The sequence below is a fragment of the Siniperca chuatsi genome, linkage group LG17, assembly GCF_020085105.1.
Source record: "Siniperca chuatsi isolate FFG_IHB_CAS linkage group LG17, ASM2008510v1, whole genome shotgun sequence".
Classification (NCBI taxonomy): domain Eukaryota; kingdom Metazoa; phylum Chordata; class Actinopteri; order Centrarchiformes; family Sinipercidae; genus Siniperca; species Siniperca chuatsi.
The window spans coordinates 11,341,921-11,462,985 of record NC_058058.1 but is presented as its reverse complement, the minus strand read 5'-3'; the positions used below and the strand labels follow the sequence as shown (position 1 = coordinate 11,462,985).

The following is a 121,065-nucleotide window of genomic DNA, read 5'->3' as shown; positions in this document are numbered from 1 at the left end:
TTTTTTTCCTTCATGACAACTAGCTTTTGAGCCTGAATCATTAACTCAAGGTCCATTAACTTGTTTTTCTCTACAATTGACTGATTTAAATTCAGATTTTCTGATTTATTACATTTTTTCAATACACACTTTATGCTTATATCATTTTCTGTTTTCATTTATGTTACAAATGCTTTATATGTGAATCTGTACTTGTGCCATCACTTTATCGTCTCGTTTGTCAATGTTTGACCAATACAAACTGTGAAAATTGGTTTTGAATCAGTAAGATGACAAAATGGTATGGTACAGATTTATAGATCTGTTTAAATGTTTTAAACAAAGTTTATATATGCCAACAGCCCCTTACTTTTTGCATAGACCTTTCTATCTTGGTCTCTGTTTAATTAACAAGCAAGAACTTAAATACCATCTGCAGTACTAAGACACACACACATCCAAGTACTAAAGTCATAGACTATATACTGTATTAAAATCATACATAACATTAAATACATAATGATAACAAATAAGGCTAAAGCTCCCTGTAGAATATATACAGTTTTGTTTTACTACACAGACGCTGACTTTCGGTCAGCTTTTAGTTTGGAGTGATTCATCTGTCAAAACACACACAGCCTTTGCTTTAGCTTGACTCAGGTGCACAGTGCATCAGTCAAGTCACCAAACAGAACTGGTGAGGGTGGAGCTGCAACCCACAAACGCCATAATGAACAGCTAATTATGTGTTTTGTCTACATCATTAAGTTATGTAAACTGTCTGGAGGTGAATAATGAAAAAGAAATAAACAGGAATAGAAATGGCCGTTGAGTCATGCCTGATCCAAACATCACAGCACACTGTGCAAAATAAAACAGCAAGATCAACATTTTATTTCAAGAGAATAATCTCACAAATTATTGACTTCTTGTTCAAAACACACAAAATCCTAATATGTCCACTTAAAATGATTTGACTTCACAGAGCCAGATCGAGTTTCAATGTGATTTTTAAAACCTTTAGCCTCCATTTCCATCCATCTCGCATTCTTTTTACATATGATAACTCGACACACAGAAGCACAATTTGGCATTCAAACTTCAATTGTTTGACTCAACCATAAAAGGTGTTAATATCGGTAATAATGATGTACAAGTCACAATTTTTACACAAGGTGCTCAAAAAACAAGTAAATGAATGTTTTGGAAATCAATCCAATCACTTGAATTTAATCTCATGACAGTTATAAAAAAATAAAAGGCTTCACAGCTACATGTAAACATTTAGAGAAAAGAGTGAAATAACAACTGCAACTCGATAACAGCTGAAACTAAAAAAGTGAATGGTACAAGTGGAGGAGGAAATCTTCAGGGCGACTGTGAGCGGCGGGAAGGCGTTTGATACAGAGCTTTTCGTCCTGTCGAGGAATGCATGAAATAAAAGTTGAGAGGCTGATCTGTGCAAGACAACTCATTGATCTAAGGAACGGTAACTGATGGTACATTCAAAGCTTTGGCAATTAAGGCAAAACAAATGTGAAGACATGATCAACTGTGAAATGGCATTGAGAAAATGATGACATCATTTGGACATATTTTGTCTCGCAAGCCCGCAAACTCTCCTCACAGATACTCAATAGAGAGCCAAAGTGAAACTGCAACTTCCAGGTTTTGTTCCAGAAGCAAAAACCTCATTCAGAACCACTTCGACATCTTTAATAACACAAATTACTAGAAACCCAGCCTTGGAACAGAGACTTACCAGTAAATTGCATTGTTTCAATATCGTTGTTTATTCAGTATTACTGTTTTAAAGGGAAACTTCAGTATTTTTCATCCTGGACCCTATTTTCCCATGTTTTTGTGTCTAAGTGACTAATGGGGACAACAATTTTTCAAAGTGGTCCAGTACTGAGCGAGAGCGCTGCAGCCTGCAGCCACGAGGCAGGGCTGCAATGTAATCCTTCCAGGCGATAGCGCACCGTCAAAGTACGTCCACTAAAAGTGCTTGTTTTTGCCACAGACAGGCTCAGATTGTTATTATTAAGTGTCTGACAACATTATGGAAAGACCCTTCAGAGATAGACCTTTTTGTTTAACCAGAAACAGTTACATCACTCTCCTCAAAGCCACCAGACTCTGTTGACAAATACAGTAATTTTACCTCACTGTTCTTTGTTTTTGTCCCCCCATCCAAGTCATTCTCCAGCAAATGTTTTACAGTTACACTTAAACTGACAAACACTACATCTGAAAGCTAAATGAAAACTGGAACAATCAGTCTATAATAAACTCTACGTGCCAGTTCTAGTAAAAGATTATCAGTACTACTGCTTACTCAGATGACAGAAATAATGTATTTTTAAAAACTCAAGCACAATAAAAACAATATGAACAAGTTAGTCAGGAAAACAGAATCGCTGCTGAATATCTAGCCTACCCGACTGACAAAATGTTAAAAACATATGTTTTCATTGACAAGATTGTATTCAATGTTTTAAACGGCAAACGGATCGTTCATCAAGCCTGGTTACTAACTTCAAAGCTTGCATTCTGATCAATGAGCGTTTCTTCAGTATCGCTTCTGCGCTCGATGGGCATCGTCTCTGTTTTGTGCTCCGCCTCCTCTTGTACCGGCTCTCCGTCAGGTTCCACCCCAACAGCAGATGAATCACTCTTTGAATGGTTGGGGGGTGCGCTGTCGAGCTGTGTTTCACTTCTGGCTTTGTTTTTGTTGACTGAACCTTTAGGGCGGCCCCTTTTCCGCGGGGCGTCCTCTTCACTTTTTGCAGTACTTGGGGGACGGCCCCTTTTTCTCGGGGGTCCGTCATTGGGGTTGCGTGGTGAGGATGGAGAGCTAGGCAAACTCTTGCGTAAGTGAGCTCCTTTCTTGGACTCTGACTTGCGGGGTCGACCGCGGCTTCGGCGAGGGGCTGGTGGAGCTCCCACTGGAGAATCAACACGTGGGTATTTCCTCGGCCTTCCCAACGGCTTCCATACTTTTGGCCTTTTCAGCTCCTCGGGTGACGGCAGAGGGTACTTCCTTGGCCTTCCCCTTTTGGCCGGTTGTTTTCTTGGTCGGCCGCGCTTCCCTCTTGTGGGCGGGACATGGACTCTCCGAGGCCGGCCTACCTTACCGTGCACCTTCTTGTTTAAAGAGCCTTTAGGTCGGCCTCTTCCCCTCTTAGCTGGCTGGGAGCCATCTGTGACCAGTTCTTGTTGATCTCCGCTTTGCTGCTCAATACTTTTTCTTGGCCTTCCCCTCCCTCTCCGAGGCGTCTTTGAGATGCCATTCGACGTTTCCTGCGTCGACTCGCCGATGTTATTCACCTCCACTTTCCTGAGCCGACCCCTCCCCCTTTTCAGCGAGTTTAGGCTTCCATCAGCTTCCGCCTCGCCCTCACTGCTCACCTCTCTCTCCAGTCTGGGTGTATTATTGAGAGAGCCTTTTGGTCGACCTCTTTTCCTAGGTATTACAGGACTGCCTTCATTCTCTTCACCACTTGTTAAACTTTCTGACTTGCGCTTTGTGGATCCTTTGGGACGGCCCCTTCCCGGTTTTGGCGTATCAGAGGCACCATTCGGTAAGTCTTCAGCATCGGCCTTCTCAAGGGTGCTTTTGCTAAGAGACTTTTTCGGCCTGCCCCTTTTCTTAGGAGAATGGTCTGTCATAGGACTGTCTTCATCGCTGGCCTCTTTCTTGGACCCTTTTGACCTCCCTTGATCCGTAGGAGTTTGCACAGAATCATCAGCATGGTCGTCTCCTGATCCTTGCTGCTCTGTGTGTTTCGTGCCAGAGAGTTTTGGACGCCCTCTTCCCCTCGGAGGCTGTGTGGACCCACCGTTGGAAATGCCTGAAACCAGCTCCATTAGGTTAACGTCTGTAACACAAACCTTCAACTTCTTTGAACCTTGTGGCCTCCCCCTTCCTCTTTTAGTTGGGCTGTTGTTGGGCATGTCTACACTGGGCTCTCCCTCATTGTTCGCAGCATCTCTTTGTTCTGTCTCAGCCGTCTTTGTTTCTTCTTCCATACTGTTGCCGTCAGCTTGAACTGCTTCTGTTAGGTTTGCACCTGTAAATTGAACATTGAAAAGCACAATTAATATTTAATTAATAATCAGTTAACATGTACATTAAACTATTTAATATCGATTATATAACTGGGTGTAAGTGTGATTGAGCAGGACTTCGGTGTTGCACAATTTTGGATTTTATTTTTCATATAAAGCAGAACAAATCACAAAACATGGACAGAACAATAGTAAAGTCATGCAATGTTACAATGAGATGTGTTTCTTGTTTTAACTAGAGCTGCACCGATTAGACGATTAATCAATCAAAATAAAATTCATTGGCAATTATTATCATTTATTAGCTAACATTTTTGAGCAAAAATGGAAAAAATGTGATGTTTCCAGGTTCAAAATGTGAGAATTTTCTTACATTGTAGTAAACCGAACAGTTTTGGACTGTTTGTCGGACAAAACGACATTTGATGACATTGCCTTGTGCTCTAGGATAGATAGAACAACCAGTGAAAGATTATTTGTTAAACCTAAATACAGTCATATATAGAAATAACTAGAAAATGTCTTCAAAACATGAAAAAATTCTTTTTACAATGTTAGTCTTTTGCAAAAACAAAAAAAAAAATGTTTTAACTGAGCAAATTATCTTTTTTGGGTTTTTTTGCTATTGTTTTAAATCAGCAAAAATTTAATCATTTTATGTTTTATGTCCAGTAAATTTGAAACATGATGCAATTTGCCATTCTTGAACTGTGAGACCTGATTAAAAGGTAATATAGATTATATTAACCATGTAAAACTATACACCCAACTTAATATGGTGAAATAATGTTAAAGTATACATTTTAAAATGTGTCTATCTAATGTGCTTAATCACACACACTTATCTAATGCACTTATAACGTAATTATGGACAGTCATTTGAATATATTTATTTATTCCCTCTGATGGCCCTTGTATGGACACAATGATTATTTATAATTACAAGGATAATTTTAGGATAATTTTATTTATAAGTCAGCATGTTATTTATATCTAAGGATAACACCTGTCAAATGCTTTACTGGTCCACTCATAACATCTTAAAAACGGTCTGCATTTCAGAAAAACTATTATTGCTGAAAAAAATTTTTTTTGTTAGAAAATATTATTATCACTCTTGATTTAAAAAAACAAATACACCCTACATAAACTACCTTGTCTACAGAAAAAGACAGCACACACACGTGCATATTTGTTTTAATTATTTGGAAAGCAATTAATACATGTTTACATATTTTTATTATTATTTAAAGGGTGGGTTTTGCACGGCTATGTCTATTTTCTGGACGACAATCTTGCAACGGCGGAAAGGTGCACCGATAGTCAAGTGCTGGGAAGCTAGCAATAACATGTGCACTATTAATATCGCTGCATGCAAATGCTAATAATTTGGGGTTCTTAGGCCTCATATTTACAGATTGAAACATATGCAATTTATTTTTAAAAATCGTAAAAACCCCATGCATGCTGAAATGTAACTGAATGACAATAAATTTGGTCAGATTTAGGGCCTTAAACAATCGCTATGACTATGGACCAGATTGTTTTCCAGGTAATAGTCAGCTTCAAAATCGATGGCGATGGAAAGAGTAACGTTAGCTAGCGGCGTGAAGCAGATAAAATACTGCGAACAACGGAGTGCATACCTCACCTTAAAGAAATCCTCTGTAAGATTTCAGCTTAAGTTTCCATAAATGATTGATTCATCAGACAGCCCGTAAAGTGAAAGTACGCGTTTATTGTTGCTGTGATGGCTGTTTAAATTTGCGACCGCTTCCGGTCGTCCGTGATGTTTAGGAGGCTCCGAAGGAAACTGCAGCGCAGAGTTTGAGTTCCGCCTCAGCATCCCCGCTGACTCCCAGGCCGTCACTGTGATTTCTCACATGTACTGTAGCCCACATACAGTATTTATAGCCACATTTGCTATGGCACGTCTTTAATTCTTTCACACTGCTATGTGCAGATAGTTTCAATTCATTCTCTAAGTTTTTTTTTCTGTATTAATTTATGTTTTCATTGCAAATTCCTGCAAATTTTGGTTCAATACACTTTATAGTTACTATTTATGTTGGTAATTTTAAGTAGATACTCATAATGTCTCTACACTCAATAAAGTTAATCTTATCTGATCTCATCTATAAACATTAAAAAGAGACGACAACACTACAATACTTATGTTAAAAGATAGTCAGCCAAATGTGCTTACACTCCTTATATCCCAATTATGAAACAGGCCTGTGCCTGCATGATCTCAGCCACAGGAATGAGAACATCACACAACGAGTAACTTAATACAATGCAAACATCATGTGCTGTAGTAGGCTACATCAAAGAGAATGACACCCTTTTTTAAAAAGTACAGAACTATCTGCAGTAAAATTTAACTAAAATGAAATTGACCAATTTCTCTGATCATGAGAAATATTTGTGATCAGTTTAAAATGCTTCAGTTGGCTGACATGCTCACACACAAAAAGGGGGAAAAAAAGGTTATTAGGAAAATTAACAATTTTACATCCAAATTTCTGATTTTGTGGTGAGTAAAATTAAATGTCTTTAATATTTTCTATATTTTGAAACCTCATACTGCTGTCACACACTACGACTAGCTGTCATGTAGGGTTTGGATTGGTTTCCGTCCACTTTACATCTGATTTATGTTCCTCTGAAGTGTTGTTACAACTTACCCAGGACGTGAGGTACAATTGTCGGTTCCCTTAAGTCCTTTTTGTGAATCACGGCATGTTGATGCCACTCAGATTTGTGAAAGACAGATGCACAATGCTACACAACTGGACAGATAGCGAGTAATGTAAAAAGCATTTCAGCTACCTCTTGGCTCCTCTATGAGCTTATTGCTTTCACAGTGTGAAATTATTGTAACATAGTGCTTATTTGTGTGGTGGTGCAACGGCTGTGTATAATGCTGGCTTGTTTAAACTCCTACAACATATTTTTTAAAAGCAAACTACCTACAACTGTCAGATAAATTACAATATTTGCCTCTGAAATGCACATTAGTGGAGTAAATGGTACCACAAAGTGGATATACTCATGTGAAGTAATTCAAATGTATTCATGTTATTCTTATTTAATTTAAATTATAATTTTAATGAAGTACAGTGTTTTACTTTAGTGTGTTGCACCTCAACCAAGCACTAACTGAGACAGTAGCTCAGCACTGCTCCCTACAGACCAATTTGTTAAGTGTAAATAATTATTGGAAAGTAGTGATATCATTATGAACTGTATACAGAGGGACAAAATATGGTGTGTAACATTTACAGTGATGGAGGAAAGTAACAAAACTCTAGAAATACGCTGATTTAACTCTGATAAAACACCCTGCACTCTAAATTCTGCTCAAAGAAACATGTTGAACTGACAACACAAGTACTAAACATAAGAATACTTAACAATAATATTAATAATAGTATAAGGAAAGATGGTCTGTTGATCTTTGGAACAAACCTAAATTATAAACATATTCTCATAAGAAATTAATATAGTGTAGAGCCTTACGTGAAGGAGGATTTAATCTGTGTGCATTCAGGTACAACAATATTAAATAGAAACTTATTTGAACTGAAGACAAAGTCAGTTTTATGTTGTATTGCTCATTGTATGATGATTTAAGGGGCTATATTTTTCAGTAAAATGTCCGTCATTTCTGATGAGTTCTTCTATTTGGAAGATAAAAATCTTCTTTAGGGCAGATTTTCTTTGCTTGGGACAGGAGACCAAGTTCTTTGCACCACTTTTTCACTACTGCATTGGTATTTTTGGTGTCTTGTAAGTCCATGTGGACTGAGCACGTGTATGTGCATGACACAATAAACAACAGCAATATCAGATACGTATATTTCAGTTCAAAGAGGCATGTTACTTGCAAGAGAAGGTGATGGAAATGACACACTAGTGGTGGCTGATTTAACAGCTTTAATATATTTGGTTTAAAGCGAGACGATGTAACTGTTGAAAAACAAAATGACACATTCTTCCTCTTACATATGGAAGTTTAATTCGTAAGTAATAAAATGCACCCTTGGTCAATTCAACACACTCATATTTCATGTATATCAGTGTGACTGACATTACTGAGTCAGTTCACTGACTTTACGTTACTTGTTACACACTGTTTTACCATTATTCTGTAATTGCCACTAGAGGCCACAGTGGCTGAGGTTCAGCAAAAGTTACATAGCTGAGTTTTAAGTTAAAAAGTCTAAAACTTGTTTTATAGATTTTATATGCAAAACCATTTTAGCAGTAAATAAGTAAGTAAATATATTCAATTTAAAGTCTTCTCACATGGAAATATTCAAAGTACAAGTACCCTAAAATTGGACTTAGCAATACCAGAGTAAAAACACATACAGTGGTCACTTTCCCAACCATTAAGACTTGCTGAGCCAATGTAGCACTAAGTTCAAAATTCCCTTGATACAACTATCAAAGTACTCTCCAAACATAGGCCATAAAAAGGTGTGGCTGATTTATACGATAACTCTATTGATCCAACACAGGGAAAAGTGTCACAGCAGCAGAAGTACAACAACAGATGCATAGTATAGATAAATATCTAGACTTACTACTGTATATACATTATGTGCATCTACTGTACTATGCACAAAATGAAGCACGAAAAAACAAATATAAAAAGTCCTTAACACATCGATATTATGATTGTGGGAAATGATCAGCCCATCTGTCCTCCTTCAGTATCAGTTTTAGCTGAGTTTATTCCACATTTTCACATTGTTTTAGTTCCCTCTTGTCTTTACTGTGCCTCTCCACAGGGGAACCATACTGACAATGGAAGAAAAGACATGGGGGGAAAGGCTAGAAAAAAGGCAAATTTAGAGAGAGGCAGATTATGTTGCACAGGGTAGTTGGATAAGGGGGTGGAGTATGAGGTAAGGGCAGATTGATGAGGTCAGCATCAATAAGAAGAAGAATGCAAGAGAAGAGAAAAAAATATGCAAATTGTGTTTATATGTGTGTGAGGAGGGGAGAGACAGCGAGAGAGAGAAGCTGTCAGTTCAAAAGGAGAGAGAGGCTGGGAGAAAATGACAGATGTGGCCGGAGGAAAGGAAAGGAGCGTTTGAGAAAGACAACCCCTGAGAGACTGCGCACTGAACCCGCTGCCCCGTCTCAACCCTCCTCCTCCTCCCTCCCTGTGTGCTTTGCCATGGTTACCAGACAGGGCTCCCAATGCAGCCAGTTAATGTGTTTTTCAGCGGCAGGAGCGAGCTGGGTACTAATGTGTCTCAGTCTGTCTCCTGCACAATCAATGTCAACTGTCCTGGGATGCACAAAACCATGGAGGGTCTGAGAGCCAAGGAACACTGGGCTACCCTGGCCAAGTGTCAGGGCGAGAGTCTGAAAGAGGACCACGTCACTTTCATTTATTCACCTGAAAACGGCCAAGCTCTGGGGCTTTGTTAAGCAGTCAGAAAAATGTGACAGTGAAGAAGTTTTGAAGAAGCCTGATATCACATGTTGATCATTACGACACTGATCTGAAATGTTCGTGTCACATTAAAATCCTGACTGGGTGAGCAAGAATGTATCCTACGTTGCTTACATGCCACAAAATACCAGCAAAGCCAATAAAAGAAAACAGCTGATTTTGATTGTTCTAAAAAAAAAAAACTCCTTTTCTGTATTTATTGGATTTACATGGCATTTAACAAAAACAACACAACACGTTTTCACCATTGCTTGAATTTTATTGTCATATTTGCAGTTAATCAAAAACAGAACAAGGTGCAAATCCATAAAAATGATGAGAATGTAGATCTGCAACAACCAGTTGATTAATCAATTAGTCGATCAACAGAAAATGAATCGGCAACTATTTTGACATTCAAATAATCGTTTAGGTTATTTTTCAAATATTTTCTCAGTGGTGATTTTCTGATTTTCTTTGTCTTATTATAATAAACTAAATATATCTGAGTTTTGGACTGTTAGTCGCACAAAACAATATGATTCTTCCCTATTTTCTGACATTTTATGGACCCAATGATTAATTGAGAAAATGATCAGTAGATTATTTGCCCTATGAAAATGCGCATATTTTTTCTCACCAACATATTTTCTTCAAAGTCTAACAACAACAAATATTTTCAGTTGCTGTGAGGAGCTTTATGTCTACAAATGAATAAGCTTCAAGGTGATGACACTTGGCTGTCTTTTCATAATGTAACTATCAGCGTGTTCCCTGGCTCTTGACTTCAGGACTTGAATGTTGTAATTTTCAGCGTCTGTGAACAGATTTAAAAATCCTGTGTGAATCATATATCGGGGTCATGAACCTTGGCTGTCTTTTTATCGAACCGTGTAAGTGTTCAGCGCACAGAGCCGGCCGAAAGGTACTGCCCCCTCCAGAGAACCACGTTGTCTCTTCTTGGCTTTCCGTGATGTCTGGAAAGTTTGGGGAATTCTCTCCAGATGAGTTCATGCAGTCGAAAAAACATCTTATTCTACAACTGCTCTGCAGATTTACTCTGATCTGTGATGCATTTCTGACATTTGTGATCATCTCATGATTTTAAAAACTTGTCGTCTTGGATTGTAAGAAGTTTTCTCTCCAGTCTAATGACAGGAAATGTTGTGGCCTACAGGTGCAGCTGCATGCAACTTTGTTCCCAAGGACCTCACCTGTGACCTTTCATATCATCACAGGTTAAGGGTCTCAGGGACAATGAAGCACGCCGACAGACTGTTTGGTCAGCTGTTCAATCAACCTTGTCCACAGGTAAAATCCAACACAACAATTTTAACATGAAAAAATATATTTCTGTGACGTATGTTAAACATGTATGTTATTTAAGTGAGTGTGCCGTTATTTAAGCTCAGTGAGATTTACTTTTGACATTAAACCTGCATATAAATACAATTTTAACTACTGATAGATACGTAGCATCTTATATTATAACAAAAATAGACTCTAAAATGAGAGACAGTTCATACGTCATATTGGATGGTTACCGTTGTTTTTTATCCATGCCGATGCAGTCCAACATGATTTTTTTTTCCGTCTTGACACGTCTGCACAAAATGGACTGGACCGCATCCTGCAGAAAGAGAAAGATTTAGTTAGAGCACATTGTTCAACATACAAATATCAATTCCCGTAGCGTTATTTATCCGTTCGTTGTATTTTCAGGGCCCTTTTACTGTCTTTCCTCCCGACGTAGCCAGCGCCTGTTTTTCAGTGCAGGTCTGTGCAGTAAGACATTCAAACAAAATGCCCCCTGCTGGCAGACAGATAGACAATGCATTTGAAGACAGACACACATACGCAGAGGAAAATCCTCAAATTTAAAGTACAAATCGGGATTTGCATATGGTATGAACATACGCCTGTAAGGCCTGTATGAGCGTTAAGCTCCGACAGAGCGGTCATACAGTTCATAGACACACACACTCGACTCTTTGCTTGTGCACATGCATGAAACATCCACAGACAGCTGTGCCTGGAGCCGCAGACAACACTGTCGTCTTATATTTCCTACAGGCCTTGTGATCTCACAGGATTATGCAATCACTCCCCCATGACAAAGATGCTCAGCCTCGAGGGAGTAAGACTGATTTACTCTTCCCCAGACAAAATATATGTCATACAAGCCTGACACGGCAGACGCCACATGAAGAATATGAGCCAGGGTCCAAAAACTGGTACACAGCTGAAAAGCTCCATTTGCATCACATGTTAAGTCTGTGCAGACGACAGCTTTATCGTCTGCCAACAATCCAGAACACGTCCCCAACTTACAAAACCTGTCTGTGGCCAGGTGCACACACATGCAGACAAACATGCGACTCCACAAAGGCGAACAGAACATGAAGCCTTTTGCTGCCAGTGTGAGAAATTAGACTGCCTCTCTCTGTTTCCTCTTTGTCTCTGTGCTTTGAGATATTTTCCTCTGTCCCAGTTTTCTCCTCTGCTGCTCTCAAGCGCACGAGAGACAAAGACTGGAGGATGAAAACCAGAAGATAGATGGAGGATGAAGTGAAATATTCTCATGTAAAAAATTACCTGTGTCAAAAACAATGAACACGAAGGTGGACACAAATGAAGGGAAGATGGCGGGCGGACGTGGTCAGTCGAATTCTTGTCTCGATGTGTCAGCCCGTTTAAGTCAATCTAAACTCACCATTTGCCATTGCATTTGCCTTTTCCTTACATGAACACACACACACATTTGTACTCATGTCCGTGCGCACATGCATACAAGTGCATGTATTTAAAACAGGTATGCACACACACAAACACATACAACACAACGCACTCTTTTGATGAGTTATTGATCCATTTTCCCCTTGAGAGAGAGAAGAAAAAAAAAGAAGCAACAATTAATCCAGTGGTAAAGAAAATGACTCTTGATAAAACCTATCCTGCCCCATCTTCACAGTCTTCCTTTTCTCTGAGCGCTGTACGCAGCGGCGAACAGAAAAGCTATTCCCCTCTCGCTACCCCTCCATCTCTCGCTCTCCTCTTTTTGTCTCTCCTCTTCTTCTATCCCTCTCTCAGGCGCTGTCCCTGGCTCTGTTTTGTGGCTGTTTCCCTCTGCCAAGTCACATCACTAATTCTCCAGGCGATTAGAGTCCGAGTAGGCAATGTTTATGAGGCAGGTACACTACACACACACACACACACACACACATGGGCACACACACACACACAGTAAAACACACACAGATTGCATTGATTCCATTATCTGGTGCTGTACCAACACCCCCACTTCCCCCAACCCCCAACAACCACCAACAGCGCCTCCATCTATGACCCTCTCCTTTCATAAATCTGTGTCACCTACATACATCACACACAAACACACACACACACACACACACACTCAGACACTTATGCAAGCATGCAGTATCTCCAGCTATCGCTCTTTCTTCTTCTCTTGCATGAACACTCTCTATCACTCTGTCCCCGCCTCCCCCTGCTCTGTCTCAGCCCTTCCCCTCATTTTCATCCTTCCCTCCTCGTCTCTCCCTCTCTCTCTCCCACTCTAACCCCTTACATTTTTTCCAGGCGTTCCGTCTTGCCCATCCTGCAGTCTACGTTCACACGATGCAGTGTCTCTAAATGGGTGTCTAATACTCTGTGTTTATTTGTGTGTGTGTTTGAACTTGCGCTGCAAAGCTCGTGCATCTGGAGGAGAGAGAGTCAACGTGTTCGGGAGGGAGGTGCATGTGTGTGAGGTGTGTGCGTGTACGTCCTTGTGCACTGCTGTGCACACATGCATCTGTGTGAGAGGGAGTGTGTGTGAGGAAGGGAGGGGACGGGGGGAGAAATGTGGATCTTACACACAGCATGAGGATCAAAGCCACAGCAAGCCCAAAGGTGATTAACCTCCCAGCCGCTCTGACCACAACACTGCTGCTCTTCTTCCATATTTCATTAACATAACAGTCGACTTTCTGCACAATTCATCACATATCAATCTAATATTCCAAATATCCACTATCATATGGTGAGCGATAAGTAAGCCATCAGAAATTGTGAAATCACATAGCTGAACTTTCGCATCTTACACAGAAAAACGCCCCAAATGACACTTATCGTGCATGAGAATTTTAAATTTGTTGTGGCCAATAACAATAAACTTAAGAGGAATTAAGGAGAAAATAGCTGTTAAGAGCTGTTAATAGGAAAAAAATAACAACATTATGTTTGAAATGTCAGTATTAAATGTAAAACAAATGCAGGAACTGGCCACGTTTTATAAAATAGCAGTTGGCAGGTGGCTCTATTGTGACGGCTGTATTTCCTCTTGAGTTGGAACATGCCGGGGAGTCGTTTCTTTGTGTGCATACAGAAAAGAGCAGCGCTCGGCAGAGATTGCTGATATATGCTCTTTTTTCCCCTCCTTGCTGGAGCACTGCAACGCAATGCGGATACTGAGTGTCTGAGCCACTAGCCAGACACACTGGGGGACAGAGGGGGTGGGGTGGTGTGGTGGGGAGAGGAGGGGGAGGGGGGTTGGGGCGCAGGGAAGAGAAGGAAGAGACGGAGGAAAAGGAGGCGGAGGCAGTAAGCAAGTTCACATACAGCCCTGTGCTTCAGGACACACTGATACTAATGTCTGAGCCATTAGTATTAATGTCTAATGTTTGCACACTGTCATTATCTACCATGACTACAGAGCGCAGCAAGCGTGCACAGATAGTTAACTTTGGAGATTTTTGTCAGCTGGATGAATGCAAGCGGAGGACTGCTTTCAAAATTAAACAAAAACTAGAAACGTTATGCCATAAAATGCGTCATATTTGTGTAATATGTAATTAAACCATTAAGAGTTCAATAAAAATCCAAGGCTGTAACATACTGCAGTTTAAATTGTATATTTTCAAACCGTTGAACTCATGGTGGGTGGATCCAAGTCTGATTTACAATATGAACAAATTAACACTGTTTTACTTTACAGACAGCAAAAATACCCAACAAAACAACACACAAACAAAATGATTTAAAATGTGAGCGCTATAAAGTTATTTTTTTCTCCTGTTTTCCTGGTTTTAATGTTCCTGATCACATTCCAGCATATAGTAGCCTGAAGAAATGTTATGTGTTTTTGTGCACGGCATGCTAAGAAAGCACCGAAACAAACAGCTATTGATAGTTGGCTCTATACCCCATTGGACTGCACCAAATAACAAATCAAAGAGCACTGCAGAGCAAGGTGGGTATATTGATGTCTGGATTAGCTAGACCTCGACAGGAAACCTGATTAGTATTTCAGATGTTTTAGATTTAAAGTCAGTGCAGAAAACCTTTTGTAGCTTGTTTTCGTGTCATTATAATTATGGACTTGAAAATGAATTTGTTGAAGGAGAAATGTTGAATTATTTTTGATTTGATAATGGATGTGATCTCTACGGTAGTGACTGTCAGTGCATCTCTTTTGTTCATCACTGCAAAAGACATCCACCAGACCTTTAGTAAAATAGACCTTGAAAAAGAAAATAATTTTTTTTCTCTTATGTATGACACACACAAGAAGAGAATATACTCTGTTACATGTAAATAAAATTAAGACCCTTGATTTGTTTAATTTAACTACAGCCCTAAAAACTCTTTGACATCCTTTGCTTTATGACTTTGTCATGTTCATTATGAATTGTCCTGTTAAAAGAGTTAAAAATGATAAATAAAATTAAAAGTCAGTCAATTTTATCACCTTTTGTCCTTTTTCAGGTCAGTCTTTGTACTTACCACTTCAAGAGGCATAAAGGGTGATGGCATTCGTGTGAAGTCTGGGTGACACCGCAGGGAAAGCTAGAAGGTTGTACAGTTATCTCCAGGCTGTTTATTATGCGAAACCATACAACCAACTACCTCACACTGCAGAGCACAGGAGCAGGGTCAGCGCTGGAGTCTCTTCTTCTTCTTCCATGCAGACTTTTCTTGTCTTTTACTTGTCTGTCTTTGTCCGTCTGTCTGTTTCAGAATCAGAAATACTTTATTTCTATTTCTGTCATCCGTCCCTCCCGTCTGTCTCATTTCATTCATAATATCATATGTTTATGATAAAGTTATGTTTCAGATGAACACAAGCATTATGTTTTTGTGTATATTTTTACCAGAACTTTTATCTTCATCATATGAATTAGAGAGTGGGATTTGTCTAGTTCCAAAAGAAATCAAATAAAACATAAAAAGATAAGAAAAAAAACCTACAAGATTAAAGTTTAATATTGTGAACTTAAGGGAATAATGGCTAAGACTGGCTAACTAACTGCACTCTATGCATTTTTGTGGACTTGTCTCCCTCTTGTGGGTAGATGCAGTACGTAGACCCCCTCCCGCCCCCCCACTAGAGGCCAAAGCTAATCCTCACTGTCTCTGAATACAAAGACAAGCACTTAACCTGCAGTTGCTTACTGTAGGCGTCTGCCTGACCTACTTCTGCAAGTGGAGCTGGTGGAATATTCCTTATCCTCAAAGACTGGATTCAGCACTACTGAGCACACTTCATTGTCATTCTGAGGTTAAAGTCGAATACTCCTGCTCTGTTTTCATTTCACTGAACCAATAGTAAGAATCCAGTACTGTCATGGTGTCTGAAGAAGCATGATATTAGATATCACATCTCCAGCTGGTTGAAGGAACAACGTTTGTCTTTGTTGTGTGGATTCTTTACTTGTATACAGCAGTAACTCAAGATGTTTGACCACAAATATTCTTAAGATTTAATTATATATTAAGGTTGCAACTAATGTTTCTTTCTCATTATCAATAAATATGTTGTTTTGTCCAGCTAACACTCCAAAACCCAAAGATATTTAGTTTGCTATCATATAAGACGAAGAAAAAAAACTTCTTTTGCTTGAAAAAATGACTAAAACGACGACTGATAATCCAAATTGTTGTTGATTAATTTTCTGGCGATGGACTAATTGATGAATCGACTAATTGTTTCAGCTCTGTCATATATAATATCATATGTTTATGCTTGCTTCAACTTATTTTGAACATAGTCCATAGTCCATAGGCTGATATAAAAATTCATGTGAAGTGTGAATAATTAAATACTAACTCTTATATACTTTTGCTCAGGTTTAGCGCATTTCTTTCAATTCAATTCAATTTTATTTATATAGCGCCAATTCATAACAGAAGTTATCTCATTGCACTTGTCCTATAGAGCAGGTCTAGACCATACTTTTTATAATATTATTTACAGAGACCCAACAAATCCCACCATGGGCAAGCACTTCTTGGTACCACAGTTCTAAAATTATAGTTATTAGTGTCTTCACAGCTCATGTAGTTAAGGTGCCTCAATATACCTCGGCACCACCATCTCTTAAACAAACTCCCTCAAACCTTGAGGTCCGCTCAAAATCTCAGTTCGTTTAAAACAAGACTTAAAACTTTTCTGTTTTCCACTGGGACAATTAATTTATATCTCTCACTGCACTGTAACTGCAATATAATTTTTAATGTCATAACTTAGTGTTTTATTCAATTTTTTCTTTTTTTTTTTTAAATCTTTTATCTATTCTCTCATTATATTGTGTTGTGTTTCTTTTATATTATGTCTTTATGCCTTTTTATGTCTTAGGTAAAGCACTCTGAATTGCCTTGTTGTTGAAAGGTGCTATAAAAATAAACTTGCCTTCCCTTCCCTATGCTTCAAATCAAGTGATTGTCGGATTGTCTGAAACACCATTTCCAACGGCGGGGGGGGGGGCATCTAAAATGTTTGCAATTTTCTGAAACAAACAAGAGTTGTTTTATTCACTCTTTAGGTGTGTACAACTGAGCACAACACATGAATGCCTTCAAGGAGAGACTGACCGAACGTGTGCTCCATTAGCCCCATTTGTACGATTATCGCGCCTCATCCCTCTCTAGGACAACAGGCTTTTCAACCCACCGTTTCAACTGCGGTCGTTTGGAACAGGTATAAACACTTTTGCCTGTTGTACGACTTGGGGCCCGTTTCACCAAATTTACAACATGCAATCTGTGATTTGGACATGAAATAATTTCTTCTTTTGCTAATTTTGACACCTTTCACTAATCAAAACAAACACCACACTTGTGATCCATGCATGAGCATGTGAGAGCCCTGTAGGACTTGAAAATGTATCAGCAAATTCCAAACAACAATCATTTGTGAAATGTGACACTGCTGCTTTTTGTGATTTGCGTGCTTGCAAATCACTTTTGTGAAACAGGCCTGTGGGTCCTTTGAAGCATTCTGAGACCTTAACCCTTTCTGCATATTATCTCCCTCTCTGTCTCTCTTCACTGTGACTATCACACAAAGGTAAAAATATTCTTCGAAAAGCTATGTGTATTTAAAAAGGCAAAAGTGACCTTCAGGGGGGTGGATTATCATCAAGTGTTACCTAACAGAACAGTGAGCAACACGTCACTGCCATCAGGTCTTAGTATTAACAAGGCCAAACGGTGTTACAGATGTGAAGCACCCTACACATTTTAGCAGTGCTGCAGCAAGGCCAACAGAGCCACAGCTTGTGAACAGGCGAGGCAAACAACTGCTTGGGGCCCCAGGCCATTAGGGGGCCTCAGAGGGCTGAACTTTACTCCACAGCAATGTCTCAAAATGTGGCAACCGCAATGACCCCCTCCCTATTAAACAACCAATGGACTTCTTGCAATGACATCTCAGTAGGAAACATCCCTGAAGAGGCCCCATGTCATTCCCGTCGAACTTGTATGATACATGAAATTTGAATTGAAAGTCAATGAAGGAAAATGAAGAGGAGTTATCCGTCTGGAAGTCAAAAAAGAAAGCAAGACAGTGGTAAGTGGAGCAGATAATGACGATTAAGTTGTATAACAGTAAATAACTGTCTGAATGCTGTTATTTAGTCTTACGTTAACTATGGGGGAGACACTTAGCTGAATAACTTCAGCTAGCATTAGACTAATGGTGTTTATTCTTTCACGTCTTTTGTTAGTTAACCTAACATTAGCTGGCAGAGCTGGAGACTCCAGCCTGGAGTGTGGGTCCAGCTCCACTGGCCGTTACCAAGTCAAGTGCAGCACTCGACTAACTTGCAAGCTAGCAGGCTGAAAGACAGCGAAAAAGCTACAGCAGAGACAGTATTGAAACTTCACACAGCCATTCAACCACGGCAATGCTACCAAAATTAACGTTGTCTCTGCCATTCCTAGAGTAGACCTTTCATATGGGACAATGGAGGGAAGAAAACAGCTAACTGTTGGACAATAGCCTTTTCTGTAACTTAATTGATGAAAGCTGTGTCCGAGCTAAGCTAGGAATGCTATGAAAGCTATTAATAATGGAAGCTATGTCCAAGGAGAACATTTAAAAGTTGAACTTGAGTAATTCTAATTTTATAATATGAAAGCATTTTGAATTAATTTTATTAACATGCTACTATAATAAGTATCATATACTATATCACGTTCTTATCTCTCCTCAGGATCATTATTGAAGTTTCTGACAGCAGCTAAAGAGAAGGATAAAGTGTCCCTCCAACTGCTGATCCACTTTAATTGATAACATATGCCATGCTCTCTAAAGATACTTTATGACAATATATACCCTGTAGTTTTTTTTAGTTTTTTTTGGTTCAGTCAACGTCCACCTCCAGCGGGATAACGGCCACCCAACCTCCTGTCTGTCATGAGCAGGAAGTTACACCAACACAGATCAGTGCTGATACTGATAACTGCGAGTTCAATAAATTTCATTCTAGATTCTTTGACAATATATACCCTGTTATTTTTGTTATATCAGTTCCTGAAGTAAAAAATACTACATTTGAAGAAAAAAAGTTTAGATTTCATATATTTTTTGTTGGTGTCATTATTTATAACATAATGGTGATAAACGCTGGTTGGTGGGGCCCCATGGGAATTTTTGCCTAGGGCCCCAACAGACTCTAGAGTCACCACTGGAGGCTGGAGGTTATTGATACTTTCTACAGTGACGCCTGCAGAAATTACCATGCCTTCTTTCAGCCATAGGTAGGCCAAATATGAGTGAGTGCATGAATGAATGGAAGATGAATAAATGTGAGTGACATGATTTCTGAACTTGAAACTTTGCATTTTCTGACTGAAAATACAGATAACTGTTTATTTTATTGTTTATTTTATTGCTTTTGTGTATTTTATGTATTTTATTTCTTAATATTTTGTCATTCACTGTGGTATTTTATTTCTCTTGTTGTGAAGCACTTTGTACCCTGTTTTGATAAGTGCTCTATAAATAAAGTTTTATTATTATTATTGTTGTTATTATAAATGTAGTATTTTATCTAGATTGTGCCTAGTTAATGCACTGTTCAATGAGGTACATTCAGGGTAATGCAGGAATTGGTTCATTGTGGAGCAGTTTTGAATGAAAAAAGTAGGATCTAATGGGTGAGTAATTGGATGACAATTTGGAGTAACAGCACTATCAAGTCTCTCTCATACTCCATAAATAATGGTGCACACCCACACATTCGACATATAGCTAAGGTGATCTCCTGCAAAAGCAGCAAATTGGCTGTTGTTAGCAGTCAATGGCGGTGTTTTGACACTCGTCCTGTGTACCTCAAGGACTCATTGATTACTTGATAGCTGCTGTGCAGCTGAGTTGCTAGGCCTCCTTTTCAGCTTTGTCAATGCACCAAAAATACAACCTTGTAGTCTTGGACGATTGGGGCCTCACAGACAAAGCTTGATTCGAAAGTGGTATATCCGTGATTCCTCAAAAGGGAACTCATTCTATTGCCTGCCAGGACCATAACTGCATAATAAGATGTATTGCATAGCACAGGTAAATGTGTATAAGATGACGAATGGCTGTGTTAGGTCTTGTTCAATTACATGACAGGGATAAGCCATTTGTAATCAGTCTCAACTTGTAATTTGTAAAAAGATTCAACATTTAACCATTACCAAATGAAAGATGAGCCAACTAAGTGTTAACTTCAAAAGGTACAGCAGTACCATATGCTTAATGGAGACATAGATTGTTTTTTTTTATTGGCCAGCTTCCAAATGCAAACCCATTCACCTCGCCTCTCTCCACTGCCCTCTGCCATGCTAAAAGCCCACCCTCCGCCTACCCTTCATTTTCTTTCTTTGGCCGTCCTCCCGCCTCTTTACGTGCCTCTTATTTGTCCTTCATCAGTGAACATTTCAGGCCTCAAAATCTTTTACAACTTTTTTCTTTTTTTTCTCAGACAATCTCTCTGTTCATACCAACTAAGTCTCCCCCCTTGATCCCCTTGATTCTGCTCCTCCCCTTTTTAAACCTCTCTCACCGTCTCATTCGCAGTCGGATCACGCATGAATGCGGCATGGTTGTGCCAATGCCAGCTCTTTGCCAATCTGCCTGGGTGTGTTTGTGTGCCAATATCATCTGGTGGGAAGCCCCTGCACTGGAGGCCAGGGTGGTGTATAAGCTCGAACCCCGGCTGGTGTCGGGTCGGGTCAAGCTTTGTGGGGATTACAGTTCGGCCTCTTGAGAGAGCAAAAACAAATGAATCATGTTGAGCCAAAGTATATATCGAGGTACGCCTAAAAAAACAAAATATAAATGTGCATTACAATAATCCCGAAGATATTCATACAGCAACATTATTTCAACCCAAATCTGATGATTTACACATGAAAGCATGTGGCTAAAGTAAACGTTAGCAACTCAGTAATCACTTATGACAACATTGTATTAGTGTCCGAAGTTTTTGACGACACACAAATTTGGCACAAGAGGAACAAAATAATGCCATTGCTGAACTAACTAGCAAATACCGAGAAGGCCACGAGAAGAAGGGTTAGTGTTGCAACAGAATACTGAAAAAACATTTGATGCTAAGCTGAACTAAATATATGTATTTTCAAGAAGTCAGCCAAAAGTGCCCTGTTGTTAGTAAATTAAGTGGCTAATTTCCCCAAAAAGAGCTCAGTACAGTTTTTACATCATGCTTGTAACAGTGTTTATGTAAAGCTGTCAAATTAAATTTAGCGGTAATTCAGTTTGTTAATTTAATCTAAATTGTTGTTATCACATCCAATAATGACTCTGGGTATATGGATTATCATGCACATAATCATGTGTTAATCTTGCCTAATAACAGCTGAGACAATACAGAGCGATAACATATTGTTTATCAGTCTACTGACTTACTGCTAAAATAATTAAACTCTTATTTTGAGGGAATATCCATTGCATAAGTTTTAGGTTTTGTATGAAAACTGGCAGCTGAGTCTTATCCATTAAGACTAACTAGAAAATCTCTACAAATGTTCAGGTTTGATAAGAAGGCTTAAGATTTTGATTCATCTGTTGAACTGACAGTTAAGGCACAAAATTTCTAATAAACATTCAAGAAAGAATATAGTTAATTTCTTTGTTGCAAATGAATTGTTTCAATTCATAATTTACAAATTAGCAATTCAACAGAAACACTACGGATTCTCAGGCTGGGAAAGAACTGTAGAGTAAATTCTGAAATCTTGTTGCTTGTGTTCACCTAATCTATATGTAAAATGTACAGCCATATTGCATGGCTTTTAGGACTTGGATTTTTGACACAATCAATCTCAAGATTTGAGAATTGGTGACATTAAAACAATAAACATTCTGTTCTTCAATCTTCATAAATGTATATTAAATACATGAAATTTGTCAACAACAGTGGACAGTTAGAGAGGAAAGACCTCATGGTATTTTACATGAGAAACGTGATAAAAAAAGATAACTGATTGACTAACCGGAGAGTTAATTAATGAGAGAAGATTACTGAAATTACACATCTGCCTCGCAACAAGACATTTCTGTCAATTAAAGTTAAAACCTTTTCCTTACAAAAATACACAAAAAACATTAGGGCTCTGCTGTGAAAGATAAAACAAAGATTTCAGGTGACTCTCCACCACTCATCGTCTTTGAGAAGTGACGCACAGAGAGTATGGCACCACCCAAACAACGTAGGGGCATGGAGGAGCGAAATCTGCCCAGTGACAGCAAATAAACTGTTACCCACAGCTATGAATCGTCTGGCAAGTGCCAGCTCAACAGGAATGCAGGCCTCAGACAGTGGTTCTCAAACTTAGGGCCAAGGACCGCTGGTGGTCCACATGATTTTACAGACGGGCACACGCAGTTTATGGAAACATAATCATTTCTTAATTAATAGAATTCTAAAAAATCCAATGAAAATCAAGGTTAAACAAACTTAAACTACGGTTTGTGACTATGTGATGAGAAAAACTATTATATGGATAGTCAAACAAACAGATAAACACACAAATAAATGAATAACGTGTTTAAAATTCACATTTAACTTCACTAGAGCCAACAGCAGGCTGTGATCATTACTTTCTCAATTCTATTTATAAGAAAGAAGTCATTTAGAGACAGGTGAAGAAGCCTAAGATTACATGTTTCTCCCCTGTCGCCCTCAAAACTGGATCTGATCCGGTGTAGCGAAGACTCGAACCTGAGATCCCCATCAATGCTAATGCACCTCTTCAGTCGGATGGCAGCTTGGTGCAGGGCCAGGATAACTATCTGCTACTCACAAACCATAAATTATTAGCTCTCTCAAGATAGAATGAGATGCTGTAGTGCAATTTCTCCCAAACCCCCCTTTTTCGCCCTGCTCGTACCTTATTTACAAAGGCAGAAAATGTTACCATGGGAACACACTACCAGGCAACCTCAGTGGCTTGGCATGATGCCCAATGGTTGCTAGGGCACTGTTGTCAATGGCTATTGGGTAGTGTCGACCAGTCTCCTATGAGTAGGAGAGGAGAAAGTGTGTGTATATTTGAGTGTGCGTGTTCACAAATGTGCACAATGCACACAGCACGTCTCAGCTTACAAAATGTACACTAACAATTTAATGTTCTTATTCCATAATGAGGGCTTTTATATGCATACAATATGTAATTATTTTAAATAATAGGTACCTATTTGAATTGGTTTTCTTTTTGTTGGTTTGACAAATGATGGGAGGCAGCTTTGGTTGGCTAAATACTCTAATATTTTTTTTTGGTAAAATGTGTGTTTGTCAAAGAGAAAGAAAAAGAGAGCACAATCATGCAAGCAGTTATGTGAGGTCCCATATGCAATTATGTTACTTAACATACATAATGGCTCTCCAATTTAGTCTTCTTTCAACAGGTTTGATTATATGATAGCTAACAGTTGGGAAGAAATAAGAACAAATAATAAGAACAAATATGTGTTTATGATGAGAGTAAAAATAAAAGGGACAGGAGGAGACAGAAAAAGACTGTCAGAGAAGAAAACGAAGCTGAGAGACATGGAAATGTTAGTGTCTCTATGTATACTTGGAGCTGACGTTCTCCATCACTAGCTCTGATCTCTCAAGCTGTTTGCTCTCTCTCTTTCATTTCAGTGAGATTCACAGAGTCTTTGTTGGTGTAAACGGGAAGAAACAGATGTTGCCAAAGCATTTACCTCACAACCGGGATCTAGTTTGAGGTTTTTCCCATGGCTCTCTTCTCACTGGGGAACTTCTATGGTTGACCACGGCATTCCTGAAATCAGTAGAGCATCATGCAGATTATTAGCATACCACAGGATAGGAAGGGAAACATCAATAAACACTTTGAGCCATGAAGTTGGGATAGGTAAATAAATACAGTGAGCCACCCAGACACAACCTTATCTGGGCTTTCATCCAGGCCACATAGTCTAGTAGGGCCGTTTTCAGCAAAAACCATCCTGGACTCAATCATGAAAGAATACTACAAGATAATTATATCATAATGGACCTATCCCTGATTAGAGATTAAGCACTCGGCAGCACAAAGAACTGAATAGAAACACAAGCATTATTGACGGAGGAAGCATCAAACATCGTGTGCAGAATATGAAATGGATTAACAAAGTGGGAGATAATGGTGAGAATGAACAAAGCATGAATGAGAGGGTGGTACAAAAATAAATGTACAGTGGAGACGGTTAAAGTCGATGGAGATGAATAATACATTAATAATGCTGGAAAATACGATCCAACATTATAAATTAAACAGCAGTGAGCCAAACAAATGAAATAATTATGACACGGCAACACAATGAAAGACAAAAGAGATGGAGATGTGCGGCTTTTGTGTTGGTGTGCGCTCATTAATTCCCACATGTGTACGTATATATGGGTCTATGCGTTCCTGTCTGCATCCACTTAGGGAAAGCGGGTATTGCCTGTGGTGCATCTTATCTAATATTACCGAGAGGAAACACAGCCTCTCCCACTTGCCTCCTTTCCCCCCAGCCCTTTGAACTCAAGCCGCTGCTGGAGATGCAATCTGACTGAGCACAGCATGTCCTGAAAGGAGGTCAGAGGGCAGGAAAAACAGTCTGGTGTCATGGCAACTTGATGCCACCAACCAAAAATTTTGAGTGGCGGGTGGGGCTGCATAAAAGGTTGATCAACCTGCCACAGCTTGCTGAAGGCGGCGTTATCCACTCAGATAACTGAATTAAACATTGAGAATTAAAGGATAAAGTATTTCCATTGTAGCTAAAGCCTGATATATTTTATTCTTCTGTGTCACATAGCTCCATTCTTGTCCACAAACTATTTAAAACACATCAATGAGCCACACTGTTGCACTGCGTGACATGTTCCTTAATTACCATGAACATGACCACTGTAGTTTATTTTGAGTGATCCCCACATACATGGTGGCGTAAATACTCACTAGCGCATTCTGCAACTGAAAAGAGTCCCTAACAAACGCATTATTTACTCCTCTGTGAGTTTCATTTGCTAAAAGCTACAGTAGCCTTTTTTTTTTAATCTATGTATGTGTTTGTGACCCATTTTTAAAGATTTACGTCTTTAGAAGTAGCCAATATGCTTCGGGCCAAAAACCACGGACAGTGCAGGGAAGTTAGAAAATATTGAGAGAGAAAGACTAAGGCCGCGTCCAGGCCGACTTTGGCTCTGCATGAAAAAACATAGTCCCCTTATTCATTCTGCAGCAGGGGTGCCAACGCAGGGGGGATCCAACAAAAGAACGCAAGGTTGTATGGCAAAAAAGTTGTACTTGGACAAACTTTCAATATTTTTAACCGATGCATGGTTTCTCATTGTTTTTCTTCAATATCACTAAGTAATTGATGCATCATGGTGCGGGAGTGTTCATTTGTGCTTTAGAACGGAACCACTGTCAAACAATCAGAACATAGCGTAAACCTTTTATTTCTCTGATTCACCGCCTTTCTCCTACTGGCGCTCCCTCTCCTTATTCACTCTCTATGTTGCTCGACCACAGCTGTCTCTCTCTCTCAAACAAATGACAAACCAAAGGACGCTTCGTGGTATCACTATTTTTCAGCATAGACTGCAAGCCAGACACAGATGTTGAAGCTGATTACACAAAATAAACCAGGCAAAGATGCAACTGGAGTTGTTGGAGTTGCCAGTTTAAACCTACAGTTTTGCACTTTAATATGTAAACTTTTGTTTACATTTTGTTTTGTGCTGCATTATACAATGACATACAGTTTATCAAAATAAAATGAACTCAAATTAAATGGTCAATTAGATTTTTTGGAGGAAAATTAATCGTTTAGATTAATCGATTAATCTGTAAAATAGTCAAGAGATTAGATAGAAAAATAGTTGTTAGTGGCAGCCCTACTTTTGACGGCCCGCAACGCGACATTGTCCCACAAAATGCTGCAGTGGCCAATCACATTGCGCACATTCCTGGTAGATTACTTTGTAATGTGAACGGCGTAGTTCTACTGTCTACTACGTGACTGTTGCGGCGAAAGATAAAATAATTGCAGCGGTGAACATTTTTCAGAGTGTCTCATAGTATTATAAACCAGTGTTCGTCTTTTGATGTCTGAGCCTTCAAAGTCACACATCTGTTACTCAAGCTGGACTTCCTGGATTGTATTTCATAGCTCACCAGTACCTGAAGCAACGCATCCCGACCAAAGCAGCCCATTGCGCTGTTTTAAGGCAGAGATGTTTTTGGTCTGAAAGGCCGCTGACGCATTGTTGATTTTTGGTTTTATATGGCATTTTTCAACAGTAAGAAAAATATGGAATATTTCCTTTCGATATATTCAACACATGTTCATATATTACATTTTATTTCTGTATAATGTTTTTGCTCTGGGCTTTTAATACAGTACCACATTCTTTTTTTATTTACTTTTTATTAGGTTTTGTTTTAAAGACCACATATAAACAATACATTGGGACACAAAACCATACTTAAAATATATAAAAATAAAGGGAAGGATCCATCTCTTAAATAAACAACAAAATCTACATATATATATATATATATAAATACTGTATATACATACATGCACACACACATACATACCCATACATATATATACATACACATATACTCTTTGAACAACCACCAAATTAAATTCCTCTCATTTGTTGTACTATGACTATGAGTACAATTTAGCAAACCTGAGAAATGAACTGCAGCTGTAATTGTGTCGCCTGCCGGTGCCAGCCATATACTGCCTGTGTTTTCATCTCACTCCTGAGGTGTTGGATCAATATGGAATCCAGGTTTCTTTGTATGTCATTAGTTTGTTTGATGCTTGATCTGAGACCTCTTCAAACCTTCATGTTTTCACCCGCTGAAATCTCTGAGTGTGTGATCACAGGTGTGTCTGTCTGCAGTGTGGGTGTGTGTGTATATTAACCTTTAGATCCAGTTACATATAACAGGTTTGTAAATGAGCATTTTTAGCCTTTTTTTCTTTGCATATATGTGTGTGTGCACGTGTGAGGGTTGTACAAAACGTGCATGTGCTGCATCTGTATGGGTGTGCGTATGAGGCTTGTGTGCGGAAGGTGTGTGTCCTTGTGTTTGTTCAATGCGGCAGAGAGTGGAGTAGCAGATCAATAGGAAACAAATGAATTCAGATCAATATTAAGCCAGAGAGTGAAGGAGAGAGAAGGAGAGACTGAAAGCAAGTGAGTGGGGTGATGCGCCACAGAGGAGGAGGAGGAGGAGAGGTGGGGTGGAGGAGGTGATGTGTTATCAGCAGCACAGCGACTAACTGTACACTTGGGAAAGACCACTCATTTCTACAGCCCAAACCTCAGCGCTTTGAGGTCACCGACGGTTAAAATGGATGGTTAAGCCTATTTTTTTGTTCGAGACCAATCTGCTGATGACTGAGGTGAGAGGGTCATGGCTGTAAATAAACAAACCTTGATCTCAGATCTCACAACAGCAACATCTGCCACTGTGCACACAGCAGTTGTCACTGTGAACTTTGGCTTTTTTACTTCTATTCCATGAATAAATAACACTTTTCTTTCTCACCAAGCTGGATAAGATCAAAAAATCTCATTGTTTTACTGCAAGGTTTGGAAAGTACTGACATTTAACACTTTGGTTCAAACACAATTTACACTACAATGTGTATAAATGTCAGTAGGGCAGTTATTTTCATTGTTGATAAATCTGTTGAGCATTTTCTCCATTAATCGATTTCATTTTGTATATAAAATGGCAGCAATAGCGAAAAAAATGTCTATTATAATTTTTGTGAGCTCAAGGTGACGTCTTGAAATTGCTTTTTTTGTCCGCCCAACAGTCTAAAATCCAACGATATTCAATTTATAATGATATTAAACAGAGAATAGCTCTCATCAGATTTGAAAAGCTTGAATCAGAGAATGTGGCACTTCGCTTGAAAAATTATTGAAATTAATAATCAATTATCATGGTTGCAAACAGTTGCATTAGATCGATAAACCGATCAATCAACTAATTGTTTCAGCTCTAAATGTTAGGTTTTAGTCTGGTTTGCACTCACAAAAAACTAATAATTGGGTGAGCAATACATACGTGATGGATTGCAGCAGTATCGATATCACCTCTTGGACTTTTACTTTTATGAGTGTCGTTAAGTATTTGTGGTATTTATACCAGTTACGTGGGTTTACGATTTTTGCTACATTTACTGTATATTTCCAACATTCATTATCTCAGTATCATTTATCAGCATCTATTTTTTGGCGAGATATATCATACCAGAGCAGTGATTCTGCCTATGCTGAAAAAATTCTTTTGCTTCGGAGTATCACCTTGAAATTGCAAACAGGATTGCTCGGCTTTGAGTATCTGCTCACCTCTCAGTAGTGAGATCAAAGAACCAAGAGCCATTTGGGAGTCGGAATTGAATGAGACTTTGAAGTGATAGTGGCGAAAACAAACACATGGATGCTGAGTGCTTGTGAACGGGCACTCTCCACTTCCAGCTCAAGGTTCCTCGGCTCTTGAGATGGATTGCAATGATAAATGCCTCAGTTAGCTTTGAGTGCAGCATCTCTGATGCCTTAGAGAAAATACTGTATGCTGTAAGCGATATTGTTTAATTGAAGAGGATACCTATAGCAATGGATTCCCCAGAATTCACTATTTGGACTTGAAAAGGAAGCGTGAATGGCGCTAGGGACATTGAATACTATCACACTTATTATAATTTGCGCACTGTGCATTTTTACTATTCCAGTGGAAAATTTGGCTATATTGATAATCAACATATGCAGTAAAATAACACAAAAATGTGAGAGGGATGGCTGAATAAGCAGGTGAAACCCTGCAATATTGGCATTGTAACACTGAAAGCATTTTACTTTATTCATTGAGACTATGCTCTCCTGTCATTAAAAATGGATGAATGCTGACATATGATGTAATTCTCATCATTATAATCATCAGGGCTTTAAATCCAACTAGGGCTGCAACTAACAATTATTTTCATTTTCAATTAGTCGTTTGGTCTCTAAAATGTCAGAATATAGACAAAAATGCTGATTAATTTTCTTTCAATTGACTAATAAACTAGCTGTTTGAGCTCTACATTATATGTTAGGTAGTATAGGTAGTATAATACCTTCTAGCCATATAATCTGGATTTTGGCTGTAGCCATGACTCTATCAGACAATGTGAATTTTCTCTCACTTCATATGCATCAAAGCAACAATTCGTCTGTCAGCCAGGTTTCAGATCATACATGACATTGTCTTAAAATATGTTTCTCTTTGCTATATAAATGATACCATCGCTTCATATGAATCATTATAAATTGCATATTTTGTAGCACCCCATGGACCCAGTGGAGTAAAGGAGGGACTGGGTGAGAGGAGTTGCAGCAAGCGACAGCTGCCTCCTGAGTCAATCTATCTATCGGACTTGGAGAATAATGTCTCAAGCAGTGAGCTCAGCAGTCCTTCAACTACATCACTGTCACTCATTTCACCCTTGTTGAACTCACACTACCATTTTCACCTTCGGCAATTTCGCACCATGAGTTAAGTTGAGAGACAGTGACCATGGATACAAACGAGATAAAGAGGAACGCAGAGAGAGAGAGAGATAGAAGCTGCAGATAAAATGTGAAATGTGTGTGCATGTGTGTCTGTCTGGGAAAAATGAACATTAGAGAGAGGAAAATAAATAGAGAGATTGTATGTAGGACTGCAACTGATGTTTATTTTGATCGTTGACTACTCTGTTATTTTTTTTATTGTTTGATCTACAAAGTGTCAGAAAATAATTGAAAAATGCCCATCACAACCTCAAGATAACATCTTCAAATGGCTTGTTTTGTCCAACCAACTGTGTAAAACTAAAGAGATTCCATTGACAATGATATAAAAAGAGAAATTCCTCATGTTTGATAAGCTGGAACCAGCAAATGTTTGGCCTTTTTCCTTGATAAATGACTTAAACCATTGATCGATTATCAAAATTGTTGTCTACTAGTTTTCTAACTTGTGTTTTTTTTCTTTTCATGCAAAGACTCATTCTGTATTTTAACTTAAGTGATAGAGGAAGCATAACCGACAGAGAGAGCTAAAGACAGACAGAGAGAGAGAGAGAGAGAGACAGTGAGAGATACCTGAGGCAGTGATGTAGAACATCAACTCCAACCAGACAGTCTGCTAAAAAAAAAAAAACACGGAGAGGCAAACATCGCCATGTCTCTCAGCTTTTCTTCCTCTCTCTCCTTTTTAATCTGACAGCCCCCCCCCCCCGACTCTCTTTCTCCCTCTTTGTCTCTCCGTCTCTCCCTCTGTCCCCCTGAGCTGTGTTCTGTGTGTTCCATCCCCACCTCCCTCCATCTCCCTGCCTCTAATGTGCTTTGGCGTGTGTTACCCACGGGTGCTTGCACGCTGCTGCCTCCATCCTAAAGCCGGGTCAGGGGGGCAGCTGAAGCGGCGCGATGCTGTCTGTGACATCATCAGTCACTGCTATTACTCACGTCTCACCTCCCCTCACTGTCTGAAACTGCCAGGGCTTTAGGTGCTTGGTGGCGGGCCGGGCAAACACACACACACACAAACACACACATACACACACACACAAACAAACACGCATGCAGATTTACACACATGTATATTCTGTAATTTGGAGATTTTTGTTACCTAAAATAGTTCAGTCTCATACAATTGCTTTGTCATAGTAGGTGTCAGTTTCTGAAATGTTTAGTATTTTTTATGGAATTAAGCTCTTCACTTAATAATTCAGTTGGCTAGTTTTAACCTCAATGGACTACGAGATGGGCATGACATTACAGTTAGTAATTTAACATGACAGAATAGTTACTATGGTACGCTGTCAATCACAGTTAAGTGATTATTAATGTTTTATCGTTTAGCCGATAAAATGTTAAGAAATAGTGAAAAATGCCCATCACATTTTCCCAAAGCCCAAGTTGTCATCTTTAGATTGCAAAGGAAACTAAGAAAATCAGCAAATATTCACGTTTAAAAAAAGCTGGAACCAATGAATTTTTTGCATTTTTGCTTAAAAGATAACTTAAACGATAATAAGTCATCGAAACAGTTGAATAAGTTTCTGTAGATCGAGTAATTCATTAATCTACTGATCGTTTCAGCTCTAACTATGTGCTTTAATACAAGCTATCACTTTGTTATGGTAGGTTTCAGTTTCTGAAATGCTGAATATATTTTTTATGGAATTAAACGCTTCACTTAATAATTCAGTTGGCTAGTTTTAACCTTAATGGACTACAAGATTGGGATGACAGTACAGTCAATAATTTAACATGACAGAATAGTTCAGACGGTGTGGTACGCTGTCAATCATAGAAAAGTACGCTAAAATTACTTTTACATATAAATTAATATGTATTAGGGATGCAAATAATGATTATTTTCATTATCGATTAATCTGTCTATTATTTTTTTCAGTTGTTCGATTAAACATTTAGGATTATAAAATGTTTAAAAATACTGGAAATTGCACATCACAACTTTCCAAAGCCCAAAGTGATAATTTCAAATGTCTTGTTTTGTCCGACCCACAGTACAAAACCCAAAGATATTTCATTTACAATACTAATATATAATAATGTTTGGTATATTTGTTTCATAATTTACTTAATTGATCAATCAATTATCAAGCTGTTGGCAACTAATTTTCTATTGATCGAGTACTCGATTCATTGACAAATCGTTTCAGCTCTAGCTTTGATACAAGCAGCAACATTGTTATAGTAGGTGTCACTTTCTAAAATCTTTTATGGAATTCAGATGGCTAGTTTTGAGCATAACAGACCTCAAGATGGGGATGACAGAGCAATCAATAATTTAACATGATAGAAAAGTTCAGATAGGAAAAAAAGAACAGTTCAGATGCTGTGGTATGTTGTCAATCACAGAAAAGTGTGCTAAAATGACTTTTAATTCTGTTCTTCTTAATTCTCACCGTCATTATAATGTCTTAATGTGGCAAACCACGAAGTTGTGAAACAATAAATCAATTGTATATGTATAATGTAAACGGATGTTCGAATCTCCAGATGTGGCTGCCATCTCTCTCTGCATGAGGCATAAGTGCACAGCCTACATCTGTGTAAAAGGAGAGGAATGTGCTTCCATTCAGCGTGCATGTGTGCAAGGTTCAGACTGTGTCAAATCGCCACATCTGCCTTCAGCGGAAACACTCCTGTACCTTGGGGTCTGTCTGTCACCTCCGCTGTCAATGAAGAGGTGAGACTCTGCAAACTCCTTCACTCAGGAATACAGATAGCTGGTATGAAAGCCCTCGGCCTGTGTGTGGGAAGGCACCGTATAAATCATACATGACCAGCACCACCAGGCACCATATGCATGCTACAGCACTGCATTAATAACAAGCATGCCAGTGTCATATTCACAAGCATACAGAGAATGTATATGCCTACATATTTTTTGTCTCACTCCCCTGCACTCCTGCGATGTCCTCTTAAAAGCACCTGCAGCACTGAACTCAATGTGCCACAGAAAAAAACAGACATGGAGAGACAGACTCGATACAAAAAAAGAAAGGAGGGTGAAGGGTTGGAGAATGGATAACGACAATGACAGAATAATGACGTTTGGAGTATAAATACCTAAAGGCATGAATATTTGCAGACAAAAAACACGAGCAAAAATTGCATGGGGTCAAATAAAAGACAGAACGAAGAGTGGGAAAAACATGAGGCAGCAAAGTAGGACAGCAAAATAGACGGCGTGACTGAATGACAGACAGATTAACTAAAAGAGACACGAGAGAGACAGAGACAGACAAAGAGCGAGCAGGAAGAACAAAAGATGAAATGATGTAAAGGAAGAGAGTGGAAGGGGACAAAGAAAGACAGACTTGGAGCCAGACAGAGGAAAACGAGGAGAGAAAGAGAGCAAGAGAGAAAGACAGGGAGGCAGAATTAGAAAAAGATAGAGGAGGGCAATGAGACAGAGGCGCAGGGAGGCAGTGCGCATGCTAAAATAGGTGGCAGACTCTTGTCAGTGCAGTGACCTAGTAGCACAGGACTGAGGAATTCTCCCTGTCGACTCGGACACATTCCTCCGGTCCTCAGACGTTAACCCGTGCCACACCACCATACTGTACTGCAGTGGCTTACATGGCTTCTCTGTCACTGACCCATGAAAAATATTACTTATATTAACCAGTATATACACATGCTTCTGACCCTACGCAGTTTATAAAGCAGCATTTCCCATTTTGAGTGGGTTCTGTGAATGAACTTGGAAATCTAACAAATGACCTGTAAAACACAGCAAGCACCTTCAACAAGAATGGAAATAAATATCTGGTAACGTGCACAGCTCATCTAGCTCTGAATCAACGGTCTGTGCCGCCTGCACAGAATGTGTGTGCATGTGTGTGCGTAGGACCCTGCAAAAACACATTGTGAAAATATCAGGGCAAGAAGGGCTCTATTGTGTCGCAGAGGCAGAATGTAGCTCTTATTCTCCTGCTGCTGGACCGGGGGCATGGGGGTGACATCAGCACAAAGACAAAAATGTAATGTGAGGCATCTCCAAAGCTAGCTTCAAGGCTAGACCACAGGCCGCTCTTTATACCCGTACTCCCTCACTTTTCAACACCATTTGATAATCGGGACGTGACCAATAGATGACCCTTCCACTTGTTGCTTACTAAGATAAGTCACAGCTAACAGTGTTACACCGAAGTGACTCAAATAGGTGTGCCAGCAAAATGAAAGACTGTTTGCTTGCTGCTTTCACGTAGACCCACAGTTAGCACATATCTGTGAGGTTAATCACAAGAGAATGACTCAGGGAAGAGTAATTCAATTATTCTGATGGTGCATCGACGTTTCGATCGGGCCACAGACTAAAATGGCTGACCAAGTGTTCCTGAGTGCTGAGTGCCATTAAGCTAACATATAGTCAGTAAAGCACTTGGATTTAAACAAACCTATACATAGACTCATTCTGGACCCTTTTTTAATTAAATAAATGTACAATGAATATTTCCTTACCTGATAAAAATCACGTCTTCAGTGAAAAAGTTCAGGTTGTCTCAGAGGCGCAATCTGAAAAACAGACATACATATACATTATTTGCATTATAATTAATTTAAGAATTGTAGGTATTATGTTAAGCGTGATTTATGTGATATGATTTATGAACTGATTCTGGATTATTTGTCTTCAGTTTGTCTGTTAAGATGGCCTGAACCCTGCCCCATTCTTCACTTTAATTCAGGTTATCCTTGCTGTATATTTAACCACGATTACTTCAATCAAATGAATATCAGATAGAGTATACATGTAATTGTGTGACATCTATTATTTCAAGATCTTTTGAATCCTCCATTAAATAAATAAACACTCCTGATTCTTGCAGGCATTTCATTGTACAATCAGTATTTCACACCAGGCCTGTTAGGATGTTATGCTGGCACTAGTCAGTTTGTCAGTTTCCAGCTCAGAAAACACAAATTCAGCAGCACAAATTCAAACCTGCTACACACAATGGCAGCTTGCATGGGAATTCCTGAGGTCTGTTCAATCCATTAATGTATGCTGCGGTTGAATGTCATCAATTATGAATGAGAAACACACGAGATTCACAGAGAGCTGGTAGAGAATCATGGGTCATGGCACTGGACTGTAGTACCTTAAATGTTTGTAAAATACTTTGTGTTACACACACACATATATATATATATATATATATATATATATATATATATATATATATATATATATATATATTTATATATATATATGATGCAAGTTACCAGCATTATGCAGTCACATATGCGCTAGTTTAGGGCAGGCATCTTTGGACATTTATTAAGCAATCCAATTATTAGATTAGAGGTTGAATTTAATCAGAGATGAGTGAATGATTTAAAGTTGATTACATAGGAGTTAGTCTTTAGCTTAAACAGGATAAGATGAGTTTTGCCAAATTACACAGAAATGTCAAATTAGTAAATGAGGTAAACGGCCTTCAGCAATCTGTTCCTACAATGGGCGAGGTTATTCTATTTCCTCAGCCTGTAAGTCCATATGTGTGGATACTGCAGTATCTTTATGCAGCTGGGGCCTCTTCCCCTTTAAGGCCCAGAGTGTGTTGACCCTGCCAGTGAGTTCATACCATAAGCAGACCCATATAGCCTCTCCTCCAGAGCCCCCTGATCACGACCCTGCTGAGCTGCCGCCTCAGTTATGTAAGATTACATAACACCAGGTCTGTCTGAGAATGAGTAATTTCATAACCTGGGGGTCCCACTACACTGGCATTACCATCAAATCCCCTCAGGAGTTGCTAGGCAGGTTTGGTAATGTAAAAGTCAAATTTGAAAACAAATAAGAGCAAGTTGACGGCTCTGTGGGGATTTATCTCTCCTAACCTTGAGTCATTAGGCTGAAAATCACAGACATCAAAGAATTTTCCTTTCATTTTCTTGAGAGCTACAGTGGAGGTCACGGAAAGGTCGAGCCTAGGACGTTACTAAATGAAAGCGTCCTCCCTCCTTTGCTTATCACAGAATGCAGTGATGCTGTCTGCCCATAAATGTCATATCATTGTGTTTTAATCAAATCATTGCATGTGAATTCATATAGCACACATTTAGACACTGAACATTATTAGAGAACTAGGCCAGTAACTGTTATCTAACAGCCTCAGCTACACAATTTGCTTATTTTTTTTACCCATACCTAAAGTAACTTTTAAAAATGTCTGCACTGTTTTCAATCAAAAGAATTTTGACAACCATGTCCACATATAACTTGTCCACAATAACCTTGCTTCATTCACAAAGAGATGATGAAGAAAGACTTTAAACCAGACAAAAATGCCAGAAACTAGCACAAACAATCAAAAGGTGTTTCAGCACTTATCGATTATAGTAACACACACTCACACACCAATAAAAACCATTGTCAGCGGAGGAACACACACACACTCCCCCCAGAACGATACCAGAGGACAATCTTACGGGATATAGATACCAACTGTGGCAAGTGATAGAGTAAATGTGGGCAGAGATAACAGGAGTCTATGTAAATATAAAACAGAGCTGGCAGATATATAACACAGGAGAGGAAAAAAGGGAAAGGAAAGAGATGCCAGGAGATATCTGAGGCTGATACCGCAGGAGAAAAAGGTATACTCGATGGAGGTTACAGCAGATGGACTGCAAATGGATGATAGCAGACTTGTGTTATATATCATATGCCTCTACTGTCCAGCGTTAGGCCCACTGTACTTACAGTACAATAATGCATTAATGTAATCCACTACTGTCGACATCTTTACATCGCAGATATGCAGTAATTTGCACCAAAGCCTCCGTCTTCACCTGTAACTTCGCCACATCAAACAGAAGTAATCTCGCCCAAATGCGCAGGTTATAAAAATGAAAAAAACTCATTCAAACTGACTCCAGTTTGTTACTTAGTTTACACCCTGGAATAAATCCACCCTTATCTTTTGTTGATACCGAACCACATCTTGGACTGTGGGTTTTTTCTTTACAGGCAGACTAAAAGATAGATTGGGGATACCCGGATGAACGGATGGGATAGAAAAAGGGGGAGAACCATGGGAGGAGTGAAATATGCAATGAGAGAAGAAGAAGAAATCCCGCAGTACTTACAGTATTTTCACCTCTCCGTTTCGCCTCATTATAACAATTCATCTTTCATTTCTGTGCATTTTATAGCTAACAACATTGCACAATCATTTCATGAATATGAAACATGAAACGTACGTGCGCATCCACACATGCGTAAGCGGGAGTGACCATCCGCCACTGCCGGCTCCGTTAACTCTAAATCACACCCCAACATACTAACACGCATGCACAGACGCACAGATACACATGACTAAAACAGATAGAAATACACACAAATGCACACACCCTGCCTCCTTCATGTGTTAGCCTCCCATGCATGGGCCCCCTAAAACTGGCCGCACTTCAGTGATCCCTTTCCAAAGCCCTCATCTAAATGTGAGCAGAGGTAATCCTTCAAGGAGAACAGCGATAACCCATGATAAAGAGGAGCTGAAGGAGGAAAGAGAGAAAGACAGTGAAAGAGGTGGAGCGCGAGATGGGATAGACGAACAGGATGGGGGGATTAGCAGCCTAGGGAACACATTTTTCAAACAAAAAAAAGAGAGGAGAGTTGAAAAATTAAGTGAAGGCAAGGCGGGGGAGAGGAGAACCCTTTAAAGAAAGAAGGAAAAGCAGAGAGGATGCATGTATGGGAAAGGAAAAGGACATGTACATACAGTATACTCACAGATGAATGAGAGGGTGACCGGAGAAGTGATGAAAAATCATGTCAAAAAACAAAAATGAAAGGCGACCAGAGAGTGTGAGCCGGAGTTTGGAGTGAAGTCCAGTTTCTTCTCATTCTGGAGTTTTGTTTTTTCTCCTTTTTCCCGCAATTTTGCCAATTCCTATCTAGCCGTCCCTCCTTCCTAAGTCTATCCTCTACTGGTCCCCCTTCTTCTCTCTTCCCCCTCCTGTTTTTCTTGCCAGTGCCGGTATTCTTTCTCCTCTCTCTTTCTCGCTTTCTCCCGCAGACCATGCTCTCCATTTTCCCCTCATTCTTTGCCTCTGTCCCCTTCATCTGTCCATTCATCTGACACTTTTCCTTTGCTTCAACCCTAAGCTCCCGCTTCAGAATACAGATAAGATTTTAAAAGAGGTTTCTAAACAGAAGTGGAGCTCTCTAAAAAAATACTGCAGAAAAAAATGTTTTCAGGAAAAGGACAAGCGGTTTGTGGTATTCAGTCTAACGCAGGGACAATCCATGGCCTGCATTTTTCAGGGGCGCCACGCATAGTAAGGGTAAAGCGTATGCGTGATGGTGCCTCCGTACATGAGGACATAACCAAAAGCAAAGACTGGCAAGAAAAAGAAAAAGAAGAAAAATAAAACAAGCTCTTTGCGGTCGGTCTCCCGTGAAAGTGGATAGTAAGCGCGTGAGGGGAAGGAGTGGGAAGGACTCTGGGGTGTGTGCATGTATGTGTGTGTGTGTGAAGAGGTGGGAGGGGAGAGAAAGGAGAGGCAGAAAGGAGAGAGAGAGAGAGAGAGAGAGAGAGAGAGAGAGAGACTGGGGGTTCATGGAGAAATATCCAAGAGGGAGGGAGAGAGGAGGAGTGTGTCGGTGGGGAGAGGAAAGAGGAGGGGGCAGGAATAGGAATACATTTTTTTTCTTTTTTACGCTCACGGTATTCGAATTTAGTGCTTTTCATTTTTTTTTACCCCTCTGTTCAAAGGCTAATACCTTCTCTTTCTGTGAGAAGAAAACAGAGAGGAAGAAAGAAGAAGAGAAGGCGCTACTGTGTGCTTTGTCTCCCGCCCCTGCCATTCCTTTTCCTGGTTTCCTTTCTGCTCTGACTCTCCTCTATTCAGCCTATTTTCTGCACGTGCACTTGAACTCTAAATCCTGTCTGCTTTCCCCTCCCCTCTCTCTCTAACTGCGCATCTGTGTGTCTCTGCCTCTCTCTCTCTCTCCTAGGCAGAGGCTTGAAATAGTGCTAGCAGGCAGAAGTGAGCGAGCGGGAGGGAAAAGGAGAGGGCGAGGGGGACAAAAAAGGGGAGAGAGATGTTGAGAGGGGGGGAGGGGAAGAAGCTTAGACAGGCAGACACAGAAAGCACAGGGCTGCTCTGTGTTTGTGTGTGTGAGTGTGTATGAACATGTCTGCACATTTGTAAACACATATTCATCTACCTTGGCTTTGGATGCAGTGTTTCACACGCTGTTGGTAATCCGCATATGATGTTAGCCTACATACCAGAAAAGAAGTACATGACTATTTGGGGGCAAGGAAAGAAATAATTGTAACGGCTGGATTTTCTGTATTTTCAGCAGTGTTATAGTGTCAAACTACACTTCTGACAACCTATTAAAAATTAAGCAATGCTTTGGAGACAATATACAATAAAATGAGTGCTGTAAGGAATGATTGGTTGTTCATAATTTATTAATCCCACTATTATTTTCTTGATTAATCGTTTAGTCTAAATATGTCACAAATAATGAAAAGGTCTTATCTCAAGCTACCAGAGCCAAAAAGTGATGCCTTCAGCCTGCTTACGTTTTTGAAATGACGAGTAAAATCCCAAAGGGATTCAATTTACAATGGAATGAGACAGAGAAACGCAGCAAATCCTCACATTTAAGAAGCACATGTTTGGTTTTTTTGGTTTTTTTTACCAGAAATGACACAACTTAAACAATGAATTGAAGTATTTTTTGTCAACTGACAAATCAATTAATTGACTAATTTCAGCTTTAAATACATCTTCCTGTCACATTTATTTTAAACTTCCGTGCAAGCCTGTAATCATAACTTGCACACATCAGACTTGGCACAGACTGTATTTGTAGATAATTGTGGGTATCTTTTAATGCTAAAGAAAATAGTACATCCACTGAAAATTTAAACCTTATATTTCTGATAAACAATTAATCATTTCATTCAATTATCAAGTTAACATTTGCTGGTCATAGTAAAAAAATGCTAGCTTTCTGTGTTTCATATCACTATAGAATGATGATTAGGTTTAGTGGCTACATGTCAGAATAAGCAAGAAAATCTTGATCTCTGGTAACCTGTAATTGGCATTTTCCATTATTTTTTTACATTTTATACACTAGAGTACAAAGGTTTCTAACTTAGATACTGTGAACTTGAAAGGTTTTTGAAATTAACTCATGTAAAAACAAATTTTGCAGCTATGGCGAATTTGAATTCAGTTCACAGAGTGCCCGCAGACATTGTTACAGGTAGGTAGAGGGTGGCATGAATAAATGAAGCTTTGAGATATAAATGTCATTACTTTAACTAATATTATGTCAGGGATTAAAGCAAAGAGGTGCGAATAGTGAAGAAGGGAGGCAGGCCATAGGAGGTCAAGAGAGAAATGTGCTGAAAAGCTGGTCGCCCTGGTTAGGAGTCTTTCTCTGTATGCTGTCTTTATACAAAACTACATTTGTGCCAGGAATGAGAGTTTTATAAAATACTGTATACTGCTTTGTTTTCCAAGGGCAGCAATTACTTTGGCAAACACTACCCTGTATCTAAAAAGATTGCGGCAAACAGCCACCAATGATGAAAGAAAGCAATTACATTTTATGAAAACCGTTATCTCATGGTCATCCTTTCAAATGTATTATACAGTAACTTCTGAATTTCTTTTAGGCCATAAGCCTATTTTATACATTCCCTGCATCAGTCTAAAAGGAGAGTAAGCTCTATTCAGCATATAAAAGACAAATAAAAGCAACATATTGGCTGTCTTTGCAAACAGCAAAATGGTTAAAAAAAATAGACTAACCTAAAGGGTTACTAATCCTCCACTGGTGGTGTCTTCCTCACTGAGGTGCTTTCTCCTCGCCTGCTGACTGCAGCACACTTCTTGAAAACCTTTTCGGTCTGACAAAACAGAGAAATGGGCTAGAGATGTGGAAAACGGTGCCACAACACTACCCTCTGCTGGGATTCAACGGGGATAGCTCACACATCATCATCACGGTGAAAAAGCTCGTTTTCAACATTGTTTAACCATCAATTTGACACATACACGAGGAATACCGTGTGATTAAAATAAACATGGAGAATATTACCGTTAGTGTTTGAGTTCATTTGGTTTAAGGGCTGAGTTAAGCAGAAATTTGAAGCTACTAGCGAGGTCAATTCCAGATACGGTATCATCCCTTCCAAATGAGGGCAGTCTGCCTCCCTCCCTCCTCAGCATCCTTACTTTAACTGCTTCACCGCATTAGCTAACATCGGCTAAACTGGGGCTAAACTGCATCCCAAACCTGACCACCTGACTGTCGGCTTTGTAGGGTATATGAAAAGTAAGATATGCGTTATTACTGGATAATATGAGAGCTGTATGTATGGGTAACTGTCAGAGGCGTTATGTCTTGCGTGCTATCAGTTAACCTTAGTTACTGTAGCTAGCTAGCAGCTAACGTTAGCAAAAATGTTCCAACCGTTCCAACGGCTGCGGCGGGCCGTGCATTTTGGCTCCTTAAGCAACTCTGTGAACAATTTTAAGCTCACCTTTGACTCCAATTTGTCTTTTAGATGCCCAGTGTCACGGTGAAAGATGTCAACCAGCAGGAGTTTGTCAGGGCTTTGTCAGCTTTCCTCAAAAAGTAAGTAAGGCTCAAAACCAGCCTACACTGCATGACTGGCTGATATCCACCTGTCAATCACACAAGGCTGATGGTGTATGTAAATGAAGGACAGGGGCTCATAAATAACAGGTGACCTTAATGTAATGAGAAACTACTTTGTAGTTTTATTTATTTAAAGCTGGAGTTATTAATTTCCTCATTTACAACAAGTGTCAATTATATAAAACAGTGTCATTACTGTTTTATTTATTGAATTAACAGTGCACTGTAGAGCCACTATAAATAAAGATAGATACCACAGAAAATCTGATAGCTACAAGAGATGTAAAAACTTAGCATAATCTATAGTAAGGCCACCAAACTCATTATATGAATTATGTGAATAAATGCAGACAAGTGTATTTTATTTAATTTGAATCACAGACTTGATTTGAATAAACAAACATTTGGACCAAAGAAAACAACCAGTCTCATAAACAACTTCAGCTAGTTTAGATTGACAGATAAAGACTTTGTGATGACATTTGTTTCTGAAATATAAGTCATTGAGAAAAATGTTTTTATGAAATAGAAACTGCTTGAGTGAAATAAAAATGACCTGCAAATACTGTCTGTATTTATTCATATGATTTCATAATCACTTATTTATTTATCTAATTTCAAACATATTGGGTCTCCTTAGACTTGGGCACTCATATATATATATATATATATATATATATATATATATATATATATATAATATCAGATATTGATGAAGTAGACATTTAAAACATTTTTTAACAGAAACTAAAGCAAACCCTACATGGTGCAACAGTATCTGAAACACAGCAAACTAGTCTTATAGTGTGACATCAGTATGAGGTTTCAAAATAAATAAATGATAAACAATAGACATTTCAGAGAAATTGGTCAATTTCATTTTAGTTAAATTTTACTGCAGATAGTTCTGTACTTTTTAAAAAAGGGTGTCATTCTCTTTGATGTAGCCTACTACAGCACATGATGTTTGCATTGTATCAAGTTACTCGTTGTGTGATGTTCTCATTCCTGTGGCTGAGATCATGCAGGCACAGGCCTGTTTCATAATTGGGATATAAGGAGTGTAAGCACATTTGGCTGACTATCTTTTAACATAAGTATTGTAGTGTTGTCGTCTCTTTTTAATGTTTATAGATGAGATCAGATAAGATTAACTTTATTGAGTGTAGAGACATTATGAGTATCTACTTAAAATTACCAACATAAATAGTAACTATAAAGTGTATTGAACCAAAATAGTCACAAACAAAGTCAGGAGACAAGGAATTTGCAATGAAAATGTGGGAATATATACTGTATGTGGGCTATAGTAAATGTGAGAAATCACAGTAACGGCCTCGGAGTCAGCAGGGATGCTGAGGCAGAACTCAAACTTTGCAGTTTCCTTCCTTTCCTAAACGACACGGACACCCGGAAGCGGTGGACATGGCTGCAGACAAGATGGCAGGCGTCAACCACAATGGTCAGTCGTATACAGGATATAGACAATGTATGTGTAAGAGGAGGAGGAAGAAGAAGACAGTGCTGGAGTCTGTACTTTAACAAGAAGTGAATGCATGGTGATATTTGGAACAGGTAAAATACCAACTTTTAATAATCAAACCATTAAATGCTCCTGTCTGAAAATGCAGCATAAGTTAGCTGGAGTTAAGGAAGGCTCAAGCCATAGCAGCTGTTTGATAGCTACAGATAATGCAGCCCTTTATACAACAAACAGTGTGACCTAATAAGAAATTGTACAAAGTATTCTGCCTTGTGCTAATTAATGCTTTGTGTTTTCCAGGTTCCAGGTGACAGTCAGAGTCCTGGAGACCTGCGAGGGCTTCAGCCAGTTTAAAGCTTAAAATGAGTGATAGATAGATAGATAGATAGATAGATAGATAGATAGATAGATAGATAGATAGATAGATAGATAGATAGATAGATAGATAGATAGATAGATAGATAGATAGATAGATAGATAGATAGATAGATAGATAGATAGATAGGTTCCACAGAATGTGCATTATGCATGCCTCCAGATGAGGCCTTTTTCATTTTTTAGAGAATGAAGAGATACTTGTAAAAGTAGCCAGAGAAATATTTACACATACATTTACACACTTGGCATAAGCTTTATATTGTTGCATATCTTTACGGGAATTTTGATGTAGCTAATAATTTACATGACTGCTTACTGAGGTATAATGTCATCACGTGACCTACCGATTAGCAGGGTCAGAAGGAGTACTTGCAAAGGTGTTATATTATGATATGACTACACTACATTGCCAGAAGTGAGTAGACTCTCCTGTCCACATATTTGTTTACTTTTGGTAAGGCCCATGGTTTTGGATTTACATGTTCAGCTATCACATATGAGTTGAATATTCAGGTGTCCACATACTTTGACCCATGCAGTCTATGTTGAGCTTCAGTCTGGTAAACAGTAGTTTAGCAGTTTAACAGTAGTTTAATAGTAGCAATAGTAGCTTAGCAGTAAAATAATCCATTATCCATTGCGAATTGTTTAAGTTACACAGTGTGTGATCTTATATGGTCATTGATTATTTTACACACTCACATTAAACAAACTAGTTATAAGTGAGCAAAATGGGTCAGGTTATACAAACTTTCCATCTGTTAGAATTTGGTGTGTACAAAATCAATAAATCAAGAAAACTACTTTTATTGTTTCAAATAAATATTTAAAATAGACCAGAGATAATGGAAAAGGCAGGAAAATCCCCCTGCCTTCAGTTGTTCCTTCAAAAAAAAAAAATTCTAATTCTGTTATTGAAAGGTTTAAGATTAAGATTTAGGGGGATCTATTTGCAGAATATGGCAATACTATTCATAAGTATGTTTTCATAAGTGTATAATCATCTGAAAATAAGAATCGTTGTGTTTTCATTACCTTAGAATAAGCTCTTTATATCTACAGAGCATGGATGTATATAGAGAACTGGGTACAGCGTCAGAGGTGGGACCCAGTTCATTCCTATGAAAGCTGCTCAGTGGCGCATGAAGCCAGAAAGGTTCGACTTCCCGGTATAAAATGACCCAGATCCTCCTATAGTTTCTGCATTGTGCAGCCCCACAGGAGCAAGCGCACTAGCGTTTCCTTTAACCCTGCCTACCTCGGTGGGATTGGGTCTACACGAGCCGGCTAACTTCTGGTTTAGCTAACTTGATTGGGGATAAAATGATTTAATTGTGTGGTTCTTCTAGACTTTCAAAATGTTATTGGACCGAATGGATCAAATTCTGACTGTAAAGTAAGTCATTTTGTGGGGGTTGTGACACTAAAAAAATGTATCCACCATTTTACAGCTGCTCCTTTTACAATGTAAGTCTATGGGGAAAAGTCTTGTGGGGCCAGTGAGCATCATGTGACAGACCCGGAAGTTATAATTCCATGGTTTGGCCACTATGCCAAATTGACTTCAAAGCCCGGCGCAATTCCTGGGGGCTTGCTACAGAGGGAGCAGGTCCCCTTCCACGGAGGCCGCCATGTTGCACTGCCATGTTTCTACAGTAGCCCAGAATGGACAAACCAAATACTGGCTCTAGATAGGTCCTTTCGTGTTTTCCACGATTTTTGTGGCCACAGTGGTTTCTCCTACATGCTTGGAAGGGGAGGGTGAGGCGAGTTAGTTATTCAAATGGCTGCAAACTGCAATTTCACCACTAAATGCCACTAAATCCTACACACTGCTCCTAAAGCAACAAAAAAGGATACCACTTCCGGCAATTGATGTCATGTGACTTCTTGGACCATCGTGGTTGACATCCAACATCTTGTCTGCAGCCAGGTTTTCTTGGCGGTCGCAAATTTAAACAGCCATCACAGCAACAATAAACGCATACTTTCACTTTACAGGTTGTCTGATGAATCAATATTTTTATGAAAAATTAAGCTACAATCTTACAGAGGATTTTTTTAAGGTGAGATATGCCATCTGTTGATTGCAGGTTTTTATCTGATTCACGCTGCTAGCTAACGTTACTCTTCCCATTGCTGTCGATTTTGAAGCTATTACCTGAAAAGCAATCTTGCTAAAAAGCAATGGCCCATGGTCATAGCGATTGTATATGGTCACAAATTTGACCAAATTTATCGACCTTCAGTTACAGTTGAGAATGCATTGGATCTTTACTATTTTTTTAAATAAACTGCATGTTTCCAACTGTAAATATGTGACCTAAGAACACAAAATTGTTATCATTTGCATGCAGTGATGTTAATTGTGCACATTACTGCTAGCTTCCAAAGCACTGACGGTACACCTTCCCACCATTGCAAGGAACTTTGTCAAATGCAATAGACATAAAATAATTTTCTTTTTTCTGATATATATAGCAGCGTATTGCTGCCACAATAACAAAAAAAAACTAATTTTATCATTATTAGCAAATTAACTTCTATCTGCTTGGATATGAAAATTCAGTTAAGCCAAATTCTGTGGCCCCTCCCTAACCGTGACGTAATAGACAAGAATCTTAGGTCTATTTCGTAAGTCAGCTGCTGCACAAAGTATGAAAAGTAGAACACTGGCTGACCTAACCAAAGCTCCAGTTTGCCTCTCATACATAGCTGGTGGTAATGCTAGCAAGCCTTCACAAGCGCCAGTGGAGCAGTAAACACAACACATTGGCCACATTTAGGTCTGACGAACAGACCGTGACAAACAGCATGGCAAAGGCTATGTACTGGCACTCCCCCACTGACACACACAACAGAGCCGCTAGCTCCGCTACGAGGCAGGTACCCACACAGTAATAAGGACATGATACATAATACATATGTGTTGAATGAATCCCATTATCCTGTGCCTTATGTTGTTTGAGGAAACAGTCCAATCAGTTGATTCATCACATCAACTGATAATTGCTTTTTCAGGTCTGGCAAACTGAAAGTCCCAGAATGGGTTGACACTGTGAAGCTTGCCAGGCACAAGGAGCTGGCTCCCTGTGATGACAACTGGTTTTACACCAGAGCAGGTTGGTTGCACTGGAAGTGTTTCCCATATATCAATTCCTTTGCTGCAGCTGAAACGATAAGTCGATTCATTGATTAGTTGGCAGAAAATGTATTGACATTTTAATTATTGATTATTCTTTTTAAAGTATTTTACCAAATATAAAAGCTAAAAATCTGTAGGTTGCAGCTTCTCTAATGTTCGGATTTGCAGCTTCTTTTTTTATCTCAAACTATCCCTGTGGGGGCGCTCAGACACAGTGATGGATGATTGGATGACATCTTGGACTCTTGGTCTTTTCTTACATTATATAGACAAAACAGTTAACCAAACAAACAATTGCTTTATTAATCTGCAATGGAAATATTGTTTAGTTACAGCCTTAGATGAGTGAAATGAAATGTTGTTCAGCATTTCCTGTATGTCAATAATAATATGGGATAGTTTTTGCACTATACCAGTGGTTCTCAAACCTTCACATCAGAAACCACATATAGATCTTTATTAAATAGCTCTCTTTTATACAATTTGGTTCCTGGCCCCCATCTACCCCATCTAATGATTAAGTATGATTTTACAGTAAATTAAACAACTCTGCATTGTGATATGTATAGCTACTTTGACTTTACCAACATTAAAGAAGTGAAATACTTTAAAAACTTTAATTTAATACTTATACTTAATACTTAAAATTATTTACATTTTCCCAGACAACCCATGTAATCATCTCAAGGACTTCTGCTGGTCTCTGGACCCCATTTTAGGAATCCATGTGATCATTATGCACACTTGTGTATTATTGGACAGTCCTATCATGAGTAGATTTTCCATAACTGGTACAATATATACAATAAAAGCATATGCACACAATCCCTTTTCAGCTGCTGTGTATGTTATCTACTCAGGCATATTGACCCACAATAGCACAAGAGTCTGCAGAGAAAAGTGTCACATACTTGATAAGCTGGAATGTTTGATTTCGTGTCAAGAGCGTTTCTGATGATAAAACAAGGATATATTGCAACATATACTGTGTACTGTTTGTCCGTCTCACCAGCATCCACAGCTCGTCACCTGTACCTGCGAGGAGGAGTCGGTGTGGGCTCCATGATCAAGGTCTACGGAGGGCGTCAAAGGAACGGTGTATGCCCCGCCCACTTCAGCGTGGGCTCCAGGAACGTGGCGAGGAAGGTCCTCCAAGCTCTGGAGGGCCTCAAGATGGTGGAGAAGGACCCAAATGGGTGAGAGAGAGGGATAATGTGTTTAAGACTATGTTCTGATTTGAACAAGTGATAGATGTGCGTTTTTTAACATGTGGTTACAGTGGACGGAGACTTACCTCTCAGGGCCAGAGAGATCTGGATCGGATCGCTGGTCAGGTGGGTTGTTGGACTCTCTGTATTTCAGTAACAACTTAAATGAGATGAAAGTCAATAATACATCATACTTTAAAGAGCAACCTAACACTTTTTTAGCTTAAAGGGACAGTTCACCCCAAAATCCAAAATACATGTTTTTCTTCTTACCTGTAGTGCAATTTGTCCATCTAGATGTTTTGGTGTGAGTTTTGGAGATATTGGCTGTAGAGATGTCTGCCTTTTTTGAATATAATGGAACCAGAAATCATGACCCGGTTAATCAAGATCCACAGACCTTGTTGTGAGCAGTTTCATGTAGGAACTATTTTCTTTCTACCGATAGTTCCTACATGAAACTGCTCACAACAAGGTCTGTGGATTATCTAGCTTATCCACTATATTCAAGAAAGGCATATATCTCCATGGCAGATATCTAAAAAAAACTCAGCAACTCACACCAAAACAATCTTGAAAGATAAATAGCACTACAGGTAAGAGGAAAAATATGTATTTTTGATTTTGGGGTGAACTGTCCCTTTAAATACCCCCTTTTTGCATATTCAGAAAATGTATTCAAATCCAGATTGCACATACAATCAATTGCACTCAGTTGATAGTATAATAAAGTGACTATAAATATAATTTACTAACTCAAAAAAGTGGATATAATGTTAAATTACTCTTTAATGATTTTTCATAACATTTAAATGAAAGTATTTGTTCATTTTAAAACACATTGAAAGGATTTATTTAACTAGTGACTTTTCGAGCACAAGGCTCTTCCTCACACTTGTCAATTATTGCCATAATGACAATGATTAAACTAAAACTATGTTGTAATGTTTGTATTTCTGTAGTTAAGTTAGATATTTATTGTCATGCCTTCCCTGAATAATTTTTATGACCAGTGCACATGCTTCCCTGTTTGATATGGTTGCATGACTATCCCCTCTGCTCTCTCTGCCTTTTCCTTTGTACGTTTAGGTTGCCTCAGCAAACAAGAAACAGCGAAGTTTACAAAGCGCCATCTGAGGAATGCATGCAAAGAATCCAGACAAGTGAAATGCAGCAATGCCTTACTGCTTATTTACTCAAGTTCGCTTGTCTCCCATATCACTCCAGTGCCCACAGTAAGCAAGTGCAAAAGGCATTTAGAGATGCATGTGTCTATAGTACAGTAAGTATGAATTAAATATTATACATGGATGTTTTGCAATAGTTTTAGATTTGTTTTTTGTTTGAAATTCATTATGAATTTCAAGACAGTGGTGGCCTTGTGACAGCAAAACACAGAATGGACACCGAAGCACTGAGAATACAGTATTACCAAGCAAGAGCATGTTAATATTGTTTTGCCAACAACTGTGAAACTCAGTGTAGAAAAACAAAACAAATGCAGATGCTAATGTATATTTTTATTGATTTATCCAATTCTTTGTCTTAACTATTGGCTACAGAATATTATGCCTAAACATGTTATTTATGAAACGTATATGAATGACACAATAATACATAAGGTGTTCCAAATAAACAGAGTATGAGCACTGAGTATGGTGTTGTAATGTCAGCTTGCACTTGGATGTATGGGCGACTGTTTGTTCAGTTGTTGCTCATGACGGTGCTGATCCAGCTGTTGTAGCGGCACACACGGGTGTAGACGCTGGGGTGTCCCTGCATGGCGCAGTCATAACCCCAGGACACGACTCCCTGCAGCTGACCATTACACACCAGAGGACCACCAGAGTCTCCCTGCAAACACAAGCAGAAGAAGAATAACAGGGGTTTAAATGTTACTGTAAGTGGTCATAGTGATCACATTCAAGCCTGTTTCACCTTTGGGTGTAGTCAGAAAAGTGCTTTGTTGCACCTGTAACCACCCAACAGTGATGTCACAGGGTCATGGAGTGCACCTGTACGTCACTGCTGCAAGGTGAGAAGTTAAACCCTTTAGCAAAAACAAGATTTTCATGGGGTGTTAAGTTACTCTTTAATGAGGAAAAATGTATTGTCTTATCATTACTGTTGATGCTCAAAACTAGGAGTGGGTGTTATGAATACAGTTTTCTTTCACAGTACAAGTAAAAAATATAACAATATATATTGTAATATAGTATATTTTCTGGAAAATCAATTGAGAAACAGTTTATAGATAAAATAATCAGATCCGTATGCCTGTTTTCAGTTAATCCAGTGAATTAAATACCCAACAAATCGAGTCATCACATAGATTCAAAACCCCTGTAAATCCAATACTGCCATAAATCACTCCTATACATTGATTTGCAACATTGCCCACAATGACCTAATAGACCCAGAGATATTAAAAGTGATAGTTACCAATAGCTATATACGGTATGGAAAAAGCTCAGATGGATGACACTTTTATATTGTGTCATGGTGTATATCATTATAACACCCAATTCTACTCAAAGGTATACTAATACCACCTATGTGCTATAATAACCACTATGTTGACAGATATTTGCTGTATAATGTGTATATGGTGTAAACGGTTGTGAGTTCAGAGCCTATTACTCATAGAAATACAATTCTCTACTATTTCATATAAATGTACTGTTTAATGACATAGCATTACATATTCATTATCCTCCCACTATGGTTTTACCAGACCCTTTCTCTCATCTCCTCAAGCTTCATTAAAATCATATTGATCATAAAACATAAAAACAAACTATATGAGGAAACATGTTCAGAGGGTTAACGTGTCTCTTGCAATACTGTTTCATCATCTTCCTGCAGTCAGTGATACAGACACAGCAGTGGCGGTGCTGTCATGGTAATTAAAAAAGTGGTGACACTGAAAATGTATCCCTCTGTTTTTAATTAAAGGGTATTAGAGTGGATATATGCATAATTTGCATTTTAAGGAGTAAGTATACTCGAGGCTCAGTGAAAAATAAGTGCTATACTGTGTGCTGAGTCACGGACTCTTTGTACTGCTGGAAGAGATGCACACTCATGCACCACCTGACTCCCTGTGTGTTCACTGTGGTTTAGTCCAACTCACTTGGCAGCTGCTGGCACCTCCATGCATGAATCCGGAGCAAACCATGTTCTCTGTGAAGAGGTGGGGGTAGGCGTTCCTGCACATCCTGTCGTCGATGATGGGCTGCCTCAGGCACTGCAGCCTGTCAGGAAAGTTGTCTGGGGAGCGGGAAGGCAAGTCTCAGTTACTGCACCTACCATTATGTAAATACGACATTTACTCCGTATAACATGGAAATAATGTGGTTTTAAGTATAATATGAGTAATGTAGTGAAGAGTTGATTAATTGATTTGTCGATGGAAAATAAATTTTTGCTAATGAATCTGTTATTTATCAAGTAAAAACGCCAAACGTTTGGTGGTTGCCACTTCTCCAATGTGAAGATTTGCTGCTTTCCTCTCTTTTATATCATTGTGAACTGAATACATTTAGGTTTGGAACCAATGGTCGAACAAAAGAAGTGATATGAATATTTCATATTGGACTCTGGGAATTTTTCACTATTTTTTTCACAATTTATGGACTGAACAATTAATTGATTAAACAGAAATATAATTGAAACTAGTCAATAAATTTCAATTTATTTAAATTTTATTTGTTGGAGCACTAAATTATGAGATCTAGAGTTGCATGTCACAGTGTACGGTTACAAAACACACAGTATACTGGGCCTCAGTTAACCCAAAGTGTGTGATATGTATGAATTAAAACTCCAGCTATTTAGTATTGCACTTCCATAAAGTTGGGGGGACTTGTGAAAAACAAAAACAACACCTCCACTTTGTAATGCAGGCCTTGTTAAAAATATAATAAAAATATAAAAGTCCAAAGCCAAATAACCCTGATGACATTGTCACACTTTGGAAATCTCTCTTTAGAGCCACAAAAGACATTATAAAAGCTGAGAAATACTCCTCCTGAGTAAACAGGACTTAATATGTAAAATTGGTGGGTTGCCCTTTTAACAAGTACCATTTTGTATACTATAATCATGTTTTTTGTGCTGCACCTGTACCCAACTGGTGTCTGATGGCACACTATCCGCCTTCTTTAATTTTACATCATTACCAAATGTTTCGCCTTATTAGGCCTGTCTTATGTGATCAGGACTCATTCACATCCACACAGTCACAAGGTAAGGTGAGGTAAGGTAAGGCTGTTCAGGGTTGCAGCTGTTAATCATGTCTGTTTTCTTTGAATAACTCAAATATGCTTGAGTCATCCTACATCATCATTTGAGACCACACTGACCTCTCTTCTCTCCACCCTCCTTTCTCTGTCAGCTTTCAGACTCAGATACTCACTGCCGTTGGCGGACGTGTTGCCCCATCCGGACACCAGGCAGTTCTCGTCGGCCACGGGGCAGCGAGAGGGCAGGGCCACGGTCTGGACGTAGCTGTTGAGGGTGGCGGGTCGGCTCAGTTTGATCAGCATGATGTCGTTGTTCAGGTTGTAGCTGTTGTACTGTGGGTGCTTGATCAGCTTGGCGGCATCAATCCACTGCTCTGTGCCCTCGTTCACAGCGATGTTGTGCTCACCAAGACGGACCTGGACACGACTGGTGGAGGTATAAAAATGTTAGACGCTTTTAAAGTCTGTTTTCTTAAAAATGATTTCTGCATACTGTATTAATCGTATATATTTAAAGGTAGGCCACAAGTAACAAATACCAGATAGAGAAGAGTCATATAGTTAGTGACCTAACTCGGGGATGTAATTACAAAGCATTAGCTAAGCTATATATATAGCCTAGTTAAAGTTTGCTGACATTAGCTAACATTAGCTACCATAAGCCACCGGTCATACCAGACCAAGCAAGGCTGTAGCGGCAAAAACTGTGAGTGTATTAAATTGAGTAAGGGTGCGTGAATTTGTAATAGGAAGATTGTGTTGTTTATTCTCCCATTTAGCATACATGGAGCTAGTCTTACTTGGGAAGAGTGAGCATCTATTGAGTGATAAAAGTTAGAGGAGCAGTTGATGATTTTTAAACTGCCTCGTTTGTTGTATTTTAAATCCTATAAGTGTTAAACAGATTAAATAGATTGTCGAAGTTTAAGTCTGTAAGTAACTATTGCATGTGTGTGGGTCTGCTCACACCAGTTAGTTTCAGTTGAAACTTCTGTTGCTAGTAGCAACCTCTACTGGCAGAGTTCCATAGCAGTTTAGCTAACTGACACTGTTAATCCACCATTTTGTCAGATCTGAGATCAAGCAAATATTGACAGGCATCTTCGATCTACTCCTGATATGATATCTTTGTTGGAGCATCATCTGTTGGTACGCTTTCTATTACAGCTGTTCTGTGAATGTTGAGTTGCAATTTGTTAGTTTTCCTCCTGGTTTACTGCTAACCAAACTAGCCATTATACTAGCTAGCTGTCTAGGGCTAATGTTTTGCAAAAATAACATCCTAATTAACTGTTAATTACTGTTGGGCTAACCTTTTATCTGTTTTACTTTTTTTAACTTTTACTCTTGTGGACTATTTGTGTCTATATCTTTTCTAAATTAATTAACCGTGTTGTACTTACTATCGAGACTGAATGTTTAACTTTCACTGGTGATACGTTGTTTCTTCATGGCATTAGGCACAACGTAGCTACCTTTGTGTAACTCTTGTCACACCAAAGGTATCTCATCTTTTTCACAGTTTCACAATTGCTTAATCAGCCTTTACTGGAAACTGGTTTACCTTGTGCATTTAAGACAAATCCTTCAATACAACTTGCAGGGCACATTAGCTGGTTGCAATTGGAGTTTTGACCAAAGTGGCCTTTCAAAATTTTACTTCCTGTACTGTACTTACGACTTGTAGCAGTGAGCAGCAGACACCACCCACTGGCTGGAGATGAGGGATCCACCGCAGAAGTGGTATCCAGCGTTCAGAGACACCTGATAGGGAACAGAGTGTCTGGGACACTCATACCCTCCGACAATCTTATCATCCTCAGCTGCAGCAACTGAAACAGCATGTGAAGTATAATATGACCTAGAAATACTTAAACGTTGCCATGAATAAAAAAATACAAATAGAAATATAATTTGCTTAGTCTCTTACACGCTGCTCCAAGCAAAGCCAGGAATACCACAGCCTTCATGGTAACTTCCCTCTGGATGTAAGAGAAAGTCCTCGCTGTAACTGTTTTTATACACCTGTTCTGCCCTTTACGTTCCCAAATTTCTCAAGGTCAGGAAGGTAAAACACAAAACTCTGTTCTGGGAAAGAGCCATATGGCTGAAGGCAACAGCAAGACCTTGAGTGATGTCAAAACTGAGATAAAACTCCCAGGCCACTTAGGGCAACTTCTGATTGAGCAGTGCTCTTGTTTAATCAGCAATTATGTAATTTCAACCCAGTGAGGCCTAATATGCACAGGTGTAAGTGTGGAACTCAAGCTTTCATATCCGCACTTTTGTCAGGATATATATTGAAATACAATAGCTTACTTAAACTGTGGATATGCCTGATAGCACTTCAGAGTTTGCAGGTGTCACTTGTCTTAACTCAGCAGTGGGCTGCAGGAACATTCAAGAGGTTTCTCAGTAATCCATAGAAAACCTGATAAGACTGTTCCAGACAGGACACAAGATACATCTCAGGGATCACAAGATGATTAAAATATACATTTCTGCTTCAACTGCTCACAACTTATGGACACATGCAACCTGTGATGAGGGGTCGTAAGTAGGCATTATTTGGCTATAAAAGTAAAAAAGCTTGGAAACGAGTGGTGTAGATAATCGGATTATCATTAAACTGAGTGCTTATGACCCCCTAATACAAACCAGTGTTTACTTGTGACCCCTAGTTACAGATTTTGTTTTTGAGTAGTGAGCAGTTTAACTAACAAGATCGATATATATTGATATTAATATATATGCCTTTCTTTCCAGCAGCCCAGTCCCAACTGACATCTACTCACATATGGGGTATATATGTATAATCTTTAACATGATTGCATTGTGATGGTTTATTTTTCTTTGGTTCAGTGATCATATTGCATTATTGCAGGAAAAAGGACTGTCAAAACAACATCAAGATGTATTGCATGGACATATATGTATGTTCACTTAATAATCACTAGTGATATTTTAATTTAATTAATTTAATATTTACTCATAGGTAAAAGCACTGGCAAAAAGAAGGCAGATTCTGAACATTTCAAATTTTTATTGAACATAAATAAAATAAAAAAAATTGCATGTAAAAAAAATATTTAACAGGTTTAGAAATCTTTATACAACTATGTACAGGCAAGGATCCATAGTGAGCCGATAAAGTAACAAAGCTATGCGTGTCAAATTCAATTAATCCTAAAACACAAAAACATACATCCACAGCATTCAGCCTTCAACCTAAACTCTAGGATCCTATCTTCATCCATTAGTTGGGTGTGGTTGCACACAGGAGGAAATGAGCACTATTCTTAAAAAATAATTGCAGGCATAATAGCAAGTCAGTTTAATATTATTGATGTTATTTGTTTTCATACTATCAAGATGTATTGATTAGAAAGATTGAACAATGAGGAAATAATTCTTCACCAAATGTGTTGTGTAATTAAATCTTGCTTCATAAACACCTGAGGTAGAACACCTGTGAGACAAAAAACAGGAGGAAGAGGGTGCAAAACAGCCGCAAAAAAAAAGAAAAAAAAAAAAGATTAACTTAGCATCACTACTCAGCAATAGCTTCGGTTCTGTTAGTCAGCCTTCACTTACAAATAGGAAGTTAAAAGCTCAAACACATTTATTTCCATCAGCTTGTTGAATATACATTTATTGTTCAAATATACAAAAATACAAAAAAGGTTTATAAGGGACTGTGCAGAGCAAGATCACTATATTCAGTTTAAACCCTGCATCAAGGAAACTCTCCCTCATAGACCTTAAAATACACAAACAGCACAAATTAACAAATAAAGTAATAGCGGGATAAAAGCATTTAGATCACAGCATCTCTGCTGTCACAAATAAAAACAGGAAATTTCAACTGACTGAATGGTGGGAAAAAGGTTTGGGTGCCTATATTAAAACTACGTTTTGGGGTAAATGTCACCAGCACCTAAAATATTGGAGTCCCTGCTCTCAAGACTTGTGGTATCCAGAGTGAGGTTAAAATGTAGCTGCACTACAGTGTACACTAGGTGCCTTGAGTCAAATGTGTTTATTTTGCTCTGAAGTAAAATTTGTCCCCTCTGCTGCCAGAGAAGGTCGTGTCAAAGTAAGGTGCTGAATAATTTCTCCCCATCCTTCTCTGTGACCTTGTATTTACAAAGACACTCGGTCACCAGCATAATAATAGATCACCCTTTACAGAGTAATAACTGATATCAGGTTATTTTAGTTTGCACCGTTTGTAGCTGGTAATAATTTGCTAGACTGTTGTCTAGCCCCAGTTCCAGTAGAGGCTACTGACAACAAATTCAACAATATAAAAAACTGAGAGAACATGTTGTATGAGATGGTAAAACAGTACACAAATCCAAAAGGTAGTGCAGTTCATGAATTGAACTTCCTAACAGACCAACAATCCAGCAGTCTGAAATCACATAAATAGTATTCATCCCAAGCTTTGACATATGGCTCTAATCTGGTTTCTGACTATGAACAGCAGTTCAGAGGACAGAAATGAACAAACACGCTGTCCTCGATCAGTCTATAAATTAAGCTTCCAACAAAGTGAAGACTTTCAGTAGATCAGGTCTGTGTGTCTCAGCGACCTCTCAGTCACCTTTATCGGTTCATTAAAGTCCACCTCCTAATTTCAGGTGCATTAAACCAGATGGCTGTTGGTACGTGGTGTGTGTGTGTGTATTGGTTGTACTAATTCAGGAAGCGACGGCAGCGTTTCGCCCCACAGTTGCAGTGCAGCTTGCTGTTCTCGTCCTCGATGGGGAACTTGTAGTCGTAGGTCAGTTCTTCGCCCCGGTAGATCTTCCTCAGGGCGAAGATGACGATGTGCTTGCGTCCATCCACATTGATGACACGAGAGTAGCAGTTCGGCTCGCATGAGTGGTTGATGAAACGAGCTGCGTTACCTTGCATCGTCGCGTCCACCACATCAAAGTCGTCGATGCGGAACATGTAGCAGCCGATGCCCTGATGGAGAGTGATTAAACAGGTTAAACAGATTAAACAGGTAGTCATTATTTTCACAGGTCCAGTACATTCAACAGCTTAGTTATAGTCCTTAAGATTTTCATGAAATCAAATCTCGTTTTTTGATACTATTTATGGTCTGCATTTTTCTGCAATAGTCATTCAATGTATTTATATTCTGTAATTTTCCTCTGGAGCAAGTCAAAAAAATAATAATGACGCAGAAACTCTGTCATTATGATTATGATTTCTAAGTATAGTAGTGTGTATAATGTTTACTAACCTTGCCGTCATAATATTTCTCCCGCTTATCAGTCAGGACAGAGCGAATGACTGTGCCAGCGTACTCGATCACCATCTCCCCAGCCTCGATGTTCCTTTTGCAGAAAAGGCCGCGACCATGAATTTCAGATCTAAGAGGATTACAAAACAGTAAAAAGTTAAATACATTTGAGCATGCAAATAATTTTTGACATTAATAAAATCTCGTGCTTTTCGTTTTTTGTTGCCATTACCTGTAAACTCCTACTGCTTCTTTCGAGATTTTTTCCAGGTGTCTGAATCTCATTGCCATGGGAAGCTCACTGCTAGTGGCTCGCCTGTCAGAGTGAGACACAGAAAAAGTGGTGTCAACATGGATGCGTCATCTGCTAAATTACCTCCTTTTAGCAACTTTGAAATTCTGTTTGCTGTGGTGTGCAGTGGGTTAAGGATCAAGAAAGTGGCACAAATGTAATCCCCTAACCTGGAAGATTTCAGTGGGAATTCATCCTCCTCTTCGTCAAAGGGGCCTACTATGTCAGGGAGCTCTCTGTGCTGTGATGCCAGGAAGTTGAACATATCAAAAGTTGCTTTCCTAATTAGAGAAAGAGGAAGAAAGAAAATACAGTTATTTGAGGTGTATTTAAACAAACAAAGCAAAGCAAAAACATTAAAATAAAACGTATTAACACTTGTGTCACAACAAAAAGTAACTGTTTCTGTACCGTGTGTAGACTTCAGAACGAGCGCAGCCACTCTGATTTAGGGGAAGCTCTTCCTCAATGTCATCACAGCGGTGGAAGCGGAAGCGGTGGCGTTTGCAGTTTGCAGCACCCTGCAGTTGCTCCAGCAGGAAGATGACAGCATCGTGGACAACACCGAGCACCCGGGGCCCGCTCATCACGCCCAAAGGCAGCTGCTTCAGGTGGAAGCCCGCTCGAGCTTCGAGGACACCGTCAATCACTGCACGCCAGGCAACTGAGGGAGGAAAGAGATAAAAGGTGTGAGAACTTGGCAAAACTGCACACACAATGACAATAACATATATGTCTGACTATATGCCAAACAGTTACCAGCAGAATGTAAACAAACAAGGACAGTTAACAAGCAGCTCTTACCCTCAATGCTGTTAGCCTTAACACTGAAGCCATCATCGCTGGTGATTTCAAAACACAGGTGGGGCTGGTTCATGTATGTCCTCCTTCTGTGTTTGGGTGCAGGCGCATCGTCTTCTGAGCTAAAACCTGTAGAATTAAATGAGTCAAACATACATACAGCATTTCCTGAAAAGCAATAATACTTTTTTAAATAACTTTTAAAAAAATAACTTTTTAAAATAATCAAACAACCATATAACTGAATAATTAGAATTTGTCTGGCTAATTAAAGAACAATGTATCATGACAACGGGAAGAGTAGCTGTTGCGCTGGTGACAACTAATGCAGATCCAAATAAACAAATAAACAATGTTTAGTTACAAACCTGAATAAGGGCCCCATTCAGAGAGGTCTCCGTGGCGAGCGCTGACCCACGTGTGTGTTTTACCCTGAATGTTGGTTTGTGCGTGTGTAGGTGGACTCTCAACCCGAGGGTGCCTGAGCAGAATGGACAAACAATAAATATGAGTACTTATAATACAACACATTTTAATCATTCATGGGCATGTTCAAATTGTACATTTTCAGTAACACGATTTTTCTTAAAAGAGAAATGGTGCATTTTGTTCATCTCCAAAATAAGCCTGTTTTGGCAAGGAATACTACTTAGAAGAAGAACTAAATTATTTGATACATTATGTTGCCTTAAAATGCACTTAAATAGCTGTTGATGCAAAATTTTCTCCTTTTCTTTTAAAATAAGTTGTCTTGCATTTCTACCCCTCAAACCCCTTTAAATTAATGTAATCTGACACTAACCATTTGCCTCTTTGCAACTTTATAGCATAGTAATAAGGATCTAAATGAGGGTACCTTTAAGATGAACTAACCTGGAGGGTGTAGGAGGTGGTGGAGCAGTGATCCTCAACTGCTTAGGCTCATCAGGCATATTTTCCTGGTCCATATCAAGAACATCCTTCATTGTTGGAGCTTTCATTCTCACACGACTCGGTCTGTTGGAAGAAAGCAAGACAGTAAACATTTTGGTGACTTAATAAACCGATTCCTGAGACAAAACATGTCACACAAACAACAGTGCTGCTGCTAACTTCATTAGGGTCATCAAAGAGTACTCGTTAATGGACTGGGATAATATTAAATTATTAAGCATTACATTTTTTTGTCACATCAGCTGGGTTTCCCTGTTTATATCATTAAGCACCCTTCCTCCTTCCTTTTGGGGCTTTGTAGCTAATGCAGTACACATGGGTTACAGGACTTTCCTGCCTCTTCTCAGTCATGTGTTTGCTGGGCTGGTACACATCTTGAGAATACATACTGCCTAAGAGGCTCAACTTGGCAAGAAAGTCTACAACAGTAAACGCCAGTAGACAGCCTTGCTAAGAGAACCTACCACGAATGTTATAGATGACATAGCATGAAAATGGACAGGTGAAGTTTTTAATATTTTGTTAAGGGTGAAAATTATGCTAAAGATAAAAGTAATATGCAGCAAATTCAAAATATCATTTTATCATTTCACAACTAAACCAACAATGAAATAACCACTAGATGCAGCCCTAATATTAGTTTATCCCAGTTAGTAACCTAAACGTCCATTGCAGCGCAAAGTTATTTTTTGGACAACATGTAATTACATGTACACGTGTATTTTGGTAGTTTTTCCGTCTTATACACTGCAGTGAAAAACACTAGAGAAGAATAAAATCTTTGAGTACCTGGCTTCATTAACTTCATCCAGCTCACTTGAGGGATCCCTCAAGAAGTCCATCTTGGATTTCTTCCTGGAGGGCCTTTCAGACACTGATGACACTCTCTTGACCCTCACCTGGTGGCGTAATGAAGCAGGTGGATGTAGGTTGACATTTGGTTCACTGAAGAAGCCACTAGGGGACTCTAATCGTGCAGCTGGTGACTGATCTGAGTCCTCTGCGTCCTGAAACTGGGATGATCTTCGATGTCTGGCCTTTGGCTGTCGAGTGTTACTGAGGATGATGGGTTTCGTCTTTGGTGCGTCGCGGTGGGTAGCCATGGCTCTGTCAATAATAGCCTGGGCTGTGCTTTCTTCAATGTTGGAGAAACTTGCTTCAGGAACACTCTGCACACAGACAGGAGATGTGGGAGATGGAGTTCCACTTCTTTTCACAGGCACCACTCTGACAATGATTTTCCTATCGGATGTTGTTGTGTGGTTACCAACAAGAGGGATGTTTGTGGCAGAGGTGCTGGAACGAGGCTTTATTATAACACGAGGGACTGAGCGCTGCAAAGCATTACCACTGTGGAGAATCTTGGCAATCTGGCTTATTTTATTGTAGGCAGGAGAATTTGTACTGAGTGACTGATAAGTGTTTGTTCTTGGGTCTTTGATCAGAATCTGACCTTGACGGTTGACCAGCAGGACCTGAGGGGCGGGAGCGGGGGCCGGGGTTGAGCTAGTGGCTGCAGCTTGATTCTGAATTGCAGCTTCCTCCTGACTTCCTGGCCTCGAGTTGTCCAAGCGGATGGCGACGGTTCTGCCTCGTGTGGCACCGGGCTGAATAGGTAGAGCATTTAAACCGTTGATCACAATGGGGGAGGTGACTGTGCGTGGAACTGCACAAAAAGTGGCAGCAGCAGTGGAAACCGACGCATTATTTACAATTTGTTTAGTTCGAGGGGGCAACATCAATTTGAGATTGTGCTGCTGTGGAAGACACGGTTTTGGTGACAAGCGTCTGAGGTTTGATGTTGGACGTTTTGACTTCACAATGATGGTTTTCATCTGCGCTGTGGGAGATTTTTTGGTTGTATTCTCTGGAGAGTAGTCAGGGTCTTTCAGATCATCTGTATATCCTCCAACTGAGTCGGCCGATGAGCTACTTTCATCTTTATCGTCAACTACATTGTTATTTGGGTACATTACAGCGCCATCTTCAGCAGAAACAAAATGGCCTGTAGCCGAATCCAAAAACACCTCATTTTGAGATGTTGGTGTTTCAGAGCTCATTAGGACCTCTTCCTCTTGAACTGACATGTCATCGTTTGCATAACCTGATTCAAGAATATCACATGGTGGAGAATTTTCCTGAAACTCTGGCTCAGCTGTTCCTTGTTCAATGGTTGACTTTGACACGGTGTAGATCGACTCCAGCCTCTTTAAAGCAATCGTCAGCTGTTTAGTAGGTGTATTATGGTTGGTGTGAATCTTAATCTCTGTGTCTTCTCTTTCTGTATCCTGAGCTTCATCATCAACTGCCTCGCTTTCATCACTCTCTGACCCATCGTCCACTCCATCTAACTGTGAGATCGACTGTGCTGAAGGGAGCTGACCAGATGCGTCTGAGCTGCTAGCTGTGTCACACACCACTGTGCGTGAAAATTTTAAGTAATGGCTTGAGTCTTCATCTTCAGAGTCGTTCACCTGATTATCTTCCTGCATTTCCACATCTTGCACTACACCTTCCACCTCTCCTCTCCCGCCTTGTGCTCCGCAGTGAAGTGACACGTTCTCAGTGAGCAGAGCCTCGTCAAACTCAAGCTTAGCATTCAGCATGGAGGCCACTGCGACCTCTGTGTCAGTGTCAAACACAGTGTAAGGCAGGTCCTGAGCCATCAGGTGTGCTACTTCCTCTTCCAGGTTATCTGGGGCCAGTGAGATCCCATTGGTTGTGGCCACTGCTGCATCTTCTGCCTCAGACGATGCTAGGAAGTCTTGGGGAACCTCTGCAGAAACTGGAGTGGTGATTTTAAAGTTTTGCCTCCCTCTGGGGGAGTGAGTGATAGCTCCCTGCCGAGGTGACAGCCCTGCAGAGATGCTGGAGTTGGATCTAGGCGGGGAGCTCCAGACTGGTGATGTTGAGTTTTGTCGTGACAGAGGAGGCGAGGCTGAACTCAAGTTTGGCGCTCTTGGTGGGGAGCTGAACAGGGCACATCTGGAGTGGACAGTGCCACCAGAGCGGAGGGTCATCGGTGCAGACGGGTCGCTGTCTGTTGGCGAGGAACTGCAGAGGCTTCTTGATGAGACCCTGCGAGGCCGACGGGTGTCCTCCAGGTCCCTCAATGTCAGGATGTGATGCGATTTGGGAAGAGTTGACCCTGAAAACAAATAACTAAGAGTGAAGAGGCAGCAATGCTAATTTACTACTTCAAGGATATAGTAAGATGTGACACATTTAACACTCGCTAACGCTGAGAAAATGCCTTTGCAGGGTAAAAAAGTCAAAATATATAATTATTAACATTTTCATCTTAACCTATTTACCTGGAGATGGAAGAGGTCGAGATGATCCTCCTGCTGGTCTCCTGGTCTGTGTGTAACCAGGACTTTTGGATCCAGGTGTGTTGTGCTGTTTAGAGTTGGGTGACGGGGTAGTGGACTTTATGGGGCTGGATGAGGAACTTAAACGATCCGGGGAGTCCATATCTGGCAAAGAAGAAAAAGGCGTCAAACAAATAATCCAACCACAGCATACCTCTGGTCATAAAATTTGACCAGAGGTACTTAACCTCGACTATTTAAGTTGCAAAAAGAAACATTTCAGGGAAACCACAAGAACAATTTGATCAGTTTTAATGGAGAAATTAGCCTAATTGTTTTATGGGCTTGGTACCTTTTTTAAGGTTACATGTGAGCTCTGTATTTTTAGCAACAACAAGTAAACAAGTCAGCCAGGCCTTAAATAAAAAATAAAAAGTTCCTGCTGACCTCTGTGGTGGCTGGGACTGTGGACTATGGTGTGATTCTCTTCTTGGTCCCACCTCGGATCTTGTTCCTCACCAGGGAGAGGCGTGCTCACTTCTGTCACCTTACAGGTGTACTTGCAGCGTCTGCGGGGGTCCACAGTGCTCCAGTACAACCGAGAACATCTAGAGAGGGAAGGGAAGAAGAATGCGTTCACATAATTAAAGAGGACTAATACTCAAAACCCAAGTTATTTAAAGTCATTTTGTCTACAGTCAGCACCAAAGTTCCCAAAAGAATCACGAATGAAGTCCTAGTATTTGGGTTTTTAGTCACAAACATAGTGAATGTATTTTAATGAAAGTAGTATACATATACAACACTTAAAAAAAGATAAACACAAAAGATCGGTATTATCTCAAATGCTACAAGTGTTGACTCAAGACTGATCAAAATACTGTTTGCATGTTTTATTAGAACTACACTCCCAATGTGTGTTCAACCAGTCAGATTACTTCAGTTAGTCTGCCAGTTGTATAATGCCAATGATCACTTACTGATAGCCGACAGGATACAACATCCTCCCATTTGACGACAGCTCTGACAACACACCAAGTTTCTGAATCTGCAGAGAGCCTGGAAAAGTGAGAAAGTAAAGATAATACGTTTCAGCACACTAAAGGCAGTCTGATATATAGCAGTAATATTTCATCCCTTTATGGAGACACATACCCTGTGTACAGGAGTCAAGTGGCTCAAACCAACAACAGACAACACAGAGATATTTGTACCTATGGTCATGTTTATGGATTCTGGCTCTAGGCCTGTGAGGAACTTTCTTCTGAGATTGATCCCCTCAAAGTCCACATATACCCGCCGAGGGACTTCAAACCCTTTCCCAGACACCATCTGGAAGTAAATCATAAATCAATACAATGTATGAAAAAAAAGTCAGGTGTGAGGTGTACGTGGGAAGTCACGCTTTCCCCTCTGACAAAAATGTAAATTTATAAGTATAATAAAAATAATAAAAAAAGAAGTTTCAGGTGGAAATTGTGTCCATACCTTCGCACTGACAAGATCCCTGTGTTTGAAGCAGTATATCTTCCTGTCCTGCTGAAACACACAGTTCATGGCACGAGCACACATGAAGTGGAAATTACTCTGGCAGGTGGCAAGACAGCAGCCCACAGTGGCTCCTGACTGACCACAACGATCACAACGCTGGAGAATAAAGGACAACATTGTGTTAATTAACTTAGAATTATATCATAATAATTTTCACACATATTTATCGCAGAGGTATGCAACTTGTGCTGACTGCAATCCTACAACACTTGGAGCTAGAGTGACAAATAAACATCTAGCTACTAGAAACATGATCACCATTTAATTTATTTCCTGATAACATCTTACCAGGTGGCGCCCTCTTGAGACAGCGCTGTGCACTTGCAAAAGAGCACTATTCTCCTCATACACCTCTGCAGACCAAAGGCAGCAGTTAACATGGCACCACTCATTCTGTCCCAAGTACAACAGCCGTCCTGCGTCCTGTAGGATGAAAATACATTCTTATCACTTAATAAGCAGAAGAGAGTTTACACTGTCAGATGACATGCAAGGAAAGACAAGAACATTTAGAAAAATGTCAAACCAAAACATTTGTAATGTAGTCAATGCAAACATAATGCATCCTGTTTCTGTATTCAAGTATTTGACTTATGTGAAACTGCAGTGACTTGAGATGAAACAACTCGTCGATTAATCTGCTACTATTTTGATAATTGATTCATTATTTTAAGTCATTTTAAGTAAAATTGTCAAGTATTTGATCGTTGCAGCTTCACAAATGTGAGAATTTGCTGCTTTTCCTTATCTTACATTATATTAAAACTGCTGAATATCTTTGGGTTTTGGACTGTTGGTCAGACACACAGACACAAAAAAGTAATCTTGGACTGTAGGAAATAGTGATTTTTACTGCATTAAAAACACAGTAAGACAGCTAAACTCACACTGGGAGCAGAGTCTCCATATTGTTGGCACAGGGCACACTGCCTCACATCTTCAGTCTTGGTAGTTTCCAGATCACTCATTACACCTGTGAGAAAGAAGGAGGACCAAATGAACATATACATTTTAAACCTGAGAAAATAATAAAGATATTCACCAACGTGGCATTTCAGGGCCGACAATAACCGACTATTATCCGTTTGATACGATAATCATTATTACGCTTAAAAATAAATAGATATTTTTAGATTGACAACGCCGGTGTTTAGAGACCCTTCATCATCACTGTAATAAAAAATTAATTTATTGTAAACTTGTTTTTAATAACCTTAGTTTATTTTTGTTATATGTAGACTAATTAATGACAAGTATGCATAGGCTACAAAAACCATTAGAAAAGCTTCACATACTCTTGGACTAATTAATGGTTAAAGCCCGTGGCCCCCGACTGTTTAGAAAGGGTGTAAGCCTTTTACAAGAAACTGGCTGACAGCCCTGTGGCATCATTCATCCTCTCCTCTGTCCTCCTCCCTCTGCTGCTGATATGAAGAGACTTACTGCAGGACAGGTACTGCTGGTAGAGAGGAGGAGGGGCTGGTTCTGCCTTAAAGTCTACAAGAATTCATCTAACTGTCAAATCGATAGATAATCAGGCTCAACCATTACATACAATTAGCGTTCGTTTTCAAATGTGAAACCTGTAAAGATGTGATCCTTCCCTACTAGAAATGAACAATAGTTATATGTCCAAAGGTTCTGACTAAGATCACATTCCTCAGCAGACATGATACAGAACAGGCTCCATAGTTTCCATACCATGTGAATACAGAGTGAGGCTGTGCAATACACCAGACTGCTGTGTAGTGACTGAGGACAGCACAGAGTCAGGTTTCCCTGCCTGTGGGCCCCTGGACTCCTTGGGCTGGTATGTCCTTTCCAGCCATTGTGCATAGCTGTGCTCCTTAGATGGTGGGAGGACCGCCTCAGGGAGCATGCCACTACGGAGTAAAGGATAAGGACCGTAAGACAGAGGGGAAGGCCAGAGAAGACATTTGAGACAACTGTCGATCTACTACAGTGTCCTGAGTGACACTTTTATTCTCTGTAAGTTATTTAAATTGCAGTTCACTAGACTGAACACTCACCTAAAGCTTCAGCTAATGCCATAAAGCTCAAATATACATAGAGAGGGAATAATAAATGTGTATATATTGTGGGAATAATGTTTGATTAACTGTACTTGGTAATAAATGTACCTCGGGAATTCCTCAGAGAATGAGCTCCACTTTTTCAGATGCCGTTCAGGACACCAACTGAAAACCTGCTGAATCAGCTGTGAAAAAAACAAAATTTGAAATAAGACCAAAGGCAAACCAAGGTAAAATTATGGTGAAGGACAGCGTCTGTTCTTTTTGGACAATATTTTACTCAGTCTTTTTATAGTCTATTTGTCTAGTGACTCAGCTCCACATTCCAGCCAGTCAAACCAGAGGAAGTTAACATGAAAACAGAAACAGAAAAAAAAGTAGATTTCCACTGGAAATTAATGAAACGCGGGTCTCTAAAAATAAACTAAAACCGTGGGAGATCTGGGAGAGGAGAGAAGCTTACTTTGACATAGTGTGCCCTGGCCTGAGTGGTCGGTCTCTGGTGCTCAGAGAGAACCTCTTCCTCTTTCAGCCACTTCCTCATCACAGAGGCGACATCCGCATGGAAAGTTTTCTGAGTGAGCAAGAAAAAAAAAAAAAAAAAAAAAAGGAGGTCAGGGCTTCAATCAAGAGCATCTCACAAGAGTGGGTTTCAGAAAAAGAAAAGAGCTTCAAAGACAAAGAAAGTCATAATTGTGTGACATAAGAGATTTCTGGCACTTGCTGTATTATATTTATTACTGACTGCTTTGGTATGTGCACAGGAATAAAAACAGGTGGTAGTGTAAGTGGTAAAGACTATCTGGTTCTCATAATTAGCAGATTATGAGGAAGAATATACTCACGATTGAGGTGTAATTGCCCCCTTTAAACTTCTTCTCTATGGCTTGTAGATCACAGACTGGTTGCTGTTCCCTGACAAAGTGTGTGTTGTTTGTTTCCTGACACTGAAACACAAAAACAACAGTTTAAATAAGACAACTAATTCAGCTATCTGATATAGATGACCAAAAACAACAATACATTTATTGAAATAAAACATATTAGGGTACTTTTAAAGGAAAATAAAAGCTGAACAGCGCAAGTTGACTTAATAAAAACTGTACCTCTTTGTTTATAAGTCTGTTTATAAGTTATTATAAGTCTGTTATTTGTCTAAGTCCTGTGTGTAGCTCTTACCGCTTTACAGATAAGGAGGTGCTGTGTGGTGTTGTCACAGAGGAGGTCAGAGAGCACCTCCTCCAGCCCGGCTATCAGCCTGCTCTGCAGCTCCTCCTTCAAGCTGCTGTGTTCAGTTTGGTGCTGGCTGCAGGGTGAACAGGTGAAAAACACTTCTTCTGGTTGGCTTGACAGCAAACCAAACAGCTCATCTGCAATGACAAACAGACATGTTAGAGGATATAATGCTGATTAACATGAGAGCAATATTATTATGTGCTTCATAATACATGTATAAATAGTCTAAGAATTATAATTAATTAAAAGTGTTTATGTAATTAAGATGTAGTTAAAATTAAGTCATGCCCTCTTGTATTCTTTTACATGCAATAGCCAAACAGATGTTTCATTGTGCAAAATTTGATTAATTCTCACACTATCAGTTATCATATTCTTCCGTGTACTGTAATTTAAGATGGAAAACAGTCTTAATCTAACGAAACCTGTCAACCAAGAGCAGGAATTCATTAGTGAAGTCCCCTGATGTAGTATTTGGTTGGAATGAATGAAGTTTCATTTATGAATAAACGGAGTGTGACTCACCCGAAAGTCCTTCACATGTGTAATGAATCCAGTGGCTGCACGCTGAACACTGAATCATCTGCGTGTGTTGGTTCTTGTCGCCATAGCACTTGTGGCAGATGGTGCAGAAATTACCTGATGTAAATACAGATCAAATATCAGTCACATCATCCATTTCTGGTGTCACACATCTGAACTATAAAACGCATAGAAGTCCAGGTCATCCTTCTAAGCAACTTTGGACTTGTTTGGTTAACTTATCACAATATCGGGGAGGTTTACAACCAAGGAACCATGTATTTACATTTCACAAATATGGCTGCAAAGCCTTCAGAAAACACTGGTGTGTCTCAGAGGTCTTACCTTTGTTGTGGAGAAGAGTGCAGTCAGGACAGAGGTCTTGCTCATGGTTCCAGGCCAAGTCCCAGGTCTTTCCAGGAGTCACGCCGCAGCTTTTACACCGAATGCATGTCATGCACACCTACACAAACAAAACATTTTATGACAATTTAAGAATTTTGATATCCCTAATACCAGCAAGGAGATTCCGAAATATTTTAAAGGCTATTAAAGCAATTACCCAAGGCATGCTGCAGTTCATAGGTTTAGGATAAGTTGGTCCTAAGCAGGAAGGATGGTAGGAGGTTTGGCATCTCCTGCACTGCAACACAGGCTGGAGAGGAAAATAAAGGGCACATTAATTATGGGCTAATTAATGAGTAAATATTTGACTAGCACCTCTGTCCCATGTCATCACTCTCTCAAATTCGAATTTGCAAATAAAGAAAATAATCTTAATAAAGCACTATGATCTTAATATTTCATGTACAATATCTTAAGACACAGGGAGTCTGGAAAATGTAGTATGTTAAATTTAGAACTTTTATAACTTAATAAAAAAGTATTAAAAATAGATATGAAGGTGAAAACCAAAATGTAACATGTCTGTGTACCAAAACAAAACAATAAATGTCCCATAAAGATAAATTAAATCTACATATTTTTCTAAAAAACAAATAATAAAAATAAATATGCCAACGTGCATTATTTGCAATTAAATACAATCTTTTCTGTTATTCATATTGCTTGTGTTTGTGAATGTAAGTCAATTTCAGGGATAGGGTCACAATTTTTCAAGTATGTCTTAAAACAAGTCAGGTGCCCACATGAACATTGAAACAGGTTTTGCTTGCTGTAATTCTTCTTCCTGTTTATACTGGGCATTTAGAGATGTCTTCCTAATGCACTTTCAATGTAAGTGATGGGACACTAAATCCACAGTCCTCGTTTATCTGAAGCTAATATCAGACTTCAGCAGCCTGAGTTAGTCAAATCAAGTGGATATCTTCCAAAGTTACTTTTACTTTTCAAAGTTCTTTTTGTTTCTGTCCTTCCACTGCAGCTCAACACCGAAAAACCACAGACTATAAAATATGGACGTAGCCTTTGTGATGTTGCCCATAGGTTTTTGAATAGCCAGTGTGAAGCTCAGTGTGGTGACTCCGGCTGACGCCATTTTGGCAGTGCCTGACTGCCGGCTCCCGGCTAACCCAAAAAAGGGGCAAAGAGCGTTGGCGGAGCTGAGGCGGGCTGAATGAAGCCTGGTTGCTTTGGTTAGCCACCTGTGATGGCACCCACCTGTCACTCAATGTGGCCACGTCCTTAATTCTGCATAACTTTAAGCCTTAATGTAATTTAAACGAGTGAGTTATATAAAAAGTCACCCCCATACAGTTGTCATGAAGGGGGAAATTAGCTATAGAGACAAAAAAACGTTTTTTGTACCAGGCAGTAAACATGTTTATTTCTGCTGTAAAGTTTTCACAAAGGGTATTTTAACATGGGGGTTAATGGAGTTGGCTTCATTTTTCAGCCCAGGTGGTTGCAGCTTGGGAAACACCTGGAAAAACCTCCAAATCCTGTTTCGATGTTCATATGGGCAACTGATTATTGTTTTAATACAGACTTGAAAAATTGTGAGCTTATCCTTAAATGCATTTAGGGAGATTTTTTTGCTTTTACATCATAACTGATGGGTTGCATACCTTCGTGCTCTTGCTTCGACGGCCGCACACGTGACAGAATTTGCAGCGCCTGCAGCACCAGTTCTCCTTGTTCTCCTTCAAGGGGCGCTCCTCTGGTGAGAGGCAGAAACTGTGGAAAGGCTCACAGCAGATCTGGCAGAATATCATCTGATGGAAGTGGGAGACAAAAGAAGACCAGTTTAGTCACAGAAATGTTATTATTAGCACTGCACAGCACCATTTTGCAAACATGAACTGTAATATTTCTCAGAACACTGCTATTATCAGTAACACTCTTCATACTTTGCCAGACTATTCAGGCTCTGGTAAAGAGCTGATTTACCTCATGTCGTCCTTTACTGGAGCAGAGCAGACAGACAGGTTGTGGTGTGGTAGGGACAGACGTGAGGACGCTGAGGCCGCCCATTAGCCATACGTTCTGTACAGCACAGTCCTCCTGGTAGACACAAGGCAAGAAAAAGAAAGCAAGACAGACGTAATCAGTTTCTACTTTGGTATTTTGAGGATGCATGAGCTTGCCGAATCAAACTTATGAAAATAACCAGCTTCATAATGATCCCATAGCATCTACTAGTAGCATGGTTGGTCCTCGACATTCTGCTCAAGTCTTTATTTCTACCACCATGATGGAGGCAATTTATATAACACGGACAGATTTGTAGTTCATGCTAGAAAAAAAGACAAAGATGTTGATCTTTCCATTTTTTCTACTAAGGGGCACTTATTCTAATCATCTGGTGGACACTTTTGCCTTAAGTGCCTTACAGTACTGAGTGCCTTCACTTCTAGGAAGAATGCGAAATTGTAAACATAATGCTAGTGCTGAAAAGCAACGTACGGTCAATTTCATGTACACCCCAGGGAGTGGTAATATAAAAATGCCACCCAACACTAGTGCAAAAACTTACCTTGAAGTCCACACGGATCTTGTACTTGTTCTGCAGCAGGCCCTTTTGGGGTAATCCGTTAGTTAACCCCGTCAGGGTGTTCACTGACGCACACTCTGCAGGATTCTGGGAACGAAGGACATAGTGTGGATCAGTTGTTGGACAGTTCTGCAGCACTGTCCCTTTTACAGAATCCTCCTCCTCTTCAGGCTGATCCCCTCGTTCGTCCTCCTGCTCCTCTTGCATGCCCTCCTGTAACTCTGTGTGCGGATCGACAGTCTGAGGGAGCACTTGCACAGTTTTGTGTAGAGTTTTATCTTTGTTAGCTCTGCGTGTCTCAGTCAAAACATCTGCGTACTTCACCTCAGACTTTGGATGTCCCTGAAAACACAACTTTGACGAAACCTCTGTCAGAGATGAGTGTAGTATGGACTGGGGATGTTGTTGAGATGATGATGATATACATTTGTGCATATTTAAGGTTGATTGCACCACAGACTGGGGCAAACGGTGCAAACGTAACAGCAAAGATTTCTGTGGAGCGTCTGTTATGGGATGTGGTGAATGTGGAGAAGCGTGATGTGTTACAGGCTGGAACAATTCTGAAGGAGACTGTTTTGTGGAATGTGAAATAGCAGGCTGTGTTACAAGCTGGGACAATTTTGGATGCAACTGTGCAGCACACTGATCCAGACACGGGGGCAACTGCTGTGGCAATTGCTGTGGCAGAGACAGAGCAGACTGCAGGATAAAATCAGGCAGACGGTGTAAGTGTATTTGTAGCTGCTGCTGCAGCTTCGGCATTGGGCTCCTGGATGGGCTGGATTCTCTGGGCTCCGTCTCCTCCGTGTTCTCCTGTGCCTGTGGAGGAGGGGACTGCCTAAGCCAACCAGCACGACACGTTCCAAAGTTACACTGATACTAGTGACATGCAGAGGCGGCGACCGGCAGCAGCCAAAGTGACAGAAAATGGGAGAACTGGGTCTTTGAGAATCATGTGTTAGCCAGGAATAAGAAGTAAGAAAAGGTAAAGAAAATTTAGCAAATGTACTCAGCAGCAGTAGAGATACACACAGAGGTGTGACTTGGAGTAGATGTACACGCAAGTAAAGTCTCCAGTTCAAAGACAGCTAGATAATCACAAAAACAAATCAACTAGTTTGTCATTTTGTTTACACAGAAATTCAACTGTTGTCAATAGACTATAAACACTTAAATAATTAATTAATAATTTGTCATGTTTAGTGTCATTAAAAAAGGCTGACATCTCTGATGTGTAAGCTGTACCAAGCAAATAGTATGAGAACATGAGAAAAATCATCTGCCTTTGATGAGAGTATGGACATTTTACACCTCCCTATCACCACACATGGAAATGCAGATGTTAGTGCAACATCTGTACATCGTATCAACCTGTCTTTTTTTCCCTACAACACAAAGAAAAGGTTAATGTTACAATGCATGGTGTTGTTCTCTCAGTCTGCTAGTTTCAGAAGAGGCAATATGCAATGTGCTGCCGCTATACATTTATTTTTGCAAGATTGATGGAATGGTATATATATATATATATATATATATATATATATATATATATATATATATATATATATATATATATATATATATATATATATATATATATATATATATATATATATAGTATAGTAGAGTCCTATAATATAAGGCTCTTAATGATCTCTGGAATTTCTTGCTAAGCTGTCTTTTTTATTTAAAAATGGGATATACACCCACACTTCCACACAGCAGTAAAACTGTCATGAACCCACAAACACAGCACTTTTAGTTTAAATTTCGGACAAATGCAGATACAGTGTCTTTAGACATACCTAGCATGTACATGCAGATATTCATATGTGCATTTTCCAAGGTGCATGCATGATTAAATTCATGCAGGTACTCCGATTAGATATCTGCATGTTGTATTGTATACAAGTAGCAACCTCCAGGTCTAAAAAGTGAGGCCAATGCGGAAGAGCCTTAAACCTGCATTCTTTCTAATGGCCAGCATGGGGCGAAACCACTGGTTGCAAAAGAAGTCAGATTGTATAGAAGTCTATGAGAAACTTCTGACTTGATTTATTACCTCTGTAATTGGTTTCCTAATGAGTTTATGGTCTCAATCGCTAGTTTCAAGTCTTCTTCAATACAGCATGATGTTCATTTTGTAAATTGTAGTCCCATTTAAAATACGCAATAGTATGCTTTAGGGCATGGCTACCTTGTGATTGAAGTCACTACCTTGCAATCAGGATAGAGGTGATGCGTATCCACTGCACTGTGTGCATTTAACTAGCCGTGAACTTGTTTCTGGGTGCTGTCGTCTAAGAACTTGGACCCTTTCACAGTGTGTTTTCAGTTCATGAAGGTTAATTGTAATATTTTGGTTGCCTAAAAATGTGTTGTTCAGCGTTCAGTTGTACTAAAAGACTCTCTAAGGAGTCGGCTGTTAATTTTTTCCGGTAAGTACATTTTGTTTGAAGCCTGTTTTTTCTAGCCAGCTAGCCAAATTTAGCATCCCATTTAATATCACAGTTACCGTGAATTACGGATGCATCTTGCTAACCAAGCTAGCTAGCTCAACCCGCTCGTCCAAATATGGTCACTTCTGGCTCCAAAACTATCAAAATGGCGAGAGCCAAAATGACAAACTCTAGGCTTCAAAACGGTAGTCCACAAACCAATGGATGATGTCACGGTGGCTACGTCCACTTCTTTTTATACAGCCTATGATTGTATACCAGCATTTCCTGAACAGTGGGTCTCCACTAATAACCTGTAAATAAGGGTTTTATTTATATATTTTTTTAAAAGGGTCTAAGCATGCCTTTTGCACCCACCAGCATACTGTCCATAGCCATGTCTGTTTACATTCTGCTTATCTCTTTTCCTTAAGAAAGTTGCCATTTCACTCCTACACTGCATTGTGGACACATCTACAGCTAATAAAACAAAAAGCCACCCATTAATTGGGCAAAACCAGGAAACGCTGCATATCGCTTTGTTTACAATGCCACATATATAGATCACATGTTGTTGATTTTGTGTACTTGTTTCTTCTTTATTCTTGTCTTCAAAATATGGTGGCTTCCTTTGTTGCTGGTGTGTTTTGGAAGGAGGAGGAAGATGGAGTTATTGGCTTGTGGCAATATAAACCAATTAGTCAATCGTCAATGAGGAGCATCACACAGTCGCCATGACCTCAGACCATGTTTAAAATTTTAAGATGTATGCACTTGGTCATCACACAAGCTGCAATGACATTATTGTGGAGGTTAGCTGTAAACGCTGCAATTTCTGCCAGTTACCCAATTATTATTTTTTTGGGTGTATGCACAAAACCAGCACTACTAATCCACAACCAACAAACACAGCTGGAGATAAAACTTGGAAGCAGCGTCTATACATAAATATAGGGGAATTTCTAATGAAGAATGGCAGAGGATTCAAGCAATGCAGATTTAAAGATTTAAAAAAAAAAAAAAAAAAAAAAAAAAAAGCAAGAATCATGCATTAGCACAGACAATTCTTTCAAGACAGAGCAAAGAGCTTTGACAGCGGACGAGCAAACTGTTCCAAATTCACGAGTTTGCTTGATTAGATGTGATTGGCATGTGATTTGAAGAAGTCAAATGTACATGCCAACTAGAATAAGCAGAAGCAAAGAGTCCGGCAGCACAGCCAAGATTTATGCTTCATCTTAGCTCAAGTTATGACACAGTGTTGCAGCCCTTTCAACATTGAAATTAATGGTGTTAGAAAGCAATCGTAGAAAAGGTTTTAGTCGTAGTCACTGTCACACTGTAACAGTGTCCAGATGACTACGACTGAAACCTTTTCTACGATAGAACACTCCTGGATGAATGAGGGACTACACCGTCTTGTTAGAAAGCATTGGTGGATTTTACTGATCAGTTATACTGATAATCAAAGTAATCATAGGCTCCATAAAATATACTTTTTTTCCCTAACAGGCTTATACTATTATCATTAGTTAGAATTTGAAATTACTGTATTGCATTATTGGATGTCTCTCAAAATTAAACTGAACACATGATCACTGAATATTTTTTGTATTTATTGTCAACAATTGAAAGTGGTGCTATTTTCATGGAAAAATATATTTTTAAAAGTGCTTACATCAGGTCATTGTGCTTGTTATTTGGCTTATTCAAGGCTTACCGATATAGAATGGGAGGTTATTTATTTCTTTGTGATTGGCTTTTTTTTTTTTACCTTGGGCCTCGTCTTGATGAAAAATCCTCTGCAGAAATTCTGTTGTAAATCACATGTGCATAATGCTGTGCTGTAGATGTATGATTACAGAAGAAAATAACAAACTTGTGTGGGCTAAATGTGTAAAGTAAAAATGGTTATTTAAACATGACATGAGTTTTTCCTTCCAGTTAAGATACAGATTACGTTTCAGATCCTGAAGTTTGGATAGTCATGGCTATCTGAACAAGTTAGCCAAAAACTTTTGCGCGGAAGACACCATCAAAATTACTTACTGCCTCAAACAGAAACTGAACAGGGAGTGTATGTTGTGCTTCTACCAAAAAGAAAAACGGGCTACACTTTAGCATGAACACAGCTTAATTCATCCATAATTTCTAAAACATGAGGTTAAGCACATGCAAGGTGTTTAATATAAAGGATAGTCAGAAACGGAAGATTAGCAAGGCTGAATTTGAAAGATGTTATTAGATTAACTCATTCCAACACAGATGATTAAATTAAAATGAGAAAAAACTGAAAGTCAGGTGCAGACCTGGGCAAAGTATTATTTGGAAATATTTGTAGGTGTTTGTTGTCTAAATCATGATTATTCTGACTGTCAGTTAATCACTTAATTTAAACTGACAAATTTGTTTGTATTATCAAATGTTTTTAACACCACCTATCTGGAAATTTAACAGACTACTAATATTAGCAAAAACCATTTTCCAAAAATACAATTTGACCCAGGTTTGAGTCAGTGGTACACTGGATGCGAGGAAGAAATCTGCTGCATGTTTTTACCTTGTATGCTCTGGGTCTGCTCCCAGCTCCTCTGGAGAACAGCCGGCGATGCTTCACCACCTCATTTGGAGGGTCATATGGCAGTGATCCGCCATCTTGAGGAGCAAGATCTCCAAAAGAAGATAAACAGATCAAGATGCAATTCTGATTGTACTGGGGGGGTGGAAGCACTGTTGCCTCCAATTTCAGTAAATTCTAAACAAAGCTTTTAGTTTAATGATTATGTGGTCTTTCTTCGGACGTAGTAGATTCACAACCACTGTGCTTGTAAAATCTTTTCAGTATACTAATCTGACAACCAATGAAGTGGAGTTTACTCATCATGAGGAATACTACTATTCAGCCGGTGAAAACAGTAGTATAATGTCTTCTGTGGCTCTGTAGGAAGCTCTTTAAAATCTCAGTTTAGTTTCAGCTGACACAATCCTAGGGACTAAAACTCAGGACATCTCAGCTTCTGCTGCTTCAATTTTGACCATTGCTTTTTAATCTGATTCTCACAAACCCCAAACTTTGTCAAAGTGGAACACTAAATCACTCTAGCACCCGCTTAAGGCTCTTGTTCTTAAAGTCTGAACTGCTTCTTTGTGTAGAAACAACTTCTCATACAGCGTTGACGGTGATTTACTGTATAGGTCTGAGTGGACTTTACCTGTTCGAATTGTTACGTTCATCAAGTTTATGTCACATTTACTTTGTTGTTGAGGGAGAGCTAATTTGACTAGCCCTTCTTCAACTTGCTCTATGTTGTAAATGATTAGCTGTCCAATCACAATCCTGATGGGGATCTATGTGTAGTTACATTTTTGGAAAAGTGTATGTCAGTTACACACAATTATAATTATTTCCCCAACATCTTTAATTATATCATCTCCCCCTGTTGGTGTTGTCAGGGGGCATAAGATGACATGTCTCATGCCGGAAGTTAAAAATGGCACTGCCATTGGCTGCATAACTAATCTTGACAAGCTGTTCTGCATCAGGAATATAAAAGTTATGATACTTTGCAAAACGCTCCAACAAAGTTCTGAAATTAACATCAGAGATCTTCAAACCACAATCTACAAAACCAATACAGTGACAAGTAAAGAGACACTGAGAGGTTTGAGTCACAAGTTAGTTAGTTACCTTGGTTGCTAGCAGCAGATACATTTGGCTTGACTGTTGATTTATCTGCCTTATTCTCTAGTTCTTCTCCATCCTCTTCATCAGATTCAGAAATCAGCAGGCTGCTATAGGAGCGTGGTGTGATGTTACGCAGGGACTGTTTTCTGACTCCAGGCGCCATCGAGGACGATCCCTCGCCTGCCCCTCCAAACCTCCAGTTCGCATCGTCACTGCGTGACACGGAGCCCGACAGCCGCCTCGCCTGGACTGAGAAAAAGGAGCCTCATGATTAATTTTGTAAACAAACTAAATATTTGGATATGTTGTTGACTTTGTTGTTTGTTTCTGTTAACTTAAAGAAGTAATTACAGCAAATCAGTTTGGTGAAACAAACAAGAAATATTCAGCAGGAGCATCATATAATTAGAGACATACCTTTGAATGGTTTGATGATGCGCTCAATCTTTGCTTTCTCAATCCGCTCACACTTCTTATATCTGGGGGCAGAAGAAAGAGTAAAATGTAATTATATGTCCAAGTGCATGTGTAGACATCTATGAATGTGTTTTACTGTGAGAGTCAACTTGCCTTCATTAACTGGATTGTTTAATATGTTTTACTGGAAAGAAATAAAAATAATTTTCATGTTGAATGTACAAAAATGCTTAACCTAGAAGTTAAACAGTATTTTAGCACCACTTACTCAAACATTTTAAACTCTGTTTTGTCTGTCCAAAATGTAAATATGTTAGTACTTGCTATTTTTCAACGAAAAACTGGTTTAGCTTAGCACAAAGACAGGAAACCGAGGGAAACGGCTAGCCTGGCTCTTTCCAAAAGGTAACAAAATCTGCCTACCAGCACATCTAAAGTTCACAAATTAACACATTCTATCTTGTTTGTTGAGTCTGTACAATAACTGGTGTAAAAAATGGCATTTTTTACCTTTGGACAGAGCCGGCCTAGCAGTTTCCCTCGGTTTCCTGTCTTTGTGCTAAGCTAAACCAGTTGGCTGCTAGCTGCAGTTTCATATGTACCATGCAGACATGACAGTGGTATCAATCTTCTCATTTAACTCTTCGCAAGAAAGCAAATAAGTGTATTTCACAAAATGTGAAACTATTTCTTTTAACTAATGGCAAGCATTTGTGGCTACCTTGAGTGCTGGTTACCATAAATTCTCAAATAGTGGCCAGGGCCTTTATTTACCTCAGTGGCAGAGAGAACCAGGCCTTTATTTCACCTGTTCACCCAGTTAATGCAAACTCAAAACTTCCTCCATGTTTACCGTTTGTCTTGATAAAATCAATAGACATGGGCTACAAGTAATTTCACCCCTCTCAATGTGTTTTTTACTTGGTTTTTATTAGCGACTGGCCTTTATTTGTTTGTGCTGACCATGCCCCGGCCATTGTTTGAATACCAGCTTTTATATGAGAATTTACGGTAATCACAATGTATTGATATTACAGTTATTAGTTAGATAATGAGCTAATACATAGTTCAGCGTTGAGGCATTTCTTCACTTGCCAGACATCTGCACACCCAAAGTAAATTTTCAATGACAATGAAAAACCTGAGATCTTCATATTTGAATAGTTGATTTATTCATACTGCCAGCTCCTCTGGTGGACCTTCTGTGCCAATGTCTTTAAAAAACAACTGCTAAAAAGTGTAGTAGAATTAGTCTATTCACCAGCCTGTCTCAGTAAACTCAACAATCTGAATATGTGATTAGTTTAACTTACATGCAACACTGCCGTTTGGTGTTGGGCCCCCCGAACTTGGGCTTATCGAGGCAGTTGACACACTTTGCGCAGTCCTCCTCAATCAAACAGCCTCGGCAGCGTCCACAGCGCCGGGCACGGACTCCCCCGGGTGCGTACCGACTCTGGACCTTCCTTTTTCTGAACCTGTGGCCCTTCCCCCTCCCCCGCCTCCTCCGCTGGATGTGTTCCTGAGAGACAACCCACTGAGCCCTGCCCTGATCAGTGATGTCATCGTCATCATCTGCCACATCTGAAAGCGAGAGACAGAGAGGATGGGTAAAAGAGCCACAACATACATTTCTAACATCATTTAAGTGCATGTGATGTGGGGCGACATATTTGGATGCCAGCACTTACTATTCAGTCTGCAGGAGACATTACAGGTCTAACTGCAGTGACTGGAGGTGCTTATATACTCATTTACTGATCTTTTGTCCAACAAGCAAGCCTGGTTTCTGCAGTTACAAGTTAGTACTGGCTGCCTGAAGTGTTTAAGAGCCACTCTAGAATAAAGTTAGCTGACTGGACAAACTCATCAGAAGTCTCTGACAAATCCATTGCTGGTAGAAATTCCCCTACTTGACCTTTTTGGATTTTAAAACTACTGGAAATAGATTAGAAACTTAAATTCCTTTGGACAACCTCTTGCATCCCCCAGTGGTAGTATTTTAATGCCAGCTGGCACAAAGCAACTTCAGAGAGAAACAAATGACTTGGAGGTGGTGACTGTCATAATTTTAAATGAATAATGTAGCTGGAATAACCTTATTTAAGGATCCGTTTTCCCCAACAGCACTAAATGTGTTCATTAGGAGACAAAAATCAGGGCAGTGAAGTCTATTTGTCAAACGGCACTTCCTCACCTCATACTGAGTGATGCTCACTCGACCAGTGTTGGGTATAGCTTTCCAACAGCGGTGGCTAATCTGTGTGTGACAAAAGATATTTTTGCTGGCAAATATTTTACTTACAACTACATTGAGCTAACAAAGCAGTTTTTATTTTTTTGCTCAGCAGGTTACGTTTGCCAAAAGCTATCAAAATTGTGCTCTTTTACAAAAAGAGATTCTTATTTTTTTAGTTTGTGTGTTTATAACTGCAGAAGCTTAACTACGCCAGTTTGAAAGAATATTTTAGCTGGTGAATGTTTTCATAATAATGCACTAGCAGAGCAGCTTTGCCAAACAAAAAATTGGCAGAAATGTATTTAAGTCTGGACAACGCTAATAAAGCATTTTGGAGAAATTGGATTGAAAAACAGTTAACCTACCTGAGAGCATGGTTATATACAGTATCAAGTCGATCTATTTTTTCTACAGTCAACCTGTGAATGATGTGGTAATCCTGAGGTGTTGTAACTCCAACTACACAATAACAGTTGATGCTGCACACCTTGCAATATGCTGTGGGGAAGTAAGCTTCTGAACTTCAGCAACTTAAAAAAAAAACTTTTAAAAGAATGCAATTTAATGCCAGTTTCACAATCATACCACCCAAAGTATGATGAAAAACCAGTAGGGACGATATGTCCTAGAAATATTTATTATTATATCATATTTTTTCATTATGTCACAGCAATATACTGTATAACAATCATTTTTAATGATATAACTAATTGAATTCATGTGACCTGGACCCAGAAGAGCGCCATAAAATGGATGGATGGATTAACCAATTAAAAATGATTAATTAATTTAAGCTCAGTTAAGTTTTTGCTAAAATCAATACTTGCCCATTATGAGATGATGAGCTTCCTAGATACTGTAGACAGTGTTTGCTACAGGTCTGATGGTGGATTGAACAGCGGCCTGCAACACAATCCACTGTCGCAACAATCCTCCTTTTACTTTATAAGTGTGCAACAGCCCGTAATATAAACACATTTTATAACTAACATTACTGCCTACAGCAGGCAACAAAAAATATTTTAGACTTTTTAAAAATAAAATGTAAGACTTTTAATACCTTCTAAGGCCTAGGGAAAATGAATTCAATGCTTTTAAAGACTTTTCAAGACCTGCAGATGTCCTGTACTAAATTAAGTCCTCTTTTGTTGTGGTCTCTCCTTTGGGTTGTGTGTCAGTTTCTGGACATTTCGACCAGATCCTTACCAGGGAGAATGACACTGAATACGCGCATTTAGCATATTTGTTAGCAGCTTCAATTTATTTCCTTCATGTCATCATAAACCATGACTGCACTGCCTTCGTTCCTGTATTTAATGGTCTGCTTTGCTGGTCTAAAGGAAAGGGGACACACTTTTGACTTTCCAAGTTGTGAATTTAGTTTATATGCAATTTACCAACATACATATTACATTAATTTTATGGGTCATGGAATGGTTTGGGAATGTGCACACATTGTGAAAATAAGTCGATTTTAAATTTGGAACATTTTAATTCCGACTTAACTTGTAAAATGTCACTTCCTTGCTTATTAAACCTTAATTAAAATAATTGCACATACACAGTGCAATGCAAAATGCACTGAGGTGCTCACCCTTCTCTAGTAAAGCCAAAGAGAGGTTAATTTCTGCATTCTGCTTATAACAACACATGCAGATGCACTGTACCTTCTGCTGTGGGAGAGAAGGTGATGCCCTCTCTCTCGTGAAGTGGCAGGGCGCTGAGTCTGGGAATATCATCTGGCACCATGGCACGGGGCTGCCCCAAAGCCACTGCTGCTGCGCGGCAGACATGTTTGATCCGCGGACCGCCCAGCGGCTGCTCCTGCACACAAACACAAAATATTGTGGGATGTAGAAATATTTGGTTGTAAACTAATTATGGTCACTTGTGATATATAAACAAACCTCCCTATGAAATCCAGTCTCACATTACACAAACAATATACCCATCTTAAAGTGCAGAGGATAAATTTTGATGATTGTTGTAATTTATTTATTTTGAAGGTGCTCCACAAATAAAGCTGGACATTATTTAATCTACTCCCTGGTATGTGGATATACAACAGCAGCTGATGTTTGTTTTCACCTGCTTTGTGTACAAAAGCACGTTTTTCCTTTATGATGGACTCAACGCCTTTACATTGTGTGTTTAACTGTTTTTTCCCCCCATTAGCTCCTGCACAGCCGAAAAACAGCCGAGTGTTATAGAGGTGATCCTCCCAAGCACATAATAATGATCCGAGGTAAGACAAGACAACATAATAACGCACATTTTCGAGATAAAAAGTATTACCTGAGGACGTGTATCTTTGGGAGATACGCCAACTCTCCTCCTCCTCCTCCTTCCACTCACTGGCACTCGTGATTCTCTGAAGCCCAACTATTGGTCCAGACAAGGAAGAAAAACAAGGTTTTATGTAAGAGACGCTACAACATCATTATGTTACTGTACCTTCCTAAATGAACAGCCAAGCTACTTGCAATCTGACTTCTAGTTGAGTAAAATAAGACAACAAAACAAATGTTACATGCAGAGCAAGAATTTCACCGGTGGCCACGGCCGTCGTTGCCCCTCTGTCTGGCCTTGATGCCCTCCTGACATTCGTATGCCCATCAGCCACTGTGGCCTTGGTGTCCCGCTCTCTGCCGGTTTTGTTTTTTCTTTCTCATTTAACATTTATTTAATAATAATTCTTTTCTTTCCGACAGTTTTTAAGACAAAGAAATCAAGATTTGATCTTAAGATTCTTACCTGTGACAACTTGAGCTGCTTTTGTTGATCAATCTTGATGAGCTGGACTTTGGCTTTCTTCAGCAGGTGAAGCATTGTCTTATTGGCTCCACTGAGACCAATTCGATGGCTGGGCCCACTGACTTCCAACACCTCATGACTGTCCCCAGTCATGCTTCCTGCTTCATCTGTACCAAACAGCATAAATAAAGCAACTCTGGTTAGATGATGTACAAGCAAAAGCCTCATAATTCTAGGATGACCTATTGAAAACACACCTATGAACTAAACAGTGAAGCAAATCAATTCAATTTGTTAAATTATCTCTTTGCAATTTCTAAGATATTCAAAATTTTCATGGTGCTCTCAGGCCTAGAGAAGTCTTTTTCTAATTTGACCCGTCTAAAAGATAAAACATCTTAAAAGCTGCATTATTAAAAATGTAAACTGGTTAAATGAAATTAACCAATTTAACCAGTTAATTAAATTAACCCCTTTAACCTGAACTCAACTTTGTAGTCCCATTGAGATTAAAAACACTATTCCAGGAGAGATTTTGTAAAAGAAGCACATGTTGGAACTACAGATACAGACCACGCAACAACAGCCAATTGTAAACACAAGAAACAATGCTTACTACTGTTGCCTGTATCTCCTAACGGTATATGCGAGGGCGCTTCCACATCAGTGTTCACCACCACGGCTAGTTTCCTCACAACACCAGGAGAGTCCATCTCCTCCATTGTGAGCTTTGACCTCCGCCTCTTCTTCACATGAGAGGTCAAACCGTCGCCATGACGTGTATAATCCCCCGGAGCGTCAGGCTGGCCTTTCTTTTTCTCCGCCAGTTTCAAGGTCAGTTTCTTGAGGTTCTTGTAGATCTCTAGGTGGCTTGTGCCTGGACTGGCCTTTGACACTGCAGATGGGCTGTCAACCACAGATATAGAGTCACTGTCTGACTGCAGGGAGGTGTCATCATAGCTTGACTCATGACATGATGGACTTGGTTTTCCGTCCTCTCTTTGTTGACTTTTCAGCCATGTTGACAGAGAACCCCTCGGAAAGGGAATCATTTCCTCGTCCAAGAATCTCTTCGGAGTTTTAATAACGCGGGAGGACCGTGCACTCATTACAGGAGTGGAGGAGTTGTTTGAGCTTGGCTCACCCTCTGATGGAGTGATATTCTGACCTTGCAGCTGCTTCTCATTCCCGTCCGGCGTTGGTGTGGCTGGAATGGGCTCTGGTACATAGGTGTAAAAAACACGCCTAGTGCGATTACGTCCCATTTTTGGACGTGTAATGATTGGAACGTTTTTAGGTGGCTTTCGCTTGTGCCCAAACAAAGATCTGCGTTGTTGTCTTCTGTGCGTTCTTTTTTCAGAGGAATCTGCGGCTTTACACTCGAGGGGCATCGCTGCCTCCTCTCCACTCTGGGCACCGGCCTCAGCTCCAGCCTCTGGAGAGGCACCCATGCCCTTAGCCGTTCTCTTTCTCTGCCGTTTGTGAAAGGATGTGAACGACAGAGCAACTGCTTGAGACGTGCGTCTGGTGTGCCCAATTCGAAAACCCTTCATGCGTTTCACAGATCTCTGTGGCTGGGATTGGTCTGTGTCTGAGTCCTCTGACACCTCGCCTCGTTCTTTGACCTTGGAAGCTTTTCCTGCACCCTTGACTGCTGTCAGAGCGCTCACCAGCTTATCTTGCTTGGTGTCACCAGCTGAAGTAGCGGCTGTTTGGTTTTGCTTGCTGCCTGAGTCTGCTGATTTTCGTGCTTTCCTGATAAAGTCAGCTGACCTTTTACTGCGCTGTCTACCTGAGGCCTGCTCGTCTGCATGTTTGGCTTTTGCAATGAGAGCTACCTGCTTGCCATGCAGTTTAATTACCACCTTGGGTATTTCTTTGTCTTTTACTGGGCTCTCTTTGACACGTTGGCCTTCTTTAGAGACCCTCGGTACAATTTTTCCAATAAGAGCTGCTTTTGGGGTCTTGGGTATAATTTTTCCAATGAGAGGCTTTGCTCCCAAAGAAAGATCTGAAGCTTGGGGAGGCTTGGCTTCGCTGAGTAACGATGACTGAGGAACAGTGCCAGATGTTTTCTGTGGACGAACTGTTGTGGTCCCAAATCCAGTGAAATCTTCCTCCTGGAGAAAAACACATAAAGTAAAATCTTTAAATGGCTATAATACAAGATTTGGACATGTTGAAATGAAGACCTGTAGGTATACTGTACACCATCTGCTACAGATCTTAAATATCTAGCATTTCCATAATACTGAGAGCTGATGTGAAAATGGTAAGATAATTAAACAATTAACTATATTGTCTGCCCAGTAATCTGTTTCAAACTATGATAATGAATGGGTTCAGCAGGTGCTCAGGTTTCTGCGTGTCTGCGTTGTGGGGGATCCCTGCCACAAGGATGTCACCTCCCTGCATTCCTGCTATCATAATAACATGTTGAAGCACAAGTTTGTGCAGTTGATCTTAAATTTCACCCAAGCCACTGCAGAAAACATGCAACTCAAAGTGGGGGGGGGTAAATTAAAAAAAAAAAGGTTTCCCCCACTTCTGAGTTCACCATTTGATTATCAGGTATTCCCCCTTCTGAAAATATGGTTCAGCATGAACACTGCTCTCTACTCTTACTCCAGTGTTGCATCAGTTTAGTGCTGAGGCACCAAATTAAGCAGTTTTTGGTTTCAATCTATGAGTCAAATACAATATAAGAAATAACTCAGCAGAATATCTACCTGTGCACCATCTCTATGTGCGTGTTTAATTTCTAGTGAGATATATAGAAATATTTTCTATGTAATAAATCAGGAGTGTAGCACTCCAGCTACAGTGAAATAAAAAACTTTAGCCCAATTCTCCCCTAAAAGAGTAATATTTTAATACAGCAGAGTACTGGAAATATACATTCAAACTCAAGCGCTGCAAAAATGTAAACAGATCCTTGGGAGCACAGTCAACCTCCTGCATCCTCTCATTCAGGCACCTGTCTACCTCAGATGCAAAGATTGAACACTACAGCAGATCGAAAGCGCACTTCAACTTGACTTCCAATTACTCACATCCATCTTCATGTGCAAAATAACAACTCTGCAGATTTGTCAGCGATGAAACTCCCCTATGATATCTATTCCAAAGCACTGCAGAGAAACACGAGTGTGTGTCACTAAGTGATGTGTGGTACTCCAGTTGAGTAGCACCCACAAGCTTTAGCTTAGGCCATGTGATTCTGTTACAGTCCACTCTAAAGGGATTGCATCAGTAAAGTCCGACTGATGTCAAACACTAAAGCCCCTGCTCTGGAGATTAAATAATATGATCAAATTTGGCATTATATCATTATCACCATCCTGTCTGGCTTGGCTAAAAGGAGACCACCTCAGAAGTAAATGACATTTAACACACTGGCTTCTTCGCAGTAAACGGCTGGCAATGTATGTGAAAATAAAAATTACAGGATATCATAACGCCTAGGCTACATCACTCCAACACTTAAGATTTCAACCTCAGTGACCCTGGACCCTGTCATACATGTCAATCAACAAGATTTGACTTCAAGCATGACTACTCATCATAACTGCAGGTGAAATGGCACTTTGCAATGACTCATTATTTGTGTCAAAGCAACTTGATTGTGCTTGTACAACTTCTGCTGTTCCTTTAACATTGAGTGACCTTATAAATCCAAGTAAAAAGATGGGAAAAGCTTTGATTCCTCTTTAACCTTTACATCAGTCTCAGTAATGAAAGGGAGATGTGCATGATGGGAGTGATGAATGTTTGTATACACAGACTATGCAAAATTAGATTTTAGAGAGGTACTAGATAAGATTTTTCAGTGTATGGTCCAAATTCAGCTTTTTGATTATAACGTCTAGATAACGTTTCTGTTTCCCTTCCCGTTGCTGACGTCCAAAACACCGAGCAGTCAGCTGACAGCTCCAGCGTGGAGAGTGCGATGCCCAAGTCAGCAGCAGCGTTTTAATTACGACAAGATTAGCAGCCTGTGGATGCCAGCACAGTGTGGGAAGTTCAACTTAACAAAACGTGTCAGGGGGTGAATAAACAAAGACATCTCCCCGTTTCCACAACAAACCGCATCTACGATTGTCATCATACCGCCAAAGTTTCCGCCTAATGTTTTTTTCATGCAAACAAACTCAGCTGGACAGACACCGATCTCTATGTATGGCTGTTGCAACTAACAGCGTCGACATGGCCATTTCAAAACAGACATAACTACTTATATCTGCAGAGGTAACCAGACTGGAAATATCATCTCATCAACCAATCTGAAGCATAACGTTAACATTACCCTTCAGGCAGACGGCTAACTACAATGCCTATTTTGATTTCGTGTTTGCAAGCTAAGTTACCGCTAACTAGCTCTACGTTAGCGTAAATACTTTTTTAAGTAACAAACAAATTGTTTTAAATGTCGTTCTTTTAAACGAAATGGCTTTATGTGTCCCAATAGGCGTATTGTTACCCATCTAGCTGACATGCTATAGTTAGCTTATTCACCTCCTCACTGTCGCTGGAGTGGAACCCCGCATCTCTCTGCCGCCTGTGCTTCTCCGCCACCCCGAGAAGGCGCAGCAGGAACGGATCCTCGCTCAACGCTAGGCCGATGTTGACGGGCCTTGGCCCTCCGGCAGCCAGCTCCCCGTCATCCGAGCCCAGCCTTCCGCGTTTGGTACGTTTCTCCGACCGCAGCCTGCTGCGAGCCGTGCACGGACGACCCGGGAAACGAGACCGGGCCGGCGCTTGGGTGCTCAAGCCCGCAATGGGAGCGGGAGATGATAATCCGCCTCCCGATGCCGCCATTATTTACTACAACAACACGGACGGCGCGCTGGCACAGGGTGACAGCAGCGATATGAGAAGCAAGATGGACTGCGCCGAGGCAAAGGCGCGAGATAGAAAGGAACCACAGGTGCATCATGGGAAAACGAACTTCTCCGGACCAGGACGCCCCCTATGTCGAACACTAGGCGACTTCGCTTGTGTAGAGAAAATAGTTTTCTTTAGGTGAGTATTTGGGTAAATGTTTTGATAATTTCTTGTGTATGAATTGAAAATTGTGGAATCCAAAAGTCACATTATGATAGTACCAGTGATGGAAGAAGTATTCCGCTCACATACGCCATTACAAGTCCTGCATTCAAAAGCAAACAAATATTAGCAACAAAATGTAATTAAACTATCAAAAGTACTGGTTATTTAAATTTATAACAATTCAGCATATTTTTATGAACGGATATGTTTTGTATGTAATCTAGTAACTAGCTATGAAGTAAATGTAGTGGAGTAAAAAAAACGTACAATATTTCCCTTAGAAATGTAATGAAGTAGAAGTATAAAGTAGCATAAAATTGAAATACTCAAGTAAAGTAGTACCTCAAAATTGTACAGTAAATGTAGAGTAAATGCACTTAGTTACTTTACACCACTGGATAGTACAAACAAAAATCACTTAGTAATTGTTGTCAATAATAAATCTAGCAACATCTTGACAATGTTTGGTTTTTTGTGTGTGAACAAAGCCAAAATAGTTGTAGCTCACATCAAAAGTTCACATGAATCTTAGGTACAATTTTTAGTCATATTTGTCATATAATCAAGAATTTGTGGGTTAGCATTAGTATTCCAATGTTAGTGGCCTACAAAGCCATTTCAATTTAGAGTTATGTTTGTTAATTTAAAAAAATCGTGTTGATTCTACAGTATTTTTATTCTTTAGAGGACAAAAACATAATCTTCCATACAATGATAGCATAAGAGATGCAGTTGGAAGCAGGGAGGCAACTGTGACTATTACTGTCTGTGCCGCCTCTTAAAATAAAGTAATAGATTGGAAAATAAAATTCAAGTTGCTAGTTCTGTTTATTATTGCTATTTTTCTTAATGCTAAGTCATAGGTATGACATACTTAATAGTCTGAACATATTCAGCTGTAGCAGCAATAGTGTCCCATAAGTACGATACTACTTCATAAACGACATATTTGCATCTTACAATCGACTATTTCATAACTATAGTAGTGAGTGGTAGTAATTCTGACTTGGTCAAAATTATAGTTTTTTGTGATTAGGTTTTACAAAATTATGTGGTTATAAGTATAAAATCTCACTTGATGATTAAAGTTAATTATTTTTCAAACAAGTGTGGGAAACAGGCCTACATTATTTTTTTTTACATTTTAACATCTACATTATACATAGAAACTGAAAAACAGACTCCACCCACCACTGATTGCACAGGTAAAGGGTAAATAGACTATTTAGCGCTTTTCAACCTTAGCAAACAAAGTGCTTTACATTTTGCCTCTCATTCACAAACACACACTCACACAAAGTGACAGCCAAAGACACCACAGAAAGGTAAGTATTGTTTAATGCAACAATTATTTACTTTTGGAAAGAGAAAAGACCCAGAGATTACATTACTGAAGTCCCATAGTCAGAATCCTATACGCTGGCCCATTTTTTGGATGTTGGATCTTATTACTAAAAGGACTTACATTCTCTGTGTAATTGTCACCTGTTCAGTTAAATACAAAACATTCCCACACTTGAGGGAGAATAAGCTAGTTACTCTACAATGAATATAAAACATTTCAGGTACAATAGAGGTAATACGGACAGCAAAAAGGGCCTTGAGACATGAGCTTATAATGGGCATACATCCTAATTATGTACAGATCAGTAGAGTTATATTCACAAGTATGGCCTCCTGAAAGCAATCGAAACCTGCATTCCAGAAACAACCTCCATAATTGAATTGTGTTGCATAACCTTGCTTCAAAAACTCTCACCCTAAAATATTCACGTATATATCTTCTGCTTACACTAAGCAGAATATGGCGAGAAAGACAATCATTTAACTGAATGATGTAGGGTGAAGTTGCAGTCTTTTCCCCATGTATTATCTTTTTTCTGCTACCTCCTCTCCCTCAGTGTGGGTGTTCTGGTGGATCTTTAGGATGCTCTCTCGTGCAAAGGTCTCTCCACAGGTGGGGCAGGTGTATCGAGAGCGGTGAGCCCTGGCCACGTGTGCTTTGAGCTGCTCAGGCCGAGAGTAGCTCTCATCACACTCTGTACATGTGTGAGCCTTGCGAGGGGGAGGCCCATGGTGCTCTCTCTTGTGTGCCCGCAGGGCTGCAACAGAAGGGAATATGAGGTCACAATCTGCTTCGGGACAAGGAATCTTGAGCTCCATTTGCAGCTCATTGGAGGGGCATCCCTCTGTTGTAGAGTCATTGTATCCTTTGCATTCCCCTGCTCCCTCTTCTTGTTTGATCTTCTTGGTGTCAATCAACCCTCCTTGAGCTGCGTACTTGGGTTTACGGCCACGTTTTTTGCCTTGCGGCTTAACGTCACAGTTTAGATCACTAGCAAATCTCTCCTGGTGCTGCAGGAGCTCTTCTTCTGTCTGGAAACCACGACTACATTTGCAGCATTGGTAGGTGTTGATGTCATCAGCCACTACTGGGCGCTGGGGGTGCACTGCCATCCGATGGTTACGAAGTCGTGAAGGACTGGGGAACAAGGCGCCACAGTCCCTGCAGGGACACCGTCGCTCAATGCACTCATGTCGTCTGTGTTTGTTCAGCTGCAAGACATTTGACATCATGGATAATAAACAATTATTTTATAATTTCCCAAACACAAAAAACAGGCTTACGTGTAGCCTGCTGTGACCTCACCTCAGTGAAGGTGAAAAAGTTTTTCCGGCAGTAAGGACAGTGGAAGGGCTTCTCCTCTCTGCTGTGGGTGGCCTGGTGCTGGCTGAGCTCCTCAGAGGACGAGAAGCTCTTGTCACACTTATAGCAAGTGAAGACTGTATCAGTCTGCAGAATGATGAGCAGAAAAATCGGTTAAAAATATGAAATCTTCACTTTTGTAACCTTTGTATCCATACTAGAGTCTGACTGATACATCAGCCCAGCCAACATTATCAGCCAATATTGGCTTATCACAGCTATATCTGCATCAGCAATGCAGAAGAAATTGCAACAAAAAAATTTGTTTGAGGTCATTAAGAAACAGCGCTGCCCTCACATAGTTTATCCAACAGAGAGTACTGAAGAGTTTTTCAATGGTTAAATGTCCCATATAGTACATAGCTTGGTCACAATTCTTTCATAACCAAACTGAAGGGATTAAATACAATTTTTTTATGTTAATGACAAATATTGGCCGATATATTATGTATTTGTTTCTAAATTCTCAAATATAGATATCGGCCAAAAAACTCTCATCCCACTTCATACTGCAGTTGCAATTCATAGAAAAATAATCACTAGACCTGAAACAATTAGTTGATGTCGATGAACAGGAAATTAATCACCAACAATATGGATAATCAATGAATTTTTCTAAAAACTATCAAACTTTACTGGTTCCAGCATTTCAAATGTGAAGATTTGCTGCTTTTTGTTTTCTATGATACTGTACTAAATGTACTTGGATTTTGGGATTGTTGGCTGGACAAAACAAGCTATTGAATACATCCATTTGCTCTATGGGATATTGTAACAAGCATTTTCACTATTTACTCATATTTTATACACCAAATGATAAATCGACAAAAAAAAAAAATCTACAGATTAAAAGATAATGACAATAATCTTCTGTTGGAGTTTGTATCATTCCTTTAAACCTGACCTTGTATTTTAATTTTTAGTCTGCTTATCCCTACCTGCTGCAGATGCTGTTTGTACTGGTCCCGGTGACTCTTCCTCATGTGTCTCTCCTTTGCTTTGGAGTTTGGGAAGGTGATGAAGCACTGAAAGCACTGCAGGCTCTCATGCTGATCTGCATCACAATGAGATAACGATTGTTTGATTATTACAACGTAATAGCAGGGAATAGATAGATATAGCTGCAGGGCATCAAAGCCGGTCTACTGTGATTGTTGTGAAATGAGACTTTGGCAGTTAGAATTAGGTTCACAGCATTACATCATGTATGAAATATGCATATAAATGTTAGCTTACAGGACTGCAGAGGGGCGACAGCGGGCTCAGACTTGATCTCCGCTGAGGTGGATCTCATCTCACTCCCAACAATGACTTGCTCTATCTTCAACATTTCCATGCTGATGCTTTCAGACACTACCCCAGCCACATGAAGCTGTAAGATAGGAACACACTGCTGTTATATACACACTGAACATGCATTATACGTGTGTGTGTGTGTGTGTGTGTGTGTGTGTGTTAGCGGTATAAACCGACTATAGGAGATGACTGCAGTGGCAGACATAAGGCTAGCGTTACCTAACCCGCGTAACGTTACGAGGCATCGGGATATTTCGGCTAAATAATCAAAGATTTGAGATTGGACTAATCGAAAACAAAGTTAAATTTCTAAAATATAAACACGTCTTATGAGTGTTTTTTTTAAATTTACTTCGGGCAGACTAATTATGAAATAAAACAAAAACAAAACAGCTAACGTCAGGCCTGGGAGAGTTGACAGAAGGATGGAGGCAACGGACACTGCTCGTCACGCACAGCTACAACTAAAGGCGAAACGATTGTGCTCATAGATTTTAAATTGTGTTGCCTTGTGCTTTAATTTCGTGTTGTACCTATGTGCTTTAAAACTGCATCTCTGTTAGGAATCACGATTAATTCTGACTTACGTCTTTGTAAACAATTCAAAAAGGCATCCATTTCTTACCGTGCGAAACGTCCACCGAAATGAAGCCGCGGTGAATAGTCTGCCCACATCACGTGGTGTGGGAAAGGCTAGTGACCACGCAGCTATCGCGAGATTATGAAACTGCAGCTTTCTCTAGAATGTACTACTGCATTGTTTGTATAGTTGCTTTTAATTAACTTAACTATCCTCCAGGGCAAATACCTTCTACACAAATCTAAGTTTTTACTATATTGACTCAGACTCCAGACTGTTTCCTTGTCACTTTGTTTAATAAATCAATTTTTTCCTTAAGTGTTTACCCCTGACTGTGTTGAACTTTCTGCTAATGAATCTATACTATGCATTGTTATATTCCCAAACACTGAACAATAAAAAGAGGAGAGAAGAAAAATAATCGTTTGCACAATACCTGCAGTGCGCCAGTTTTTGGTGGAAATTATTAAAAACTGTATTAAACTGAAACTATCCATTTGAAAAATATGAACAAATTTATCACTGTTAAGTGTTCCTTTTCACATTTTTTAAAATACATAAAACACTATAAAAAAAGACTAATTAAAAAGATTAAAATACTACAAAGACAATAAAGTTTAAGGTTCATAGAATTTTATTGGTAATTTAAATCAGACAAGGCAGACGCATCAATGCAAAACTTGATGAGGTGATGAGACGGCACATTATCGCTTTAAATAATTTGTCAGTGAAACACAAGCACAGGGTTAAGGGCATGAGGCAGACAAATGAGTTCAAGGAGGTATAGGAGCCATTTAAGCCCTGGCCTGCTGCTGCTGCTTGTATTCAGAAATACGGCTTTCCATCACAGGCCTGAAGTGCCTGATCAATCCCTGAGAACACAGAAAAGAGAATACAGAGGTAAATGGTACATTAATTCTGCTTGAATTGAAGCAGAACAATAACAGACGCTGTACTACTAACAGTATGTCAGTATAGAGAACTGGTAAAGGTTTAATATTCATTCATAATGAATGACACATGGGAGAAAAGACCTTGAGTAAATTTTTTTTTTAGGTTATGGTTTGACATTGTGAGTTTACTGTTCATAGCTACACCTAGCTAAATCGAATGAAATCCAATTCAACAGCCCAGCAATAAAACCTTCCTTTATGAAGCTTATTATATTAGGTTTTTGTTACTCTGCTGGAGAGGCGTTGATCAAATTCTGTGGTAAGTCCACCCTACATGGGGGTATCAACTCATTTCCCAGAGTTCCCTATCAATTCTTTCAATGACCCTGTTAGTATGCAAACTCATTATGACAATACATTTGTTTACCTGCACTGGCCATGCTGCGCCATCTCCCAGAGCACAGATAGTGTGTCCCTCAATCTGCTTACTGAGCTCCCAAATCATGTCGATCTCTGCTGACCGCGCATTACCTCGCACGAAACGCCACATCATGTTATTCATCCAGTCCACTCCTACAGAAACAGACGAAAAGGGGGGAGGGAGTATACATTTGTAAGAGGTAGAGACCCAATGTGTGTAGGGTTAAGGTCTGCGCCGTCGATGCATAAAATGACAGTGAAGTAGCACTTACCTTCTCTGCAGGGTGTGCACTGGCCGCAGCTCTCATGTTTATAGAACTCAATCAGGCGGGCGATGGCTCTGATAATGTCAGTCTGCAAAAACAATTGATCCAACAATGTAACAGATGTTTGATGACTATGCATGATGAATTATGCTGCAGAGGTGACAAACTTACAGATTTGTCCATGACGATAACCGCAGCTGTGCCCAGGCCAGTCTGAGCCTGGATGAGGCCGTCAAAGTCCATCAGCACCTCTTCACACACGTTCTTGGGAATGAGAGGTGTTGAGGAGCCACCAGGGATTACAGCCAGCAGGTTATCCCACCCACCACGCACTCCACCTACCGGACAGATGTTCGTTTCAATTAAGTAAAAAAAACTGCATTCATTTAGGCTGTGCTTACGTTAAGCTGTCTTAATCTTCAGTCCATGACCCACTTAATGCAGGAAAACAGATGCAGATAAACAAATGATGCATTTAAGTTTTCCCTTTCCACCAGTTTCACAAAATTACTTACAAGAAAAAGGACTTTCTTCCAATCACAAGTATTTTTTTGACAAAACGCCCTAACTCGTCATAAAAACATTACAAACAGCTCACTCTATCCCCAGTTTGAGATCCAAGGTGTTATTATCATTATAATATTATTATAATTAATATGAGTCAAGCAGGCTCATTACATCATTGGATACACTTTGTTACACATTGTTTCTGTAGTATGTACCTGCATGCCTCTCGATGAGGTCTTTCAGAGGGACAGACATCTCCTCCTCTACGGTGCAGGGGTGGTTAACATGGCCAGAGATATTGAAGAGCTTTGTGCCGGAGTTTCTCTCCCTGCCAAAGCCCAGAAACCACGAGCCTCCACGCCGACAGATGGTGGGCGCCACGGCTACAGTCTCCACGTTGGCAACAGTTGTTGGGCAACCAAACACACCTGTAAGATAGCAGCAGAAGTGAGGTAGATATTTCAGAACTGCTTTTATTTGGCAAGAACAACAAGTGTCCAGCAGTAATCCATTGGTTCAGATCATAATTACAAGTAGGTTGAAGAAAAAGTGGCCAATGTGAAAATGCACAAGCTAACGACATGTACGATCAATACTTTTTCCATGTTTTACACGGGAACTCACCCACGTCAGCAGGAAATGGGGGCTTCAGGCGGGGTTTCCCCTGCTTTCCCTCCAGGGACTCAATAAGAGCAGTCTCCTCTCCGCAGATGTACGCTCCAGCCCCACGCATCACAAACACATCAAAGTCGTAACCGGAGCCACAGGCGTTCTTTCCAATGAGCCCAGCCGCATAGGCCTCATTGATAGCCACCTAAGAACAGATATTGAAAATAAAATGTTTTAACAGGATGGATTTCATAGTCTTGTACAATCATACCAATCAATATTACAGTCTTGAGTGTACTTGACCTGGTTTAGAGCACATAAAAAATGTGCATAAAGATAGCGAAGGACATACAATGAGGGACCAATTAGAGAAAAATAAGGGTAGTGTACATCATGTGCAGAGGAATATGGAAAGTAACAGATCTATAAGCAACAGACGTTAACAGCTCAATCAAACAACACTCCTATTTTGAATATTGGAGAAGCTCACCTATGATTTGAACAAAAAGTCGGACAAGTTCTGGAGAATTTGGAAACAATTACATTTGCTTTTCAGAGACTTGTATTGATCCACACTGCATCTGTAGGTGGGTTGGATGTATATTCTGTTCTGAACATTGTCTGAATTTCACTACAAATTAAAAATTTTACAAAAAAAATGTAAAAAAAAATAAATAAAACCCAAACAAACAAAAAAGAAACAAAAAAGCACAGGGTGAAATGTTGTATTCCAAAGTAACTATTCAAATCCAGACTAAAAAACTCTCTCCAGATATCTATTCATTGATCACTCAGCCCTTAAGCTTGTATTAGCTTGTATTTACTGACTTTAAAGTGCATAGTGTAAATGTTACTGGCAAGTTATTCTTGAGAAATGTACAATTATTTTAAAGTTTAAATCTCAAGTTTCATGCTGTCCATTTTCACCTGCAGGTTGGACGACTCATTGTAGAACTCTCCTCTGATATAGATATAAGCAGCACGCGCCCCCATGGCCCTCCCAGCGACCAGGCAGCCCTCCACCAGCTTGTGTGGGTCATTCCTCATAATCTCCCTGTCTTTACAGGTGCCAGGTTCTCCCTCATCTGCATTCACCACCAGATACTTTGGCCTAAAGCAAGAAATTAGAACTGGGTTATATAAGGTAGAGGGTAGAGGCCCCCAGAGCAGCAACTGTGGTGGATGAGTTCTCATCTGCCAAAATAGTTTTTTGGCTACAGAGGACAAAAGCAACCATCCAAATATGGTTAACCTGCCAAACTAATCCAGACAAATCCAGAGTCAACCCAGATTTTACAGACCTTGAATGGCTTCTTCTAAATGGCTGGTGGGGATGGAACTGATGAAAAATAAACTTGCTGCCTTTTAGAAAAGTCGATTTAAATATCAAGCTAACTGATATATAAAGATGTTTAAAAGAATACTAAGCAACCTTAACTTTGTCAATTGTAAGATCTGATTACTTCTTAATGATTAATCTATACACTGACTGTGAAAATGTCAGTTACATCCATAAATACATTTAAGAAGATTTCCCAGATAACCACTCAAAGCACCTAAAATTATTTTGAGAAACCAGTGCAAATACTGCAAATTGAGAAAGACAGAAACTCTTCACTATTGTGGCTCCAATTTTTGGTTTAGACTCTATAGGACATGTGTGTCTTTACTTAAAAAACTGGTAAAATGACACGAGAACATCAAGCGAAAAAAGGAGTAGATGTCCGTCTCCTCACTAACCTGCCATCGCTGGGCTTGTTCATGAAGCTCCACTTCATGCCAGTAGGGAAACCAGCCCCACCTCTCCCACGCAGGCCAGAAACCTTGATCTCCTGGAGGATCCAGTCGACTCCCTTCAAAAGGATCTCCTTAGTTTTGTACCAGTCGCCACGCTTCATTGCCCCCTTCAGCCTGAAGCACAAAGATGAGTAGGTGAGGACTGTGTTGTGTGTTTTGTTGTTTGTTTGTTTGTTTTTTTTTAGAAATTATTGATACATTTTTATTATAACAAAGATTCTTGTCATTTGTATTGTGCAAGAGGATCGATCAAATCAATATGGATATTATGTTTTAGATTTTACAGAGCATATGAGAATAACATCAGGGTAATTACTTCCAGTCATGGCGGCCATAAAGGTTTGTGAAAATTCTGTCCTCATCTGCCAGAGGTCCAAATGTTGTTTTCTTAGGAGCACTCTGGGAAAATAAGACAACATACTTAATGTTAACCCAGTTGTTGCAATTTAAATTTAAATTTGAACAAAATATAGGCCAGGTACCTGCGCTGTGCTGTTGAATCGGGTGATAGCAGTCACTCCACCCTGACTGACAGCAGCTGGAGCACGAGCCACCCCACACACCACTGCTCGAGACAGGGACAGCATCCTTCCTGCAGGGAGGCCAAACCATAACGTGACAAGTCAAATGATGAACTGAGGCTGCGCACAGTATTTTACTTGAGTTTAACAAGAAATGTAGGACAATTATAGTTAGGGCTGCAACTAATGATTATTTTTATAGTTGTTTGGTCAATAAAATATCAGTGAAAAATGTCCATCACATTTTTCCAGAGTCCAAGGAGACATCTTCAAATGTCTTGTTTTGTCCGACCAATAGTCCAAAATCCAAAGGTATTCCATTTACAATGATATAAAACAAAGAAAAGCAGCAAACCAGAGAATAATTGGCATTTTTGCTTTTAAAAAAATTACTTAAACAATTACTTGATTATGAAAATAGTTACCAAATTATTTTCTGTCCATCACAGATTCAAGGCAAAGTTCCTGTCCAACTGCTTGTGTTTAGACAACATTTAACATTGGAGAACTTTGGCCTCTTATAAAAATAAATTTGTGTTTAGCACAAAGACGTGTTCACATTTCTCATACAAAGAACTGAAAAAAAGTATCAGGTATGGTATCTGAACTAGTATAGAAAAATTTACACCCAATTATCTCTCTTGCAAAACTGAAGAGAACTAGCTGAAAAGTGCCAATTTGACTTTCCAGTGGCCCAGTGGATTCACCAACCAATCAGTTCAATAAGTGATGTATATTACTAGACAATCATCAACTGATAACAATATATTGGTTTTAATACAGAAGTCATGCTGTAATTTGCTGTAATAACAACCTTTTGTCATAACTGTCAATCAGCTTTTTTAACCCATGAAGCAGCGTCAAAACAAGATGAGTGAAAGCCGACCCTGGTTGTGTTTCAGCACCAGTCGCATATTATTTCAACACGATAAAGTTATCTAACACTAGATTAACTTTAATTTTTGGTTGGCGGCCAATATATATATTTGAATGAATTATTATTATGGCACTGGAATAGCTTTGACAGAGATCTTTGTGTAACTTCTTATGTGATGTTATGTCAGAGGTACTGAGAGTTAGCTAGCTAACGAAGGTGAAGGCGAGTGTCAGCAGTGTTATCAATCTGTAATATTTGAGGCCAACACACTTGTAAAGAAACCGAACAATTATAGATATATCGTAACTCTTTTGCCGTCACATAAGTGTGATGTTAAAGAGTACACACACTGACCTCCATGCTCATCAAGCTAGCTGCTGCTAGCCTAGCGCTAAGCTAAGTTAGCTAGCGCTTAACCTTGTAATGTCAGAATAAAAGCAGCGGATTCACAACGCTGCATACAAATCTCAAATTCACAACATATGAATGAATTCGTTCATTGCATTAAAAGCAATAAAACCATGAATGCTTTGATGTAAGTTAGCAAACAGTCGGTCCTTGTTACCTTCTCTACGTCCCGAGCTTATGAAATGTAGACAGGAAGTAGATGCGCACACCGCCGGAAACTGTCAGCTGCAACACAGCTGCGGCGCTGCGGAGGCTGATTTAAAGTTCTGGTTGCACAGCATGTTGACTACAAACCGCGCTCTTTGCATCTAAAAAACATTTCGTAACAGCAGTCTGCCCTCACTAAAGGTCAGTGTGTCTGTGTTTAGAGGTAGTTTTGCAGTATCTGATTAATGGGTACTGATGTATACTTTAACAACACTAACGTTACTAACGAGAGAATTAATATTGCACTTTTACTCCAGTTGAGTAAAAGCTATAATAATTACTTTAGAAATATACAAAATATATGGTCACCTCAGAATGTATGAGATAAAATATGGTGCATTGTTATGTAGATTAGATTAAAATTAGCTCCAACCAGCCTCAACATTAAAATATGTTAATGCTCCAACAATAATATAATATAAAGGGGCCATTCTACATAGTGACGATTTTTGCTTTTAATACTAGTACATAGTAATATAATGGGAATACCTCTGTACTTTTACTTTGGTTTAATTTTCACTTGTAAGCCTTTACTTTTACTTAAGAAAAAGATTTGAGTATTTCTTTCATCAGTGGTGTGCGTGTGAGCATGTACACTCATAGGCAGTTATAAATAACATCCGCATAGAAACGAACTGCATAGGAAAAATACATTTTTTATATTCATTTTTAAAGGGTAGAAATAATTATATTTACATTACATCAGTATGAGGATTTAAATAATGAAAAAGGACAGGCTAAGCAATGTGGTTAAAATTGAACAAATTCATGTGATTATTTAATTCTTACTGTATAATACTGTAAAATGGATGACATTTCATAACCAAAGGCTTTCTTTCTCTGCATTAAATTTTTAAAATAAACTGTATCAATCAATACAGTAATAATAGCACATACAGAAGAGAAGGTGATTAATAGATATTCAAATTATTCCCCGTCTTATCAATATAATTTCTTATTTTGCAGTTGATTAGGCTATCAACCTATTAGTGTTAAGGAAAATAAGCAGTGACTAAGGCCTCCCCTCTCATACTAGGCCTTTTTCACAGCTGAAAGCTTGACATCATAGCAGGAAAATCACAGGTGTAATTATTAACTTTAATTATAGCTGAATTCCATTTAGCTGCCTCGGTTTGTATTGTGCATGCTGGTTCACAGTCGCACTGTCACGGCTTGAATAGAAGGGAGCCCTCGTTAATGTTATTAGTAACATTTGTGCTTTTGCTTTCAAAATATCTGGCATGAAAAGGGTCTATAACCTTACCTGCAGTTTATCTGTCTGCCCTGTTTTATTTGTTTTCCAATACGCAGTTCAAATGAAGTTTGTTGCAGACATAAAATTCTTCATTATTATCTGCTAATTAACCTACTGAAGGTTCATTTCCATGGTATGTTTGCAAATCAATTGCCAGCAGAAAATTAAAACAGGTAAGGAAAGCGAGTCCATGTGTGGAAAAAAAATCACACCTTATAATACTGGATACTAAATTGCGGAGATGCAAATGTAGATTTTTCAGATTAACTCTTCAGCTGGTGAGTTTTCTCCAAACTCCAGATGTGAGTACCATGAAATGTGGTAATTTAAACAGAGATGTACAACTGTGTACAACTGTCTCTGTACAGTTGAAATTATTACATCACAGCAGCTTATCCTCAGTGAACGTCGGTATTAAACCCTGACTTGATGCAACCTACAGACCTGAGGGATCATTTGAATCAACGCTTCAAACAGCTGTTTGATGTTATCGCCCAGCTAGTGCTCCTGTGTGCTTCCAATATCTCGTATGAATGATGTGATGGATGATGAAACTGCAGTCTCAGAAAGCATACAGGCAACTGAAAATGATTCTTAAAGCAGTATTTACATTTGGAAAAGCTAGCATTGCGACTGGTAAAAAGCACATGTATCACCAAAAATGTAAGTTGCTGAAGAAATAAGAAAATAGTGATTATTTTCTCATCATACAGTTTGTAAACTACACAATGGAGCTAACATGAAAAGTGTACAAAGCTCTAACACAAAAATTATCATATTGCTTGTTGAGATTCACGTAACAAAATTAAATCAACTGAAGGTATATTATTTTCAACCCATAGCAGCAATAATGTGTTTATAAATAAAATTGAGGGTCTCCATCAGGTTGTTTACTAAAGTAAACAGCAATCAGTAAAATTTAGTTTCTTTGTTATGTGGTCAAGTTCAGTCAAAGCGTGACAAATATCCTCCACGTTTCTGGACGGAGTCTCTCTCTGTTGGTACTGAGGAAGTCACTCAGGTGGGGGAGGCTGATAACTGGGTCTGCGAGCAACCCGGCCCAGTCGGTCCACAGCCACACTCTCAAACGCCCTCCTCATCAGAGGATGCTCCTCCAGGACCTCGTTGAAACTGTCCACACTCAGGGAGTAAAGGCGACAGTAGGTCTCGGCCTTCACGGTGGCTGTGCGTCGTCCTTGGGTTAGCAGGCAGATCTCTGAACCAAGGAAGAGAGAGTCAGTTTAACCTTTAAAGCAGTAGTTCGATGTATTGGAAAATACGCTATATCGCTTTCTTTCCAATGGGTAAAATGAGTTGATTGATACCACCCTCATGTCTGTACAGCTACAGCCAGCTGGTTAGCTTAACTTAGCAAGCACATTATATCTTGTTTTTTTCATCCATACAAAAGCCAAAGTGTAACAACGACAAGTTGTGGATTTGTGGGAACTATTTCTTGGCCGGGTGCAGTCACTATGAGGTTGCCAGGAAACCAGCGGAGACTGGTAGCTGGCTGTTAGTCACATTTTATTACCTTTGGACAGAGCCAGAGCTAGCTACGCTAACCGGCTGCTGCTTGTAGCGTCATATTTAGTGCACAGACATTAGTGGTATCAATGTTCTCATTTAACTATCGGCAAGAAAGTGAATAAGCGTATCTCCCAAAATGTTGAACTATTTCTTTCGACTCTGTGGTTGTATTGTGTATTGATAACACTGATTACAAGCCAAAAAAATAAGAGTTACAGGAACAAATGTGATTAGTTGCTGTTTTCTTCATCTTCAAGAAAGTAAAGTAAATATCTTTGGCTATGAGACTGCTGATCTCAGTTAATCACTGAATTGAGAAGATTATTGTCACATTAATCGATAATAAAAACAACCAGAAGTTGCAGCCTTACAAACAATGCAGTGTGGTTAAATAAAATGATATACAGATGAGCAATAAATTTGGGACATTAATAACCGCAGAGAAAGTGAAAAGAGGGTCAGTGAGAGCAACAACAAATCGGAAACACAACCACAGAGCCTCGTATACATTTGATGTTGATGTTGTCGATACTGTTTGACGGTTGAACTCAAATGATTTACCCCCAAAATACGCTCCATCGTTGAGCGTAATCTCTTTACTGCCACGTGGGATGACCGTAACGGTGCCGTGCTGGATGAAGTACATTTTCCGACCCAGCGTTCCTTCTCGTATAATCAAGTCTCCGGGTTGGAAGACTTCAAAGCGCAGCTTGGTCAGGATCACTGTCACAAAATGAGGGTCAGTGTTGGCAAACAGTGGCATGTTGGCTACAAGCCCACGGCAGTTATAGCTGACGATCTCCTGCACGGTGGGGAGACAGAGAAAGGAGAAGACATTCACATGTGTGAAGAGTTTTGCAGAGCTGAAAGGTTTAGTCAATTAATCAATTAGTCAAATAGAAAATTAATGGGCAGCTGTTTTGATAATCAATTACTTGTTTAATCAATTACTGCTTTTCTTTGTCTTATGTGATAGTAAACTAAATTTATTTGGGTTTTGGGTGGTTCTTTGGACAAAACAAGGCTAGGGCTGCAACTAACGATTATTTTCATGATCATTAATGTGTTGATTATTTTTTTCATTTATCGTTTGGTCTATGAAACTAACACCCAAAGATTTAGGTTTACTATTACATATGACAAAGAGAAGCAGCAAATCTTAACATTTGAGAAGCTGAACCCTGAGAATATGTGGCATTTTTGCTTGAAAAATGAATCATTAACTAATCATTTAAACAGAGCTTTTAATTAGTAAATATTCCAGCTTCTCCCATGTGAGGATTTGCTACTTTTTATATCATTGTAAACTGAATATCTTTGGGTTTTGGACTGTTGGTTGGACAAAACAAGACCTTTAAAGACATCACCTTGGACTCTCTGAAATTGGGATACATTTTTCACATTTTTCTGACTAAACCATTGACTGAACAATTAAAAAAATAACCAGCAGATTAATTGATATATTGATTTCAACCTTATCGTTCAGGCCTAAATTTACCTGTGTGTGTCAATAAAAGAGAGAAATAGCGAAAGTGGAACAAACAGGAAGTCAAATCAAAGGTTTGATGAATAACAAACCTCTTTGAGGGGATCACTGAGCTCTCCGAGGATGCTGTCCTCGTCGAACATCTTGCCTTGGAATCGCTGCTCATAATAATCATGGATTCTCTGTCTTACATCCGCTGGCAGTTTATGGAACGACATGTACTGCTCCACTTGCTTATACTGAAAACATTTGTACAAAACATTTGGTGATTTGACCTTCACGAGGATACAACTGAAATTCCACAGGGCTGATGTCAGATGTCACATTTAGTCACATTTTCTACCATGTGTTTGCTGAATTATTTCTAAGCACAATAATTATGCATTTATTCTATTTGTTTTGCAGGTTTCCCCCCCACACCCAGTTTTAAGTGGATTACAAACTAATTTGTAATGGGCATTAGCAAACAGTGATCTAGAACAAAGGTGCCGCCATTTGTCTATCATCCGTTCTGCTTTATCTTGTGAAAATCCCCTGGAAAGGGTCACAGTAAGGCCACAAAATCCATTAGATAATACACATATTCTCTAGGCATTTGGCACAATCCCCATGAATAAAGTACAAGCAAGTAGGCAAGCTTATGATATAAAACATGGCTGTGATATTAAACCTCACAGCCAGAATCACATTAGCATCCACGTGAAGCTCCTGGGACACAAAACAACTGAAGCTGTAGGTCAAAATGTTTTAGTTTGTTAATCTTTTCAAGTCAGTGCAGAGATGATTACCTTCTCTTGATACTGGCGATGTGATGCATCCAAGGACTGGACCAGGGTAGTTGCATGACCAAGGAACATGGCGTAGCAGGTGGCCCCCACGACCATACTAATCATGGTGAGCCAAACGTCAGTCATGCCTTCTGGAGGGTGGGCGCCATATCCTATACACAGCATGTGACTCATGGCCATAAACAGGGCGTAGGAGTACTGTAAGTGCCATGTCGAATTCTGAGAAGGATAGAGTTAAAACGGGAGAGGACACATGTTGTCATGAGAAAATATACTTTACATGGCTATGATCATAATTAAATTGGCTAAGAAATGCCAAATGAATGTAGCATAGGTGAAGTTTTTGATAACATTTTAAAGACAAAGGTCTCCAAAAAAATTTCCTAGAAGTTTCTTCTTATTATTATTAATTATAAGGAAAATGAACACAGTTTTAAATTGGTGCACTTGCAATTAAAGGAATATTTTAGAAACAAATACTTTTCCCAAAATGTCTATTTTTCAAATAAGCTTATTCACTTTCTTGTCAAGAGCTAGATGAGAAGATTGATACCACTCTCATGTCTGTATAGTAAATATACTGTAAGCAACAGCTAGCAGCCAGTTAGCTTAGCTTAGCACAAAGACAGGAAACAGCTAGCCTGGCTCTGTCCAAAGGAGAACCCAGGAGGTTACTGCGCCCGTTCAGGAAATAGTCTGGCACATAAAACCCTGTAAAACCACAAAGTGTCATTTTTACATTTCATTTTCATTTTACAACAAAATATAATATATGTTTATAAGTGAGCCTTAAGTGTGCTGGTAGGTAGATTTTGTTACTTTCAGACACAGCCAGGCTAGCTGTTTCCCCCTATTTCCAGTCTTTGTGCTAAGCTAAGCTAACCAGCTGCTGGCTGTAGCTTTATATTTACTGTACAGACATGAGAGTGGTATCATTCTTCTCATTTAACTATTCCTTTAATTAATCCAAATGAATTGCCAACGTAACCTAGAGTCAGTGCACAGCAGGTCAGCTGAACAAGCAAAATTGTATTGAGTATTTACTGGGGTTTAAATGACAGTTATTTAAGTAAAAACGTATTTTCTCCATAATTAGGACATAGATGTTTCCAGGAAACGTCAATGGATTATTTTTTAGGAAATTACAACCCTATATATAAAGATTTACCAGGTTTTCCAGATTTAAATATAAGGCATGCGTTTGAGTATGTATTAATGAACATGTACTCACCACCATATTATTTTTGGATACCCAGCAGTCTGGGGGGAAGTCTTGCAGCATGGGCACCATGAAGGTCAGGCAGCCATCCCAGTGGCACAACAGCAGCATCATGCCAATCAAGTTGACTATACGCACCACAGCGCTGGCCAGGTCATAAGTCATGTGGAAAATCTGACAGAGAGAAAGTTGTATGGAGGAAAAAACAACAACATTAAACTGGAAAAAAGTAGAAATTCTGATGTGTACTCTTCTGCATGTCATTATGAGCTTTACTCTCTCTTCCTGTTTCTAAGCACATCTCTTCCCTCCCCTTCCTTTACCTCTTCCCACTGGTGGATGTAGCGGATGAGGCGAGACAGTCGTAGAAGACGCAGCAGACTGAGGATCTTGGTGAAGCGCACGATGCGGAGGGCGCGGGCGGTGCGGTACACGTCAGACGACTCATGCCGGGACTCCAGGTCAACAATGAGGAAGATGTAGTCAACGGGGATGGAGGAGATGAAGTCCACCAGGAACCAGGTGCGGAGGTAATACATGCGGATATCTTTGGGGTCCAGGATGATGTGGCTGTCCTCTCCCGGGATGCCCGTGCGGAAATTGAAAACCAGGTCCATGAGGAAGAGAGTGTCAGATAGGACGTTAAAGGTGATCCAGGGCATGGTGTTCTGGTCTTCGAAGAAGGTGATTCCCCAGGGCAAAATGACCAGATTGCTCATCATCAACAGGAGCATCACAATGTCCCAGTAAAACCTGGACAGAACAGGAGTGGTGGAAGGTTGAGGTTGTGCAGACGTAAAGCTGTGAGCATTTTGTTTTTGTTTACTTGTACAACTAAACCCAAAGCCTTTAGCCGCTATTGCTATGCAGAGATCCAACTGCATATTTGTACATCCAGTGTCCATAAACTTGCGTTGCTAACTGGAAAGGATAGAAAATCAAAAGACGAGGTCTCCAGTGATCACAGATCACTTCGTCAGAACAAACAAATCAGAAGCTACAGTAAAAATAAAATATATATATATTGTATGAATGGCCACCTCCATGTATGTGGATTGTAATATTTCTTATATGTGTGATAAATAATGTGCAAGCTTTCCAAACAAATCAAGTACATTACAAACTTACTGAAAGCACTGTAAACACAGGAACAAGTCCTCTTATTGGCTCAAACATGTGCGTATGGACCTGGTAATAATGCTGGTTGTCAAGTTAATCATGTAGTCCGAATGTCTTTGGGTTCAGTGTTTATGAAGAGGCCCAGAGAGCATTGCCAAGGTTAAAGGCCTTATCCCTGCAGGTAGTATAAGGCTTATAGTCAAAATCTGTTCACACAATGAATTAATGAATTGTTTGGGTCTATTGGTGTCACCTAAAAAGCGTTTGTTTTGCTGCAACTGCTGCAGTGTATCTTTATATCATACAGCATTCACTAGATAGAGACACACAACAGTTTTTTAAAAGGTCTGACACTGAAAGTTACAGAATTTCAATTTAAAGAAATACTTCAACGTTTTTAGAAAAACGATAATTTGCTTTCTTACAAAGAGTTAGATGAGAAGATTGATACCACTCTCATGTCTGTGCGATAAGTATGGAGCTGGAGTCAAGAGATGTTTAGCTTAGGTTAGCTAGTTGCATAACTAGTAGCCATAACGCCTTGTTAATACACAACTTTTCATCTTTATCTGTTTGTGTACGAATTAAACAAACAAGATATAACATTTTAATTACTGAGCTTTATTGGTGGACACAGCCAGGTTAGCTGTTCCCCCTCTTTCTAGTCTTTATGATAAGCAAAGCTATTCACCTGCTAGTTCTAGCTCCATACTTACCGGACAGATATGAGAGTGATCTTCTAATCTATAATACTATAAGCAAGAAAACAAAATGCGCATTTCCCAAAATGTCAAACTATTCCTTTGAGTTACGGGATTTGAAACGGCTAGGTCAAATGAAGTCATCCAATCAGGAGGACGGTGTGCCATCCAGGGAACGACCCATTTGAGAGTAACCCATAATCTCAAAACAACTCCTGTCACAGGAGGAACCCCTCTCATCAAAAATGTATGGTGTTTACCGCATCAGGCTCAATATACTATCAAAGAAGACAATAAAGAAAATGTCACTACCACTGGTCTGATACGCAGTCTGCTGCTCTCAGGATGTTGAAGCCCAGACTTCTGTGCTGTACATAGCTGCACTCATCACTGTCTGCTTCATGTCATTTTCTTTTAGGTGTCCAGTGTCTCGTTATACACCATGTCTACACGGTTTGGGTTTCCTTACAGATTGTTTCCATCAAGTGTCAATCACTTTGGGTCTCTCTCTCGCTCTCAGTCTCTCTTTCATTACAGAGGCACAGTAACAGAATATGGACCAGACTATTTTTGATTACCGTCACCCTTCACTGATTGCAATATGAACCCTGTGAGAAAACGACCCTCTTCTTTAGCCAGTCAGAGCAGAGATACAGGAATTGATAGATTAGTTCCTCATTCTCATTCATGTTTATCCCTCCATCAATCTCTTGCTTCCATGTCCTGTGTGTCACACACGCTGGTTTACATGACTACTTATCATCTCCTCTAATGTTGCAACAGATTAGTGGTTGCTTGCTGCTAATAACTCCACCAAAGACTCTGGACTCTGGCATTATAGCTGTTTACATGAAGCATGTGCACATGAGTGCTTAAGTATGAGTGTGTGAGATTGAAGCAGAATTAATTCTGCTGTATCAAAACCTTTTATTAATAACAGTGGGGGTGGAACAGGAATAGGAATGTGGTTTGATAGCATTTTATGTTGAATCTGAATCCAAGATTTAATCCGTTTATCAACTAAATGTAGTTGGTACCTTTTTAAAGCAACAAAAGTTATAAATAACTAAGAATGTCTGACATTCAAAACACTAAAATTCAAGTTTTGACAGATAAGTTACGTATTTACTGTTAAGATAAACGACTACCTGCCACTGTCGTTTACCTTTTTAGCCATGCTAGTGGTGTGGTCCATACTGAATTATCTCAAAAACTATTAAATGGATTGCCATAAAAATGTGTACAAACATTCGTGATCCTCAGAGGATGAATCCTACTGACTTTGGTGATCCCCTGATTTTTCCTCTAGTGCCACCATGACATTTATGGTTTTGAATGTAATGTTTCAACAACCATTGAATGGATTGCCATTAAAGTTGGTACAGACATTCATGTTTTCCACAAGATGATAATCATTTTAGGGATCCCCTTACTTTTCATCTAGCGCCACCATCAGGTCAAAATTTTAATTTGTCCAATACTTTGATACCAAATACTTGCTAAAAGACATTTCCAACAGCCTCAGCTGTACTTTACCTGTACCTGTTTAGTGCTAATTAGCAAATGTTAACATGCTAGAGCATTAAACTAGTGAACATTATGCCTGCTAAACATCAGAATGTTAACATCATGAATGTGAGCATGTTAGCATGTTGATGTTTGCAATACAACACTGTGCCTAAGAGTTGCTTGCATGTTGTGCTCAGAACAATCTAATGTTTGAACATCTACAGCTCCATGACAAGTGAGCAAACTCCTTCCGATGAAAACCACGTGACACAGTCGACAGCTCCAGAACGAGCGAGGAAGTGGACTTTAAGTTCAGATTCTTTTGTTGATTGACATTGATCTTCACAAAAAAAAAGAAGAGAGGAGATAAAGATTTTACAAGTGTGTTGGCCTAGTGGTTAAAACGTGTACCATATAATGTGATCGCAACGCCCCCTTTTGGATTCCAGCATGGGACCTTTGTTGCATGTCATTCCCCTTCTTTCTCACTTCATTTCCTGTCACTTCTCTATCGTCCATGTCTGAATAAAAAATGTCTCTCTCTCTCTCTCTCTCTCTCTCTCTCTCTCTCTCTCTCTATATATATATATATATATATATATATATATATATATATGTGTGTGTATGTGTATATGTTCGATAAGAGGGTCATTAGACTCTTAACAAATGTGCTTTTTTACCAATTGGATTCATACCTTAAAGTGGGGTTAGGACCTTAACCCCTAAACAGGAAAGCTGAGCACCAAAAACGTGCTGTTCCAACTCATCCATTTTAAAGGGGAAGTTGGAGCATAAGGTTTAAGGAGAGCAGGCCTTCGGTAATCCCCCCCTCAGCTGTCTGTGTATTATTGCATAATAGAGCAAGATTGGAATTATAGGGATTCTTATGGACAATAATCCCTCTGCACGGGTTTATCCTCTCTGTCTGGCATAGGCCTGATGTTTAAAAATTGTTTAAATTAGACAGCGGCTATTATTAGTAACTGCACAGACGGATTGCTTGGGCATCACTGCTAAGATGTCGTTCAGCCCAAAAAGCTGAATGATCCGACAAATCCACCAAAAGTGAGGCCAAACTAGAGCAAGAAATTATTGGATGTTTTTAAAAATGGAATACATTGGATCACTTAAATGATCAGGGTCAATGAATGTAGTTCTGCCTCCTCATAAATAAGAAGGAGAAAGGGAGTCACCAGTGATATCATTAACCCAGATGATCTTGTCCTATATACTGTATCACTAATCAAATCCCTTCATCGCCTTATCATGTGCGAGGAACCATGACATCAGCTGCTGTACTGCAGTTTGTCCTTGGAAAAGCTGAGCACCATCACAGGCTGTTTGGTTGGATGAAAACTGGACGCTTTAATGGGAAGTTTATGAAAGATCAATGATGAAATGGGGAATCTTGTGTTGGCAAAAGCTTACTGACTTGTGTTTTCACCCTTTCTGCATTTCTGTTTCTTTTCTGTCCATTTTCTGCAGACAAACTCACAAACAGCACTGAAACTAAGAGGAAACTGAGGTTAGGAAATTCTGAAGATAACCCAACTCCATCATTACCTGAAGTCACTGTAGGGGTGGATGATCCACACTCCAAAGCTCTTGACCCTGGCCTGCTCAGCAGCAACACCCTTATGACTGCCAAACATGCGCAGGGAGAACTTGTTGACCCCGGGCTGCAGCATGGATCCAAAATGCTTCTGGAAGTAGGTGGACTGGTCCTCTGGGGTGTCATCTTCACCTCCTGCGTCCTCCACATTGGTGTCCAGCAGGCCATCGGGGTCCGCTGTGTAGTCGTCATTGTGAGTCTGGACCAAAGAGAAGAGCGTCGTGGTCACATCGCCCCTCTTGTCTGTCTTAGGGGAGGGGGTGCCAGGGGGGCTCGTCCTCTGGGAGCCACTTCTCCATCTTGAGAAGCGGAGACTGCTCCAGCTGCGGTACCTGGGGGTCTCTGGTTTGTGAGCCGGGCTCTCGGCGATGCCTTTCTGGTCATCTGTACTCCTGGAGAGGCTGGTCATTTTTACACCTTGCACTTTACACTGGGCAAAGCAAAGAGGGCTCTGTTGTCCCTGTGATTTGGCTTGTAGGGGCCTGATTGTAAAGTTCACTTACTAATAACGTTCATTGCAGCTGCCATTTCCTTTTGATGCAAGTGTTAACTTCCTTTACAAAAAATAACTATCCTGGAACACTTTTAAGCAGGATGTAAAAATAAAAAACCTGTACTAAGCTACTGTAATTTAAAAATATAAAACAATGACCCCACAGCAACTAAAATATAGTCTACCACTAGGTAGGCCCTACCAGGTCACTTTTAGCTCTCCAGAGTACCACATAGGCCTACACATGGCAAGTCTCAAAATCGTATAGAAACAATAGCTTTCCCCACACGACTTCTCACAATATAGCCTATATCCATAAAAAGCTGCAGCGTCCATTTAAGAAAAACTACTTTCCCTGTGCTGAATGAAGCCCACTCCCCGTAAAAATAAAAACTTCAGCTTCAGATGAATTGTGTCCTCCGCCTTTGTTCGACCATGAGAGGACGGACGCAAATTGACAGAGAGGGCTCAGTAGCCTTTAATAATCGGCTTGCTGGCATAACCGCGTCCACTCACCTCTCCCCTCCTGCTCCTCCTCCTCCTGCTCCTCCCTGCGGTGGAAGTGCCCTCCCTACTCTGGGACGATCCCCGGAGTGGTGATCCGGCTGCAGGTCATGTTGCGCAGCCAGGACCGGGACCCTCCAGGTCAGCAGCAACTAAAATACCAACAATTAGCCTCCATACCTGCCAGAAGGTTATTGTTACGCTCGATCATTATTTGATAGGAGACATACTGTAAAATACTACAGGCGGTTATTTTTCCTTTCCTGTAATTTCTTTTTAGGAACCTTATTCTGTCCTTATACCTAACCCCTTAATTAGTTAAGGGAGTAAATAATTGAGAAGCATTTGAGGCTACATTAAGTCTTTTGAAGATCAAACAAAAACTTAATTTTTTACAGTTTACACTTTCTATTATAAATTTGCCATTAAAACTACTTAGTTTCAAACGTCTTTATTTTTTAATGTAATAGACTAGTGGTTTTAAAGACAAAAATGAGTAATTATTGTACAAAACATATTGACTACTTTGACTTGTCACATATAAGGTATTATGTCAGCGGTTTTAATTATACCTATTAATAAGCGCACAAAAGGCATTCAAATGCCTTATTTTATAGGTAATTAGAGTAAAGTCAAGTCAGTTTTATTTATATAGCCCAATAACACAAATCAAAAATGTCTTTACAATCTGTACAGCACAAGACACCCTCTGTCCTTAGACCCTCGATTCAGATGAGGAAATCCAGAGACTCCATGAACCAAACCATTAATAATATCCTTAAAGGAAGAGTTTGACATTTTAGGAAATACACTTAAATTTCTTGCCGAGATGAGAAGATGGATACCACTCTCAAGTCTGTACGTAAATATGAAGCTATTGCGAGCAGCCGGTTAGCTTAGCTTAGCATAAAGACTGGGAACAGAGGGAAACAGCTAGCCTGGCTCTGTCCAAAGGTAACTAAATTTGCCTAATAGCACCTCAAAAGCTCACTAATCAACATGTTATATATTGTTTGTTTCATTTGCACAAAAGCAGAAGTGCAAAAACATCAATTTGTGGTTATACAGAGGGTTGGCCGGGGGCAGTGACTTCCTGGGAGTATCGACCTTCTCATCAAACTTTTGACTTTTTAAAATTGTTATCTAATTCATAGTTTAGTCCAGTGGCTTTCAAACTTTTCCTTCAGAGGAATCTGGGGATTAAAACTAGAAATTACAGGCCCACACAATTTATGGATGATTGACCTGATTCTGGTACGCAGACACAAGAAAAGGGACAAACTTGTTTTTGTTTGGTAGCCGTACCTTGAAAATGTAAATCCGTTAGTCCACTTGTTAGTGGGAAATATTGTAATGAATTTTTAATTGGTCTATGTTGCAACTTAAAAGAGGGGAAGTGTTCGCTTAAAAAAAAGTGATATATTTACCAAAGTTACAAGAAAAACTGCTGTAAAGATACAAATTTGCAGTAAGGAATAATTAAATTCAAACTTTTATATAAGAATATAAAAATAATAATGATTAAGATACAACTGAGATACAGTGTGTGTATCACACTGTGTGTGTGTGTATATATATATATATATATATATATATATATATATATATATATATATATATATATATATGTGCCCTCTCCTGGTATCTTCCTGTCTGTGACCAGGTCAGTCTCCATTATATAGACCCCTGTACTGTTCTAGATCACATTTCACCATTATCGGCCATCCATTCTCTGAAATGGCAGGTGTCATGTTTACATTTACACCAGTGACTCAGCCACTCTGAGAAGTTGCAGTCACAATTACTGGGTCACTCCTAAAGCTGGCTCCTTGCCAAAGTGTAGTGTTTCGGAAATCATGGTCAAAGTTCAGTAAACGCAGAATTTTTAAAATGAACTAAATATTTTATAGTTATATAGTTTTTTTAAAACACTATATAGTGGAAAAACAAGTACAATCAAAACATCAGCTACAATGTGGGTGCAACACAGAAAATGCACTGCAGGCACATAAAGGGTGAGTGAAATCAGGATGGATGGTTAGACGGGGCCAAACTCAGAGCTAAAAATACCCAATTACATTTGCCTTTTCCCAGTTTAAAGGAATAGTTCGAGAGCGAGATGAGAAGATTGATACCGCTCTCACTTCTGTCCAGTAAATATGAAGCTACAACCAGCAGCTGGTTAGCTTAGCTTAGCATAAAAACAAAACAGGAAACAGCTAGCCTGGCTCTGTCCAAATGTAACAAAATCTGGCTACCAGCACCTCTAAAGCTCACTAATTAACGTGTTATATCTCGTTTGTTTTGTTTGTAAAAAAAACCCCCAAACAAACAAAAGGTCCTCAGGCGACTTCAGGAAGTTACTGGTCCCGACCAAGAAATAGTCCAGCACATAACCCCCTCCCTCCAGTAAAATGGTGAATTGTCGTTTTTACACATGCATTTTTGTACTGATTAAACAAGAGATACATGTAAATGTAGCAGTTCCCCCCCGTTTTGAGTCTTTGTGCTAAGCTAAGCAACTGCTTATCTTCATATCTAACTCTCAGCAAGAACGCAAATAAGTGTATTCCCCAAAACATTGAACTTTTCCTTTAAATGCTCATAAAACACATTTTATCTTTCCCACATATAAGCTGAACAGCACCCCGTGGCCTGATCACAGCCTTGAACCAGAGGAACACAAACGGGGGATGCATCGAGGACGTAGTACAAGACTGATGTAGGTTCCTTATGTCAAAAGTATGGAGTGAAGACGTTTTTGATATTTTCAAAGATAGAGCAGGAATACACATCCTTTAACACACAGATCGGATTATGGTCTGAAATATCCTACCATGATGTTTGCATGCAGTCCTCTGTGTTGAAATGTGATCAATGTTTAGACACGTTGTCACTTTACTGTGTGTGGACATTAAGCATCACCGATGTGCTTCCCGTTTTATTTTAGAGAGAGTTGTCTGTGAAAGTTTGCGGGTTTAACAGGATGCTTATTCTAAATATTTCATTTAGTAAAGCTCTTCTGTGTCCTACAGACGGAGGACAAATTAAAGGAAAAAGGTGAATAAAAGAGTGGAGAAACATATCAAATGCAGATGCTTCCATTCACCACGGCTCACTGAATGGTTTGGTGAGTATGAAAATGATGTGAATAAAATGCTACGGCCTTTACAGTCACTAGATCTCAACCCAGTTTCACACCTGTGGAGGATTATGAAACTTTCATCTTGAAATCTATTTAGTGATGTCTGTGATTGTCTCTGATGCTATAGTATGTGGCCCTATCAAAGTAAAAGTACTGTCCAAGTGCACCCTGCAGGGCTGTAGCTACCATTGAGATCATGTCCTCTTGTATTTTTTCTAAGAATTTGGGGGTTTTAGCAACCTGTGGGGAATCAACACATGGTGTGTATCTTATTGACTGATTCCAGTGTATTTCCTGCCATCTAAGCGTTTGACTAGTGGATTTCATGTGACTTGGTGTAGTTAAGTTGCCTTAAAACATTATTATTATTATATTGATTTGAATACACTAATTTGGAAATCAAATTTGGATTCAGGACCGGGATTCTAAAATCCCGGCTATGGTCCTGGTGACCTACGAGATAATTAAAAAAATAAATCAAACTTTCTGATGGAGGCTTAAAATAGTAAATTCCCCATCTGATGTAAAATTGACCTTTAATAACTAAAGTCTAACAGTTTCTGGAGCTGCATGTGTTGACCTTTCACACCCAGGGTAACGTCATATTGTGATGTCAGATGAGGAGAAATGACATCGAAGAGACAGACAAAAAGATAGAACAAATTCTTTCTCTGCAGGTTTTTTTTTTGTATCTGGTGACACCCAACCCTCAGGCAGAGAGAAACTGGAGTCATGTGACAGAAGAATATGACTTAAGTTGCTCAAACAGCGTCACTGATTTCAAGTCAAGATTTTTTTCATGAGATTTTTGAAATCGATTGTGCCATCATGACTTTTTCCACAGAGGATCCTCAAAGGTTTTTAATCCGTGACAGTTCAGTACAATATTCAGGCTAATAATCTGTGAGGTTGTTCTCTGTATCTAGAGCGTTGTCCAATGAAAACCATTAATCTCCAAATTTTGAAACCTTCAGAAAGTGTTCTTTTGTAATTTGTACTTCTTAAGCAAAATAAATCATTAAAATTATTATTTGATTTGATTATTTGAAAAAAAGTGTTGATATCATTAAACATAAACCTAAAACCCACCTTTTTAGCTTGGCTTTATGGCCATTACTTACAATTGTATATAATTATTCTTCACTTGTTTTAAACATTTTTATTGCATTTATCTTTTCTATCTTTTTTTCATCTTCTTCTATCATTACCATTTAGTCTTCCATTGTTTTACTGTTTATATTTTCACTGTTTTATTATTACCCTTTGCAATAACTTACATGAAAAGTTTGATTGTCACAAAGCTGAAAACTCGACTGTTTCTCTCAGCTCATGATAAATTGCCGTTTAGGAGATAAATGGTTTTCACAGGACAGTGACAATATGTACATTTATTGATAGATAAGACATTACTGTGTATTCTGTGTGCAAAAACTGTACCTGTACTGTGTGTATTGCCTTCAAGAAATACTGATAATAAGCCAATGCCACAATGACAGTGCTTGCATTGCAAAGTGAGGATGTGAGAAAATTTGCATGTTGTACAGAAAAGAAACCAGATAAGGCAGTGTGTAGCGTAGCCCAGGGACATGAGATGTCGGCCATGGGATCACAGTCCCCAGTCTGAGTGCGACAGGGGACCATTGTTGCTTGTCAACCCCCGTTTCTCTTTCCCTTCACTTCATGTCTTTACTCTGTCTAATATCGGCAAAAAAAAAAAACCCTCCTAAAAGTATTTAAAAACCCAGAAAGGTGGGGAAACAAGTGCCACACATTCCAGAAATGATAAATGATCTGACAGAAAACCAGCCCTGAGAACGTCCCCACTCACAGTAGGTTCAGTAAAAACAAGCAAACAGTCTTATTATCAGTGTTATGGTATAAATTTTAACTAAACAACACATCTGTAACATTTCATACATCAGTAAAAGAAATGACACTAAGAAAATCAAAAATCAAAAGCAATTTGGGCGCTTAAAACAAATGTTAACTACTGGCATTGTGGAGGTGTAGTGTCATTCAGTCGCTGAGATTTCATTCCTTTATCTTCTTCAGAAGAGAGGTTCAGCTGGTTTTGTCGCCACACAATTTCCTAAAAAGACACAATCACATCGTTGTTCCACTATGTATTCTCCATTCTGCAAATGTTTGCTTAAACTGTTTTTTATGACTTACTCAGATTGTGGGTCTTTCTTCACATAATCACATATTGGTCTGTACCCCGTCAGTTGTGCTTTCAGAGTATTAATCTCTTGGTTCCAGGCATCAGACTCTGCTTTTAACATAGCTTAGTGACAAAGAAAGAGAAGAAACAACTCAGACCCAAACAGTAACTCTTGTATTTCACCACATGGTGGCACCAGCAGCAGAGCATAATGAACTGTGAGGTGGCTGTTATACCTTCAGTCTCTGTGTGTTCCTTCTCCACACTTGCGAGCTCATCAGCTTTTGTTTTCTACAATAGTGTGGGAGAAATGTCAGTCAAAATGATCTGCAACTTGTGTTACACAAACACTGAGTACCTACTTTAATACCATACAACAGGGCTATTCAATTGGGCCGGATTTTAAAACCAGGAAATGTAGATGGGCCAGACATTTTCAGCAGCTTATTTAAAACCGTTTTTTTAAGTTTAAACAAATGCAAATGAATGTAATACAAAAACAGCAGGCATTTGGAGATGGCGGTAACATAAACAAATACTTGCCAGTCCAGGCAGAGTTAAACTAACGGTTTTCATTTCATTTACGTTTCAGGGTTGACAGATATTTTCAGTAGAGCACTTCTCTACTTGTGAATGTCAATAGTCAGATGTTTTGAAAAGCTCACGTGAGAAAATGTTGATTTGTGAAAGACATGATTGGCGGTGTTGCTACATCCATAAACATCCTGCCCAATCAGTACTGCGCATGTGCAACCCAACAGCGATGAGAAGGAAGCGAGATGGCTCACTCCTTAGCTACTTCCATACACTATATATGCAGTTTACTTATTTTGATCAGATTTCTGTATGCTGGGCCACTCGGAGGTTGCTTCTGGGCCGGATGTGGCCCGCGGGCCGCCAATTGAATAGGCCTGGCCTACAATGACCTCAAACCTATAAGACCAGAGGGCATTGTGTGTTCTTCACCCAAGGTAATGGGAAGAGGAAGAAATACTCACAGGATAATAAATAAAAGTCCTGCATTCAAAATCCTACTTTTATTATCAGCAAAATTTCAGACATAGAAGTAGGCCTACTCATTCTGCAGAAAAATGGCTCCTACATAACGGATATATTATTCAGTATTACATCAGTAGATTGTTAATACTGATGCATCAATGCATTTAATGTTATAGCTGTCAGAGGTGGAGCTACACAAGTGCATGTTCTTTTTTTTTGTGAAATATTGGATAATTTGACCTTGGTGGGCCTTGAACAGTTATTGAAATAAAATTAAAAAAATTCCAAAGCTTGCTAAACATAAGAACACACTTGTTTTTCTTTACAAATTTATTTGTGTTTATTTGTGTCATGCTTTTGTATACAAGTGTATCTTTGATCTGGAGGCCCACATAATGCACACTCTTGTAGTAATAAAATCTATAACTGTAGCTGTCAGATAAATGTAGTGGAGTAGAAGTATAAAGTGGCATAACATGCATTAGCATTAGTCAAGTGCAGTAGCTTAAAATTTTACTTACCACCATTGCCCAAGGCTTTGTGAACTGAAAGTGTTTACAAAGCACTTATATAAACTGGGTGTGTTTTTTCCTAAACTTCCTGCTACATATTATCATTCATTTACTAATGTTCGGTGCTGCTGAAAAAGTTGACCATCGTCTGTTATAGCATCTCTAGCATTTGCCTACAGAAAAAAAAATAAAAACTTTTCACCTTTTCTGCTTGACAGGCATCATTTTCTGTTTCCTTCTCCTTCATCTCAGGTCTGAGTTTGCCCAGTGTCACCTCCAGATCTGCCACTATTTTTGACCCCTGAACCAGCAGCCTTTCTAGCGTGGCTTTAAATGAGTCGTCATTTATATATTGACCATCAAGTCTCTCTGACTTCATTTGCAGATTTTCACCTTCCTTCTTTAGCATGATTGACACTTGATCTTGGCGCATAATAATCACCAGTAGTCCTATGCACACCAAGATGGATAAAATGGACACAATCCACTGCACACGCATTGATGCTGTTTGGGTAACTGTGATGCAGAAAGCGTGAAAAAGACAAAAGGAAGAGAGATCCGCAGAAGCAGGGATGTCAGGTTTTACACAGAGTGTGCAGTCAAGCTCTTCAATCATTAACAGTGTGATAACAAAAGTCAGTTGACTTCCTACTTTCTGAGTCATATGTCCTCTTACCGTGCTTGTATATTGTCCACTTTAGTTCTTCTTTTCACTAATTTTCCACATAGGATTTATCTCCCTGGAAAGCAAACAACCACCGAGACACAAGGTACAGACTTCACTTGATCACCAATTCATAATCTACTCACTTTTGCCTCCACCCTCTTTCCCAACAGGCTGGTTGTCTGATTGAATTTCACACTGCAAAACAGGTTGAGCAACTAAATTAACATTCAGTGTAGCTCTTGTGACACACATATTGACGGCAATAAAGAGCAAAGGTGTACTTTGCCTTCAATAAACGCAAATAAAGTGATTTTACTGTGATGAAAGAGGAGGACCTGTGCTTTCAAAAGAGAGAAGCTGATGGCTCATTGGTTGATTACACCTATAACTAATCAGTGAGTCTGGGAGTATGTATGGGCAGAGCTGGAGAGCGGTGCTTTAAGGACCTGCAGCCTTTTCCATGATGTTTTGATTCATCTAGATATTTCCTAAGTAAAACATGGAACAGGTCTTTTTACATGAATGCATGTATCAGATTCTGGTGGATCCCAGTTTTTTTTTTCTTAGCAACGTTCAAACAACTTCTTGGAAAGGTCCCTGAAGGCTTGGCTGAGCCAGTCTCCAAAATAGGATTCAGGCATTCTCTTTAGACTGCTAGCCCAAATCCATTTTTTGGCAAATCTAGATTGATTTTAGAAAGTCTGTACAGCCAGAAACCACATGACACATGTCGGACTTTTGCAAATCAGACTTGGCTCCTGCATGTTTTCTGACTCCCTGTGTTCAGGTTCATTTCTTCAACTGACACCTGCCTCCAAGTTACTCACCGGCTCTCCAGAAATACCTCACCAGGGCTCCTCCGCCGCTCCACCTCAGCCTGCTGTCCTCGCTCCGCCTACCTGCTCCCTCCAGTCTCTTGCCTCTTGCTGTCCTCGCCCAGTCCACTTGCTCACGGCAATTGCTTCCACACACCTGACTACTCTTTGTGTCTTATAATAAACCGAAAGTAACCACTTGATCTCTCTCTGTGCCGCTCGTGCTTTTGGGTCCAGCCTCTGTGTACCATAACAGTCGTTTAACCCGGAAACTGATGCAAAACGGTGCACACGTTTATAGACTGAACGTGCCCCTGGTATCACCAAAGGACGTATGAGTATCACGGCAATTATGTTTGATGTTTCTTTGGAAACGATTCTTTTCAACAACTCTTTAGTATGAACGAAGGGAACCGAGTTGTACTTGATTTCACTGCCTTCCCTAAATCATGGGAAACCAAAAGTCAAAGCTGACTTATTTTTATTTGCGTATGTAAGTTAATAACGTGTTTAACTTACGTCACATACGTAACTTCACTGATAGGCTGCTGTACTGTAACTAATGTACTGAGAGGAGTCAGTAGTCAATGGTGGTATAAAACAGAGCAGTCAACAAAATAGGTTTTTCAAAAACTGTGAATCACTGCAACCACGAGAAGTCCTTGAGCATACAGTCATAAATGTGCACAAAAAACATTACGCTGGTCCAGTAGTATGCAAGATTAGCTGCAGACAGATACACACACACAACCAAAGGCATGATGATAACAATGTATAAATGACAATGCATGGACTGCTACCGCTTTCCTGCTAGACTAGTTATCTCCAGCAGCTAATGCTTGGAACCCTGCCCACATGGTTCACGCTCCCACTTCAAAGTCAAATCTGGTCTAACCGGTCTTACGGCTTTATTGGAGTGGAGTAAAAAATGTGGCTGTTTGCCCACATCCTAGGCTTACGTCATAGTGCAGGGGATCCCTTATGTCCATATTTGTTTAAATGTTTAATAATCCTGTGGTTATCTTCCATGTTGACATGAGACTGTTCCCATCTAAATACAGTAAATATTGATATACTGGCAGCTAAGAATCTAGGTTTATTACTATTTATCATTTTACAACACGTTTGTATAATGTAATGAAAGTTTGTAGTCCCTTCATGCTGCACACGTAGAGCATAACGTAGATAATTAAATTCATATTAAAATAGGGTAACTTATAAAATAAATAATAAAATATAACAATATATACACTTATTTATATACATATATACATAGCCTACATGTAAACACCCAGGTCGAGTGCTTGATCTGGGATGTTGGTGGAGCAGGTCTCTGTAAAGATGTGGGCACAACAGTCTCTGATTTCCCGTTGGTTGGCCAGACTGAGTCCCATTTCGTCCAGGCCAGACATTAGCCATGAGCAGCTGTAAGTCCAAGCTGGGCCAGCATGGCTCCTATCCCGGCTCTTCCTCTCCTCCTGGGGCGATCACAGCACCCTCTGTTGTGCCTGGTCCGGTTGATCTGTCTCAAGGTCCGCTGCTCTTTAAACCAAACCCCGGTTTCCTTTTCCGTCGTTGACAATGATGTATTTCTGTCATAGGTAATACGTGTTAAAAAATAACAAGAAAAACAAAAATGTAGCTAGCAGAGTTTGAAGGAGCTACAGGAGCAGCATCTGCCATTTGCAGCCATTGCCATGGTCAAATCTTCTGATCCAGTCTATTTGAACAATTTTGGCTTAGCCCTTTAAAACAAATCCAATCAGACATCATTCAATGATGTTTCAGCAATAAAGCCGAAAACCCCCAGAATAAAACAAAAATGTAGCGAAGTTTGAAGGAGCTACCAGCCGCTGCATCTACATGCGCAGCCGTTCATTATTCATATTACCATACCATCCTTTTTTAATGTTTTTTCCATATGTCATTGTTATATAATATGCATTTACAGATTTAATTTCACTGCCATTATCTCTCACTCATTTTATCTCTCCCCATGA

General features: G+C 39.5%; 7 protein-coding genes and 2 long non-coding RNA genes across 24 annotated transcripts; 2 read left to right on the top strand and 7 right to left on the bottom strand.

Annotated features, from left to right (window-relative positions):
* Nucleotides 1-850: 850 nt before the first annotated feature.
* LOC122864905 (chromosomal protein D1-like) lies at nucleotides 851-5,921 on the bottom strand. 2 transcript variants are annotated; one of them, XM_044172671.1, is made up of 2 exons: nucleotides 5,697-5,921; nucleotides 851-4,052 (listed from the first exon to the last, which is right to left on the bottom strand). In XM_044172671.1, the coding sequence occupies exon 2, from the start codon at nucleotides 4,009-4,011 to the stop codon at nucleotides 2,500-2,502; it is 1,512 nt and encodes a 503-aa protein (XP_044028606.1). In that variant the 5' UTR covers nucleotides 4,012-4,052; nucleotides 5,697-5,921; the 3' UTR covers nucleotides 851-2,499. The 2 variants fall into 2 exon arrangements, with proteins under 2 accessions (XP_044028606.1, XP_044028605.1); XM_044172670.1 differs by having other exon boundaries at nucleotides 5,702-5,921.
* A 3,840-nt stretch (nucleotides 5,922-9,761) lies between these two features.
* LOC122864903 lies at nucleotides 9,762-42,079 on the bottom strand. 7 transcript variants are annotated; one of them, XR_006375345.1, is made up of 8 exons: nucleotides 41,412-42,079; nucleotides 40,678-40,775; nucleotides 39,068-39,123; nucleotides 34,348-34,401; nucleotides 32,529-32,626; nucleotides 24,000-24,079; nucleotides 11,047-11,132; nucleotides 9,762-10,319 (listed from the first exon to the last, which is right to left on the bottom strand). It is a non-coding gene; the product is annotated as an uncharacterized LOC122864903 (long non-coding RNA). The 7 variants fall into 7 exon arrangements; XR_006375343.1 differs by lacking the exon at nucleotides 39,068-39,123 and having other exon boundaries at nucleotides 41,412-42,074; XR_006375341.1 differs by lacking the exon at nucleotides 32,529-32,626 and having other exon boundaries at nucleotides 41,412-42,071.
* On the top strand, nucleotides 41,063-49,398 carry LOC122864902 (40S ribosomal protein S19). The gene is made up of 6 exons (XM_044172669.1): nucleotides 41,063-41,203; nucleotides 41,436-41,506; nucleotides 46,413-46,513; nucleotides 47,549-47,732; nucleotides 47,816-47,870; nucleotides 48,834-49,398. The coding sequence occupies exons 2-6, from the start codon at nucleotides 41,436-41,438 to the stop codon at nucleotides 48,879-48,881; spliced, it is 459 nt and encodes a 152-aa protein (XP_044028604.1). The 5' UTR covers nucleotides 41,063-41,203; the 3' UTR covers nucleotides 48,882-49,398.
* On the bottom strand, nucleotides 49,244-54,874 carry LOC122864898 (trypsin-3-like). 2 transcript variants are annotated; one of them, XM_044172661.1, is made up of 5 exons: nucleotides 53,919-54,874; nucleotides 53,667-53,820; nucleotides 52,162-52,415; nucleotides 50,878-51,014; nucleotides 49,244-49,598 (listed from the first exon to the last, which is right to left on the bottom strand). In XM_044172661.1, exons 1-5 carry the CDS (start codon nucleotides 53,956-53,958, stop codon nucleotides 49,449-49,451), a joined length of 735 nt encoding a protein of 244 aa, XP_044028596.1. In that variant the 5' UTR covers nucleotides 53,959-54,874; the 3' UTR covers nucleotides 49,244-49,448. The 2 variants fall into 2 exon arrangements, with proteins under 2 accessions (XP_044028596.1, XP_044028598.1); XM_044172663.1 differs by lacking the exons at nucleotides 53,667-53,820; nucleotides 53,919-54,874 and adding an exon at nucleotides 52,789-52,966.
* A 142-nt stretch (nucleotides 54,875-55,016) lies between these two features.
* Nucleotides 55,017-87,367, bottom strand: kmt2ba (lysine (K)-specific methyltransferase 2Ba). Of its 2 annotated transcripts, none has more exons than XM_044172641.1 (36): nucleotides 86,929-87,367; nucleotides 83,030-84,533; nucleotides 82,414-82,580; nucleotides 81,955-82,041; nucleotides 81,327-81,483; nucleotides 78,734-79,004; nucleotides 77,421-77,482; nucleotides 77,007-77,252; nucleotides 75,879-75,988; nucleotides 70,860-71,699; nucleotides 70,274-70,387; nucleotides 69,952-70,098; nucleotides 68,487-68,579; nucleotides 68,270-68,387; nucleotides 67,928-68,041; nucleotides 67,346-67,536; nucleotides 67,012-67,113; nucleotides 66,630-66,740; nucleotides 66,275-66,351; nucleotides 65,835-66,016; nucleotides 65,021-65,106; nucleotides 64,422-64,556; nucleotides 64,071-64,229; nucleotides 63,797-63,914; nucleotides 63,563-63,641; nucleotides 63,030-63,190; nucleotides 62,586-62,747; nucleotides 60,061-62,419; nucleotides 59,212-59,334; nucleotides 58,707-58,819; nucleotides 58,342-58,467; nucleotides 57,949-58,201; nucleotides 57,708-57,818; nucleotides 57,478-57,561; nucleotides 57,246-57,375; nucleotides 55,017-56,962 (listed from the first exon to the last, which is right to left on the bottom strand). In XM_044172641.1, the coding sequence occupies exons 1-36, from the start codon at nucleotides 87,229-87,231 to the stop codon at nucleotides 56,687-56,689; spliced, it is 9,471 nt and encodes a 3,156-aa protein (XP_044028576.1). In that variant the 5' UTR covers nucleotides 87,232-87,367; the 3' UTR covers nucleotides 55,017-56,686. The 2 variants fall into 2 exon arrangements, with proteins under 2 accessions (XP_044028576.1, XP_044028577.1); XM_044172642.1 differs by having other exon boundaries at nucleotides 70,860-70,964; nucleotides 86,929-87,363.
* A 1,415-nt stretch (nucleotides 87,368-88,782) lies between these two features.
* LOC122864900 (oocyte zinc finger protein XlCOF22-like) lies at nucleotides 88,783-92,201 on the bottom strand. The gene is made up of 5 exons (XM_044172667.1): nucleotides 92,091-92,201; nucleotides 91,406-91,541; nucleotides 91,108-91,223; nucleotides 90,113-90,256; nucleotides 88,783-90,018 (listed from the first exon to the last, which is right to left on the bottom strand). Exons 2-5 carry the CDS (start codon nucleotides 91,503-91,505, stop codon nucleotides 89,332-89,334), a joined length of 1,047 nt encoding a protein of 348 aa, XP_044028602.1. The 5' UTR covers nucleotides 91,506-91,541; nucleotides 92,091-92,201; the 3' UTR covers nucleotides 88,783-89,331.
* Nucleotides 92,202-92,661: 460 nt separating this feature from the next.
* Nucleotides 92,662-98,619, bottom strand: ndufv1 (NADH:ubiquinone oxidoreductase core subunit V1). Its single transcript, XM_044172658.1, has 11 exons — nucleotides 98,501-98,619; nucleotides 97,020-97,129; nucleotides 96,854-96,936; nucleotides 96,481-96,651; nucleotides 95,668-95,851; nucleotides 94,756-94,945; nucleotides 94,347-94,559; nucleotides 93,796-93,962; nucleotides 93,631-93,712; nucleotides 93,366-93,511; nucleotides 92,662-92,917 (listed from the first exon to the last, which is right to left on the bottom strand). The coding sequence occupies exons 2-11, from the start codon at nucleotides 97,122-97,124 to the stop codon at nucleotides 92,840-92,842; spliced, it is 1,419 nt and encodes a 472-aa protein (XP_044028593.1). The 5' UTR covers nucleotides 97,125-97,129; nucleotides 98,501-98,619; the 3' UTR covers nucleotides 92,662-92,839.
* Nucleotides 98,564-109,776, top strand: LOC122864904. The gene is made up of 3 exons (XR_006375346.1): nucleotides 98,564-98,691; nucleotides 105,174-105,358; nucleotides 109,643-109,776. It is a non-coding gene; the product is annotated as an uncharacterized LOC122864904 (long non-coding RNA).
* On the bottom strand, nucleotides 99,180-119,930 carry hcn3 (hyperpolarization activated cyclic nucleotide-gated potassium channel 3). 7 transcript variants are annotated; one of them, XM_044172652.1, is made up of 13 exons: nucleotides 119,078-119,930; nucleotides 118,394-118,445; nucleotides 118,260-118,323; nucleotides 117,786-118,099; nucleotides 116,309-116,363; nucleotides 116,084-116,195; nucleotides 109,721-116,000; nucleotides 105,152-105,581; nucleotides 104,841-105,002; nucleotides 103,610-103,828; nucleotides 102,914-103,060; nucleotides 101,897-102,137; nucleotides 99,180-101,021 (listed from the first exon to the last, which is right to left on the bottom strand). In XM_044172652.1, the coding sequence occupies exons 7-13, from the start codon at nucleotides 110,176-110,178 to the stop codon at nucleotides 100,819-100,821; spliced, it is 1,860 nt and encodes a 619-aa protein (XP_044028587.1). In that variant the 5' UTR covers nucleotides 110,179-116,000; nucleotides 116,084-116,195; nucleotides 116,309-116,363; nucleotides 117,786-118,099; nucleotides 118,260-118,323; nucleotides 118,394-118,445; nucleotides 119,078-119,930; the 3' UTR covers nucleotides 99,180-100,818. The 7 variants fall into 7 exon arrangements, with proteins under 7 accessions (XP_044028587.1, XP_044028585.1, XP_044028589.1 ...); XM_044172650.1 differs by lacking the exon at nucleotides 118,394-118,445 and having other exon boundaries at nucleotides 119,078-119,929; XM_044172654.1 differs by lacking the exon at nucleotides 118,394-118,445 and having other exon boundaries at nucleotides 119,150-119,928.
* Between the last annotated feature and the right edge of the window lie 1,135 nt (nucleotides 119,931-121,065).

What these genes read in the sequence shown, in the direction of transcription:
- hcn3 (XM_044172652.1), bottom strand. Translation starts at nt 110,178, where the DNA reads ATGACCAGCCTCTCCAGGAGTACAGATGACCAGAAAGGCATCGCCGAG. An exon ending in ACATCCACCAGTGGGAAGAG is followed by an intron (nt 105,003 to 105,151) that starts GTAAAGGAAGGG and finishes TCTCTCTGTCAG; the next exon opens with ATTTTCCACATGACTTATGA. An exon ending in TCAGTGATCCCCTCAAAGAG is followed by an intron (nt 102,138 to 102,913) that starts GTTTGTTATTCA and finishes CCCACCGTGCAG; the next exon opens with GAGATCGTCAGCTATAACTG.
- LOC122864902 (XM_044172669.1), top strand. Translation starts at nt 41,436, where the DNA reads ATGCCCAGTGTCACGGTGAAAGATGTCAACCAGCAGGAGTTTGTCAGG. An exon ending in TTGTCAGCTTTCCTCAAAAA is followed by an intron (nt 41,507 to 46,412) that starts GTAAGTAAGGCT and finishes TTGCTTTTTCAG; the next exon opens with GTCTGGCAAACTGAAAGTCC. An exon ending in TGGATCGGATCGCTGGTCAG is followed by an intron (nt 47,871 to 48,833) that starts GTGGGTTGTTGG and finishes TTGTACGTTTAG; the next exon opens with GTTGCCTCAGCAAACAAGAA.
- LOC122864898 (XM_044172661.1), bottom strand. Translation starts at nt 53,958, where the DNA reads ATGAAGGCTGTGGTATTCCTGGCTTTGCTTGGAGCAGCGT. An exon ending in GGCTTTGCTTGGAGCAGCGT is followed by an intron (nt 53,821 to 53,918) that starts GTAAGAGACTAA and finishes ATGCTGTTTCAG; the next exon opens with TTGCTGCAGCTGAGGATGAT. An exon ending in GCTGCTCACTGCTACAAGTC is followed by an intron (nt 52,416 to 53,666) that starts GTAAGTACAGTA and finishes TACCTCCACCAG; the next exon opens with TCGTGTCCAGGTCCGTCTTG.
- ndufv1 (XM_044172658.1), bottom strand. Translation starts at nt 97,124, where the DNA reads ATGCTGTCCCTGTCTCGAGCAGTGGTGTGTGGGGTGGCTCGTGCTCCA. An exon ending in TATGGCCGCCATGACTGGAA is followed by an intron (nt 96,652 to 96,853) that starts GTAATTACCCTG and finishes TTTGTGCTTCAG; the next exon opens with GCTGAAGGGGGCAATGAAGC. An exon ending in GCGCAGCATGGCCAGTGCAG is followed by an intron (nt 92,918 to 93,365) that starts GTAAACAAATGT and finishes CTGTGTTCTCAG; the next exon opens with GGATTGATCAGGCACTTCAG.
- LOC122864905 (XM_044172671.1), bottom strand. Translation starts at nt 4,011, where the DNA reads ATGGAAGAAGAAACAAAGACGGCTGAGACAGAACAAAGAGATGCTGCG.
- LOC122864900 (XM_044172667.1), bottom strand. Translation starts at nt 91,505, where the DNA reads ATGGAAATGTTGAAGATAGAGCAAGTCATTGTTGGGAGTGAGATGAGA. An exon ending in TGTCGCCCCTCTGCAGTCCT is followed by an intron (nt 91,224 to 91,405) that starts GTAAGCTAACAT and finishes ATTGTGATGCAG; the next exon opens with ATCAGCATGAGAGCCTGCAG. An exon ending in ACTTTTTCACCTTCACTGAG is followed by an intron (nt 90,019 to 90,112) that starts GTGAGGTCACAG and finishes AATGTCTTGCAG; the next exon opens with CTGAACAAACACAGACGACA.
- kmt2ba (XM_044172641.1), bottom strand. Translation starts at nt 87,231, where the DNA reads ATGGCGGCATCGGGAGGCGGATTATCATCTCCCGCTCCCATTGCGGGC. An exon ending in AGCAGCTCAAGTTGTCACAG is followed by an intron (nt 82,042 to 82,413) that starts GTAAGAATCTTA and finishes CTGGACCAATAG; the next exon opens with TTGGGCTTCAGAGAATCACG. An exon ending in CACATGTGAAGGACTTTCGG is followed by an intron (nt 67,537 to 67,927) that starts GTGAGTCACACT and finishes TTGTCATTGCAG; the next exon opens with ATGAGCTGTTTGGTTTGCTG.